A 144,179-nucleotide genomic window follows, 5' to 3' on the forward strand; every position below is an offset into this window, starting at 1 on the left:
CAACAGGAGAGTCCACACCCAGTACAACCCTGTCAGAAACCTTGATGACAAATAGCTTTTGGTTGCCCTGACAAGCCTCTCCCAGAGCTGACATCTACACCTTCTGACTGGAGTCTCCATTTAACCTCATGGCTGTGCCTTCAGTCTCTGCTTATCTACATCATAGGCACACCTGCCCCTGCTGTGCCTGAATCATTGTTTGGATTCCCCTGACTCTGGTTCCAGGGGACAGCACTGTATTCCCAAGGTCACTGCCACAGCTTTGTGGCTGCTCTCCTCAAATCTTCTTTTGGGAAACAGCCTCTTCTTGCTGCTACCTGATCTTTCCCTGATGAAAAGACAATTGCCTTCCTAAAAGATCCCCCACTTGTCCTTACAAATAGGTTGGTAATTTCTGCCTCTGCAAGCCCTCCTTAATAGCGGTCCTTAAATGCTTCTCCAATCTGTCACATCCAGTAACATCTAATAGGTTTGTAAATGGTGGCAGTGAGTAACTCAATTCAGCATAAAAAACTGCAATGGGAAACAAGATACATAATTTCCCTGATCATCTCCAAGAATGCATTGTGAATTAGAGGGAGAACATACCAAAATTTTTGATGCACCCTTAAAACATATCACCTCATTAGTGATGCATTACATACATACCCAAGATTCATTGTGACTGGGTCCTGGGAGAAGGGCAATGAAAAGGACTAAGAATTAGATCTTTGCTGCCATACTCACTGCATGGACTCCTATTAAATTTTTCAACTTTTTTTGTCTCAAGAGACAGATACAACAGGAAGTGTTTGGTACTGTCTTATCAGCATTGAAAAATAATTGTCCTGAGAGTTGAAACAGCAAGTACTCTTGCTCTATGCCTGTCTTTTGTCTCCTGATTCTCTGCTCTGTGATTCAAATGGCTACTTTTGAGCTTAAACATGGATTTGGGGTGATCATCTGGGTTTCCTCTGAACTGGCCAATGCCATATATTTATTTTAAAAACAAAATGTATTTACCTCTCTGGGGGTAGGGGCTGTGTGTTCCAAATTTTACAGATTCTGTCAGTTCTACTGATTTTGGAGCATAATTTTACACCCCAAATTTGCTACATTTTGCATCAGCATTTTCCTTTGAGGTCTAGGAACAATCTAAAATTTTATATAAACAAACACAGTCATAATGTCTTTCAATTTCTGCCATTCCTACATATTACACACTACTTAAAGGCTCTTGAAACCCAAATTCTGCCAATGCCTTTTGTTGTTCTCACCTGATTTTGCCACCTTCTAAAGCATCCAAAGATCTTGCCAGCTCTGGACTAATTTAAACAGGCTATAGTTAACAGGTTAACTATGTTGTTTCCAGTACTGGTAATTTAGTTGGTACATTCCATGAGGCAGACATGTATTAATTGGTTGCCATTTGCCAATAAATGCTGTTTAGGTTTACTGTGATCTTAGAATGATTCTGTATTGAATTCAGGAGGTAAAACATGTTCTCAAATGGTACATTTTCCTCATGTGAGGTTATTACAGACTTTACAGTGAAACAGTGTAGCTAAATTCTTAATTGGTAACTTAACACATGACTATGGCAAGTGCACGAATATTTCAACACATCACAATATATAATTGCCACTTTGAGTGTTTCCCTTAAAGGAACTGGTTTAGTCAGAGAAAGCATCTACTTTTGTTTCTCTCCAGAAATGATCAGCAGAGTCAAAGATGCAGCCTGTATTTGCTAACTGAGTGCAGTGAGCAGTTTGGTGGAGTAGCCATATATGATGGTACTCACAGGGGTCCCAGGATGAGGGAAGAGACAAGAATCTGGACTCCATGTTTCAGAAGGCTTGTTTATTATTTTATGATATATATTATATTAAAACTATACTAAAAGAATAGAAGAAAGGATTTCATCAGAAGGCTAGCTAAGAATAGAAAAAGAATGAATAGCAAAGGCTCAGACTGACCGAGACGGTCTGAGACAGGTGGACTGGGATTGACCATTAATTAGAAACAAAATCATGAGACCAATCATAGATCCCCCTATTGCATTCCACACAGTAGATAATCATTGTTTACATTTTGTCCCTGAGGCCTATCAGCTTCTCAGGAGGAAAAATCCTAAGGAAAGGATTTTTCATAAAACATGTCAGTGACAGCCATACCCTACCAGGAGTTGCCAGCCTGTACAGTGCACAGTAAACCTGAAAGGGGTAGGACCATGGAAGTCCATGTCTGCTCTTTCCAGATGTCTGCTCTGCTACACTACTGTACTAATCCTAAAACCAAAAAATGTGGAGGAAGTTTCCTTTTTAAATGCAGTTTGTGGAGTGACTTTGCCATTTAGTTGCACCACAACAGCTGAGGAGCTGGTAAAATTGAAGTGAATTGCAAGATTTAATCAGGACTGTTATTTCTTGAGCTACAGTCTCTAGTTGAAAGCCTCGTGTTGTCAGGCTGGAACAAGTCAAATGACCTAGTCAATGACTACTCTGCTAAGAAATCTCTTAGGTTTTTTTTTCCAGGAAACTAAACAAAGATGTTCCTACTAGAAGTGGTACTGTATAGTATTCTCAGAAATATAATGAATCCGGTTACATAAACTTAATATATTACAAAGGAGTTTTAGTAGAAGAGTTACCTGAAAAACAGCAATGTATCCAATTATTCTGAGTAAATAGAAGCTACATAAAATGGATAATAGGTCCTCATTGAATAGAGAGCAGTTTAGAAGACCTTTTAGCTGCCAAATATTAATTTATGTCATAAACACCCAAAACCATAGAATTACAATTACAACTCCAAAACACAAAATCAGGTAATTTGGTTTTGGTTTATCTTCATAGTGTAAGCGAGTGTTAGCAATACATACAACAACAATATCAGTAAGAGAAAAATACAGTAGGTGTTGGTTTATAAACTTGATATAACAACATCAAAGACAAGTAATTTTTAGTAAAATATGGTGTAGCTAAAATCAGATAAATTAGTTTCTTTAAAAGAGATCAGGTTTACTAATTGCATCTGTCTACTCGTATTTGTATGTTGAGCAGACAAAATATCGTGCACCCAGGCCCTGATGCTATAATTGGATCTGTGCATACGGATATCTGTTCTTCCTTGAAGTTCTATCTAATTAAATCACACTATATACCTCTTTAAAGTAAACAACACCATCATTCAGTTTATATGTCTGTATAAAAAAGGCAGCTGGAACCAACACAAAAGTTCAACACAATCACACACACCTAATTTATAGACAGCACAACTCCACGGACTTCCCTACAGGTGCAAGAAACATGAATTTGACATAGGTCAGGAAGAATACAGCTGAATTAATGAGAAAAAGAGAAAAATCTACAGACACAACCAATCAGAGAAGCAAGCTGAAATTAATAAATAGAATAAGGGGACCAATTAAAAACAAAAGAACAAAACCACAAATGAACAAAACCTCCAAACCAAAACCAAAAAATCACTAAAAGTGTGACAGGTGAAGTAGGAATGAAATTCCCAAAGCCCACGTTTGCTTCACATTATCCCTCACATTATCTTTATCTCTCTCTCTCCCCTTCACTCCTTGCCTCCCAGGAAGGGAATGATCAAAGTTTTCTTCCTTTCTGTTGTTCCCTGCTTGTGTTAGCAACCAGCTCACAGGCCCTATCACAAAGGATTTATTTTCTTTTTCTATTATAACAATCTATCAAAATTTCTATTGGCTTTGTGAATTGCAGTTGGAAGCTAATTTAAAAGCATTCTTCAATGGCAGCAAAGTCTAGATTACTGGCAAAACATACTTCTTTCTATTTTTATAGTGTACAGAGCAATTACAGGAGAACCCTTATAGTATTTTTAAATTACGTTGTATATTTAACTTGTAACAAGAAACATATGTGCTAAGGGATGAAACTGTGTGTCATTTTTCACAATCTGACCTCTAAAAAAAGTTCTTTCAAAGGACTCAAAAATCCTTAATTTTTAGATTTATATACATATAAAAATTTAATTACTAACATATATAAAACATATTCCAATACATTGGAAATACTGAATATATTAGTATACATATGTGTGTATGTATCTTCTCATATTAGCATATTGAAAACAGATACATTGATATTCTCACTTCTTTTTCTCATAATAACTGATTCAAACATAATTTCTGAGTCTGCTGTTATGTCTAAAATTTATTTTTTACCCTTATGTTAAGACTCAAATTATTTTTTTTCAAACAACTACTCCCCAAAGTACTTCTTTGATCATGGTGACTTTTCCTGTTCCTGTAGTTTGTGGGGGAACAGAAAAGCAAACTTCTAGATACTCCTGTATTCTTGGGAGTGAAGTCTATCAGACTCACAGGATATTCAAGAATTGTCCCGTGACTGTAATCAATTTGATCGAGACTACACTTTTCTTTAACAACATAGCCCAGAAAAAGAGGTCAGGGAAGTCCACCCTACGCAGGACATAACCAGAGGAATACAATTCCTTGCAGTTAAATGAAATGAAGATGTCTCCATCTGGTATCTCCAGGGCACCTCTTGCCCTTAGTCAAGGAGCAGGGGAGCAGGATGTAGATGCAGCTCACTTGGAACTGCACACAGCTACGAGTATGTCACTTGCCCAGCATCACCCAGCTTCCTGCTCTACTCTCCAGTCAGGGGACCAGACATCTGTCCCCTGCACCCAGGGCATGGGGACATCTGAAACTCTCCTCTGAGAAACCTGGGGTGGAGATGTTGTGGAAATCTGGTGTTACAGCGTGGGTAGGGGAGTGTAGCTGTGAAGGGGCCTTGATCCCAGCTCAGGTTGTACAAGATTGACTGCCAGAGTGGCTCCTGGTCAAGTAGGGAAGTCTCCTTAACATATTACTCAGCGAATTCACAAACCCACATGCCCAGCCTTTACGGGGACAGGGCTGACCACCTTTTAACAGCACAACAGCCAGCGCTGAGGCTGTACCACCATGGAGGGATGGCACAACCAGCATGCAGGTCACGGCTGTTGCCTGAATCCCATCTGCCGGTGCTGGGTGAGTGAACAGCTTTTTCCCTCTGTCCTGGCTGCCCCGGGTGCTCTGTGGGACCCAAAGGGCAGGAGGACACTGGGGCCCTCAAGTGATGGTAAAGCCCCTGACCTGTGGCTGCTGCCCTGAACCTTGCAGCACTACAGGCTGGGGGAGGAGTGGATGGGAAGCTGCCTGGCAGGAAAGGACCTGGGGTGCTGGTTGACGGATGATGGAACATGAAGCAGTAGTGAGCCCAGCTGGCCAAAAAGGACAATGTTGTTCTGGCTTGTACCAGCAAAAGTATGGCCAAAAGGACCAGGACAGTGACCATCCCCTGACCATCACTGGGCACTGGTGAGACTGTGCCTCAAGTCCTGCTTTCAGTTCTGAGCAGGAAAGACACTAGGGTTCTGGAGAGAACCCAGGGAAGAAAAACATAACTGAAGAAAGGTTTGGAGCCCAAGTCTTCTGACGAGCAGCTAAGGGACCTGGGGATGTTTAGCCAGGAGAAAAGGAGGCTCAGGGGAGGCCTTACCACTCTGCCTGAAAGAAAGGTGTGGCCAGTTTGGGGTCAGTCTCTTCTTCCAGGAAGCCAGGGACACGACAAGAGGAAATGGCCTCAAAGTGTGCCGGGGGGGGAAATCAGGAGAAACGTTTTCACAAAAGGGATGATGAAAATTTGGAATGGGGCTGCCCAGAGTAGTAGTAGAGTCACTGTCCTTGGAGGTGTTTAACGAAGGACTGGACGTAGTGCCATAGTCTAGTTGACATGGTGTTCGGTCACAGATTGGACTCGATAACCGCGGAGCCTTTTCCAACTTAAATGATGCTGAGCGATCGAAGCCTTGTTCCGGGGCTCCGGGGCTGGCGGGCGAGGCCCCAGCACAACCCGACCGCGCCCCACAGCGGCGGGACCGCCGCACGGCGCAGGCGCAGCGGAGGGAGAGGCCGGGAGGGGGGGCGCGGACCCTCGGTGCGCTTGCGCCGCGCTCCTCTCCGGGGCGGCCCCGCCCGCGGGCGCTCCCCGTCCGCCCCGCCGGGCCGAGCACGGGGGTCCCGCTCCACTACCACGCCGGGGCCGCGCTGAGGGGCGGGCGGCGGCCGCTGGCCGTGGGGAGCGCCCCGAGGGTTCCACCTGGTGCCGCCTGCGGCGGGGCGGTGACCAGCACATCCCGGCTCCTTCCTCGAAGCAGCGGGGGTGGAGAGAGAGGGGCTGGGGGAGGTCCTCTCCGCCCCCGTCGGAGGGAGCGGAGCGGAGCGGAGCGAGGGGAAAGGTGGGTGTCGAGAGGGGCTGGGTTTCGGAGGGGCCGGGCTTAGGGTGGGGATATTCCCGAAGGCTGCTCCGCCAGGTAGTTGTGGAAGGAGGAAGCCGGCGGCCGTCGCCGAGCTGGAGCTGAGGGGCCGGGCGCTGCCGCGGGGAACTTTGTGGTACTCCGGGCGTGCGGGTCTGGCTTCCGTTCCCTTTCTTTTTCTCTCTTTTTCTCTCTTTTTCTCCCAGGGCGGCCGACGTCACGTTTTCCCCTCGGCCGTGGCCAGGGTCGGTTTCCTGCCCCTTGGGGGCCGTGGCCCCGCGCCTGGCTGCGGGCCGGGATGCGCCGGGAAGCGCCGCTCCGCGGGGCTGGACGCGCTCTCGACCCTCCGCGGGGCGGAGGTGGCGGCCGCCGCTCGCGGCCTTCGCTTGCCCGGGTTTTAAACTTTATTACGGAGTTAACCCTACTAAGGTGGTAAAAAAAATCCATTGGCGCGCGGGTTTCTTGGCGGTGGATCGCGATGAGGTTTTGGGTATTCGCGGTTTCACGTGGTAGTGGAAGTTTAGTGCTCCGAGTCTGGGGGGTGCTTGTCTGTAGCAGAGAAAACGTGGAGCTGCTGTTATTCGCCTTGTCGCTGGTGCCTGGTGGAAGTGCATATGTGGAAGCAAACTGACATCTATTCTGTGGGGTTAATCAATAATCAGGATGGTTATTCACGTAATGCATTTTTGTAGACCTTACTGAAAACTTTAACTATGCAGCAGATTGTTACAGGGATGAAGTTTCTACAGCATTGTAGTCCTCAGAAGATAAAAATATTTTAAACAAGTCTGAATTATTGTGCTCCCACTGCTGGGATAGTGGGACGGTAGCTGGCTGTTGTATCTCTTGATAAAGTTTCTCAACTTGAAACTAAGTAATAAACTCAAGTTCATTGTGTGTACTGCTAACTTGCCTGTCTGCTTTTTAAGTGAAAATTTGTTTCCTGATATTTTTCATTTACCTGTTGATATTTCAAAATCCAAAGTCTTGGCCATAGTGGGAAGTTCATCTGTCCCAGGAAACCATGCTTAATGTTTATTTTTTTCATTGTAGCCATATGCAGAGGTGAAAATAGAAATGTTCACGGAAGTCAGCACTTCCAACTTTATGCAAAGATGTAGATATTACATTAACTTAAAGTTGTGTCCTGCATGTCAGTGACATGTAAGACCTTTTCTGTTCTTAAAATCTAAGTATTCTGATAGAGAAGTTAAGGCTTCTTTTTCCCTTGTCATTTAAAAAACTTCCTGGCATCTTTTAACACACTGTGGTAGTAGAAGCCATTATAGGGAGACATGTTAATGAGAAAAGTTTTATAAATACTGATGAATGGAACTCAAATAGTCTTAAGAGGTATCTTTTTGAAAAATGTAATTAAAAATTATACTGAGTAATTCTGCTATGATCAGCTTTTTTTTTTTTTTTTTTTACATTTGCTTTAAAAGTGCATGTTGCAAAGTTTCAAGAGAAAATTAAGAAAGTTCTCACTGGAGTGAGAATATTTTTAAAATTAATTTGTCAAATGTACTTGTAGAGGAACTTGTAATTTTGTTTTTCCTGTGTTCTATTTGACAATACAGGGGTGCTTTTTTGTGGTTTTTTTCTTAAGTTGTGGAATTGCTATATAATGTGGGTTTATGATTCCTATGCTGTCATACAACTAGTATGATGACCTCTTTTCCCAAGTATTTTTTTTTTTAAATTTTCATCAAGGTTTTATTGTTTCAGTTGAGAAAGAGGGGAAGAAGAGTCTTGTTTCAGTTTGTGTACTGCCCCGAAATACTAATAAAGATAACTTAATGTTGACATTTTTTCTAGGTAGATGATGCAGGTAAAATATATGTAGTTCTTAAACTGTACAAATCTAACATTGCAAAGTAGAACCTCCCTCATAAACTTTTGGGAGAGTGAAACAAAGACTATAGACATATTAAAGGTGTAAACATAAACTGAGTGTTTTTAAAGAAATTTTCTGAAGTCGAGCCTTTATGTGTTTCAGTGAAGCTACAGGTGGTTGGTAATAACTGCAAGTTTGAGTATGCTCTGAGATGCTAAGTGCTGCCTGTGACAATTCAGGAAGACCTGGGGTTTTTGAGTGATTTGGGAATGTTTTTTTTTGTTAGAAGATGCTAAATACCTTCTGAGAATTGAATGCCATTGGTTGATCTCCAAACTGTTAGTTGAAAATGCAGGCTACTGAGTTGTTGATTAAAACTGCCCTAGTAAACCTCAAGTAAAACAAAATTTTTCATAAGCTGTCATGCAGCTTTTTATTTTCAAGGGCATTTGATAATAAAAAAAAAAAGTAGGAGAAGAAAAATTATGCGTCCATGCTTCTTTAATATAGAAGTGAAATAGAGGCATCAGTTTCTTTCCGTGAAATGCTGAGGCTAATTTAGATCCAAACCTTATATTTAATAAGGGCGAGAATATGTAAAAATAAACACAGAGAAATAATTTTTATTTGGATCAGAAAATTTCTGTGAAAAGCTGTGAGAATTTCAGTTTTATGGCAAAGAAATTCTGGTTTTGTTTGGTTCTTTATTTAAGCTTATTTTGTTAGCAGGAATATGTGACTCAAGTTAAAAAATTCAAAGAAACCAGAGTGGTGTGAACTGGAATTTTTTGTTGGCTATCAGAAGCAAACCAGATATGTACCTAAACCTATGAGTGTTTATAGTTGAGGTTAGTGGCCTCCTTGTGGGTTAGTAAGAGGGAAACTCAGGAACAACACTGTACATAGCAACAGTATTTAATTTTCAAATTAAATTCAACTCCTTAAATTCAGTCATTCTGGTACCAGATTAAATCATCAGGTAAAAAGACTTCAGAATTCTGGAAGATAATGCTCAAGCTTTTAAAGAGTCACCAACCACTTCCTTCTTATTATCCATAGATTTCTAGCTCAGGAGCCTTTTAAAAAAAATTGTATTTTACATAGAATTACAGTTTTTTTCCCTATAGTTGCTTCATAAATACCTGTTTTTAACCCACTTTGAGTTATGTGCTTGTGAAAAAAAAGTAGCACAGCCTGGTATGAATGAAGTTATCTCTCCTTCTGAGCTTGCTGTTCACTCCCAAATCTTGTTTACTACTACTGTCTGATATAATCAGAAATGGAAATAATCTTTCACAATCAGAAGCATGAAAATAGCAAAATATGAATAAATCTCCTAGTTTTCCTAGCAGTTGTCAAATTGCTGTTCTTTTGATTTGGTCTATAGTCAAGACAATTAATCTGCTTTGTGTACCCTGTCTGGGGAGATAAGGAGTTGATTTGGGTTCTACCGGGGAGTATATGTCAGGTTTTCTGCTGGACTAATCCTGTACTAAGTGATAAGCACAAGTGTGTGTTTCTCAACTTTGTTTTAGAGAATATCCTGATTAAACAAAATCTTGTGTCAAAACATGAGGATGAGAGTTAGTTATATCATAAAATTATGCCTGCAGCTGTTGTTTCAAGTTGGAGTTCTTAATTCTTTTGCACTCATTAACTGTTGCATGTAACTGCACTTTTGCTTTTGGTTTTCCTGCTTTTGACCATTGTATATATTTTGTACTTACAGTTTCATTTGGTGCTGCATATTTTTAATGAAATACTATATTTAAGAGACTTTTTTTCCTTTTTCTTTTCTCATTTCAGCATGTGAAAATTGTTCCTATTTCTTCAGGTCTGTGGACGTGAGTTTTTCATTGGACTTAGAGGCAGCATTTTTGACACTCTTTGCAGAGTGGGTAGGTGCTCTGTTGATACCATTCTTTCCTGCTCTTCATGTTTCCCTCTTGGCTGAAGTTGTTGAAACTAAGGTCTGCTGCCAAAAGAGCAGCACCATCCTCAACAGTACATTTCTGCACCTCCCTCATAGTGTAGCAACTGTCATATGCGAACTGCATGGTAAAATAAATTATGATGGTACCATGCTGCCTTGCAATTGTTAGTCACGGTGGTGAGAGCTGTGGAAACACAAGGGTGAGGAATGACATGACTGCCTTTGCTCACTCTAGCCATGGATAAAACTGACCAGGAAACCACACCCTGAATTTCTTGTGAAAGCCAATGGAATGAATGCTCATATGATTCAATAAACCAGCCATTATCTTTGCAATTAACTTCCTTAATTAATAGTTCCTTAACACTGAACTACTAGTAATTTAACTTGTTGCTATTCTTATTCATTAAAATACATGGTCTATTTCAAGGGCATTTAAAGTCAAGGAGAAAATAAATTATTTTTTCTGCACAGTGAGTAATAGAAGCACAGGAATCAGAATTGTGTTTACACGTGTGCACTCTCTGAGAGTGTGCACACTTCCCACAGCTGCAGAGGTGTGTGGTGGGCTCAGTGCTCTCTGTTAGGATTTTACCATTTAAATGAGATGTTACTATTTTCTTGGAAGGTGGATTGCATTAGTCACGGGAATAAAGATTATACAAAACCAGTTCACATATAGGCAGAAATCAAATCTTACCACATCATCTGCTTTGGGTGGGACCAGACCATATGGCAAAATCAGGGAATGGTAGCCCTTTCCTTGTCTATAGGTTGTATGGTAGCTACAACTGAAGTGGCACATGAGAAGGATGTGACAAAATTTTAGAGTATTCTTCTAGCTCTTGATCCATCTTACTAGGTGATTACTAGACTGCAGTACTTTGGGAAAGACAATAAACATTTTTAAAGCAAGAATTCAAGGCACATTTTTACACGTGTTCAGAGTGATAACATACTTCATACTGCATTTGAATGTGCAAATTGTGCTTCAACACTTTGAGATAGAGACTCCCCTGTCTTAAAGGTCTTTTCCAACCTAAATGTTACTTTGATTCTGTATGTCTTCAGGCTTTTAACCATAGTGTTTCCCAGGCTAAACACAAATACTGTTCGGGAGTCAGCATGAAGTGCATGATGGCACAGTGATCCCAAAGACCACTGAAAATGAAAATAATATAGCATCCAAGTAGTTTTAGACTTGTAATATTAAGAGGTGATGTAGTTTAATTAATAAATTGCATGTAGTCCCTCTTGGTATTTTTAGGCCTTCTTTGTCTTTCTGATTGTGCTCAGCTTAATTAGGAATTTTTTATCTTTTTTTCTTTTTCCATTTCTGAATTTTTTGCTGGTTAACTTCCTTGTTTTATTACACATGATACTGAAATAATTTTCTTTTTTTATTTGTCAGTTCATCTGTTTCTATTTTCTAGTCTCTATTTTGTCTTTCTTGCTCCGTGTATACAGACAAGCTGTTTGTTCTGGTCCTGTGTTACCAGGAGAGATACTCTAGCTTCACGTATGTTCCTTCCCCTTCATATCAGTTATCTGTCCTTTCATAAACACAATCAATGTTGAAGTAATTAATGTGAAGTTATTCAGTGCACAGTATATGAACTTGAATAGGGTGGAAACTGTAGTGCAAAACTTAGTTTCTGCGGAGGAAACTTCTTGAACTCAAAAGTAGGTGATATGCTTGTTTTTAATTTGATTTCTGTCAGTGCTGGAAACTTTTTTTTTTTGTTTAATAAAACCTGGTGGAGAAACTGAGTTGTCTTAATTGTCATTAGTTTGAAATTCTGTCATAGAAGATTCTCGTTCTATATGATTTTCTTCTGCTGAGTACAAACCTGCTTGTACATGTACAATAGTTTTCTAAAATAGAAGACAAATGTATGGAAGTAAAATTGAGTGCTTTAAAAGTGTGAAAGTAACTTGAAAATAACTCTTCATTGCTGAATCTTACCTGCAATGCTCCATAATATATTGTCTGTAGGGAGATCTGTTTGCTCATGGTAATTTTTTGTCTTGCCATCACTGAAGTTTCAACTGCATGTGTGTGTATATTTATATGTATGTACAGTAAAGGGACTTTGATATATATGAAAAGGTCACGCTGTCTGTACTGGTCCTCTGTAGCATCTGCTCTATATAGCTTGTTTTTGGAGTATAATGGTTGCTCTCTGTAGTGCTGAAGATTGGACAATTAATGCAGTCTTTGGTGTAGAATCCTGAGGTAACATTATAATTCATTAGATTTTTTTTTTATTTTTGTGAACTTTATTTTGGACACATAGGATTCAGCTATTTTGTGTACAGAATTGGTATTTTTAGTACATGTGTGTAACAAGTGTGTTGTGAAGGATGTTATGCTCTCTCAGAGGAGCTGTTTATCATGGTACTTGTTGCTGTTTCAGTGTGTACCTTTAAATGTAAGGAGAACAGCTCAGAACACACACACACGCTAAAAGGCAAATAGCAGTGTCTCAGCAGGATCCAGGGTTCTCAGAGCATGCAATCCAAAACTAGATTTGAACTGTCCTAGACTGAAAAGTGTTAGTCATTCAATTTTCAACCAAATGGTCAAATTTAAAACTGTAGACTTTCCAAAGGTGATGATTTGTTTAATAACCAGTATTTTATAGAGCACAGAGTATTAATAGGATGCATGGATTTAATTATTGATAATATTCAGGAGTTGTATTTGCTTCATAGGTTTTCTTCTCAAAATCATGTTTCTTGCATAGCTGGTTGTATGTTTTACTGTTAAACCACTTCACAGTATACTTTAATCAGGGGAAAAAAAAATTTTACCAACTAACTTGTGTGTTCCATCGAGAGGTGGAAAAAATGAAGACTGTTAGAGGATATATCACTGTAGAGTAAAACTGAAGGGAAAAATTCATGTTGTGTGATTGATGCAATATTTAGGTGAAGGAATGAGCAACGAGAACTTGTAATTTTCCATGTATACTGAAAAGATGAAACATTGATTTCAACAAAAGATGCATGATTTCTGAATATGTGGGAGGTGTAAGCAAAAATAGGGGTTTATTGATGCTGTGCTATCTCCTGTGTCTACCAACAGGCTGAGATTATGACTTTCCCCTCATTTGTGCAACTAGTGTATTAATACAGAAGCTTTCTTTTAAAGTATGATCCTTACAGTGGCTAGTTTATTACTCATTTTTACAAAAGATGAAGTGAAGGTGGGCCTGAGAAGCACAGACCACTACACGAGAGAGTTTCTTAGAGTGAGAAACTGATAAGAAACATCGCAAATTAGAGAGGAAATGAAATACACATGAGACAGAAAGGACAAGAGCTGTGGGGCTCATAGCTGTGACCATGTTTTCCTTGCATGCAACACCACTCTTGTAGAAAGCATTAAGGAGTAATTAAAAACTCAGCTTGCGAATAAAAATATTGATCTTGAGACAAATCTTTCATGTGCTAGAACAACTATTCAACTCATAATTTGTGTGATACACATCATCAAACAGACTTATTTCTTTCCAACCTCTTTACTTTAGGTGTGCGATTCTTAGAGCCTTTAGTCCTAGATTTAAATGAGTGTTCATGCATATGAATTTCCTTTAAAAAAAAGTAAAAATTCTTCTCTTTTGGATGAAATCTTTATTTGTGAAGCAGAAAATTCAATAGTCAAAAACCATACAGTCAAGAACATGTGTCTTTTGGGCATCATAGTTAAGTTGAGACTGGAAAGATTTATTTTAAAACTATTTGTTGGGCTCTGAAAATTTGGAAGTTAGATAAAGTAGTTTCATGCTTTTAAGTTAAATGATCGACCAGTTAAGAGTCAAATTTTTTTTGGTATCTTCCTATGAATGTGTGATGGTTTTTGGATACATGGGAAGTGAGTTTCCTCCCCCCCCAATATTATTTTCTTAAACTAAGCTGTGTATATTTATTTCTGCAAAACAATAGGAATCAAAGTAACAAAAGTAGATGTCTTTTATGCTGCAAGGTAGCACTGCTGATAAACACTGTATCCTGGAATCTTTCTGTTTTCAGGAGGAGCTAGAGTTTAAAATGAATGCTAAAAGGGATGCTTCAGATAGAAATCAAAATTTCTGCAAAACTGCTATTGTGATCCAGCTAGTTTTCTTTCTCTTTCTTCATGCTGTGCAAGTTAAACTATTTCCTTTGCAGGAGGAAAGAAAATAATCCATAGTTTGTCACATTTTTACTTTTATCACAGTGGGTTTGTTTTTCTTCCTTTAAGATGTTGACCATCACCTTTGCATAATTTGCTAACATCTTTCAATCTTTTTTCAATTTTTTTTAATACATGTTATTACATAGCATAAGTGTTGGTACAGATCTCTTAGCAGATCTGGTTTAAATGGAAGAATCTCTTTCATAGCCCTTCACACACTAGTTCTTTTGTTAAAACCCCTCCTGGGTTTTGCCTCTACCATATTGTTTGACGTTGGTGTAATGGTTTCTTTCAGCTCTTCTTCTTTCTTGATTTTAACCTGTAATAATAAATTAGAAACCAGATTGTCAAGTTAAGGTACTTTATAAGACTATGTAAATTTTCTTCTGACCAAAGTCAAGAGAGACAGCTTACTGGTAGTTTATTTGGGATCCTGGATGTTTATGGCATAACTTGTGCATAGTGAAGTATAAAATGATCCAAAACCCTACAGTGTGGCATTGTATAAATACATTTGTGACTTTAAATTTAAGGCCTAGTATCTTCATCTGTACATCTGTACACTTCATTCTGTATGGTGTTTATTTATGGATATGTTCCCATATTCACTTGCTTATTAAGGATAAGAATGAAGACTTTTAGTAAGCATTGTGTTAAGTGTTGTGTTGATAATTTAAAGAAAATAAATGTGAAAGGAGTATATTGCTGTAACTTAAGTAAATTTTTTTCACAAAAAACCTGTGGTAACTCTTGAGGAAAGCTTAATCTTCACATATTTAAGGCTTAAGCTACCTAGGAAGCATAGACATCAATCTTTGTTTTCAGTCAAGTTTGTATTTATACTGTCAGAAAACAATATTTGTGGAAATTGTGATTGAGTGATGATATCATAAAGAAAAGCAGTCATCTTTGATGACAGTTTCAAAGAAAGCTCTGCCTATGTGTCATGATTCCTGCTGGATTTCTGGAATATTCAAAATGGTATATGGCTTATTGTCCTTTTGGATGAGCTTAAGGCTTTCACACTAAGTAGAGGTATTTCTGACTTTAAGAATGAAAATGCATATTTTATATTAATTAAAAAACTAAGCTTGTCACTCTTAATTTTACAGCTCTTGATAATCACATGCTCAAGGTTGCTTTTGCATATTTTGCATCTTCAGGAGGAAAATGTTATTTCCTTATGTTCTTGTTCTCCCCCATTTCCATAAGGAAATGTTATTTCCTTATGTTCTTGCCCTTATGTATCTAGCATAAATGCAAAGTACAAAGTGTTTTTCTTTTAACATTTCAATTACTGTTAGATAACTCTTTGAAGGTGTGCAACTCCTTGTTACCAGTACAGGAGCAAGCTTCAGGAGTTGACAACAGAGGCAGTGGAGCAAGCTGTGTTGCTGGCAGAGCCAGTGAACACTCAGACCTATGGAAGAGCAGCCATCAGTGCTAATACAATGCTTCTAGGGTGACTGGCAATCAGCAGCTTGAGCCTGTGTTTGGGAAGGGTCTTTTTAGCGGAGAACAGTCTTTCTTATTTGTGATCATTGCCTATAATTTCTTTCTTCTTCAGCTTACTGAAATGGTAGGCTTTATATATGTAAGGTCAGTTTATTTTTAGTACAAATACATGGTTTTGAAATTTCCCGTAGTTTGGCTCCACTTTCTTTGAAATCTTTATTTTGGCACCAACAGCATTGCACTTAATATTAAATCCCCATTTTGGAAGTAGAAGCTGCATCTCCTTTGCAAACATGAAAGAGGAAGAAAGTAAATGAAAATAGTAATTATGTGGAGACATGCAGAAGTAGAAGATAAAGGAAATTTTCATTCTTCTTGTGACCCTTAGCTTTTGTTTTCACAGTCAGATTCTATAAAAATTAATAACGTATGCAGTAGAACAGTTAGTTTAAATAAAGCTATGGTTATCAGTAGTATAGCTTGAAATTGTCATGTTTTGAAATTTGCCCCTTTGGGACAAATTTCAAGTAATTCATTTGTTCTGCTGTGTAGAATCTTGTAGAAAAATGTATAGTTTTAATTTACATGCGTGGAGAGACATGCTTTTTGAAAAAATTATTTTCTGTTAAAATTGCCTGTGCTCTTTTTTCATAATGAAACCTATGATCATATTCTTCCTTATTGCTGACTTAAAAATAATAGCATAGAAAGATGACTAGCTAAATTCTAAGAAAACTATCAATACAAATGTACGTTTCCGTGGAACTATCCCATTTCTAATTTATTGAACTGTACTGAAGAATTTGTGACTTTTAGAAAATGAGAGAGGAAGAAAATACTGCAGCTGAATGCTGAGGGGTGGGTAATAAGGGAGTTACTTACAGCTATTTTAGAAATTAAAAGATTGTAGGATTCAATGATTCCAGAAGTAATGTTAATAGATACCTAACACAGTTTTAATACGTGGACATGTTCTGAAGAAGGATTTTTAGACTTACCCTTCTATTTCCAACTGTATGTGACTCACAAAGACTCTAGAAACTTAGAGTTGCTCACTTTCAGATGTTTATGTTTTTTGCTATGAATGCAGTGGGTTTTATCCTGGAATTGCAGAATCACTAGCATAAATTATTATCAGAATTTTAAAAATCATAGAATGGCTGAAGTAGTTTCAGGACAGGCAGCTGTTTCAGGACTACCTGTTGCTGTAGTAAGTTGTGTAATGCGCCTTATTTAGTCAGGGAAGTTGATCTGGTAGGAATGGAAGAATAATTTGTTTCATTAAGCTATCATTGAGTGCCACACTTTATGGCGGCCTCTTATTTGACTTTTTACTCAGCGCTATAGATTACCTGTTTTTAAAGAAATGTCCAAAATCAAACTGAGCTTTCTAAGCAACTGGTTTCTAGTTCCTACTGAATAATAACAAGGAAAAAATAAACTTAATCTAGCTGCAGCTGTTCTATTGCTCTTGCCTTACCTGTCGCCAATTAATAGTCCCCCAAAAATGTAAAAATGCTGCCTTGAAGTAGGAGAGGTAGAAAGTCTCATGGTTAAAAAAAGGAGTCTTAAGATCTTAGGAGATGATTAATATCTTTGGAATGATGGAATGAGTGTAGGAATAGAGGAGGATGTTGCAGCCTTGGTTTGATAGCTGTCCTTGTTTTCAGCTATTCCATTTACCTCATTTACCATAGTCTGAAAGAAGGAATATTGGCCATGTAATTGTCACAGTCCTGGAACTCAGAAGGCAGGTGCTGCTTTCTGTGAGGTAAGCTTTGTGCTGGAAGAAGCGTACATCAGGAGAGGGTTAGGCAGCATGGTTACTTGTCCTGCCTGCCAGTTCACTTTCACTGTGTGGCCTCATGGAGAACTGGTGCAAGCAGCTCGCTGAAGCTAAGCAGCTGTCTTACCCCACATTCTGAAAACTGAAATGGATGTGATGGCACAAGGGCAGTATGAACTCGTATCTCTGCTTAAAGAAGTGCTTGTCAAGTGTCTATGAACTATGAACAAGGAAAGATGTCAAGGTAGCTTTATAAGCAGGATTTGGCTGCTTTTTGGACTTAAATACTGCATAACTAAGAAGTAACCAGTGGAAGACATGTACAGAGAGAGATTAGGGGCATGGTAGGACTCTCTAGCATCTGTAGAAAGATTCAATTAGAATACTTTAAGACATTATCTAGGGCACACTACCCTATTGTGTGAGTTTTTCAACACTAAAGGCCTCGCAAACCAAGAGCAGCCTGTAGCAGATCTTTGTCACTACATTAAATGCTTCATGTTACAAAGTATTTTAAAAATATCTCTTTCGCCTCTATATGGAAAAGAAAGAGATGGAACAAATGGTCTTTACAGACTGAAGTTTTGTAACTTCTTTGTGTATTCTATATGAGCAGAATTGTGAAAACACTGAAAAAGTAAATGTCATCTTTTTCATTAATCCAGAATATCTCAAATATACACATTTTGTTCTTCAACTTGCATAATTGTCATGGTGTCAGCTTATCTTTGCAATCTTCTAGAACATTTTTGCATTTGGTTTGGTTTTGCTTTCAGTAAATGAGAAGGGTTATCATTTGTAAGCTGACTAAACAAGGAGATGATGAAAAGCATCTTTTTAGTGTTCTTCTACTTGAGAAATACCTTGATCAGCCACCTGCAAAAACAGTGGCGTTCCTAGAAGTTTTCATATACTACGTCCTTCCAAGGGGCATGCTATAGTTAATAAATGTGCTTTAATTGTTTGGGTGAGTATTGATACTAAAAGTTAAAAATTGGAGTAGTGTTTCAGTGGAGCATTCGGATAATAACAAAAAGTATAACTAAAATCTTCAGGTAAGATTCTAAATTCTCCTGTAAGAAACTTAACTCCTGTAAGTTTTGTAATCAGGGTTCTAGAGTTAGCAAGCTTAGGCCAGACCACTTATTCTACAGTGTTTTGATTTAATGTTTAATTGTTTTGGTTTGTTTTGTTTTTTAATGAAAACATAGTTAAAAGTATGTAAATTTAAAAATATTCCTTGTATCAGTTTGAAGATATGAAAACAGTTAGACATTTGAAATTATGATGGTTCCCTGTACTGTAAGAAGCCCAAAACTTTGTTGATCTTTTATTAAACCAAATAAAACAGTTGCATGGCTGATAAGCTTGGGGTTTAAAGAGTTCCTTTGTCTTTTCACTGCTGTAGTGGGTTAATGATTATGAGTGTAACAGCAAAATCTAGGGAACTATCTTAGGATATAATGACTGAATGATGTGTCAGTTGTAAGTACAGGTACATGTCATGGATGAAGGTTAATTTTGGTATATTTTTTCCCCTGTCAAAGCTGGTTTAGTCCACCATCCCGGAGCAGCATTCATTGTGTGCTGCAGAGAGCTACAGCTTCAGTTTTATAGATACAGGCCAGTTACACAGAGAGTTGTAAAACAGGTCACTGCAGCCATCTGCGTTGTGTTTCTTTGTGTGTGTGCTAAAAATGGAAGAGGTTGGAAAATATTTTCTTCTGAAAATGTTTGAGGTGGGTTTTTTTTAATACCAGTGTATATAAAATTAAATATGAGATTGTAAGAATACATGCTGGACATGGTAATACACCATGTTTTTTCACAGCCTTCTGGAAATATGCAGAGGTTTCTTCTGTTGAATAAATACTAAGTTAAAAACCAAATTAAAGCCTCCACAACAGGAGTTGCGTCAGTAGTGATTTGTCTTCCTGCCCTCCAGTAAATAAAAGGAAGGTTTGGTGTAATAAAGGACATCATTAATACTTTATACTACATCTGCACAGCTTTTGTTAAATTAGTATGATATGCATTTTACAATTGAAATATGCTCTTTAGGTGCAATATGTGAGTGCTGGTATACTCAATGTAGTGCTAATAGTTGGAAATTAATATCAGTATTGCATGTTAATTACATTCTAGTATCTGTTCAAGTACAGTGTGATATGCATGACATCTAGTAACCATTTAAATGACAGTTCTTTAAAAACAAGGTTTATACTTTTTAGTTCTCTTAATGTAAAAATTATTTTGCTATTTGTCACAATTAGATGTTGTATTTAAATACACTGTTAGGGCGCAGTTTCATGGTTAAAAATAAGTCTCTACTGTTGCTGGAGGGGAATGAACACACTCATGTTTTCTTCCATCCACACTAACGCCTGTGCTCCTTCATGAGCAGCTAAATTTGGCTGAAAAGGTTTTTGAGTGCTGTAGCCTAGTCACAGTCTTCTGTTGTGAATGACTTTCCCATTCTAGGGAAGCAGCAGGAACACATGATTAACAAGGCTAAGGAGAACCTAATTGCTCCTTTTAGCATAGAGCCCATATAAGCCAATACTCTGAGCAGTATTTTTGCAGCTGATGTAAGCCAACATGATGGTTTATTCTTACCCCTTTCTTTGCAGTGGATCCTGTCACTTCTCAGTGTCTCTTTCTGCTGAATAACTAATCTAGGTCAGCTCAGAATGATGGTAGGCTGGAGAATTGATTAATCTCATAGGAAAACTCTTGGGCACTGGCCTTGATGCAAGATGAACAGTTCATGTGCATGTGGGAATATTGGTCCAAGGGCAATGGGAAGTTCTCTTTCCACTAAAGTGATGAGAAGCTGTTTGGATCAACTTATTCCATCTTGTAGAATCACTCCCTTGTCTCCCTTTTTCATTAAAATGCTTTTATGGAAAAGAGTGGTGAAAGTTTCTGGAAGTGTACCTGCCTTTCAGAGGTGTTTTGTTTGTTCAGGGTGTACCTTGTTTCTTTTTGGTGTTTGAAATTGATGCTTGGCTGGGATATTACAGCAGTCTCAATGAGTAAACTGGATGCAACTGGAGCTAGATGCTGATTTTTAAATGGAGGACCTGTAGTACTCAAACTCTTTTCTGTCAGTAGTTAGAGCCTCAAATTGTTAATTGTTTGTTCTTAAAGCAAATACTTTGATCTTTGTCCTAAGAATTTGATGGTAAGTCATATGTATTTAAAAAAAAATTTACTGAAACCAGATTTTGTTTTTTTTTTTTTGTTTTTTTTTTTTTAATGTGCAGTGGGTGTGTTTAAATATGTCTCAGATTAGTTTTGCTCAAGGTCCCCTGTGTCCTGTTGCAAATGCAGACTTTACCTGTGTGGCTGTGCATTTATGGAAGTAATGTTGTATTGCAGACACAAAGCCTACAGCCAGCTCCTTTCTTTTCTTAAGCATTTGTTATAATTGGTATTTTTAAAAGTGTAGTGGGACAGATTTAAATCAGTATAATATATTGATTTAAATCAGTAGTGTAATATAGCTGAAGTTGCTGATTTATTGAGACATGGGAAAGTTATGTTGTTGTCATTTTTTTTCCTGAAAAACAAGTTCCTGGCAGTTGTAGATATTGTGTATAGGAAGGGGGTGTTCTTGGGAAGAATAAGTAAAGGGAGTTGTTGCACTTTGATATTGAGCTTTCTCTGTAACAGCTTTTACTAGTAATCTTATCTTTTAGTTCTTTAGTGTGGTCCTGACAAGCTGCTTCTGGTGTCAGTAACAGACCTTCTACCATGAGCAATTCTACTCCAGCTACAGGTATACATTAAAAAAAAACCCTCAAAGTTCTTCAGCTGTTCTTTCTCTGTGTTGTTTTTTTTTCTTTTGTTGTCATGTGTGTGTGTGTGTGTGTGTGTGTGTGTGTTGAGGAAAATGTAGTAAGTGTATATGTTTGTTTACCAGTAGTTTAGATCAGACAGGAAGCTGAAAGTGAGAGAAAGCTGGTACTGCTTTTGTTACTATTACTTCCAGCATTAGGTGTACATGGAGTGTTAATGACCAATGGTTGCATGAAGTAACTTTATGTCAAATAAATTAACTAAATCATGATGTAGACGATTGCCTGTCAGCAGTGGTTCCCAAATAGTTTATTTTATATCAGGGCAAAGGACAGAGCAGATTACCTTTTGGTAAGTGTCTAAGACTTGCTGTATTTTCAGTGGGGAAGGAAGGAGGAGTCTGAGGAGCTAACTTGAAGGTTTTTCTTTTTGATTTCTTTGACTTGCACGTGTCAGGTTGTTTATACTTCTGCTCATCAATTCAATGTGATGTCCAAATGTTTCTGCTTGGCTTGAAATAGTATAAGCTTATAGCTCAGCAACGTAATTGCTGAAATATTAATTAACAGTGCAAGGACTTCAGTGGTATCCAAAATATCTAAATGATATAAGGGTTTTTGGGATATATTAGTTGGTGTTCTCATTAATAATCATATAAATCTAAAATAAAATATGATCGCTATTGAAATGCTCCTGCTGCAGGACTTGTTTTTTGTTGTTATGTTTGGGGTTTTGGGGCTTTTTTGGTCTGGTGAGTCACATATCTAAAATGTGTACCTTTCTGCTTCAGGCTACTCAGGGAATACATTTGTACTGGTCATGAATTGTGATTGTAATGAACTTCCCTTTGTACATCAGGATCCAATTTTCACTTTATTCATAAGGCTTCTTTTGGTCTGTCTGAAAGCATTTTTACTTTCACTCAATTGAGAGTACAATTCAGGAAGGTAATCACGTTTGGCATGCTTTAAAGAAATGTTGAATCAATTTTGAAATTTAGATGTTGGAAGATACAGATGGCTATCACTCTGCATCAAAATTAGTATCGAACCACAGCTGGAGAAAGAAGCATGGTTTAAAAAACTATGAGGTTTTATATTTGAGATGTGCTAGCTTTTATTGCCAATTTAGTAACTTAGCTAAAGTTTCACAGTAAGCACTTCAGCAGTTTGCCACTTACCTCCATTTTGTCACCTCTGACAATGTTTCAGAGCCCAGAAGATACTGCTTCTGCAAGAGTCTCTTATATAAAACTAAAGGTGAAATTAATGCTAGGCTTCATCTCCTGCTTTCTTTGGTCAAGCATTCCTTGACTTAGTATTAGGTCAGGGACATCTTGTCCATTTTGAACCTGAAAAGTAATAAAACAGGTTGTTAGAGTTTACTGGTAATATGCCCTGTCGTGGCTTGGTACCAATATGTGTTTAATATGGTCATGTTTGTCTTAAAGTTCACATTTTTTCAGAATGCATACAGAGCACATGAAGCCATTTAAAATTTCTTGATGGAAAAATCAATGCATAACAGACTTTTCAGTTTTTCAGGTGGGAGAATTGTTAAGTGAGTATAGCTGGGGCTTTGATCATCCAACTTGAAATTTTACAGTAATAAAAAGACTCTCTGTAAACATCCTTATGCAGAATGACTTGTGTGGAACAGTTCTCAGCCTTAGACTGCATGCAAAACCTACAACAAAATCTGACATTTCTTATAAAGCTCATACAGAAATTTCTTCTCAATCTTTTGTGTTTCTCCTTGGAAGGCTAAATGCAACAGATTAGATATTGAGGCTATCTCTCTTGCCTCCATTGCAACTGCTTCTAGAACAATCTGCTTGTTCCAGATATGGTGTTCTGCTTTAAAGTGTTCTCAAGGATACTGAGTAATGTTCCTGAAATGTAGTCATTGGTCACTTACCAATCCAGATTCGTCCCTTACATGACCCAAACAGGCATATGTTAAAAAAATCCCCCACTTCTGGCAGTATGTCAAAGTGGAAGATGTATGAGTTTGTATGGATTTCATGCTGTCTTTTTCAAAGACTTTTATAAACTTAAAATAATTTGGAACAGCAGGCTTTCTTTAATAAGTAAAAACAAACTCAAAACCTCTAGTTAGCAATTTAGTCACAGAAGGAAAAGTTGGGGATAAAAGGAAAATTAATGTATTACCTCCCAGTTGGGACTTTCTCTTCTTTTGTGCAACTAATATTTTGTAGTTATCTTAAGTAGGCATTTGGGGAGAAGTTACTGATCTCCCATTAAAAAAAACTCAAAAAACAACACCAAACCAAAACCAAATCTTCGGAAAATAAACAAGTCCAAAGCAAAGCCAGACATACTCCACCCTCCCCTTGCTATTAAGATTTGGAATAGCTGATATCTTCTTATGCTGTCCCTTTGTTAGATATGAAATATCCTTCCTTAGGGTTCAAAGAACTACGTACCTAAGTCAATGTCAGTGCTGAGGCAGTAGTTTATTGCCTTTAGGTTTTGATATGTACACTGTACAATGGGTTTGTCTTGTTTACTTGTCTGTCTCCCTCCCTAAAATATTTTAGATAATGAGAAGAAAAAAAGTAAAGGAAAAAGATCTCCATGTTCCCCTTCACGTGTCCTTCATATTCGTCAAATTCCAAATGGTGTTACTGGAGCAGAAGTTGTTTCATTAGGTCTCCCTTTTGGCAAAGTAACTAATCTCTTGATGCTAAGAGGAAAAGGTCAGGTATGTAATTTTCAGAGTTTCAATAACAAGAGCAAGACTGAAGATGTGGTTCATGTTATGATAATTATGATCTTGACCTTGAGTGGAATGATTGCAACAATGTCTAAATGTTTCATTGATAGCAGAAGATTTTAATATTTTTAAATGTGAAAGGATGTTTTGAAATTTATTTTAAGTTTTAAATATGCTTTTGGATTACATAATGAACTAGAAATTTGTTAAAAATATTGCTAAACATTATATCCACTTTATGTGAGAACATATAGGTGATAAAGAACTGTCACCATTGATGACAGGTCTTCAAAGAGCCTGCCTGCTTAAATTACTAACATGCATATAATTTTTGACATCTATTTCATTCTGTTAGATGTGGCAGAGTAGTTTGTGTCATGAAGAAGCACAGAAATCCTAAAAATAATAAGCATTCATTCAAAAATTGTCTAGGGCACTGAGCTGGATTAATACAATGCATAAGCTAATGGATGTTTAACGTTCTGTTCCAGCTTTATCAATCAGTATGCATATCAGCTACCTAAGTAATAGTACTTGATTTCATGAATTTAACAAATTGATTAGCAGTGTGGTACTTTTAGCAACATTGCTTCCCTTATGTCATACTCATTCCACCTCTTCCTAAATGACATAGTGTACTTACAATGTAAAACTTTCTAAGAAAACCCACGAATTGAATAAAACAGCCCCATAAACATGCACACACTCTAATGCTGAGTAAATCAGTATTATACTTTCACATAATCTTTCTCAAGTGAGAGTGGAATTGGGGAAAAATTATGCTTTTTCTCTCTCTTGTAAAAAACCAGCACTGAAATTAGCTATGTATTGGTTGCAGGCTTTTTTGGAAATGGCTTCTGTAGATGCTGCTGTTTCTATGGTGAACTACTACACTCCTGCTACACCTCATCTTCACAATCAGCCAGTTTACATTCAATATTCCAATTACAAGGAACTTAGGACTGACAATCAGCATAATCAGGCTGTAAGTACAATATTTCCATTTTACAGGATACAATTGCACGAGTTGTGAATGCATGTGTTAATACAGAAAATATTAAAGTGTTTTCTGCTTCTCACATTGCCTTGCCACTGATAGTGTACAAGAAGATGGAAAGGGTCTCAACTAAGACAGTTGATCCAAACTGACCCATGGGATGTCCCACACTGTATGATGTTGCGCTCAGTGTCATACTGAAGGATGGGGGAAGGATGAGGAAGACAGGATCTTCAGAGTTGTGGCCTTTTTCTTTCCAAATAATTCTTACACTCAATGAAGTTCCTACTTTCTTGGAAATGTTTAAACACCTCTCTGCAAATGGGGGAGGTGTTTAAACACCATGTTTTGCCTTACTTGTGTATGCAGCTATTGCTTGCCTGCTCAATTGTCTGTAAATGAACCCATGAATTTTCTCACTTCTACACTTCCAATTCCCTCTCCCATTGTGCTAAGGGAAAGTGACTGAGCAGCTTTGTGTCACTTTGCTGCATACCATGGTTAAACCACAACACTAGTAGATAAACCGGCTGCTCTTCACTATATCAGTAGGCAAATTCTGTTAGATATAATTTCAGTAACTTCTTACATACAGGGTCTTCTCAAAATCTGTAAAATTATTGTGAAGGAGCTGCAGTTCAAAAGTAGTTAATCATAATGACCATGAAATCAAGTGAAGATGGCAGAAGGACTGCTTGTATGAACAAGGAGCTAGCTCCTGGTTGGGCTTAAAGATAAAAAAAGGCATAGGAAAGTTGGAATCATGAACTGGTGCCTCAGGAAGATTATAGAGCATTTTCTATACAAGTAGGGATGTGGTTAGGGAACACGGAGTTGTCTGATGAGGGATGTGAAAAGCAGCAAGTTTGGTTCCTTGAGGTGTATCAGCGGTAGAAATAAGATTTCTTTTTTCTAAAAAACTACGTAGGGCTGCTGCTGAATGGGGCAGGGACAGAGGAGATGGAAAAGGCTACTGAATTACCAACAGCCTTCTCGGCAGCCTGTGGTGGTTGACTTGCACTTGAGAAGAGTGGAAAAGTCTTGCTGAAGGAAGTAGAGAAGAATCATATTAGAGAACATTTAATTTAATTTGATAAACAAAAAGTCGGTGGCCCTAGTGAGATACGCTTTTAAATGCTGAGGGAACAGATTGGTGTCATTGGATGCTGTCATGGTTTGATGCTGGCGCAATGCCAGTGCCCCAATGAAAATATATTTTCCCTAGGGTCTGCTGTGAGATGTGACCAGGAATAGAGCAAAGCAGGCTCCAACTTAGGAATAAAGGGGAAAAAATTTTTTATTAACCTTCAACTATATTTAAAAGGAAACACACACAGAACTCAGAATGAAAACCTTCCAAAAACATTCCTCCTCCTCGCACCAAATTCCCAATACATCACAGCAGGACACAACCTTGGATTCTCAATTCAGTTACCACCCTTCCAATCACTAACTCTCAGTCTGTCACCATCCTTCAGATAATCAATGCACAGTTCATCAAGAAGAGAGGAGTCCATCTTGCACCATGGGCTTCCCCTGGAAACACAGTTGAAGCTTTGTGTTTCCATGTCACATGTGGCACAACCTGGAGAACATTTGCCATCATGACATCTTCCTTCCATGCCCAGTGCTCTCACCACTGTGCATGGACCAGAGCTGCTTCTAGGGTTTTCCTTTTAAGGGTGCTTTGCCCAGTTCCAAAAAGAGCACAGTCTCTCACTTTTGGGGCACCTGTCCCCCCCATATTTCACCCCCTGGGGCCAAGGGGTCGCAAGAACAGAGATCTTCTTCACTGAAGATTGTGGGCACCACCACCCTCCTCACCCGTCGTCTCTGTTCATGCCACTCCTTCACATCACATAACTGCACTCTCTTGGCTCTAAGCCATTGCCTCCCCCTAAATGCAGTCTCTGTGTCCCAGGAAAAATGGTTCTGTCCATGGTTATACAAGAAAAGTCCAGCCAAAGGCCACTCCATCATCTCCTCCCACCTAAGATTATTCTCAACTTCTCTCAGACATCCTTCACTTGCACAAACTTGCATCACACTTCCCCATTTCTTGCTATTCCACCTCTATCTCTCTCCTCATTCAGCTCCAGGAGGATCAGCATTTGTAAGATTTCCATCATCCAAGAAAAGGGTTAAATTCTCAGGCTCTGCCTGTCCAGAGCTCCCATGCTGGCAGGTACCTTCTTGGTGCACCCCCCTTTTCTCCTTCTCAGCTGGCCATGCTATCAAATTTCAAGGTGGCACCAGCACAGGCACAGGCTCCCTCTCTCTCTCACTCGGGGGATGGGGGACTGCCCGATGTCTCTCAGGGTTCTTCCACCCTTCCATCCTGCAGGGGCCTTCACCTCCCTTCTCTGTCCCAGGCCCGGCCTGCCTCACTCAGGCCTGGTGGCTTCCCCTCCCTGTCCCCCACCCAGCTCAGAGCCAGGCAGGACAGGTCTGATTTCTTTCACAGACTGAACCCAAGAGAGCTTCCCCCTGGGAGTTCTCTGCTTTTAACCCCGCTGTGTTCTCAGAGGCGTATCCATGTCTTCAGTGGCCACACCAGGTGCTAATAATCAAATCTGAGCACTTATTGGTTTGACCACAGCATCCCAAAAAATTCACTTCCTCTCAAACCAGGACACATGCCAGTGTACAATCTTGAAAATGTCATGGCAGTTGGAAAAACTTATGGAGTTACTGAGGACTAGAAAAAAGAAAACCCTTCCATCTCCTATCTTAAGAAAGGACAGCAAGGAAGATTTATCTGGTGAACCACTGCTTGATCAGTCTCACTTTGTTCCTTGGTAAGGAATGGAGTAACTCATTCCAGAAACTATCTCTAATCATTCTAAGGAGAAGAAAGTGGTTAATCATAGTCAAGCATATGTTTTTTAAAAGGACATTATGCTAACCAATGTGATGGCCTTTTATGGTGAGGTGACTGGATTGGTGGACAAGACAAGGGGATATTGTTTATCTTGACTTTGGCAAGACTTTCAGTTTTGTTTCCAATAACATCCAAATAGAGGAACTGATTAATGGAGTCTAGTTAAGTGAACTGTGAAGTGTTTTCAAAGGCTGAAATGGTTGTGACCAATGGCATAAAGGTGGGGCCCAATAACTGGCAGAGTACCTTAGGGGTTAATACTGGATTTTGGATTCCTAGATGAATTTCAACTGACCTCCCATTTAGATACATAAGTTATATACTGTGATGTGTATATCTGTAAGAAAGTTGCCTGTAGTGATTTGGGCATAAGTCATTCGTTTGTGCTGGCACAAAGTCACACAAGTATTGCAAGCTTGTCAGTCTGGTAGGTATTATTTGTCTCTTTTCTCATCTAAGATTGCTGTATCAGTTTGCTATCTGCAAAACCAAACAAATTACCAGACTTTTGTTTTAAGGATGTGGTTTACATAACAGCCTCAGGAAAACTATATGTATATTTGCAAAAAAGACTCCTTGGTCTGAGTATTTTCAATTCGGTATGTGGCACTTGCTTTCTTCTATAACAGCATTGTCTACTTTTGAAAATAAGCTTAAGTGTTTGGCACTTAAATTTGAGTTTTAGATAAAATTTAAATTAGAGACCCTAGTAGAGCAGCTGAATACTGTTACTGTCCTAGTCCCTGGGTTGAGCCCTGAAGTACAGATTATTTTGCAGGATTATATTTTTCTGGAACTAGGTAACATGTACCACATGCCCTGTTTAATCTGTCTTCCAAAGAAATAGTGTAGCTGAGACATGACTTAAAGTCACAATACTGCATCTGGAAAGGAACATCTCTCCATGGTCCTGCTACTCACAGGAGGTATGAAAACCTCTTTGGGGAAAACCCATGAAAAATAAGTGAAGAGACTTACGTAATTACAGAAGTCTATTTTGAGGAGTGAGATTTGAACCTATTTTTTGTGGATGGCTTTGCTCTGGAAGAACAGTAAGATGTAGAGGTTTAAGCTTATTCCAACCAAATCTTAGTTCCTGAAGAGAATTAAATCCTAGTAAAGCAGAGGAGATAGTTTTTGGTATGCTGACTGGTTGTTTGTCTATCACAATATTACAATATTGTCACCTATAATATTGCTGGAGAAATGTCTAAAATGACAATAGCTTACTGAACCAAAGAAAAATAGCTACAAAGTAGTAGCAGTTTAACAAAAAAAATAGTTGTAACTCTGTGAATTACACTGACTAATTGTAAGAGAGGAGCATGGAAAGTAAGAGTTTTGATTTATTTATTAATGTGGGATTCGAATCAATAATATGAAGGAAATACGGTTTTATGAAATTATTTTTTATGTCCTTTTCATTTAGGAGAACTTTGTTTCAGTATAAGTAATTTGTATATAAAATAACTGTGCTCTTTGCTATGACTTAATTTCAGAGACCCCAACCTGTACCGCAATGTGCGAATGCTGTGCAGCATGGAAACCTGGGTATTACAAGTGCTCTTGCTGCTGAAGGTGGGGTCCTTCCAAGTCATGGTTCTGTTCTTCGAATCATTGTTGAAAATGTTTTTTGCCCTGTCACTTTAGACATACTGTATCAGGTAATAAGGACTGCTTAAAAAAAGTCACAATCTGTTCCAGTGTTGCTACTGTAAATCCATTAATTTTATTTTTTTTTTTAATGTGGTTCCTGAATCTTCTGAGTGAGGACTGTCTCTTTAAAATAATTTCCTGAATTCGGGGATCTAGGTTTGAAATAGTTGTCTGTAAATAAAATTCAAGTAAACAGGGCTTCAGTATTCAGATTTTCATGTTGTCATACTTAGTTCCTTGCTGTAGAAGCAGCAACAAACTTGAACTGTTAATTCTGGTTTCTTGATGAGCTAGTGAAATACTGAATGTTACGAACTTGTGAATCCATATTTTCACACTCCTTCTGCTGAGTAACCTTCTGCTGAGTGGTGTGCTTTATATTTAGGGTTTTATGTTTACTTTTATACCTCAGTGCAAGTGATGTAATATGCAAATTGCTTGTTAAAATCAAATGTTTTTGATTGTTCATCTTTAGAATGGCATTTGACTACCTCTGTAAGCTTAGAATAATGGTAGGTTGTAGTTATGAAAGACATTACTACAGCTTCTGCTAGGTGTTTGGGCTATGCTGTTGAAAGGTCTAAGTTTAAAAATAGTAAGTTTAAGACCACTTCTTTGTGTCCAAAATATTTGTTGATACTTTACAAATATTGCAAAGTTTTTCATACTTGAAACTTTTGTAATTAATAGGAATTTATGCAGTAAAAACCATGCCTCGCATATGAGTTTCTTAATTAATACAGTTTAGAATAACTGGGATGACTTTGTAGGATCCTGCAGTCCTGGAAGATTCTTTTCCTGCTCTGCTAAGATCTCAAACAACAGTTGTTTTTAGCAACACTCTGTTTTTCCTCTTCCCTTGTAAAATTTTCTGTTTCTCTGTATCACCTCACCATGATACTGATTAACTAGTGTACATATTAGTTGCCACTTGGATCTAAACCTTTGTATGTATCTTTGACTGCTGCTCACTCATTACCGAACCTGTGCAAATACTATGTCAGCTGTTTAGGATTATTGCTGCATTCAGAATAACCTCAGAACAAGCTCTTGTGGTTATGGAAGGTGTACTAGTTCTAAGAATGCAAAAGCAAAGAGGAAATTCATATTAATGTACTTTCCTTTGATTTTAGTCTACTTCAATGCAGCACACTATATTTTCAGTATTTGAATTGCTCTCAACTACTTTTCCAATATGTCTTGAAAATTTAGCAATATTTGAAAAGGGATTTTATTTGGAGTTCTTAATAGGGGACAATCTCCTCTAATTAAAGCAGCACTTTGTGCCCAATTTAACTTTTACTTTATGTGGTAAGGTTAATGAAAATGAGTATTTTCACTGGCAAGTATAGTATCTTATGGAACACTAGTAGGCAAGCTGTCATCCCATACTTGGATTGTATTTTGTAAGTTGTCTTGCCTGTCAAAAATTAACTTTTAACTTTTTTTAATCACAATTTGCCTTAAAATATTTATCATAAGAATCTGAAAATTCAGCTTTATCTTTGCAGAAACAAAGTTGATACATACCGTGTGTTTAGGTTTCAAATCAAACAGGAAGGAGTACATTAAATTTCATTACCTTACAAAGGTCTATTAAGGTTTCTGGATAAACATGGAAAAACATGATGAAAAGCTGTATTTAGGCATTTCTGAAGAGGAAGTGCTTTATGAACAGAAACTCAAAGACTACTTTTAAATTGCTGTGAAAAGGTTTTTGTTCTTTTTTTTTCCTACTAAATGATGACTTCAGCCTTAAAATCTTGTTTCTGAGAGATGAGAAACTGGGTCTAAATGGTTGGGACATTAGTCTTGTATCACTGATTCTTGGCCCTAAGAGGTTGGCAAGAGATACTTATGCTTATCTAAGGTCTTTCTTTCCATTGCAGGTTTAATATTTCTCAGGGATTTCTGCTTTCCTGACTTTGCATTGATTCTAACAGTTTGTTGGAAAACTAATAGTATTTCTCAAACTCACCTTTCCTCTTTGACTGGACTTTTTTTTCCTGCATTTGCATAATACGTCCTAGCATTACTTTTGTCCTCGCTCTTGGTGGCATTGCTTTTGTTTAAACATCTTCATGTAATGCACACTCTCATTTTAAATGTATATATATTTAAATTCAGCCTTTAAAAGTATTTCTGCAATGCTTATGTTTGCAATAAATCAAATACCATTTGATTATAAAGCATAGGGGTAGGTTCAAATCAAAGTCTTTTTCTTGCTTCTTTTCTTGTTGTTTTCTAGTTTAGGCAGTGGGTCTTAATAAGCACATCAATTATTTAAGTTGTATTTTATTAAACAGATTTGCAGCATTTGTCTAATGTACAGAACATAAAGGTGGATACCTTGAAATGCAGATTGCAGTTCCCATCTCAACTGACTTCCAGTAACAAGGAATAATATTGATAGAAATAGATCCATCAGGTCAACAGGTGGCTCTCTTGTGTACTTGAATAAATTTTGGTAGTTTTGACCATGGGATAATCTATTCAAACACCTGTTCCACTGATACCTGATGTGATGTACCTTTCTCAAAGGGGAAAAAGGGTTGTCGTGTAGGAGGTAGTGGGGCTTGTTGACAGCTTTAAACTAGCTTGGAAACAGGAAAGGGTAATGTGTATAAGCTAGAGAACATGAGGCTGGAGAGCAGCACTGTGGAAAGAGACCTGCACATCCTGGTCAATGGCAAGTTGAATATGAATCAGCAGTGTACAACGTCTGGAGGGGAAGCCTTATGGGGAGTGGCTGAGTGCATGAGGTCTGTTCAGCCTGGAGGAGACTGTGGGGAGACCTCCTTGCAGTTACAGCTTCCTCAGAGGGGAAGTGGAAGGAGCAGATACCGATCTCTTCAGTGTTGTGACCAGTGACAGGACTTGAGGAAATGGCATGAAGCCGAGTTGGGGAATGTTTAAGTTGGATTGGAAAAGGTTTTTCACCCAAAGGGTGTTGGGCTCTGGAACAGGCTCTTCAGGGAAGGGATCACAGTGCCAAGCCTGACAAGAGTTCCAGAAGCCTTTGGACAATGCTCTTAGGCACATGGTGTGACTCTTGGGGTGAGAGCTGGGAACTAGACTCAGTTGATGATCCTTGTGGATCCCTTCCAACTCAATGTGTTCTGTGACTCTATGGCTTGTGAAGTCCATTTCTCAAATCTCAATTCTGATTCATTATTCACAATTTATCTGCAGATACTTGACAAATGCCTGTTTGGACTGTCCTTCCCTGTTTAGTTGATTAGACATTGCTAATTCTTTAAGGAAATTTTATCCTTCTTTCTTGTCTTTTGTAGCCTTTCTTTAATTACTTTTTTTTACCTGAAACAAAATTCTCAGTTGACACAGTTTTTATCCAGCTCTCGCAACAGAAATATTTTTCAGAAATTTATTTGGAATATTAAATGCTAGTTTTTAGTGTGCATGAATTACTCACTGCTTCTTAAAGCCATGTTTTTTCCCTAACAGATTTTCTCTAAATTTGGCTTTGTCTTGAAGATTGTCATGTTCCATAAGAACAATCAATTTCAAGCTCTGCTCCAATATGCTGATGCAATGAATGCATATTATGCCAAAATGGTAAGTATAATGTATTCAGCTTGATTTTGTTTGTTTGTTGGGGGGTTTTCCTTGCTAAGGGACAGGGGAAGCATTAGGAATATTTTGACTGTTAATTTTGTGATTTCTCACCATTCTAATACTCTTGTTGCACATGAATAACTTTGTCATCTCTCTTTATTTAAGAGGACACCACTCTATCATCAACTGCAAACAAATCTATAGCATATATACTCCAGGACCTGCATGAATCTATCAAAAAGAAAGTAATTTATAATATTCTCTCTCAGTCTTCTCGAGGCTGAACAGTAGCTCCCTCTACTTTTACTTGTGAAAGAGATGCTCCAATTGCTTAATCATCTTTGTAAGGCTACACTGAACCCATTCCAAGAGCTCCATGTCTCTTTTGGGAGCCCACAGCTGAACACAGCAGTCCAAATATGGCCTCACCAGTGCTGAGCAGAGGGGCAGGATGACCTCCTTTGACCTGCTGACAGTGCTCTTTATAATGCCTCCCAAGCTGCCGTTGGCCTTCTTGGCCACAAGGACAGATTGCTGCCTCACAGGCATCTTGTGGTCCACAAGGATACATATTCTTTGTAGAGCTGCTTTCCAGCAGATCAGGCCCTGGTCTGTGCTTTGCACTTGCCTTTGCTGAATTTCAGGAAGTTCCTCAGTGCCCATCTCTCCAGGCTGCTGAGGTCCTTCTGAAGGGCTGCACAGCCCTCTGGGTTATCGGCCGCTCCTCCCAGTTTTGTGTGGTCAGTGAAAGTGCTGAGGAGGCCTCTGCCCCTTCATCCAAGTCATCTTTAGTTCTCATACAAAGGGAGCAGGAGGTAATAAGTAGTCAGATGTGTAGAAAAGCTTTAGCAGTCCTTTTGTGATACCTGTGATTCAAGTCCCAGAGAGAACTTTTTAGACCAATGGCCAGGTCAGTAGATAAGTGCCTCTATGGTGGCAGGGCATCACCTACAACAATTATGCACCACTTCTGGGTGTTCTTGGGCACAGGATCTGTCCACTCTGTCATGCCTAGGTCTGGGGCTTATATTGGAAAAGACCCTTAAGGTCATTGAATCCTAATGCTGCCAAGTTCACTTCTAAACTGTGTCCTGTAGCACAACATCTGCACTTCTTTTAAATACCTCCAGGGATGGTGACTGCCCCACTTGTCTATTCCAATGCCTGATAACCCTTTTGATGAAGAAGTTTTTCATAATATCCATTCTAAACTCCCCTTGCAGAACTTGAGCCCATTTCCTCTTGTCACTTGTTTCATAGGAGAAGAGACTGACTCCTACCTTGCTACAGCTTCCTTTCAGGCAGTTGTAGAGAGCAATACAGTCTCTCCTGAGCCTCCTTTTTCTCAGGGCAGACAACCTCAGCTCCCTCCAGCACTCCTCATGGGACTTGTGCTTCAGATCCTACATGAGAGTCCTTCATGTAAGGGTCAGTTCTTGCAGTTAAAATTTCCAAATTAGTGTTCCTCTTACCATCTGATATTGTGTGTTGAGTGGGAGAGAAGTAAGATTAGAGACATAAGAAGTCAAGTCATGCTTAAAGGTGTGTTTTGTCCAGTTGACACAAAGTGATATAATACTAACTAGTAGACTACACTAGAGGTTTAGGTAAGGATAGTCACAGCATAATTGTCTACTTGGTGTTTAAAAAGAGGCCTTAATACCAGAAGGTGAATTACTGTTTAGATTCAATTGTGAGGCAAATACTTTATAATAGTGGGGTGGTTTGGATTGGAAGCAACTTTTAAAGGTCATCCAGTCCAATCCCCTGGAGTGAGCAGGGTCACCTTCAACTAGATCAGGTTGCTCAGAACCCTGTCCAATGAGCATCAGCCTCTTCTCAGGGCAACCTGTGCCACTGTTTCATTACACTCATTGTAAAAATCTTCTTCTATATAGCTAATCCAAATCAACCCTCCCAGTTTAAAACTATTACCCCTTGTCCTATACCAACCTGCCCTACTATAAGTTCTGTCCTGATCTTTCTTATAGACCACCTTCAAGTCCTGAAAGGCTGCAATAATAATATAAACTTGTAGTGATGGCTGCCATGATGTGTTTTATCTCTGAAAATGTAATTATTTTTCTTCAGTCTCTGGATGGCCATTGTATCTACACTGGCTGCTGTACTCTGCGTATTGATTTCTCCAAGTTAACTAACCTAACAGTGAAGTACAACAATGACAAAAGTAGAGATTTCACTCGTATTGACCTTCCTTTTGGTGATGGCCAACGAACTGTGGAGACATCCTTATCTACTCCCTTTGGTAAGAAACCTTCACTTCTAGTGCTAAATACATGCTGAGATCATAATTTTTATGTCGCATTTATGCTTTGGCTTCATATCAGGTTCATAGAGGGGTATATTTGTGTTTGCTATATCCAGTAAAATTCGTATGGAAAGTCGAAAAATTCAAGTCGAAGTCATGGTAAATTAATATCTGAAACAGTAACCTGAGGAGTACTAGTGGGCAAATTTTAAAGTGTTGTAAAAAAGCTACAAAATACTACTAAAAAGCTGTGAAATTGTGTCATTGGTACAGGTAACATAGTAAATATTGCATATTAGAATGGAAGTCATCACAAATTGGCTGCCTAAAGCTGCTTGAAAATAAGTGTTTTAAGGATATTCGCTCTTATTTGTTGGTATTTTAGGATAATTGAGTGCTTCAAGAAACAAAACTAAGAAAATCCAAAATTCTATACTTATTTATATATGTCTGTACTCATCTTTTAAAATATAAATTTAAGAATTTTTCTTAAATTTTAGAAGTCATTTTAGTGTAGAGGAGACACAATTTGCTTGAAGTGACCCTGGAGAAATGCTCACAACACAATTTGAGTGATTTTAGCTATTTTTCTCTCTCTAATGACAACTATTAGCAATAATACACAGCTAAGAACTGTCTTACCTGTTGAATAAGTATCTAAGAACTGTCCAATTAATTATCACAGTAAAAAGTGTGGGAGAATAATTCCCTATTTTCCTTTACTTTTCTGTGGCAGCTAGGACAAATACTGGTTTGGTTTGATTTTTTGGATTGTTGAGTTAGTTAGCTTAGATAAGAATAAGAAAGTGAGTTGCACTCACTACTTTCTTGATTTTTGTCTTTAATGCTGCCCTTAAATGCAGGCCTTGTGATCTTTAGGTAATGGACAAATGTCATTACAGTGTGGGGCAGAGGAGGATGGTGGAATTTGCCATACAACATTATAGAAATGTGCTGTTACAAGTCTAATATATTCTAATTAATTAGACTTGCACTATTTGAAATGCCAGTGGAAGGAAAAAGTACAATTAGAGTAGTTGATTTCTGCACTTGCTTGTAGGGCAGAAATAACTATGTTTTTGGAGAATAACACATGAAAACTTCTCCCCACTTCTCCCTATTTTCCCTCTCACTCTCCCAAGCTTTTCATTGCTAGGAGCCTTGTTTTCTTTTACTGTAATAGTCTGATGTCTGTACCAAAATTTGTCTGTGGTACATTCATAGTGAAGCAGCTGCACATTTATTTAAAAAAATCAATAAAAAATAGCTGTAGACGGGGAGAAGTGGGCTTCCTAGCCTTTCTGTCAGTGATGACAACGTGCACATATTGTCATTGGCATGTTCTGAGAAGCTTAGTTACAGAACATGAGGGAAAGATGTTCTAAGTCATGTAACTACTTCACTACTTCTTATTACTAGTGGACGTAGTTTTGATGTAGAATTATAAGACGAAGCTGGTAACTTTCAGAATAATGTATCTGGTTTTTTACTGTAGACTTGAAGTTATCTTAAGAGCAAAACTAAACTGTTCTTGAATAGGTATCTAAGAACTATAATTTTTCTTCTTTTTTCTTTAATTTTCTTCTGCTTTCTGTGGAAAAGATACTGCACTATAAACAAACAGATTTTGTGCATATTTTGCATTTAAAGAGTTCTTGCATCCAGTGAGCAGAAATACCTGAATTGGCTTGCTTAGAAAGCTAGGCTGATAGCCATGAAGCAAATGAATTAAAAAAAAAAAAAAAAAAAAAAAAAAAAAAAAAAAAAGAAAAAAAAGAATTCTACATCTTTCTGCATTTGCTCAATTTGACAATTTTTACATTCCTGATTTTGGTATCAGGGTGCAACATGCTGGTCTTATTTGGCAGAATAAAAGTTCTTGATCTATTTATTCATTAATGTTTCCATTACCATTCTTGGAATGTGTATAAGTGATTAATAACTATAATACCAGAACTTGTCAGTATAATTTCAAAAATGTATTTGCTTGCTTTGGTGTCATAAATGTGTTCAGTTTTTTGTATGAAAGATACTTTTTTGCCACAGATAAGAGGTGGTGTAATGTGGTGCAGTATTCATGGATATTTGATCTGTGGTGTCTGTTACATTTCTTTTTCTAATTCATAATAGATACTTTTTCCGGTATTGTATTATTCTTTTGATAACCATTTGTTAGTAGCTCTATTTTAGTCAGTAGTGTGGAGGTTTGAGTAGTAAAACAGACATATTACCGAGCTTGTAGAATTATACATGCCCCATTTGAAAAAATTAAAATCTGGTGTGTCCTTACATATGAATGAATCCACAGCTCAAGCTTCTATCTAACTGCTTAGAACATAACTTTGTGAGCTACCCTGGGTAGCACTTGATTCCACATACTAATGTGGAAATCACTGAGCTATCTTCCAAATCTGGTTAATGCTTGTGATTTCCAGGAGAGCTGTAAAAAACACTGGTTATGTACAAAGTTACACAAATTGGGAAAGTGCATCTCCTTAAAAAGCAGAATATATATGCTTTATGCATTTCAGCAGCTAGTAAAATTCAGAACCTCAGATTAGTTGTAGAAGTTTGTGTTGTTTAAATTATACTGATCTTAGTATTCAGGAGTTGTATCTAATCATTGCAAAACATCTTTGACTGTATTTACTTACAGAAAATTTCTAGAATACTTGTCCATTGTGTGAATAGAAACCATTGAATATGGGCTTTAATGGATACTAGTCTCTGCTGTGCTTTCCTACTCAAACTTCTCTAATTTACATTTTGCCCGGACTTCATTTTAGAGATGAATGCTGAGGCTGACCAGAATATTTGCTTTCAAAAGTGGCTGAAAATTGTCTTTGTACAACATAGAATCTTGGATTTCAATAAGAGTTTTAACCCAAACATTTTTATAAACATCTGGAAGCACATATAAAGTCAAAATAGCAATATTGGTAGCTGATTCTGATTGCTGAAATCTCTTCTGTTTTCTAAAGCTTTTAAAATCTGCTTTATAAAAATCTATCTGTTCTCTCTAGCTTCCCAAAATACCATATTTCCATCATATACAGGGCCTCCTGGGTTTGCCCCAGCCTTGGGCTTTCCTCAGGGAGCAGGTAAGTTTGTTTTCTAAAAATGTGGTGTTTGTAGTTATGGCTAGTGATTTATCTGAATACATCCGTTCAGAGACATTTCTTTTAAAATATAGCAATCAGAACACAGTATTAATTTGAGTAATTGTAAGTCTTTCTCATATATATACTCAATAAGTTTCTGTAATAAAAACCATACCCTGATGTAGTTTATAATTCAATAAGCAAAGAATCTAAATTCCATTACAAAGATTACCTGCAAGAGAAGAAATTGAGTATTTATTTTTTTCTCAGAAACTGCTATGACATTCAAAGCAAATTGCAGGAAGTCTCCACTTTTCTGGCTATCAAGAGACAAATACATAGTTTTTTTAGACTGTGAGATTTCTCTTTCTAGCATGGGATAAACTTGTGTGCTGATTTTTTTTTTTTCTTTCTTGGGCTGCAATTTATGTCCCCTTTTGTTTGGATCTATTTGCTTAGCTGAATATTTCTTTTTTTCTCTTAAAGGGAGGTGCTTCCTGCTTTATTGGTCAGATACTAGTAATAACTAAATTCCTTAAAATAATTTTTAAATTAGATATTGATGTTTTTGTCAAATATAACCTGCTCATGTATTCTTCCTTAACCACTTTGAGATGTCAAGTGATGCTATCTATACTTTTCCAGGTCCTTCTGTTCTGCCTGTTCCTGGGGCACTTGGTCCTCTCACAGTCACCACATCAGCAGTGCCTGGACACATGACTATTCCTGGTATTCCAGGAAACTCTGTTTTACTAGTTAGCAACCTCAACCCTGAAGTAAGTTTGATTGGTGAAACTGATGTGTCACCTTGTGCCAGCTGCTAGAATCCTTGAACAATGACATTAGCTGAAGGAATAAGAAAAATTCTCTATGCCGATAATATAAAACCCAGGACACATCTATACTTGTTTTAGGTAGTTAGCAGTATTGGTGAGGTTTAAAAACTCCCATCATCAGTGAAAAGCTTCCTAACACAGTTTCCTTTAAGAACCCCGTTTTAGCAGTGTAACTAGTAGTTAGAGAGAAGTCTGTGGTCAACTGTAAGAAATGTTTGAAGATGTAAACAACATACATATGATAATTTACTGATATCTCTGTTAGTATGACTTCTCTGTGTGCTTTTTTATCTGTAAAGAAAGCAAAGGATTTTTCCTTACATTGGTTAAAAAACAAGGAATTAAATGGAAATGAGGAAACAGAAAAGGAAAGAAAACCATGCCAAATCAAGTACCTTTCTAAACATGTGTAGGATCTTTCTAGTTTTGCACTGTTTTGAGATTGAAGAAAAAGAACACGGGTACATTATGTTATTGACATCACTCTACATTTATTTTTAAAAGTTAATAAGTACCCATTTTCACTTTTCATAGTACCACACTGATGCTTTTTCATATGGTGGCAGTAAAATTACCAAGGACAACTTGAAAGTTATTTTTGTAGTGGAAATGACATAGGCTGGTCTATAATCTTCCTCATGTTATTCAAACACTGATCAGTTCTTAATTAAAAGCAATATACATAATCTTAAAAAAATAAACAAGCTTTACCAGGGCCCTGACTTAAAACACAATTCTTTTTGACTATTGATAAGCAGTCGTATTGCAGCAATGTAAAATTCTTGTTGCACATATTTCCTTAACTGTAAAACTGTTAGGAGTTGTTGGCAAAATTGAAGTTCCCTTCATTTTCTGAGGTTTAAAAGTCTGATCACCAGTTTCTTTAAGTAACTGTTCGGTTTCTGTTTTCATACTAACAGCCAAATTCACAGTAATCATCAAAAACCCAGCTGTATGCAGGGCTGTAAAACAAGTCACTTTTTCTTTAATTTTACAATATATCTGTGTGTTTCTGATGATGGCTGCAGATGTGCTTTTTGCAGTTGACTGTTTATTTTCTGAATCTAAAAGGAGCTTGCCTCTTAAAAATAAGCCCATGTGAAGCTCTTTTTAGGACATTGATGCTTTACATAGTAAAAATCATAGCTAAGAATTCATGTAGAACTTAGTGCTGTAGTGCATGATACGATGTCAATGTATAGAGTAATGCCCAACTTCTTACAAGGAAAAAATAAGAATGTACTACAGCACTAATTGTTGGAAATATATTTCTTGGCAGTTCTGTAGTACTTGTTTTTCAGTATTGATTGTCTGACGCCTGTTACTCCTTTTTCTCTCTATAGAAAATCTGGTTGACCTTATTTCAGGTCATATTTCTCTCCTGTTGCAGGGTTTCAGTGTGCGTTTTAACATTTCTTCATGACTTTTAAATTATCTGGTTTTGTTTTCCATTCTACTCCCCCCCCCTTTTTTTTTAAGTAGAAGTATTTCAGTCTCATTTGAATAAGAAATTTCTATTTAAAAACAGAGGTCTCCATCCTGAATTTAAATATTTGGGCCAGAAGAATAAATTCTAGATGAATTTAAATATTTGGGCCAGAAGAATAAACTCTTAATGAATTTAGATTTTATATTGATAGTAATTGTTCTCTGCCACTAAATGCTGATGATAAATGGCTATGGCCTTACACTTAGGCTGCAATATCTTCTTTTTTGACTAATTTAGGTATGTTTGGTACACGTTTGAGAAATTGAGTTGAGAAGGAATAGGGCTAGAGAGTGTGAGTAGTGCTTCTGATATGCAGGTATTTTTAGTACTCATTACTGGCCAAACCTTTGCCTCAGCTGAAAAAATTTTGGCTGCATTAGATTGTAAATTGTCTTCTTTGGTAGTTGACATACAAGGTTTGCATTGAGAATCACTGAAGAGAAATTTCTTTCTTTATTTATCTTTCTATTCACAGCTTCTAACTGAATACAATATAAATACCACTTTCTATATGCTTAATACTTAAACAGTTAAATTCTCTGTGTCTCCCTTTAGAATGTCATGGCCATGTAGCAGGATGGGGAAAAAATTGAAGACAAAGCAAACATAGTTTGAAGCAACTGGGTTTAGTTTTGTTGGTATTGTCTGTTGTTTACAAAATACAAAGGAATTCTTTAATGCTTTATTTCTAATTTAACCAATGTCTTTCACTGTTTTCATGGAATGAGCAGGTAGCTTAGAGAGGATAAGGTCAAATAATGAAGCTACTTAAAAAATTAATAGCTTCTGCAGCATGACAGAATGAGTCTTGAGTGATGAAAATGCATGAGCTGAAGTGTTGCCTTGTTTACATAATTTACATGTACATAGCAAATGTGTATTAACAAGAGTGCCATACACTGATTATTGCAGGGATTATTGCTTTTGGAGATACAGGTTTACATATTAGTATGCAGCATCTCTTCCATTCTTTTTGTTTACCATGCACTTATAGAATAGATGTCTTCATTTGCATGGCTTTAGAAATAATGTACTCATTTTATCATTTAAACAGGCCATCACACCTTATGGACTTTTCATCCTGTTTGGTAAGATATGTCAATTATACCTTGACAAACCACAGGGCTAGTGGTTCTTTTTTTTTAATCTGACCCATGCTGGTATATTCAAACTCCATTGTTCTGTGAACGTCCAAGAAATGCACTGGTTTTAAAATGGCAGTAAGTTGAGTCATTACTTAAAAGCCACAGATACCAAAATGGCAAAACAGTGTCAGAAGAATTTTGGTGTGTGGTCCAATTTGTTTACTAGAAAAAATGGGAAAGAAAAGTTAGATGAAAAAACAGAGGTTGCATCAGAGGAAATGCTGTACAGAATTGGGCCATACATTAATTGCAGGGGACAGTGTTGGGTAGAATAATGTTTTAATATGCCTCAGTTAAGAGGACTCTGACAACTATTCCACTATTTAAAAACTGAACATAAACATGCAGTAGTATGACTGGGATCTGGGGAATTTTCCTCCACTTATGAGCCCCAGAATATAATAAACAAACTTTAAAACTCTCCTTATACTAATATTTTAACCAACCTGTTTAATGAGGTACTATTCTTTGTAACACTAATGTTAGTCAAAATAAACAGACTTGGCCTTGTGCTTTACTTAGTAGTGCTCTGAAAAAATTTCCTTTCTTGATTTCCACAGGTGTGTATGGTGATGTGCATCGTGTGAAAATCATGTTTAAGAAAAGAGGAATTGCTTTGGTTCAGATGGCAGATGCAACCCAAGCCCAATTAGGTATTGATTTTTAAGGCACAGTTATGCTTCAAACTAACATGAGCTTAATATAAAGGAGGAATTTTTCATCTGTCAGTGACAAGCATAAACAAATTCATCATTGTGCTGCATTACTACATGATAATACTCTTTGTGGTTTTAAAAAATAGTCTATGACTCTCAATCTAGTAATAGAACTAAATATATAATAGAACTAAAACGTACAACTTTCCGTCATTTATTTTAATAATACATTATATTATTTTCCTGTAATTTTTCTTATATCTATCTATGTAGGAATGATCAACTCAATTGTATTGATATGCTGTTTTGCATTTTTTTGGCATTTGAACTGGAGATTATATTATATCCTTATACCTTTTTAAAATGTAATGTTATGACATAGCCCACCTGGTAGACATGGAAGTTGCAGTTTAGATTTAGAATGTGAAATCTGACACTAGCAACAGTATTAGTATTCAAAGAATTGTCTTTTCTTCCCCTCCAATAATTCCTGTTCAAATTACATTTCCACTGGTTAGCTATCAACTACTTGAATGGACAGAGGCTTTATGGAAGGGTCATGCATGCTACTCTTTCAAAATATCAGACAATTCAACTTCCTCGTGAGGGACAAGAGGACAAAGGTCTAACAAAGGACTATAGCAATAGCCCTTTACATCGCTTTAAGAATCCCTGCTCTAAGAACTTCCAAAATATATTTCCTCCATCTGCAACCTTGCATCTGTCCAACATCCCGTGAGTATCTGCATGTGTCATCTTCTTGGAAAGATATTTTTTAGGTGGTGTTGTCAAGTTAAAAAGTCTAACATAAGTTTTGGTTTTCTTTCCTTGGCCTTTTACAATTCGTTCTGCTGTGGGTCATTCTGGTGTGTTATTAACAATAAGTGAATCCTTTAACTGTCCCGTTTTTATCATCAGCAAAGAGGATAATTGAAGGAATTATCTTCTTTGAGTTTTGATCAATTTATATTTTCTTTTCAAATATTTTATATGCTTTTGGTTTTTGACATATTAAATCATGTGTCACAGATTTTCACAAAGGTAAAGATGTATTTTTTGAGGTAATGTACATGCCAACATATTCATCATGGACATTGTTATTTAATATAGATACAGTGTTTAATAATTCTAACACTTTTAAAAGAACAGTTTCTACAGAATTTAGATCTCTTACAGGGAGGGCAAGTTGTGAGAAAGTAAAAAGTATTTAGTGTGCTCTCTAAGACTGAAATAATCTTTTTTATGTCTAGAATATTATCAGTAGTGTGTGTAGTAACAGCCAAACATAGGTTTTACAGGCTTCTCTTGTTTGGCAGCTGTGCAGGGAGAAAAAAGGAAACTATTGAATTTTGCTACAGTGAGAAAGTAAATTACAAGACACTTTGAAAACAGCTTTTTGAGTAAAATAAAAAGTCTTTCAAAATTGAACATATGTGATGTGCAGTTGCACAAATTGCAGAATGAAATGTATTCCATAAGGTTTTTAATAGATTTTTATGCAATCTGAGTTTTACTGACAAATAGGTTTGGATGAAAAAGAATAGTGTGTAAAATATTTTTGTACCACAATGTGATACTAAAATGTAGAGTAAATTCAAGTATTTTGAGCTGAAGTGTTTGAGTTGATGGAGATAAATTTAAACAGCAAAATCTAGTTTAGAAGCCAAAATTGAGATCTTGATATTATTACAATTTAATTACTCTGTGCTCTTCTACAAGTTGAGGGGAGTTTGGTTTTGTTTTGTTTGTTTTTTGTTGTTTTTAAATAGGCCTTCTGTTGCTGTTGATGATTTGAAGAACCTTTTTACAAGTAAAGGATCTACTGTGAAAGGCTTCAAATTTTTCCAGTAAGTTCTCTTGTAAAATTTCTAAGCAAGCTTTCATGCTAGAGAATAGTTAATTGCTTTTTGGGACTTTATATGTGTATACAACTACAGGCAAAATTCTACATATATATAGCTATAGGCAAAAGTGGTACACCTATCACAATTTTTAAGATACTTTGTCCTAAAATTTTAAATTGAATAGTGGGTTAGCACTACTAAACTGAAAATATGCAGCCTTTTGACAAAGTCCATGTGGGTTCAAAGTAAAACAAGTTCAAGGAAAGTAAATGCTCACTTGAAAAAATACAAGCTTTGTGTATGTAAAACACCACATAAAAATGACAGTGATGACAATGTATCTACATTAAGGTTAGTTGGCAATATTATTTTAGCACAATCATGCTTGCTAGAATAATCCCATCTATATGGACAATGCAAATATTTTTTAGAGGTCTTCAAGCCTTACTTTGACCTAGCTTGTTGAAGTCCAGTGTATTGAAAGAATGACATAACTTTAAGCCATAGATTCACAAAATTTATGTCATTATTTTATCTGTGCATTTTAGCAGATGCATAAATAGCTATGATTCTTTTGCTGTACAAGTGTTTCTGATATACCTGAGGAAAAAAAAACCCACTTGTGCCACTTTTCTGTGTTGCCTAGTGAGAATTTGGTTAGGATTAATAATCAGTTTTATTGTTCTTTAGGAAAGATTGCAAAATGGCTCTTATCCAGCTGGGTTCTGTGGAAGAAGCAGTTCATGCTCTCATTGAGCTTCACAATCATGACTTTGGAGAAAACCAACATCTCAGAGTTTCCTTCTCAAAATCTTCAATCTGAATTTTCTGTGAATTTTCCCTTTAAGGCTGCATAATAGTTTTAGTAAAATCTTCAAAGAGAGACTGAGACAGCTCTGACCAACTCTGTATCTTAAAAGAAAAACCTCATTCATACACAAAGAATTAAGTGATGGTTTTTTTTGATTCTAGCTGCTATTATGTCATCCATAGAAAGATTCTTCTGTGAAATCATTTTAGCAACAATATTTATCATCAAATTTCCTATTTAAAATTATGTTTTGAAACCATCCTTTCAGCTTTTGTTTGAAGTCAGCCTTACAAAACAATTTCTGAGTGCTTTTACAATTTACCAAATGAGTATGTTTAATTAAAAGGTAAACCTATTTTGTGGAGATTAAACACTATTTTGAATGTGAAATAGTGCTTGGGTTTCCTGAAGAAAAGCAAACAGTAACTGTGAGTATCCTCTAAATAGTATTTATGTTACCAAGGTGTGTGTTCATACTTTGGCAAATCTTTACAAATAGCTTGTTTATAAAAGTAAAAAGTCTGTGCTGTTGTTATAAATTATTAGAGAAAAGGCAGTGCCTTCTCTCTATGGAATAAAAGTGTTTGACAATTTTCTTCAAGGTGTATTATTGGAGAATTAGTTTGACTTGAGTGTGGGTTAATAGGATGTTTAATGTCCTATTTCTACTATGAAGGGATGTGTAACAATACCTTTGAGAAAATAAAACAAGAAAATGATCTTGATTTTAAAATAATTTTTTCACATTTCTCTAAATAATTAAATGTTTGCAATCTTATGGGAAATATTCAGGTCTGTGATGGTTTCTCAAGTTTTTAAGAAGTTATTTTTGCTAAGGTCATTTTTCAGGGCAGAAAAATTAAACCTCGAGGTTTTTTACCACTCTACAGTCTAATACTTAAATTACTGTGTATTTACCTAATTTCTTATTTTGTGCCTTACTATATGTGTATGAATATATTAGAGTGTTACCTGAAGTATCTTGCAAAAATGTTGTGGGCTTTGTGAAAATTCTCCTCTTGGTCTTTTTGTAAATGTTTTCCATGATAATTCAATATATATTTTTTCATTAATTAATATTTTGAATTCTATTCTCTTGTGCTTTCTTATGGAGATTGGATGTAGATGGGAATAAGGTTTCATTTGTTGTGAAATCACATAGGGATTCTTTAAATTTACCTAGTTGCACTTCTCTGATGGTAGTTCTTCACTGGTAAAAAATTCACACCCAGAAAAAATATACTAAAAAATCATTCAAACCTATATAGGAGGGCCAAGCAGCAAATCCAGTTAGTTTCCTGGACTTCATCTGACTTTTTGAGAGACACTGGCTGTATGAGAATATTCTTTCAGTTTTCTGCATTTCTTTTATTTTTAATAGTTTACAGTATTAAACTTAAAGTAATAGAATACTATCATTCTTTCCTTTGTAAGTATGAAAAAATGTTTGATACTGAATCTTGATTCCTCTTTGGGGAATGAGCTGAGATGCAGTGAGGTTTTGCCATGAGTGTACAGATGAATACTAATGACTAATCATATTTTTAAAAGCTAAATTTCATTTTGAGAGCTTTTTTTCCATAGCATTTTCTTTCACATTAATTGAAAATTAATTTAATTTTGCTTACCACATTTTAAAGACCTATTTCTTTCAAATATGGCGTTTACTTCTAACTATTGCAGAATTTGTTTCTGCTGTAATGTTTTGACACTCATAATTGGTTTTGTCCATTGGAATTGTATGACTTTATCTTTCTAGAAGAAAGAGTATGTTTCTACCATGATCTGAGTATTCTGTAGTGAGCTTTCTCAGATTTTCTCTCTGAATTATTTTTGCAAAATCAGCCTTACAGAAGCTTGCCAGATACTACCTTAATCTATATAAATTGATTACAGGTGTAGTATTAAGGAAATTTCCCTGCCTGACCATCCGGGAGCCATTCTGGCAGTCACTCTTGCACCACCTGAGCAGGAGCTGAAGCTCTTCCCAGTTACAGCCCCCACATCCCCACAGTCAGAACAGGTTTCCTTACTGGGCTGACCCCAGATTTCCCATAGCAGTCTCAGGTGTCCCAGCCATTAAAACGATTTCATCACAGTGCAATAACAAACAAAGAGCTCGGACTGGTGTCTCTGAGGGGGGACCCAGAACAAAGGAACCCCTGGGCTTTTATCCCCTCACCAGTCTAAGCGTGGGAAGGTCTGGGATCGTCGGCTCCTGCCGTGTCCTGGTGTCCGGTCCCCTGGCTGGGCCACAGGTCCCCGGCCCTTGTGTGCCCTGGGTTGGCTCTTCACGGCCTCTTTGCCTGGGCTCCTCCCGCCTGAGCTCAACCTGCAGCTCCCCCTGCAGCTGCACCCTGAGCTACCTCAGTGAAAGTGTTCCTCAAAAGTAGCAGCCAATCTGACTGCACAGATGTAGCTATAGTAAGTGCTGTTCAACACTATATAAATATGCAGAATGTACTACGTACTGAAAAGTTCAACTGGCTTAGGAAAAATATTCCCCTAAGGGTAGTTATCTTTTGAATTTCACAGAATCACAGAATGGTGTGGGTTGATCTCCAGGAGGTTCTCACAGTCTTACTGCTCAGTGTGTCCAGATCCTTCTGGATGGTATCCTTTCTTTCTAGGTGTGTTGGCTGCACCACACAGCTTGATGTTGTCAGCAAACTTGCAGAGGGTGCAGTTGATTCCACTGTCCATGTCACCAATAAGGCTGTTTAACAGCTCTGGTACCAGTTATTATCCTTACAGAACACTGCTCATTATTGGTCTCCACTTCAACATCAAGCCGTTGACCACAACTCTTTGATTGTGGCCATCCAGGCATTTCATTTTCCAGCTAGAGGTCCCCTCATCAAATCCGTGCCTCCAGTTTAGAGACAGGGAAGTTACGTGAGACAGTGTCATGCTTTGCACAAGTCCTGGTAGATGACATCAGTTGCTCTTTTCTTATCCAATATTGCTGTAACTCTGTTGTAGAAGGACATTAAATTTGTCAGGCATGATTTGGCTTTAGTGAAGCCATCTATTTCATAATCTTACTGGGAACCAAGGTGGAACGTCCAGACTTATAGTTCCCGGGGTCTTTCTTATTTCCCTTTCTCAGAAAAGCATTAGCTTTTAAAGTTTCATAGACCTGGGTTGCTAAGAAAACCTCTTTTCCTCCCAGGCTACGTGTTACTTCCACCCTCTGTAGCCCTTCTTTTAGTACTTTGAGTTCATCCAGTAGTTCCTTGTTCATCTGACACCATTCTGACAGTTTTGCCTGACTTCCTCTTTGTTGGCATAATCACTCCTGAGCTTGGAGAAGGTGATCCTTGAAATAAAGGTGATCCTTTAACACCACCCAGCTTTCTTGGGTCCCTCTTCCCTCCCGGGCTTTTTCCCCATGATACTATGTGAGGCAGATCCCTGAGGAGGCCAAAAGCTGCTCTTCTGAAGTCCAGGGTCATGAGCTTTCTGTGCACCTTCCTTGCTTCCTGAGGATCTCAAACTCCATTTTGTGGTCCTTACAATCAAGGCTGCCCTTGAGCTTCACATTTTCCATCAGCCTCTCCCTGTTGGGAAAAAAAGGTCCAGCATAGCACCTCCTCTCCTTGGCTCCTCCATCAATTGAAGAAGGAAGGTACCATCAATGCATTCTAGGAAGCTTCTGGATTGTTTATGTGCTGCTATGTTGACAGATATTAGGGTGGTTGAAATTCTCCATGAGGAACAAGGTTTGCGTATGTGAGGCTGCTCTTCTCTGTAAGGGGCCTCATCTTCTCTGTCTTCCTGGTCAGACAGTATGTAGCAGACCCTTACTATAAAGCCACCTTCCCTTGCCTGCCTTTAATCCCAACCCATTAACTCTCAAGTCAGCTCCTCATCCATCCACAGGTGAGGCTCCATGATCTCCAGCTAGTCATTGACATAGAGAGCAACACCACCTCCTTGCCTACCCTTCCAGTCTTTCCTGAATAGCCTATATCCTTCCATTCCAGCAGTCTACTCTTTGGAGCCATCCCACTTTGTGTCCATGACATACCAGTGAGGTCATAGGTATGCCCACATGTCTAACTCTGCTTGTATAAACAAGAATAATAAGAATAAACAAGAAGGGGAATAATCCCCTTCTTAGGTTCTCTTGCATAGATGCTTTGGAGTTGAAACCCTAATGAAGCTGACTTACTGGCTGGAGTAGCTGGAATTCCTTTGTGTTGCTCTTCTGGTGCTTTTTCTGCTGACCTGTGATCCCTCTTCAGGCTCTGGGCATCTATTGCTGGCACTGGCAGCAAATTGATAGGAGTGGGATGTGTCAGGACCCATCCCCATATGGGCCACCAGTTGTTGGTGTCAGTGCTTGGCACCAATGACAGTGGATGGAAACTGTCACCATCAGTTTATCATCTTACTCTAAAACTTTCATACCTTCTCTCTGTGACTTCCTTTGGTCAGCTTCTCACAGCACTGACTCCTTTTCTCTTCCTTCTGCATGGCTGGCTGACTCCTCCCTGTCCCTTTCATGACCACCTAACCCTTACAGCTCCTCACAGCACAGCCAACACACTCCAGCTCTCCTCTCAACTTGCTAACCCACTCTTTTATAACCCCCATCCTTACTGGATATATCTGTGCCCTGTTAAGGGCAGGGCTGTTCCTACTCTGGTAATTAGTACAGCTGCAACTCCTCAGGGGTGAGATTGCCTTTAGCACTATCTCTATTCTCCTATAATCCATCCTCCCAAAGGGATGGACTAAAATTCCCTTCCCCCTGGCATCTTTAGTTTAAAGCCCTTCTCACCAGCTTGGCAAGCCTGTGGCAGGAGATGCTCTTCCCCTCTTCTGACAGAGGGACCCCGTCAGCCCTTGGTAGACCCAGTTTTTGAAAGCAAGTCCCATGGTCAAAGCAGACAAACCCCTGGCTGGGACACAGCCCCAAAAGCATTTGTTGATTCACCAGATTTGACTGGCCCTTTCAAACACCTTTCCTTTGACTGTCAGCATTGATGAAGACTGCCTGTAGAATCCTAAAAATTTTTAACTTAGAAAAAATCTGAATGTTGGAATTTATTGTATTTGCTTTTTGGTTTTGTGATACAAGTATTGTGTATCTTTTTTGATTCACCTTTATTGTTCTGTCTTTGCAATCTAATTATTCTTGCCAACATGTTTTTCGATTTGTGTGTATCTGAAAGACGATGCCTCTTAGGGAGATCTGCTTTTACAAGGTATGCAGATAACCTTTGAAACTTGACAGTACACTTTAACATTTGCTTAGCAGTGTGAAGGCAGTAGTTAAGGCTACTTTTTCCCTTTTAGTGTTCCACCTTGAATAACTGAAAGCATAAACATAACACCTTAGTTATTACAATGCATTGTTTGTGAAGAATCATGGCAGAAGGAATACTTTTTATACTTTGTGCTTAACTCAGTAGTGCCTTGTACAGAAGCACAGTTGCATCTCAGTTCTTGATTCTCTAAAGCTCTTGATATCTATGAAAAGAGCAAGATTTAAGAATGATATTCTACAGAGTCTCACAGTGATGTGGATGGAATGGGACCTCCAAATGCCTCAGTCCTACCTCTCAGTCAGATTATATACAACTTTAAGCAGTTACTCAAAGAATTGTCCATGTAAATTGAAAAACAAAATCAAATGGAACAAATTCTCTGTTCTTCGCTGTTCTGTTTGGCAGTCCTCACTGTGAATATGCTTCCTTAATATGTAACTAGGCTTTAAACATACTGCATTCTATGTTTTTTGCCTTTTTCCCAGTTACCCATGTACCTCTGAAGAGGATTCTGGCTTCATCTTCTCTATATTGTAGCCTTAAGCTGTTAAAGATACGTTTATAATTTTTTTTTACATATGTTATTACTTTCTGTTTGTGAAGTATCTGGTAATGTGCACAGTTCAAGTTGGAATTTGGGCATGTGGTGGAGCTGTCTTGTGCAGGGCCTGGAGTTGGATTCGATGATCCTTGTGGGTCTCTTCCATTTCCACATATTCTATGTTTTTGTGACTTTATAGTTATGTCTCTGTATATGTCATGTCCTTGAATCAACTCTGAGTTACCTCCTAGTCCATTTTTTTTGATGGATGCACACTTGGTTCAAAGTGTAATAAGGCCTTTTTAACAACCCAGGAGCAGCTAAGTGCCTTTTCAATTGATCCTTGATTTGTTATATAATGGTAAAACTTCTACTTCTTTTAATTTCTGCAGAACTCTTAAAACATCAGAACCAATTTCTGAAACTTTGACCTGTAATTTGACTCAGTTGCCTTGTCTGCTGGTCCTGTAAGTTGCACTGGATTTGTGTACTGATAAATTGAGGTCCTTTTTATTCAGAAGATATTCCACATACCTGTGGAAACTTGCCTATCTGTGACATTTTTCTGATTACAGGCTGCAAACCAGTGTTTGTTTGCCAAGAAAACTATTAGTCTTTGTGGATAGTAGTGCCAGTGAGGTCTGTCTAGTCAATTATCTTCCCCTCCTCTGATTGATATCAGTAGGAAAGTAAGTTGGGGTTTTTTTATAAGAGATGTAGACCTACTACTTGCCATTTTATGCTGTTAGCTTATATTTCTGTTTTTTAAATGAGAGGTCATCTTCCTATGAAGAGCATTGTTTTGCCTTAACCTTTCGCCCTGATGTTGTTAGCTAGAGCACAACTACCAGACTTAGTCTTGTCATCGTTGTGCTGAAATGATACTAGTCAGATTGCACAGAATTTTTTCTTTACATTAACTTTATCTTCTGTCTTCTGAAGTTTGGTTTGCTACATACAAGATTGTTTTCCTGCTCTTTTCAAAGCAAATCCTAACAGTTAGAATGTAAAATTTCTGAAGTATTTAACTTCAGGGTTTTATTGATGGGGGATGTGATATAGGAACAAAATGGGACCAAAGTTTTTGTGCCTTCAGTAGTTTTATATGTACGGTTTTTCATATCTGTAGGTGTCTTTAAGTATAATAAATACATTTTTCTCCTCTGGAAAATGTATATTTATATTGTGAAAAATTAATATTGTCTATTGACTATACAATAAGTGAACTACAGCTGTTTCAATGCACATTTAATTATTCTACTGTCTTTCCCATTACCGGTTTGTTTTTTTTTAAACTGCAATATGTAGGAATCCAAGCATAACTCACGTTATTTCCTACTTCAGATAATAATGACATGTTGTGCTTGGAGGAGTCCCAAAGAAATTAAATGCTTACATAATTGAAGGTCCTTGATAATGAAGAAAGCTTTTACTTCAGCAGATTAATGTCATCACTGTAAGCAGTTTTTCAGTTCTTGGAAACTGTGCTTTATTTATGAGTGGGAAGCTACCACACATAAACTTGATTTGAAGCACTTTCCAATTATTTTTGAATATATTACCCACTTTTTGCCGAAGTTCACCATAGAACTGCTGCAGCACAAGATAAAAGTTGCTAACCAAGCAGATTCTTGCATCAGAGTGTCACTTCATTTTCTGACCAAAGACTGTTCTGGTTTTACTGAAATATATGAAAACCTGTTTTCTCTCACACTTCTTTCTGATGGGAAGACCCCAAAGCAAACTGGGCTCTATTTGAGACTGTTAACTGGTGGTAGAAATGGTGGAAAATGGATATAGTAATGTGAACCAAATAGTGTGAGAGAAGACAAAAAGTTAATATATTGCTTTTAGTACTGTACTCAAGACACAGTAAACATCTCTAAGAATTGCTGACATTCCCTCATTTCACATGATCTGTTCATAAAAATTCCATTTCAGTTTATAAAAATGTTCATCTAACTCAAGAAAATACTGTAAATATTTGTAACATCATGTTTTGGTTTGTTTTTATTTTGGTGTTTTTTTTTTTTAATCTGGAAAAAGAGTGTTTGGGGAAACAAATGGAAATGTAAATGTTTTTACATAAAAATATTGTCTGTATATTTTAATAAGCAAAAGCTTTCATTTGTAAAGCATCTTGTGGCATTGCATGAAAAGTATTTTATATCTGTGGAGATGACATAAAACAGAAAAGATATAAGATGTATTAAAGAAACCTATTTTGTGACTGTGTAGTGCATGGTGAATATGATTTTGTTTGTGCTGTAATATATTCTGGTTTTTTAGGGTAGTGTGTTTTCTGATTACATGATATCTATACCTAACTAATTTCCTAACTGTAGTTGTTGTAGCATGTCTTTTAATAAATGTAATTATGGCTATACTCTCTTAAATTTTCCTGTGTTCTTTTATATTACTTTGGGGTTTTTTTGATCTTACAATTGTGCAGCTAATAACATCTAATTTTCTGGGGTTTTTTTGTTTTTTTTTTTTTTTTTTCCTTCAGCATACATGGGCCTCTAAACAAAAGCTTTTCATATGAAAAGTATTTTAAGAGGATTAATGCACATCTTCAGCAAGAAGTGAAGGTCAGCAGCACCTGAAGTTTTTCTTGAGCAGTGCAGAAGTTCTTATTTTCAGTAGGATGGAAATTTATTCTACAACTCTAAACCAGTAGAGTAGTTGATGACTATTTTATTATTTGAGACAGGAATGCGAGGCTTCTGTGAAGAGAGACTTGGGGCTTTATTGTTGAGAACTCCTTTATCTTTTACCATGCTGTACTCTTTTCTAGTCCTAGGACTGAAGTTCATATCCTTTGCACAAAGATTTAAAAAAATGTAAATAGCAGCTTAAAATGATGGTCTGCTTTCAGCTTCCTGTTTCTCAACTGTCTTGTTGATTGCTTTTCTTTCATACTCCTTTGGTTGCCCTTCTCCATGTTGCACCACACTAATTCAGACCGTCTTATTGTTGCGTGCAAAATTCAGGATTGATGGTGAACAGATCGTAGTTTATGGCCATAGATACAAATACGAGGGGAGTGCAGCACCTCTTTCTGAACTAAAATTTTCAGCCAGTCTGGCAAGGATTTAATTGTCTGCCACCCAGTAAATTACGCAATTGCCAGTCTCTAAGTGTAGATGCTTTTGTAGGGAGAAAAATCTGACTCAATCTAGACTGAATTGCAGGTTTTAGCAAATTATTCTCCAAAGGATAGATGTGAAGTCCCCATGTGTAACTCTTGATTTTGTTCTTGGTACTTAAATATTTGATGAGCATTCTGGGGAAAATGCTAGCTTTTGGTGGCCATAATCTGGCTTCTTATTTTTTGACCAAGTCTGCCTGAGAATGTGTGAGGAACTGAAACTCCCGACTGTTGTCTTCTCCCATTACTCCTTAACCAAAAAGTAAATCCCATCTTGAATTCTTGTCTCCTGTTGTTAACCCTGAAATACAATCACAGTAATTTTTTTTTTTCTTAAGCAGTTTATATAAGTGTCCATCTTGGAAAATGAAAATACAACTTTTAAATAGTACAGATATAAAATTTTTGATACCAGAATTTGTTCTGTTACTTGCAAGCTGAAAGAGAAAAGGCAGTAACTGGTGAATTTGCCAGCATCTAATTTTTCATATGGTTTGAATCAGTCCCAAAAGATTTCTTTATAGCCCCAGGGCTCACCCATTTACAGAGGTGGGAAGAAGATTATTGTATGCTTTGAAAATACAATAAAAATTCCCACTTGAGTTCTAAACTGTGCTGAGACATTTGTACTTGAGTTCTTTGACATGTAGCAGGGGAGTACAAGGATGTCTAAACAAAATATAATGAAAGCAGAAGTTGTGATAGAATATGTAGGTGAGAGAAGGTTTTGCGGGTACTGGCAGAGGGAAAAACAGACCTCAGAAAAGTGAGTCATCCCAGAGACCATTTCCAGACCAATGCCTTTGCTGTTGAACATCAACTCATCTCAGATGCTGCAAAAAAACCAGAGAGAACAGTCTGGTGACAATGAGAATAAATGTCTTTAAGACAGTGCTAAGGTAGCAGTATGAGTTGTCTGGCTCCAAAAAGTTCTTACAATGAGTAATACTTTAATCTCAAATTAGTGGTCATTCTTATTCCATAGTATTTGCTGCTTAGTCTAAGACTGTTCATCAGGATAACACTTTTAGGTCCTGTATTTTATTTCAAATCTGCTTCAAGTACAGCTACTCTGCCCTTTTGTGAGAATCAGAGCTTTTAATGGAAGCAAAGTATACCTTCTGTATATTAAATCTACTATGAAAGGGCTTTTCTAGCTGTGCAGCTTAGGGAGATACAAGAAGGCTGGGGAGGGATTTTTCACAAGAGCAGTAAGACACGAGCAAATGGCCTCAAGATTAATGAGAGTTTGGATTAGAGACTAGGAAGGATTTCTTTTTCTTTTACTGTGGGGTGAGACAGTAGAACAGGCTGGCTAGAGAAGTTGTGGACTTCCCATCCTTGGAAGTGTTCAAGGCCAGGTTGGATGGGGCTTTGAGCAGCTTGCTCTGGTGGAAGGTGTTATTGCCCATGGCAGGCAGGTAAAACTATGATCTTTAAGGTCACTTCCAAGCGAGACTGTATGATTATATGAACTGTTTCTCTTCTGTGTGTGCATATTGTTTGTACAATGCAGGGTCTGTAAGGATTGTTATTGAGGGATTTCTCTGTTTCCTTTTTCCCTCCAGAGCCCATCTTGGTCTGCAAAGCCACATTGCTCAATGTTTGGAAATTTTTTTAAAGGAGGGTGGACTGAAGGATATTGCATCATGCTGCAGGCTTGCAGCTCTGTGGTTGGATACAGATTCCATTTCTACCCTGCCAAGGTGCTGCCTGGCACATACGTGAAGAATATATTCAGTAAGGATCGCTGCCTGTAAAAATAAAATTGAATCTCCTTTTAAAACAAATACGATCTCAACACAAAAAAATTACAAAGGCTAAAGAAATTAAGATAACTCTGCTATTCAGTACTACAAATTCTGTTGATGATCTAGGAAGAACTGTCTGTGGGTCCATGGTCTGTTGTAGTCAGTGCAATGTGGGTGGGTGCTGGAAAGAAGGGTTGTGTGTTCTTTTCTAATGAAAAACTTCTGACAAAAACCTAATGTTGTCAGGTTTAATTCTTACCAAAAAATGTGGCACTGTTACTGGCTGACTTTTCAGCATTACAGACCTTCTCTCTTTCTTTCCTTTTCTTCCCTCTTCCAATTCTCTCCTATGGCCAAATTATCCAAAATCAGTGTGAGATTTAATAGCAGCAATACAGTACCTTCAGCAAAATGGCATTTCTGAATATGCAGAATTCAAGTCATCTGGTCATCATATTTGAAGTATCTTGTGAATTGTGTAACTAAGATTCCCCATTGTTAAAAGCTTTGAAAGTAGTTTTTCTATTTAAGGTCACAATAAATTTCTAAAAACAGATTGTTACCCAAGTAGTCTCTTCTATCACATCTATTAACTGAAAGTGGTTTCTTACTTTTCTTGATATGTGGTCTTTGGTTGGGTGACATGCTCTTTTCCTTTTTGTGTGTATGTTCTCATTATGACAGCTTAAAAGTCCGTCTTGCTGAGGCTTTAATTATCTTTTCAAAAGCATACAGGGTTTACACTGTTGCTCTTTGTGTTTCAATAAGTTTATCTTCTTTCTCAGAGCCTTCAGTGGTCTATCAGATACTGAATGAATAGCAGACCTCTCCCAATCAACTCCATCATTGTTGAGTGTGTTTGTCTCAATAATAAATAACTGTGCATTATGTTTTTTGAGCATTGGATCTTTCAATATTGATTCAGCCACAGAGACACGAAAGATAATAAACAACCCTACACTTTTTGATGCTGACTTGTTATGTATGCTATAAATGCCTTTTTCTCTTTTTCTGCTCTGGTTTGGCACGACTGGTTACAGCTTGCCTGACAGAAGATGGCCCGAGTTAATTTCTCCTTCAAGACATGCTAAATGTGCTTGTAAGATTCCCAAAGAACTTATTGGAACACTTTGTGGAGCTCTTTACTCACCAGTCAGTGCAGAACTATGTTACTTGTGTGCACATTTTTTCTTTATGGAAATTGTTCAATTTCTGTGTACCTCTAGCTTTTACACAAACTGTTATTCTGCAGGGCTTAGATTCTCCCAATTTTATATTATGGGAAGACTGCATTTTTCATTTAGGTTTTTTTTAATGCATGTGATTTTAATCAAGGCCCTTCAAAAATATTTTTAGGTCATTGTTGCCGCTCATCAACAGGAAAATAGACAAGGAGGAGGTTACTTTTGAAGGGCCTGACCATAAGATGTTAGCAGCAGCATCCTATCTTGCCTGGGATATCTGACTCACTTACTGTCTCATGAAATCTAACAGGAAAATTGCTGATAACTTTGCTGACCAATTGCCTAGAAACACTTGGGCTTGATTAAGATGCTGAATGTAACTTTGGGAATCCTGCTGACTAATCTTGATTCTGTCCCTTTCAAAGACCGCAATCCAGTCTCAACAACCACACTCTAAACTGACATACATATAACTTCTTACTCTCCAAATGATGGGGCTGTACCTTCAGACAAAGTTTAAAGCACCCTTTGGTGTACATCTGATGGTGTATCAAATGGGTATTAAAAAAAAAAAAATCTGTATTTGTAATTAGACAGTGGATTAATGTAGCACATAGCATGAAAAAAATTCTCAGCCTTGTGCAGGCCTAAATGGTCAGTCCTTATTTAGTTCTCACAGACTTACATTATGTCAAGTTTTTCTGCTAAATGGAAAGTTCATGAGCCAATGGTGCCCTTATGGCCAAACAGGCCCATGGTATCCTGGGTTACATGGGAAGCAGCATTGCCAGCAGGTCCACAGAGGTGATCCTGCCCCTCTGCTCACCCCTGGCGAGGCCTCACCTGGAATGCTGTGTCCAGTTCTGGGCTCCTCAGTACAAGAGAGACATGGAGCTCTTAGGGTGGGTCCAGTGAAGAGCAACAAAGATGATTAAAGGACTGGAGCATCTCTCTTGCAAGGAAGCACTGAGAGAGTTGGGCATCTTCAGCCTTGAGAAGAGACAACTTCTTGAGAGGGGACCCCATCACTGTCTATGAGTGTCTGAAGGGAGGGTGTTGAGAGGATGGAGCAAGGCTCTGCTCAGTGATGCCAAGCAATAGAACAGAAGGCAGAAACTGATATACAGAAGTTCCACCTGAACATAAAAATTTCTTTACAGTGTGAGTCACAGTGCACTGGAACAGGTTGCCCTGTTTATGGGAGTTTATGGAGTTTCCCTCAGCTGAGATATTCAAGAACCGTCTGGATGGAATCGTGTGCCATGTGCTCTCAGATAACCCTGCATGAGCAGGGAGGTTGGCCCAGGGTCCTCCAGTGCTCTCTTCTAATTTTTCCCATTCTGTGGTTCTGTGATTGTAAGACAAACTTGATTTCTTGCAGGTATTATTTGAAGATAAATAGGGCTTTCAGCTTTGCAATTTGAATGAAAAAGAAAATAAAAAGACAAGGTGGCCACAGAAATGCTAATCTTAAATTTTTATTACAATTTATAACAATGCCATCACCCAGGGTTTATTTCTCCTCTTATTGCCAGTAAATGTAGAAATAACAGAGTTACACCTAATTTAATATTCCAAGATCAAAGAGCAGGGCTTGTGCTGGTTTTGTATCAAAACAAAAGCACTCTGTTTTTTTATGCCAATGAATGCATACTTTTATGAATCTAAAATCCAACTCATTCTGATAGCTTTGTATTCCCAGGATCTAAACATACAGTAATTTAAGGTACTTCCTAATTGAGATAAAACCAGCAACTTTAAACTTGATGAACAGCATGTAAAAGTTTAACTTCTTACACAACAACTCCGAGAGTAAAGACTGAGGTATTTACTATGAAAGGTTTGGTTACAAGTTTCCTTTTTCTTTCCCACTACACAGTGTTGATGCAAATCTGAGATTTCCTGGTGACAAAATATATTTGGTCCATGGAGAAAGAAGCCATGGCAAAAGAATCCCCAACTGCCTGAGCAGCTTCAGAATGGTTTGATTTATTTTCTCTGGTCACAGAACCACAGAATGGTTGGGGTTGGAGGGACCTCTCGAGATCATCTGGTTCAACTTCCCTGCTAAAGCAGGTTCACAGGAACATGTTCAGGATGGCCAGGAACTCGCACAACACAAATGTGGACTTTATCTTCATAGATAATATAATTTGACAAGTTGCCCTATTTCCCATCTAATGTTTCTAGACTCACTTTAAGACTCATCTTGCCCATAAACACAGCAAAGCTGATGGTGAGAGAAGGATAATACAAGGATTATTACAGGTGTAGTCAGTGGGATTTGGGTTTTCTTCCTGTACCTATCAAAAATATTGTCATTAATTTTTGCCTTATTGACAAGCTGTTTTTAAGTTCTATGCAGCTTCCATAGAAAGGCCAACACCCCTGTGGGTGAGCCTGGGGAGACTGGTAGAGAATAAAGCATGAATCTTGTTGCCAAGTTATTTCTCTTCAGATTTTAGCAGATATTTTAGGATCTGAAAGGAAATGATATCTGTTCATCTACTTGGAGCTGAAAAAATCAGAACATTACTTTTTATTCAGTTAGTTATTATTTTTAAAATGTATGAAGGAAGTGCTGTTACTGTTCCTTTCTGAACTTTTCCTTTGTGCCTCTCTGCCTCTTTCCTCCTAACTATGGCCTTCAGTCAGCAGAACCCTCAAAATGACAGCATAAAACAATCAGAAACAATGGCTATCAGCAGTATTCTTGGATGACATTCCAAGATCTGACAACATCAGGACACCCCCCCATAAACCAATATACACTACGTCCTTGTGGCTTAAAACCTTTTAAAAACTGGGGCAGGGTGCTGTGGAGCTTCTACCAGAGGTTATATTGCACCATACATGCTTATGCAGGAATACTATCCCAGTTACACATCTAAGTGGGAGGGAGAAGTGGAGAGAGGGGTTATCTTATCAAAGCTCCCAGTGGGTTTGTGGCAAAGCCTAGTTTTGTCTCCTATGCTAAAACCCACAGATAGCAGCCCTTTTGCTCTGGAGAGCTGCTTTTCTGATTAGCAGTAACTGTTAGCAAGCTTTATCACCTACTGTGCCCTTCTTATGAGAAGTACAGGGCATGCTCTGATATATGTCACATCCAAGGCCTATCCTCTAGGCAAATTGTTCATTCAGTTGTAACCTTCAATATTTAAGGTTCAAATTCAGGTATCCAATGCTTTTGCAGAAATCTCATTTATGTTTTCGTCTTGACTTCATCTGCTAGGAGTTGAGACAGTGGCATAGGCACCCTGAGAGTACAGACAGAAATACTGCAAACAACTTGAGTGATAATATTTCCTTTAAAAAAAATCAAACAAGATACTGCTTTACTTCTACACAGTATTTACTGAAGCATTTTCAAAAGAAACTGAAGAGGGTCAGCCCATCTTTTCAGTTATTTCTGAATATTTTGAGGTAATTTCAAAAATTGCTCTTTCTTATTCTGGAAGCTAAGTGGGTTATCAGAAACCCCACTTATTAATTTGATTAATTTTAAATAAGCAAGAGAGACAGAATTCAGATAGAAGGAATCTTCCATCAAGCTGTAGTTACTCTTTTCATTGCCATTTGGAAAGAAGCATTTGATAGAAAGCTGTTCAAGAATGCAACTGCATAATGAATAGCTGAGTGATCTGTTAACAAGGATGAAAAACATTTATTCACTCTGGCTGAAGATGTTTTCTGTGTTTTTAAAATGTGTTTGCTGAAAGAGCTATTAATATAAAATATTTTGTCTTCATTTGTCAAAATAAGTAGTGTAGTCTATGCCAAAAATCCTTAGGAGAAAAAATAAAGAGATTTAGATGACATGGCGATATTCATTGTCTGCAAAGGAGACAGAAAAAATACAGATGCCTGAGGAGATGTTTAATCCAGCTTGCCCATCTGATTTTCAATTATCTGCATTTAGACTCTTGCAAGCTAAAAATGCACAGGAAACTTCCAAGCATCTCTGGATGAACTGAGTTGATTTGACCATCACAACTCTTTTCACAAAGAAGAACAACTGAAGCAAATACTGGTACATACATCTTCTGGCTAATTTCACGTTGGGGATGAAGGAAACACTGTAATTACAAACTAGGCTTCCTTTAGGTTTGACAAAGAAAAGATTAAAATTTTTATCCTATCCAAAACAGACAATATAGGTAGATATTAGTCTGTGTTTTCATTAAAGAGATTTTTATGTGAAATAAGCAAGATTTGCTGAAGATGCTAAGACTGAGCATGTTGGGACACTAGTCTGTCTTACCCTCCTGAATCTTTAATTATCTTTCTGTACCAATTAGCTAGAGTTTGGGCAGGTGACCTCAGGGCAGAAGAGATCTGTGATGAATCTCACTGGTAGATTCAAACCTGAAGTAGTGGAAGAGATTGTTTGGTAATGCTGTGAATTCTACATCACTGTCAGCATAAAGAGCAAGTTAAACAAGTCAGGAACCATAGAACTGACCTTGTTGTAGAGCAGAAAACAGAACAAATGACCTCTAAACATCTTTTGACACTTATTTCTTATAACCATGCATTGAATGTAAAGTAGCCTTTGTATGTAGTTTAAGTATTTGGTTCTGAAGTATGCCTTAAACAGCAATTAATTGTGTGTTTGAGACACAACAGACAGGAACATAACAAGGAGGTCAGTTCCAGTCTAGGTACTGTATTTTTTCAGCTGATACACAACTTTGTTACTTTCTTTAAATAATATTTCTATTAAAATTTTTAATTTGTTCTCTTTATAAATATGATGTATTTATTCAGGCTTTGTGCCAAAAATATTTTCCTGTTTGCTGCATGAGGTGCTTATAATTATAAAAAGTTGCTTTCACTACTTTTTATGAAAGGAATAGTAGAAATTGCAGTGATTAGTAGGTCTGCTACACAGTGGGCTGCCAAGGAAGTAGAAAATTGTGATTTCCAAACCATTTTAATATGTTGTGCAGAACAATTGCTCTCTGAACCATTCCTTATAATGATAAGCTACTTACCACCACTTCCAATTTCAGTAAGTTTAAGGTTGAAATATGCAGTAATGACATCTGTAGTGTGTTCTTCCAAAAGCAGGATTACTTGTATGTGCCTGGCTGGTGCTGAAGAATCTGGTCAAGATGTATAAGCATAGCAGAAGCTGATTTAAAATGTATACAGGCTTAAATCGACAGAACACTAATTAAAAAAACAAAACAACAAACAAACAAGAAACCCAAAGCATACAAAAACCCCAAAACAAACCAAAAAACCCCAAAACCCCAAAAACTGGAAGAGAGCAGCTTACATAAATAAATCAATACAGTTGATAATTCAATGAAACTGGGTTTTGCATCCCTTGAAATCAGACAGAGATAGTTTGGTGTTTGTTCAAATACAGCAGGAAAAGATCAGGTTATGTCACTTGAAAGCAGTGGTGATGGAGGACTGGGCTGAATTATCATTCAAAGGTAGTAATGAAGAGCCACCATAGCGCATGAGCTCAAAACTCCTTCAAGAATCTCATTAGAGCTCTCAAATACGACAAATTCTACTTTTGTGTTAGGCTTCCCCTATTCCTCACCTTGGCACTCCTCTATTGCGGCAACTTGGCAACTGCATTTGTAGATGAAGTTTATGCAGCTTCTAAAATGCAAGCTCACGGACACGAATGACGACTCTGATGGCTGGGGCAATCACTACTCTTCTGCAGCAGAAAACTCTTCAGGCAGCACTACTGGTCCAGCCTAAACACGAGGTTCGGGGATTAACCCGAGTAGCGTCTAACGCCGGCAGTGAGAAAGCTTTACTTTATTTCAAGCAGTAAGGGCTGGCCGTGCACGGCTGCACCAGCTTCGTACTTGGCAGGACTGATGCGCCAACTCCGTGCGGCGCCGTGCGGGGCGCCAGCTGCCACGGTCACCACTGGGAGACACCCCGAGCGCTCCCGGCCCCGGCGCTCCGCCCGAGGTGCTGCTCGGCCCCGTTTGCCGGCGGCTGGCGGGAAGCGGCACAGCTCCCACCTACAAAGAGGTGTGTTAATCCAGCCGCCCTTCCCGGGAATCATAACTAACCCTACCATCCGTTTCTCCACCCCGCACCCGGGCTATGGATAGCAGCAGCCCTTATCAGCCTTGCCACCTGCCTGGCCGGGGCAGAGGCGGTGTCTCGGGGAAGGAAAGGGGTTGTGCCAGGGAAGAGAGGAAAATGAAAAAAAAAAAAAAAAAGGAAAATAAGAGAAAAAGGGAAGAAAAGATAGGGTTTTGCGGGCAGGGCGGCGGGGGAGGAAAGGGGCCTCGCTGAGGGTGAAAGCACCGGGGGGGCCGAGGGCACGGCGGCGCCGATAAGGCCGTCCCGCCCGCCGTGAGGCAGCGTCAGCCGCTCTGCGCCCGGGGCCTGCCCTCGGGCCCTGCCCTGCCCTCGGTCCCTTCCCGCCCTCCGCCCCGAGGAACGATGCAGAGACCCCGGCGCCGTGCAGCACTGAGGGGCGCGGCGGCGGCGGGGACATGAGCTCGGGGGGCGGCCGGGCGCTGGGGCCGCTCCTGCTGCTGCTGCTGCTGGCGCTGCCGCGGTGCGGGGCGCGGGGTAAGTGCGGCCGGGCAGCGGGACTGTGAGCGGGACCGGGCCGCCAGCCCTGCCGCGACGCCAGGCGCCCGGCTTGACGGGTGCCCTTGGTGTTGGTGGCAGAGGCAGCCCGTGGAGGTGGCGGAGCATTCCTTGCTGGCCGTGTTTGGCACAGCCCCTGCTGGTATGCGTGTGCGGGTATCCCGTGGTGATGGTGGCGGAGCAGCACGTGGTGAGAGTGCTGGAGGCAGCTCTCGGTGGTGGCGGAGCATTCCTTGGTGGTGGTGGTGATGGTGATGGTAGCCGTGGCATTGAAGCGGTGGTGGGTGCTGTCCTGTGCGCTGGCTGAGGCGTCTCCTCGACACCTGCTGACCGCGGTGGTGGCAGCGACCTGGTGTCCCGCCGGGCTGAGAGGGCCTGCCACGGCGGGAGCCGCGCCGGAGGGAGCTCACGGGCAGGGCCAGAACAGTGAGGGGACTGTAGTGCTGGCGTGATAAACTGTAATAAATAAGTAATAAAATTTCAGCTGTAGTAGTAAGGTGAGGCGCGGGGCAGAAACACGTTTTTACGTCTCCTGAAGCAGCAATCTGAGTAGGATACTCCCATGCCTTATCAGAAGATTGAGGTATCCTGAGAAAGTTCTTTCTGTGGCTGTTTGTAAATTTAATTTTCTGATCTATGTTGGCTGCCATTGCATGCTGACAGTTTTTGTTTTCTGTTCTTATCAGAAACACACACACATACTCAAGTATATAAAAGCATGGATAATTAGGAATAGGAATCTGTGATGCTTCCCACAACAACCTTGAGGCACTCATAAAAACCCTGGAAAAAACCTGAAACCCTGTGCATGTGAAGTTTTATCACAGTGATAAATTCGCTGCATAAAAAAATACTAGAGTGTTCAGCTGCCTTCACCTTCCAGTTCTGGTTATGTATTTAGACATTGTAGAATAGCCAAAATTTGTCAGAGACGCTAAATATAGAGCAGTGTGAGTATTCTTATCAATTTCAGCTACCTTAGAAAAGTAAAACATTCCATACTTCCCTGTCAAGCAACATCAGACATCAGCTTGTGCAGTATTAGTTCTCTATTTAAAAATTTAAAGAGGCATCAGCATACACATGATTTGTCTACATTAAATCCATCCTTTCTGACATTTATCATTTAGAAAGTGAGCTTATTGAAAAATGGAGAAAAATGAACATAATGCCCTGAAAGTATGAATGCAAAGAAAAAAAAAATATTCTAATTTCTTGTATATTTACAGCCCTGTCAAATTACAGAAAATTAGGTTGTATGCTTCTCAACCACTTTTAATATAAATTAATTTCTAAAATTACTTTAGTGTAAGTAATTTTACTCCTGGAAACATTAGCAACATTTTTATGAATAACATTTTTACCATATTGGCACATGATACAAACAGATGGTGAACTATCCCAAATGTCTATGTTTAAATAATAGAAAAAAGCACAACAGAACAGAGGAAACAGAACTAAAGACAAAAGAGAAAGAAATGCATATGGAGGAAAGATTAATAATATTGGATAGAGCTACTTACTCTGTACCTTCTAAACCTTTCTGAAACCTGAAAAACTCTTTTCTTTGTTGTCAGAGAAGAGAAGGATGGACAAAAATGCTCAGTGTACTTATTTGTTTAATAATTTCTGTTTATTTTAGTCTTTAGTCTTTTATTAGAATAGCTGTGGTTTTCCTACAAGTTTCAAATGAGGTGGGAGGTGGTAGTAGTCTATTCTATGTGTTTTAATCTGGATTTTATCTCCACGCTGGTTATCCTACCATGTCTCTTGTAGGGTATTTTAAAAAAGGTAATTGTGTTGTTTTTGTCGTTAAAGGAATTGTGAACAGATCCATTCCTGATGTCTGTGCCACTTGCCACATTCATGCAACATGTCAGCAGAGTGGAGGAAAAAGTGTTTGTATCTGCAATTATGGATTTGTAGGCAATGGAAGAACCCATTGTCAAGGTAAGCTGCCTCCTTCTAAAATGGAAAGAAACTCTGTAAATTCCTAAAATGCTTCTTCTCAAGTAATTTTAATGAATTCTTCAAAGTGTGCTAAAAGCTTTGTCATTTCCTGGAAGAATCTCCCATAGAATGTATTTGGCTTGTTTTTCCTAACCAAAAGGCTTGTACATATTCAAGCTGTTTAACATTTTGTTACTGTAATTTAGTATAAATAATTTTACTCCTGGCAACATTAGCAATATTTTTATGAATAACATACCAGGCTGATAATGTCCTTTTAAGACTATCTCATATCAATATGTGAATCAAAGGTCAATGTCAAACTCTGTGTCTTAGTGTCTCCAATAGCTTACCAGTGCTTAAAGGGGGTTTTTCACCAATGATCTCCTCCTCCCTGTCTTACCCTGCTTTCACAAAGCACTGACAGCTGCTGGATCCTGCACAGAGTTCAGGTATCTCGTTGTAGGAAAACCATAGAATGCTTCAAGTTGGAAGAGATCTTAAAAATTACACAGTTCCAATCCCTTTGCCATGGCCAGGGGCAGCTTCCACAAGACCAAGTTGCTCGGAGCTCTGTTCAAGCTGGCCTTGAACACTTTAGGAGTGGGGCATTGGGGCATCCACAACTTCTCTGGCAACCTGTTCCATTGCCTCACTATTCTTGCAATGACGAATTTCTTCATAGTGCCAAATCTAAATACGTCCTCTTTCAGTTTAAAGCAGTTCCCCCTTGTCCCAGAACTACAGGATGTTGCCCAAAGTGCCTCTTCAGCTTTCTTGAAAGTACTCTTTAGGTGCTGGAAGGCCATAATAAGGGTTTCTCAAGCCTTCTCTGTTCTAGACTGAGCAATCCCCCAACCCCTTCAGCCTCTTTGTGTGTGAGAGGTGCTCCAGCCCATGATTATCTTCATGACCTCCATTGGACTTGCCCCAGCTGGGCAATGTCTGTCTTATGTTGGGCACCTCAGAGCTGGGTGCAGGGTTCCAGGTGGGCTCTCACCAGAGCAGAGCAGAGCAGAGCAGAGGGGCAGAATCCCCTCCCTCCCCTGCTGCCCACACTGCTTTGGATGCAGCCCAGGACATGTTTGGCTTTCTGGGCTGTGAGTGCTCATGGCCAGGTCATGTCCAGCCTCTCATCTACCAACACCCCCAAATCCTTCTCAGCAGGGCTGCACCTGATCCATTCTCTATCCAGACTGTAGATGGGCTTGGGATTGTCCCCACCCAGGTGTTCCATGATTTTCTAAAATCAGGCCAGTGTATAATCAGGCCATAAGGAAGAGCAGAAGGAAGAGCAGGGCCCTCTGGTTTCAGCTGCTCTTAGACTCTTAGGTAACTTAAGCTGTGTCACAAAACTCTGTTCACATTTTCATCCAGGGACAAAAGTTTCTGTTGTTCTCCAGCTTACCAGCAGTGTTGACATCCCAAATAATTTGTGAAGGAAATCAGTAAGGAGAAGTCTGGTTACTTGAGCATGAATGAGGAGGGGAGGACATCCCATTTTTCTTACTCTCTCTCTGATGTTTTTTAAATGTATTGACAGATAAAGATGAATGCCAGATTGGAGCCAGCAAGATCTGTGGAAATCATACCCTGTGTCATAATACACATGGAAGTTTTTACTGTGTTTGCCTTGATGGATACCGAGCCTCCAACAATAACAAGACATTTATTCCCAATGATGGCACAAACTGTACAGGTAGACATCACAAAGAATCCTGAGCATGACAAATCTAGAACTGCAGAAATTTTTTTTTTTCCTATCACTGTAGAACTTATTTTCCGATACTATGTCAGAGAACTGCCATTGTTGATGTGCTTGTTTGACATCCAGGTTCCTAACAGCTATGAATCAGTTCCTTTTTGAATTCTGCTATGCTACAAGTCATTGTTTCACAACCTTATTCAAACAATGATCTTTTCAGAAGAAGCAGCAGCAGCTAGATTAATGAAATTGGATGATACTAAAAATTCCCCAGATTGTAATTTTTCTGTTTAGTGTATAATATTAGCCAGTTTCTTGTTAGTGATGAACTGTTGTAACCATTTAAGGGGTGTCCAGATACAGGATTTTTCCGGAATTGTTTGAACATGGAAACTACTTGTAAAATACACCAGCAGTAATTCTAAAGACAGGTAGTGCCAAAATTGCAACAGTCCTCTTTCCATATGCGTGAAGATATGCTCCTCTGTTTTCCTAGAAGAGCTGTGAGAAGCTATGTAGAACTTTTCAAGGAGGAGTTAAGCTTGGGGCCTTTATTATTAATTAAAACAAAATTCCCGGTTATGAAGTGCATCTGCTTTTCTCTGAATTTTTAGATATTGATGAATGTGAGGAGTCTGAGCTGTGTGGTCACAATGCAAGGTGTGTGAATACTGAAGGAAGCTACATGTGTTACTGCAATGATGGTTATAAATTAGAAACTGGAGAGCATTCTTTTCATCAAGATGGAAACATAGTTTCATGCAAAGGTGAGAGTCTTTGAATGCTGTTTTTGCTAGCAGCTAAAATCACATGTTGCACCATAGTGTAGTGCCTGTTCTCGCCTCTACTTCTCCAGGGCAGAAACCCTTTCTCTGGATTTAGCTCACTGTATGTTTTTTTTTTTTTTTCTCTTCTTATATTCAGTTTGTCCCAGTAATGTCAGGATCCCAAAGTCAACACCAGATATTCCTACAGGTTCTCAGCAGTGCTTCAGATGTGCAGAGTCAGAGAAGCTTGATAATGTTATGAAAGTAGAAGGATTCTGGATTCTGTTGTAATCCAGTTGTTTATATAATCCCACCACATAAAGGGGAAGAAAAGAGAGACTAAATAGCTGATAAGAGAAGTTAGATGAGTGAAAAAAGCCTAGGGGACAGGAATAATAAAATAACAGTTTAGCTATTTATTACATACTGTGCCTCCTGCATAAATAGTTCAGTTTATGTTGCCATAACAAAAAAACAGAACCAAGCTTCCAATTTGAAAGTCTGTCTTTAGTGTCAGTTTTCACAGATGCAAACTGCTAGTAGTGTAAGCTGTGGATATCAGAGTATATAATGAACACAGGCTTCCCAGGTGGAAGGAGCTGCCTAGATTATATTCAGCTTTTATTTCTGAATTATTGCCAGAACCATCAGTACAGCTTACAGCCTGTAATTGCTCACTTTCTCTGACTGGAGTGCTCTGCTTTGTTTGCCAGAATTGCTGATAGCCCTGCTTCTTATCTCACTGACTGGCCTCTCCATATTCTGTGGTGAAGTAGAGTGTCTGAACCGATTGTGTTTCTTGCACAAGGGAGCCCTGTCCAAGCAGATGTGCTTTAGGAGCAGAGCTTTTGTATGCAGGCTGTTTCAATGAGATGAAGGATTTGAGGGGCAGAACATTTCATTTCAATTTATCTGCTGCAGAGTGCTTCACTTTTCCCGCACACAGGGAAATAAAGCTGTTTGTTGGGGCCTGAAATTTTCCTGTGGTGTTGAAGTATCATTCAGCCATGGCTGTAACGAGGCTGGCCCACGCAAAGCACCATCACATTGCAGTGTCTCTTCTTTGGTGTTGTGAGTGGCTCCAGCTGTATGTTAGTATAAGTATAGCTCAGTAACTGCTTCCCTGTGTTCCTCCAACTGTGGCCAGGACAGTTCTTCAAATCTATTATTCTGCCTCTTTGGTAAGCCCTCAGATTAATCAGATCAGGTGTATTTTGGGGTGTGACCATCTAGTTTAGCTGATTTTAAAGCAGTCAGTGTTGTGATTTATGTACTGTGAGATCTTTCAACCCAGTCTCTTTGCAGAAATTGGATGTGGTTCCCCTCCTGAAATGCAGCATGGCTACATTGTGGGGAACTACAGCTTGCTACCAGGAAGTGCAGTTCATTATGAGTGTCAAGAAGGGTTTTACAGCAATGAAGGAAAGTCCTCATACTGCACTGCAAACGAAACTTGGGAACCTGCCACTTTAAGCTGTAAAGGTGAAAGGAGTCTTATATATTTCTTAAATTCTTCATTAAGGGGGCTCACGCATGGGGGGAGTGTGTTTGTGAAGATAGTAGACTATTTCCACAATCTGAAGGAAATGTTTTTTCAAGATCTGGTTATTTGCAGAAAAAGAAGAAAATTAAAGGACATGTTATTGTTTACCTTTTCATTTAGTGTAGTGACATTTTTTATGCTGGTCCCTGCATTTTTACAGACACTGCAGTGTGTCCTCCTGCCTGTGAGCTGAGACCTAGAAAACAACTTGATTTCTTTAGTATTTCATGGGAAAGGTTACTTAGTTGACCTCTCATAAATTTTCCTGACACCTTGTGAACTTTTGTCAGAAGGTTTGCTGTAGATGCAAAAGAGGGCATAGCACTCCTCATCTCTGGGTAGTCTTCATAATTTTAAGAACCTTTGTGCATGAACAGACACTTCCACATCTCTGAAGAGTTAAGTTTTCTATGACTGTCTTTAAAACATGTACTTGCTTTGGTGTTCTAATCATCCATTCTCTGGCAAAATTACTGCTGATGAGTGCAGGATTCTTTTTGTGTTCCCATGAGTAGTTAGAAAACCCCTGATATTAGTTACATGATAGTTGAAGTGCTAGCTAACAGAAGACACAATGTGTATAGCAATTCTATAGGGGAGAATTGTCTTCTTGGAAATTGTCACTTAGTGAGGAGAGTTCATTTTTTCTCTGAAACAGTTCTCCCTTTCTCTCTTTTTTTTTTTCCCTCCAAGAACAGATAGAAATGTAACATTTATGGAAAGTGAATAAATTAAAATAAGGGTGCTAAAACAGTGTGGCTGGGAAAAGCAAAATATTGACTGTAACTAGAAATTCATAAGAAAGAAAAGATAAAACTATTTTAAAACAATGCAAGTAACACTTTCCCCCCCCCCAAAAAAAAAAGGACAATGAATTTGAAAACAAAAAGGGAGTGCCCAGAGTCTCAAGTGGTCCCTTGAGAAAGATTATGGAATGTAATTCTTATGACTTGTTGATATATTTTTTTTTGTAACATTTTTCAGAAGTTGCTTTTTCATGTGATTTTTTAAAATTTCTACAATCAAACAATAGGTCAGGTCAGACTTTCTCAGCACCTCTCTTATGGCTAATTGAAATAACGTACATGATACACCAAGAAACAGTCAAAAGTCTGAAATGTCAAACTTATTTCCTCCTTGTATTGCAAGTCCTTTTCAATTAGGACTTCTCTTTCTAAAATCAGCAAGTTTGAATTTTTTTTTTAATACTAGTAAAGGTACCTTTAACAGATTATTTTTGTGTGTGTGTGTGTGTGTGTCTGTGTGTGTCTGTGTGTGTGTGTCTCTGTGTGTGTGTGTGTGTGTGTGTATGTGTGTGTGTGCTACTTGACTTCTTTCTTTAAGCATTATCTAGACTCTCGCCTTAACAGGAAACTTTTATATAGTATGTTGTAACCTGTTGTATTGCACGAAATAGTTTTATTTAGTTGTTGCACTGGCGGCGGGTTCCCCCTCCCTCATCAGATGGTTTCCCCCTCACACATCCCCCCTGCACACCTGGTCTGTCCCACAGGTGCTTCGCCCCTCCCCAGTGGTATCCCATTGGCTCCGGTTCTCTCTCCCCCGCCCCTCACCCCCTAGGGTATAAAACCTCCTGTGTGAAAGCTCCGAGCCTCTTTTGTACTTGGGTGACCCATCACCTGTGTCCTGCCCCAAGCCAATAAACAGGATACTTGCACCCACGTGGAGAAGAGCGCCTCTCGTCTTTTACCTTTGTCTATGCGGATCCGTGTGGGCTAGAGTCTTATGCTAGCCGGATTTGGACTCATATAAGGCCCAGGAAAAACACGGATTACCGCAGTAACCTTTTCTATGGTTTTGCATTTTTACAGTTATTGTATACTTTTAAAACTAAAGGTAGTTTCTGCTCATCAGCCTTCCTTTGAATGTTGCTCATGGTATAGAACCACCTTATCCAATGTAATCAGGTTTGTAAAAGCAGGAGAGTCTAAAGATTCAGAAGAAAGCCAGGACTTTTCTCTATACTATCAGCTTGACTGAGGAGGGAGTAACAGATTTAACATGCTATTCTGAGAGAAAGACAGAAAAGCGTACTTTTGTTTGGAAGTAGGTGTTTGGAGTAGCTACAACACTGTCAGTCATAGTGGGAATATTGCACAGGACCTGAGGAAATGCCACATTACTACAGGAGAAGAGGGTTAGCTGGTAAAGATGAAGAAATAATTCTGTGAGTGCAGCTGTCATTGCTCCTGCTGGTTGACTAGCAGGTCTGTTTTCCTCTTCCTTCATCTCCTCAGGTGTGGACTGTGGGACCCCACCTTTTGTTTTGAATGCACATCCAACATCTGTGAGTGGGACCACATACAGAAGTGAAGTTACTTACGACTGTGTTCATGGGTACCTGATGGCAGGTGGCAGTGGCACTGCAGTCTGCAATGCCAAGGGACAGTGGGATGGCCCTGATTTGGTGTGCAAAGGTAAATAAAGCCTGCCTTCTGATTTGTTTAGCATAGATACTGTTTAATTCACTGTAATAAATATCAGTCATCCTTCTGGGCATTCAGTTTATACAGTCTTCTGGCATAGAAAGCTGTCACAAAACAAAAGCCATATATTGAACAGGGTGGTTTTTTTTTAATCTGTATTGCTAATGTAGTTGCAATAAAAAGTTAACATTCCAAGAACATAATCCCAATGCATGTCAGGCATTGGAATTACCATGAGATGAAAATATAGCCTAAATTGCTGATGATTTTTCCAGTTCAATATCCACTCTACTTTTCTGATAGCAGTTGAAGCCACTATCAGAAATCAAACTCCTATTAGTTATTAACATACCTTCGAAATTCCTGTATTTGGACAGTTTCCAGTTGCAAATTATGATTGCTCATACATGCTGTTGCTATTTGAGATGAGTCAAGTCTCTTACTTGATTTGGAGGAATGTAGCCTTAAGAGTTCCTCAATAAGATGGAACACAGAAGTACATTAAAAAAAACCCTCTTCTGTTGTCTTTTGTTGTTTTTTTTTTTTTTTTTAATCTGGGCTCATATTCTTACTTAGGAAACCTTAGAATAATTACATTCTTTAGTCAGTTTTCACAGCTTCAATTTTCCACTTGTTGGATAAGCAATATCTTTTCAGCTTGATCCAGGATCAAGCTTTGCAAGTTTATTGCAATCAAATGTAGTAATTTTTTTGAATGCTCCATGTGTATGTTATAACCACTCTCCACTTTTAGAATGACCTTTAATATTCTTATCCTGTGTCATGACTCTAAGTAGAATCTTTGCAATGTTACACAAGAATGTGCTTCTGCACTTTAGTCTTCTTACAGAATGGCCATGGGCAGATAGCTGGAGCAGGAGGAAATTTTGTGTCTCATCATATACTGTCCTTCTATGAGTTAAGCACATGCTTCCATGTGCATTAGTTATTCTAAGGCCTGTTCTCATGATTTATTGTAGATACATTCATACTCATTGGTGTATGAAAAGGAAGATAGTCATGATGATGGATGTATTATCCATTTAAATACATATGTTTAAATTTTCCTTTAAAGGTTGTACAGATCATGTTTCTATAAGCTTTGGTTTTTATTTCTTTGCTTTCCTTTTTTTTTAATAGAATTTCAGATACACTTAAAATTATTGAATGGTTTTAAAAGAACTTTTTTGCTCCATATAAGCTTTAATAAGGGTAAGATTTTAATTCTTAGGGTATTTGCTTCTTATAACTGAAGTGGTGTAGAGTCTTTTATTGAGGTATAATGTTCATTGTGAATTGAAAAGCAGATTTTACCGTAAATAATACTGTTCCATTTATTTGATCTTCACTTTTTATTCCTTTTATTCCCTGTTTTTATTATTCAACCCTCAAACTTGAGCAAATGAATTAAATTATTAGTTCATTATCCCAGCTTTCCAATTATCTGTAAAGTCGTTAGCATAATCTATCAAATTTTCCCCCAGAATTGCTCATTCATCTTGTCTGTAGCAGCATCTTTTTTCAAAACTTGAGTTAAATCCACTGACAAAGGAACATAACCTTCTTGATGCTGTTCTTTCATGACATTCCTTGGACCATGTGACTATTTTAATATCTACTGTTACTAAGGGTAGGTAAAATAAAGGAATAAATAGCATGTGGAGGATAAGAGAGTCTTGTGGGAAGATAGACTTATTCACAAAAATTTGCTTGAAGATCCTTGCTGCCCATTTCTAATCAGGACACTTTCTTTTATTTTATGGGTCATCTTGTAGGATAAATATGTCACCCTGCTAGCAGGTCTCCAGCCACAAAATTCTGGGATCTGATGAACTCCCTGACTTCTGGGAATCTCTAAGAAGAGGAAAAAACAAAGTGTAAATTGCTGGGACAGTTCATCCCTCCATCTTTAACACTTCAATATGTTTTGCCTATTTTCATTTCAAGGTTTTCTTTTCCTGTTTTTCTCTGTTCTAGAAATAGACTGTGGCAAACCTTTGCCGATTCCACACACAACAATGACCTGGGACAACTCTACTACTCTGAGGAGCAGAGTGTACTACCACTGTAAAGAGGGATATTACTTCTATGGAGACAGGAATTTTTCAGAATGCACAATAGATCAGTCTTGGGAGAATATTACATTCGTGTGCAAAGGTAAGTATTACCATCAAAGTTACTATTTAAATTACAAGTTGATGAGTTTGTCACTCCTGTTCTAAATTTAGGAGCAGGAGGAAGAATAAAGGCAAGAAATCCCCTTCTAATTTATGATGTAGGGAATGTGGTGGTACTTCTGGATGGAGACGTCACAGAAGAGAGTGTTAACAATACAGCAGCTTCTACTGGATGCCACAGATCTTTCTATAGCTGTCCTGCTTTTTTTTCTCAAACAGAAAGAGACTAATGCTACTGGAGTTCTATTGCTTCACTGAGGGCCTTCAGCTTTAGAACACCATGGAGGGTCACCAGAGGGGCAGAAGGCATTTAATAATATTTTCTTCTTACTCTAATACTGTAAAGTGCATTTCAGTGAAAATAGTGGCAATTTAATTTGAAGCCCTTTATCTCTCTCTCTCTCTCATTGTTTCTTTTGTTTTTTGTTTTCTGGTAGTGACCAAAGCAAAATTTGTTCATGGTTGCCTACATCTTTTCAGCCTACATCTAGTTGTCCAAATTTCATTCCAGGATAATTTTCATATTAAAGAATGAGTTCTGACAAGGGAGATGTGTAATAAAAGTGTTGTCATACTGTGTGCTTGGAAACAGGATGCATTAACATTTTATTAACAGCAGCAACAAGCACATGTTTTGGACTATTACTGTTGTGCTCATTAATGTTCTCCTGTGTCCTAAAAAGGAGTGGTCTATCACTTTCTATCTCTAGTTCTTAAGTAGCAGTGCTATCTTTTGCAGAAGATAGTGTTCATTTAGCTTTGAAACATCTTCATGGTTTTCAAAATTGCTAGCAATATGTCCTTGACTGCTGCCACTTAACTTCATCTAGAGTTACTGCATGAGGCCTCTCTTCCCTCACTTGATCTCTTGAGCGTCTGTGGTGAATGTAAAACATGTGACATAAAGTAAAATGAGTATGCAGAAAACCAGTTCTCTCAGCTGTTAAAGTCTCCAAGTGAAAATGGAACTGCTGTTGTTACAAGTCGTGATTCATATTTCATTCAGGAAACTCACGTGACTGTATTTTGTGAATTGATTTTGAAGCCAGCATTGTGTAAAGTGACTAAGTTAGTCAGGTCTGTCAGTCTTTGAAATGCCAAGAGTTGTCTTGAGTGCTGTGAAGTTTTGAAGGGCCTGAACCTGCAGACTGCACTCACAGGATTACCGTGGATTTCAGCAAGTGTTTTGTCAGATTCCAGTCCTTGCTGCTGGATCAGAGAGCCAAAAAAGTCAGTTGCTGTCAAATAGAATGGTAAAGAAGAGTTACAAAAATAGCCTAACTAGTCCAGACTTCTTTAAAAAAAATTAATCATCAACAGGAAATTGTTAGAAAATCTTGCATCTTCTTGACTTCTACATTTTTCCTATTCACTAGAGTTAAAAAATTGCTTTAAAATTAAATTAAATTTCTGCTTGTGCAGGGATGCCTTTGACATTTACATGCTTTTAATGGCATGTAACAATAACACCCATTAAAATGAGAGAAAATTATGAACCATTCCAAACTAATTCATGATAGGTGTTGGAAAACCAATTGTCTTTTTATCCTGCCTGAAAAATTCCATTAGAAATGAGGCAGTTAAGAGAACATCTGCAGGAAATTCTCTTTGACAATTAATTTCTTCATTTCTTAAAAAGTGATTGCTATGGATGTCTTTTATTTGCATTGTCAGTTTTGATATATGGTAAATATATATGTGTGTGTGTCTATACAAGTACTTTTCTAAGTAGCTAGTTTAAATACTAAAAAATGTTAATTTTACATTTAGTTAATTCAACTTTTTAATTACAAAGTTTATTTTACTTGTGATGCCGATTGGATTAAGCCATCAGTAAGGTAAGGTAGTAGTGAGCTGGATTACAGTTTTTACCAACCTCTGGTTTATACACACAAAATGAGGTAATTGAAGTGCAGAGAACAGACTAGCAATTAAAATACTTGTTGTCTAGTGTGCTCAGTGTGTGAGCCTGGACATCTTGTATAGCTGGTCCTCACAGAACTTCTTTCCCTGTGGAGTAGAAGTGCTTGGTTTCCCAGAATCTCAGAACCGTTAGTGTTGGAAGGACCTCTGGATATCATCCAGTCCCAACCCCTTGCCAAGGCAGGGTCTTCTAGAGCAGGTGACACAGGAATGTGTCCAGGTGGGTTTGGCATGTTTCATGCTTCCCTGAGCAGCCTGTTCCAGTGCTCTGCCACCCTCAGTGTAAAGAAGTTTTCCTCAAGTTGAGGTTGAACTTCTTGTGGTTTAGTTTATGCCATTGCTCCTCATTCTGTCTCTGGGCATCACTGAAAAGAGTTTGGCACCATCCTCTTGGCACCTGTCTTTGAGATATTTCTCCCCCTCCAACACTCACTGGTGCTGTTGAAACACTTTGCTTTTTTTTGCATTCTACCATTTGTGTTGTGTTTACCAGCACCTGTCTTGGCTGCCAACAGCCTGGTGCTATTTGCATCTCTCTGTCCTCTCCAAATCTGCCTTTCTCTCTTTGACTCCTCCAGGGTTTCTTTTTACCTTTCACCTCTGGTTCTCCATGTATTTATTTGCATGTTGTTCCTTGGACACTTTCTGTTGGGATGGGAAAAAGATCGTGAAGGTAACCTGAAGATCAGTGGGGTAGCAGTGAACTTCACTTGCCTTGGTTAATCACAAGTTAAAATTTATAGTGCTGAGATACAGGCAAATGCAGGGTCTTTGCTTCTCCCGTCTTATTTGTGAGTTTAAGTATAAGCTGTTGATCAAAATCAGATACATTTGAGACCTAGATGCTACTGTGTGTTTCACAAACTGAGTTCCCAAGCTCTGTAAGGCACTGGCACTGTTAGATTTCACAGTAGAATGAATGTTTCAAGAAACCTGTCTCCCTCTAGTTGCAGAATGTGTTTTTCAGAGAAATCTTTGTGCTGTTATTAGATACTGTGTTTATGCTGCTGGGATTAATGTTAAACCAAGCCCTTTCTGTATATTTGGTTGTCCAAACAAAGATTGTGTGATCAGTAAGAGTAAAGGAGAAAAATCAGTCTCCTGAGAAGGCTGAAGACTTTGTTGTGGTAATTGCTCTGCAGAGGTTTTCATGCTCTTTCACTCACATCCGTTTAAAGTGGAAACTTTTGAGGAAAGATCTGCCAGCTATTCTGTGAATTTATGGTCATTGCCCGGTGGCCTTGTCCTCAAAGTTTAGAAAGCATAACAAAAAGTTTATGTATTTACAGAAAAAAAAAAAAAGCCAGTAGTTCTGCCTTCTTCCTTCCAAGGAAGCTACTGTAAGGATTTCTTTCCTTGCCTAAATATCCAGTGCAATCTCTTTTGTTGTTTGCTGCTTTGTTTTCCTTTTTTTTTTAGCTGTATTATATAATTATATATATATATATTATATATTATATATTATATATATATATATTATATATTATATAATATATATTATATATATTAATATATTATAATATATATATTATCTATATTATCTCTTATATATTTATATATATATTATATTTCTATTTATACTTATATAAACTCCTAAGTCAAATTGCAGATTTTCTGGCTAAGAAGTCTTGCAGATTACTCCCTCTCTTGTCCCCTCCCACCTCCTTGTTATGCATTTTAATTCAGATCTCATGGATATGGAAACATTTTCCCTCTGGTGTCCTTCTTGTTATCCACTCTTTAAAAAAAACTGTGTCTGATTTAAAGACTGCAACAACTGAACATAATCTTTTGCTTTGTGTTGCTACAGAAGCCTTAGACTGCAGAGTTTGGGGCAGTACTGCAAAACAGATAACAATAACAATAAGCAGCCCATAAATACAGTTAATCACACAGCTATTTGTAAGAAATTTGTTTTAGAGGACACAGAGATTAATCTCTTTCTTCTGTCCTGGAAACATGAAAGCATTTCCATATACAATGAATGTGGAATGGGGGAGTTAAAATTAGTTGGGAGATGAACTGATCTAGTGAGTGAGGCATGTATTTGTTGAATATATGGAAAGGGAGGTAATGTTTAGAAACAGTTTTATGGCAGTTCTAATAATAATACAAAAAAAAAAGGGGGCTGCAAAATACATTAACAGTTACATTGTAGTTCTAAACAGCTACCTAAGTATGAAATGCTAGAAACTCTTAATGTGCTGATTTATTTTAGTGCCATCTTGATACCCACATGATACAAGAGGGTTCCTGTGAGATGGTTATGATTTTTATATACAGGGGAAGAGTGCCCTGACCTGTGCTTGCTTTAGCATCAGAACAATACACTAACTATTTTGTGAATATTCCCTGAAGTATCTATCAGTGCTGTCCTATAAATACCTTTCAATTTTTCAGCAGCTAGTAAGTGTTTTTCAGCTTAGATTCTATATCAGGTTGGGTTTGTATGACCTTGGTCATATAGTGAATGTCGTAAGAAAATATGGTAGTAGGACAAAGGAATGACAATTTGAAGGCTGGTGAAGGAAAGGAGTAGGTGTGCTTGCTGTCGATCTGAGTTGTGACCAGAGGGAGCTTAGTTCTTAGCTATGTGGGAATGTTATCTTGTCATGTGAGAGCAACTGCACAGTGTCTAATGACAGCAGGGAGAGAGCTGCTGAAAAAAAGCATGGTTGTGCTGACCTTCCTAGCTGTGCTTTGTCTCTGAGAAACCCTGCTCTTCTAAGTGTATAAATTAACAGATGTGTGTTGAGGGATGTATCTCTGGTTGCTAGAGCTGTACTTCCTACATGCTTGATTCTGTGGGCTCCATTGTTTTAATTTAATGTTTGTTTTGAAAAGTGTTCTGCTGTGTTACTTAATTTTATTTATTCTACAAGAAAAAAATGCCAACACATTTTAAAAAGCACTCGATTCAATAATAAACCAAAACTTTGATTCAGCTACAAATAAATCCTCTTCCAGTCTAACACAGAAGCTTTCTTAAAAGTTCCTTGGGTCAGTTTATGTAATGCTGTCTGTATGTTTAAAGAGTTCACAGTCTTTAGCTCAGGACATGCTTCTTCAGTTAGCCTGTTATTTTAAGTTTAGGAGCCAACACATTTAAGAGAAAGCCTTCTACCTAAAATGTGCTCACCTTCTTTGTTTTTTTCCTGTTTGGACAAAAAAGGAATGCAAAAAAACACCAAACCACAGAAAAAGTAAGAAATAAGCACTTGCTCCAAACATAAGATATGCATGAGAAGTAATTATTTTCTTTCTGTGTTCATGCTTTTGGTCACAGAGGAGGAATTATTTAGTAATTTATCCATTTTCAATGAAACTTGTGTGAGCTGGCAAAGGAAAAGTGGAAGGCTGGGAGTGCAGGAAACATACACAGTAAGTAATAATGGAAATATTTGAGATTGGGAGTAACTTTGTTCTGGTTATATCTGCTGATTCAGCAGTGGATATTTGTATTGTGGGTTTGTTGGTATGGCAGTTTGTCTTGATCTTCCCAGTGGAACACCTGGAGGTGACTGGCTGTGGTAGCAAAGAAGAAAATTCCTGTCTTAAAGGTAGGTGAAAAAATTCAGGGTTCAGCGTCTCATTCCAGTAAATCACCTAAATGCCTGCTTAAATCTGTAAGAGGTTACAGCATAAGTTTAGGTTTTAGTGAAGTTCCATTGAAGAGCTCAAGCTCACATTGCCACAGAAAACACTGCAGAACTTGGGCTCTGTCCCCATCTTTGACAAGCATCTCAACTGAACTGTGTCTCACTTGCATATACTGGATATAACATGTTTTAAAAATGCAAGGTATATCAAAATAGTGTGCCTTGCTCAAAGTTTCAACTAATGTATATCTGGGCATTTTAGAACCATTTTTCTTGGAAATTGAAACAACCTTTGTAAGGACTTCTTTTTTTTCTCTTATTTTATTTTATTTTATTTTATTTTATTTTATTTTATTTTATTTTATTTTATTTTATTTTATTTTATTTTATTTTATTTTATTTTATTTTATTTTATTTTATTTTATTTTATTTTATTTTATTTTATTTTATTTATCTTTTAATTTACATGAGCATAAGAATAAAACTTAAGGCATAAATTCTCAGAAACAAAAGTTTGGTCAGTGTTCTTGAAGGCCAAAACAACATGATAAGAATTTCCATGTTTTCTCAATAACATCCCAAGAAAGGGGGTTTTCTGTATGTGTGTGAGTTATTTGGTTTTGGTTTATTTTGCCTTTTTTTTAGTATGAACAAGTAAGGAAAAAATAAAAGGGAATATTAAGGGTGTCTGGGGTAAGTGCATTAATATGGAAAGCATTTCAAGGTTGGGTAATAAGGAAAACAACCGGTCTTTCTCCTCCTTTCTCCTCCTTCGTTGTAAAGGAAGTATTTTTAGTTTGTGTACTTTTATTGAGCACTGCTGAGATGGAAAACACAGCTTCCCAGTTCCCTTAACAGGCCAAAACTGGTTTTTATGTAGCCAGTGGTAACTGGCAAGCTGTGGATCTCTGGTATAATGTGCTCTCTTCACATGCTTTTCCTGAATTCTGTCATCTGAAAGACACTTCAGAATGGCCAGAGAAGGTGAGCTTTGTCTGTCCCTTCATGCCATACAAGCAACAGATTTCTTTTTCACTACATTGGGACAATCTTAGACAAGCTCATTTACTGTTGTTTGGTGTTCTGTCTTACTGCTGTTTCTGTGGGGCAAGGGGGAAAGACAAGCAAAAGTGAAAGAAAGTAACAAGTTGATGTACTTTCTATCTGTGTGCTATAGACAAGAAACAATATTTGCTGACACCTTACTATTTGAGTTGGATATCTTTGTAGGGTCCAGTGAATTAGGTTCCTGATAGATTGGATTAGATTCCATAATAGATTCCTTCTATCTGTTGTAGAAATATATGAAATAATATGAATAATTTTAACAGCCAGAAGAACTAAAGATCTAGTTTATTGAGACATCCCATAGCTAGTCAAAAACTTACATATTTTCCTTGAACTGATACTCTTAACCAGATGTAATCCTGTGTTCCCTTTAAGAACCAATAGGATTAAATTAGTTAGTGTTCTGAATTCTGGTGAGCCACAACAAATTGCACTGTTGTCTTTGTTTCAATAGTTTCATATACTGGGCCAAAGATTGGATGAGAAGATATTCTCAGAAGATGTGGTATTTAACATCAGTACAAGTGAAGATAATCCAAAGGTGTGTTTAGACCTGGACTCTGGAAGTAACTATGTGGTGAATGTAACTACCATTTCTTCTACAAACATCACTGTCTCAGTTACAGTAGCAATTCAGACAAAAGGTAGGTTGTGTTTTGTATTCTATGTGCTTATAAAAGAACTTACTGTGCTGCAGAGTTCACAGACAGGAAAAGGTTCTGTTTCCTAGACTTCGTAATTCTTTAAGCTGGCTACGTGCATGTAGCCACTGTCAGCATCCTCTTTTTCTGAAAGATGTTTTTCTTTCTGCTAACTTGGCCATTGACTCTTATGAGCAAGGAGAGCAGGGACAGAAAGTGCCCTTCAGAAAGATTTGACAAATTTGCTTTTTCAGGAACTTGCCTTCTGGCTGAGGCAGGATTGGTACAGAATTTTAGTCCGTGGTACAGTGCCTACTGGTTTCTATTTTTTCCCTTGAAGTATGATTCTCTGCCTATAGGAGAATTCCCTGTTGCTTGGCTATGTGATACTAATCGAAGTGGTATGAGCATTACAGACAATGCTCCTGTGTCTACCAGTGATTAGCAGGGTTCTGGCAGTTATCAGTAACTGTATAGAAATAATCTTCTAACAGTGGATTTATGTAGTATTTTAGTCATGGAGACTTTAGGCTTGTCTTCTGACTACTAATTCTGTTGAGACAGACCTTGAGAAATAATTGCTTTTGGAATCCACTAAATGCTTTTGCTCACATGCTCTTTCCTAAAGGGTATCAACTATGACAAATAGTTCTGTGATAATTTTATTTAAATCAGGAGGCCTGAACACTTGATCTTTCTGTCATTTTAACATTCTAGGCCTGGACAAGTAAATTATGTGTTAGATTTCCTGAATAGCATGCTTGGGTTTTTCCAAAAGCCAATTTCTCTGGAAAATGATCATGCTTTACTTATCCTATTTGTTCATTCAAAAAGAAATTATAGCCTACCTCTCTGTCTCAGAAAAGAATGAAGTTTAAAACTTTAAAAAAAATTTTATTCTCAGCTACTAATATTCAATTAAGTTGAAGGAGGTAGAATTTTTAAAGTAAGTTGATCTCTTTTTTAATTGTCTCTACAGTTAAGGAAGCTTTCAATAATGTATTAATTTTTAATGATACCTGCTTGAAATGGAGGAGAAATGTCAGGGGAACTCATGTGGAAGACAAATACTCAGTAAGTGACAATCTGTACTTTCAATCTAGAAAGAAATTTTTATCAATCAAAAACCTGATTTTTCAAACACTTACTGCTAGCAGTGTTCCTTATTATAATAATGTCTCATAAAACCCCGAAGAATAATCTTGTATAGCAGCCAAAGAAAGACCACACTCTCTTGTAGTCTACTGTTTCTTGCTTATTTTTCCCATACTTAACTCTTAATTTGCTCTCCTTTCAAGTTTGCCATGTTCAGGCAAACCACTCACACAACTCTATTCCAGTTCCTCTGAGTCAGTTCTCTTTGCCTTGTGGTATGCCTTCAGTCTGCCCTTATCCCAGTGGGGAATTTGTACATGAACTACTTCTGCCGTGACTCTTGACCACCTGCTGTTGTCTCAGGTTTCTCTGTGCCAGGAGACAGTAAAAGATTATCTGAAGGCATAGGATCTATTTAAAGGGAAATTAACACACAATTCATATCCAGCAAGCATTTTTGTTTTCATTACAGAGAAATCATTTGATGAGGAGAGGCCTTAAGTTACTGACTTCATGATCATTTCAGTCATCAACAATAAAAGAGGAAATCCTACTGAAAAAAAAACAAAAGAGCCTATGAGCCTGTAAATTTCCCTGAGAATATAGGTGTCTGTAGACAGATCCCAGAGTGTAGTAGTCATTTTGATATAGGTCAAAATAACTTGATTTTGCCTTGATCCTCAGGGTGAAACTGAAGAGGTGTTCATGTGAGCTTATTTTTGTAATTCACCAGGAGAGTATACTTCAATAAGAGTGAACTGTTACTGGAAGCCTGTATGTTAGCAGGAAATATGGTCTAGGGGAAATTAATATAAAAGAGGATAGGCTAGAGGGGGAAGTGAAAAAAACAGGAAAATATCAGATCTGATCAAGATGGAAGGATTAGAATTTGAGTAACTGTCAATGCCTACAGTTTTGACACATCATAAGCAGTGCTCTCTTCTGCTGTTTCTTCTAATGGAGCATGACATGGCTGAATGCAAGTATTGTATTTTAACATTTCAGTTTTCATGCTGTGATTTTTTGGTTACAGTTTCATGTGCAAGGCCAGCGTTGGTATCAGAAGAACTTCTTTCATGAAATGACCTTCGAAATTTCCACACACAAGCAAGCTCCTGAAGTTTGTTTAGATTTGCAACCAGGCACCAATTACTCTATTAATATTTCCATGGTAGCTATGAATTTTTCACTGCTTGTTTCTATGACAACACAAATTACAGGTGGGTCATGCCATTTATTTTATATATTTACAAAAGCACCTAGTGGGTGTAAGACACTCAAGTGAATCTGCATTGTTGATCTCAGTCTTGTGTGGTGGCTTGCCAAAGTATTCTTTCCATGCTCAAAACTGTCCATTGTTTTTTTTATGGGTTTTGTAGAGTTCAGAGCCAGAAGGGGGGAAAAAATTGAGGCACAGAGTGTTAATGTGTCATTTTAGGACATCAGGGAAAAGATAGTTTGGTGGGTTGGACACAAAACTAGTATCTAGGACAGCTGAGTTAAACTCCTCAACCTGTTAGAGTCTAAGGCTTTTTTTAAAGAAAAACTTCTCCCCATAGTGGAGTTAATAGCTCAACTGCACTTTATATTGGTATTTGTGACAACAGAGACAGATACCAATAAAGTCTGCAAGAATCCAAAGTAGAGTACAGGAATCTGCAAGTACCTCATACAGATACTTTTGCCTCTAATTGGCAGAGTACAAAACATAAAAGACTTCTGAGCAAATTAGCTGCGAAGGAAGAGCCTTGGGTTTACAATTTAGCAAGATGTATCTCACTAAAATGCCTCGATGAGAAACACCTTATGGGTCTTGATTTATTTAGCACAGTTTTTACCATCTCTGTACTGTCAGAATTTCTGTATCAGGTGAAGTGCAGTGCGGTGTTTGATGATGGTACCTCTCTTCCTGTCAGGGGTAAAAATTATATTAGGTAAGGAACGTGAAAGCTCTCTGAGTGTCTGTAACTCTGTTCAACCACTAGATGGAATCAATTCTCTTCTGACTGCTTAGGAAGAGCTGGAGATTTGTGTTTTGAAATGGATAGGTTTGCTGTATTTTCAATAGTAAATCTGATGGTTTAAAGCTTCATGAAAGGTAAAACATCTCTTGTTTCTTAAAGCTGCTGTTTAAGATATACAATGGCCTGTTTTTTTTTTTTTTAATGAAATTAAGTAATGATTTGCTAATTCCTTTTCACTAGTTTCCTAATTGTCACTCAAAAGTAGTGCCCATGAGTTCATGAGTACGTGTCTTTGTTTAAAAAGCTAGTAAGATATCTCAGAATTTTGTTTGATAGTGATAATTTTTGAATATATACTCAGAGAAAAGGAAAAGCTTTTTACTCTGTCATCCTGTGGTATTTCCTCAATTCTGCAGGATTGCATCAGGTCACTTACTCAGGAGAGCTCTAGAGAACACTTTGCAGCAGGTGCTGTGTGAAATGGTATTTGTGTCTTGGCAGATGGCATATTTAGCTGGCATATTTTCCTCTCTGCTGAGTTAGGGCTTAACAAATGCATATGCATAGCCCCTGGAAAGGTCTTTGTGTAAACATTTGGTTATTTCCGTTTTGAAAGGAGATTTTACTACACAAGCCTGTTTATACCTGTTAGTTAACTTACTCTATAAGCAATAAAAGATGGGTGTTGCTCTGTCATATTAGGAGTCTTTATCAAAAACTTGGTGTGAAAACATTTCTTATTTTCTGACTTCTACTGAAAAAACATAAAAGTATGTATTTTTAATAGTTTTTGCAGAAATTGCAGAAAATTAAAAAGCCAATAATGATCTTGTGGCAAAACTAGCCAAATAATGGAATTTAAATAAGATTAGTTGTGTTGTTATCTCATCTAAGATTAAAAGGATCCAGCTGAAATAATTCCTCTGGCAGTGCTGCTTTGACTTCAGTGTCTTATGTCTTGGAATTGTATTACCTATACAAGCAGCTTAATTTATATAAAAACTATAATTTAAACTATTTATACTATTATTTTCATCTTAATCAGTTATTTTGTAATCATATATGCATTTTCCATGGTGGATGGAATGATCTCAATTTATCTGTCAAATTAATTCTGAAAAGTGACTTTTTTAGCTCTGGTGCTTTTCCAGCTAAATGGTATTGTAAAAATGCAAAATATGCCTTAAGCACAGAAGCTCTAGGGAAACCGAGACTTACAAAAGTGTTTTACTGATTATGTTCTCACGGGTTGTTTGAGGTTTCATATGCTGTCCTTGAAGAGGTACATGACCACTTGGTCTGTAGCCACAGCTGAGACCAAATCCAGATGTTGTGTCTCCTTGACCTTTATAAACCGTCTACATTTTGAGAGTTTGGAAAATCTTAACTATGGAGTTTTGAAAATGTGAAGAGACATGTTCCAGACAGTTGGAGGATCACTGCCTTACAGACCTGATTTCCTGACAAGGATAGTGATTGTGTAATTTTTAGACTGTTTCAGAATACAATAAGTATGTAAATGCTAGCAATAAGTTTGGGTATTTTTTCAAAAAACCAAGATTTGTGAATGCCTGTAATGAAAGTTACTTCTGTATCCTGAATATCTATATCTATGTCGATATTCACCCTGAATAAGTATACATTTATATCCTAAATTATTTCTAAAGAAAAAAAAAAAAGGCCAAGAACTTGGACCTAAAAGCTTGTTTTTCTCCCTGATAAGTAGCATCCTCTAAAAAAATAGTTCGGTGCTGAGCACAAAGTTAGTTTTGCCTTTTGGCTTGTGGATGGTAAATACACAAGTCTAGCAAATGCTTCATGGACCATTGCAACAGGCATCTTGCACAGTCTTTTATGTTGTCTTATTTTGAAGAAACTCGGACCACTTGTCTACTGGAAATTGGAAATTGAGTTGATTATCAAAAATTATTAGGCAGTAATTATATTGTAGCTGTGAAAGGATGGTAGCAAGATTGTCTTTTAAACAAGGAATCTCGTGTCCCTTTCCAGAGAAGGAAAGGAGTGTCTTGTTGGCATACTTGTGATTATACTGCTTACACATGGCTCTGTTCATTTTCCTTTGGAATATCCTTTATTAAAGCTCAGGGGAGGCATTGCTCTTAATTTCACTCCCTGTTTTTACATATGAAATGAAGATGATTGAACCATTTTGTAACCATTTTTTCAAGTGCTTGAAAAACAGAATAATAAATAAGGAGCTAGGTCGATTTTACTTTCATTGCTAATATTCTGAGTAAGAGTAATTTATTCAGTTCAGCCGCATTAAAATTCTGTTGATATTTGAATCTGGTTTTGAGCTTTGCTTTGGATAGATTCTTTATGAAAACTCTAGTGTTTTGGTGGTTTGTGAATACCTATATATTTACAGAGTCTGGTTAGGTTTCTTTTGTTTTAGAACAGACCACTATTACACAAGACATAGTAAGACCAAAAGTGTTTCTGGACACTAGAAAGAGATCTTTTGTGCCTGAGTAATTGATTACATTTCCTTCTTGTAAATAATTCTTATTAGGTTAAACTATGATTTCTCATTGCTTTTCCTCATCTTGATTTTCTGGTTAGAATCAAGCTGTATTTTGAGTTTGCTCAAGGCATACTATTCACATGCTGCAGTTCCTTACATATTTGTACATGTACTTTCCAGGGGGTTTGAGTAGGCTTGACCTTGAGTCTGTGTACCTCAGATAATTGTAGTTCTTCCTGTATTTCTCAGCTGCTATTCTTTTTGGTTCAGCCCAAGATTTACCAGCAGCCCATGTACTTGTGTGTGTCTAATTTCTGTCTACATATGAACACATGAGTGAGAAAGAAGACTCACAAGCAAAGAGTCTAGAAAGTTATTTGAATAAGGGGAATGTATTCCATCATGTATTAAGTATAATCTTCTAGAGCCTCTTGTCTTGGTGTGTGGAAAATGTTTGACATTACAGATCAGATTGTGATGTCTAATTTGTTCATATGCCTGTGGATGTACACATGCACATTACAGATAGACTGTTGTTCTGATCTGATGTAGGATGGAAAACATTTATACTCGTTCTTTCATAAAGGGAGTTCTTTAAGGAGGGAGAACCCAAAATCTATTTTCCAGTGAGGAAGTGAAAGACTGGAAGTTGAAGGTGTGGTGATCTTACAGCTCGTATTCTGAGAGCAGAAGAGCACCAGCATCATGTACCTCCAGAGAAACTATCCAGTAAAGTGTGAAGCATTGGAGCACAAGAATTGCCAAGAAGGAAGTTTCTGATTTATGTAATGAGGGAAGAGAAGTGATGAAAACATAAGTGTTACTTTTTTTTTAATGTAGGGGGGAAATTAGCTGCCAGCCATGTAAATAATTTCATACATGTGCATACACTTTGTATTTTTGTGCAGATTATTTAAATGCATGATAATTAAGTTCATATGAACATCACTTCACCATCATTTTTCCAAACTCCTCCATAGGAAGAATTTTTCTTGAGTCTCTGTGAAATCATGAACATTCAGATAATTTCTCTTTTTCTGTTTACAAAGCAATTGCTATCAGTGACACTGTCTCTGCTTTATAGCCAGTACTTTGCAAGAGGAATAGAACTCTGATTTGCATCGTGTTTGCTTTGGATGGGTTGCTCACAGAAGAGAAACAATGAAAAGTAAACATCGTGTCTTCTGTCAGGCTTTCTAGTTGAAAGCACCAAAAGCACCTTGCTGAGTTTTCCCTGACCAAATTTTCCTCCTCTCCCACGGCCAGGTACTGTGAAAGTGCCTTCATCTTGGTGCATATGAACCTATGCATATTGGCTAGTCTTCTGTGCCACATATGTCATTAAAGCAGTTCCAAGTCATGCACAGGACCACAACACTTGGCCAAGGTCCAGGAGGGATGGAGAGGTGCAGAGTGCTGAGCAAAGGCAGGGCATATAGGAAATGGCTGGCACTGTAAGCCTGTGTGCTCACGCTGAGATTCCAGCACAGTGCTGCTAGGACAGCAACACTGTGCTGGAATCTCAGTGTGAGCACACAGTGCTGCTAGGACAGCAGCACTGTAAGCCTGTGTGCTCACGCTGAGATTCCAGCACAGGACCCCTCTGCTTACCCAGGCAAGGTCCTGTCATCAGCTTAGGTAGTGGGTGAGAGCAGTGATGGCAATTTGCAGGGTCCCAGACCAGACCTCTTTCCCTGGGGTTAGGAGGCTGTCATACCAGGTCCCCTCTTGTGGAAGGACCAGGCAGGCCCCTAACCCAAACACCCTGAGCCAACAGCACCAGGCTCCAACTCTGCTGCCAGACCCTGAACACCTCCCCCTGTATCTGCAGAACAGCAGATGTGAGCACTCAACACGCCTCATTTTGTTCCTGGAGATCACAGCGGAAAGGTGCCACAGGAAGAACTGGAGCAGAAGACATAGAAATGGCTGCCCATCTCCTGGCTAATACAGAATTGAACAAGAAAATGTTCAGACAAGGATGAGCCAGGAGATGGGGATCAGCCTGATGGGGCTCACACATGGCAGCAGAGTCAGCGGCCGTAAGGCACCCTACACACTGTCCGTACAAGATGCAGCGAGATGTGGGCGGGTTTAGTTTCTAAGGTGGAGTTCTGGGCCCAGAGGTGCTCTGCAGCTGGAATCGGGGCCCCTTCAGTCCCTGCTCCGACACACAAAACACCCGATGGGACACCGGCTGGCTCCCCGGTGTTGTGTGGCTGAGTTCTCACTCAGGTGAGGACAGCTGGCAGGTCACTTGCTGCCACGGAGGACACTGAGAGGTGCTGGCCGAGGTCCCCTGGAGCACGTCTCCCTGCTTTCGCCCATTTTTCCTTGCCCAGGACTGTTTTACTTTGAGGACGCGCTGGCCCTGGGCGCCGCCGTCCCCAGAGAAAGAAAGGCCCCTTTGTGCAGCAGAGCTCTGGGCCCGGCCGGGCAGCTCCGGGTCCGTCTGCACGGCTGTCTCGCTGCACTCACACCTTTCTCATCACCAACAGCCTGCTGTGACACTCAGCCACAGAGCAGGAGATCAAAGCCACAGTCAGCAAAGGCAGTCACATGAGTGCCATTTCCAGAAATGACCAGTCTTTAAAGAAGATCTAAATGATTTTTTCTGTAGATATGGTCTTGATTTATTTATTCTCCCTCCTTCCTTCTTTTTACATAATGTTCCTTTAGATGTGAAAAATCTCTTCTCACTCTGTAGTAGAACAATTATATTTAAATATGTACGGTAAAGTTAATTACTCTTTGAACAGTAATACAAGCAGTAAACAAAGTTTTCTATTGTATTAATATCTATACCTTATTTTACTTTTACAGCAGTATTTTTTATTTTAATTCTAATTAATTAGAATTCCTTGTTTTAAAATTCAGCAAAAACCTTTTGGACATAAAGCCCTTAAATAACCATGTGATGCCTGAAAGATAGGCTGTAAATAAATCCCCATAGACTTGTGTCTGTAGAGCAGGTATTTGTTTATTGCAGCGCTGGTGGTGAGGAGCCATCTCCACCTAACTCACCCACCCTTGTCAAGTGCTGTGGTATATTTACATAGTAAGTATTGCTTCATGTCACTATGTCACTACAACATCATCACATACGTGCCAGAACTAATTTACATGGTATGATCTCGTGGTTATAAAAAGCTCTTCTGCACAGTGCTTGTCCCTCCCCAGTTTGGGGGTCATCAGGGGTCTTTGATGAAGGCTTCCAAGGTCTTCTTCACATCTGAACTTCTCAGTTTTGTCTTCAGAGTATGCACAGTTATGGTGTTCCTTGGTCTGTCTGGTCCTAGCTAGCCTAAATTCTTTGTTTTGTGGCTAATTGGCATCACATTTGCCAATTTCTCATGTCTCTGAAGCTATCCACCTGGTGTGTTTTTTCTTCTTTTTTGTCTGTTCAGCATTAAGCAGCTAGTTAACCATATACTAGCCATTACATTGTATAGAAAGTTTTTTTTTATCAGGTTATATAGGTATAAAAAGTTAGGATTCAGGTTATATCGGTATAAAAGGCTATGATTCAGGTTACTTACATATAGAAAGTGATGATTCAGGTTATACTGGTATCAGGTTATATAGATATATCAGGTTATATTAATGTCTTATAACTCAAGCTATAGAAGCACCCTCTAACTTTGATCTATAAGTTATGTAGGCATCACATGAAAGAAATCCCTTGTGTGCAGGGAATTAAGGTCATGCAAATGGTCTTGCTTCACTAATGGGATGTTTTATTTAAAACCCAGCCTTAAGAAGAGTCTTTGATTTGGATTCTTTGCAATGTTAAGTTTGGTGAAGAGTTGCCACGTGATTTTGAACTTGGTTGTTCAATTCCATCATTATTTTTAAAGCTTTGTTATTGTCCTTACAGTGCAACACCAAGCAGGCTTTGGCTCCAGCACTGAGGCCTGGGGTGATTCTCAGTGTTGCTGCAGCAGGAAACACTTCCTGGCATGTACTTTCTTCTCTGTAGCTTGCCTTCAGGTTCAGAGAAAATCAGCAGATGGATTCTTATTGTAGAAAATTAGCCTTTATATTAAATGTTCAAGTGTTACTAACCATAAGACTGCTGTGACAAGGAAGTGCTTAGAGTGGGATCATGTATGCATAAATCTGTGCATACATTTTGATTTCTTGCTATGCTCTTCTCTGTTTTCCTCGTGTTGCTACTGATATGTTAGTCTGTTCTGCTCATGAAGACTTAAAAAAATTAATTCTTTTAGAAAGGCAAGGTGCTAACAGAGCCTGAACAGACTGAAGGATCTTGATTTCTTCACCTAGTGCAAGTCCTTACTTCTCTGTAGTATTCCCCTTTTCCCTACAGCTCTTCTCTGTTGTGTTAAATCGTTGTTTTTAACATGTGAATTTTTAAATCTAGTAATAATGTTGACCTCCCAGCAGACTTTTTTTTTCTGGCAAAGTTTTTATTTTATTTAAAAAGTCAGAGTGGTCAAATACTGCGTATGGAACAACTCCTTCAGAGTTTATTTTCTGATCACTGAAGCAAAAATTAAGCTACTCCTTCCAATTATATTATTATTAGTATTCTTATTACTCCTTCACATTGCTACAAACTGTTCACTCTTTTTATTAAAACAGGTAGATTGTCTTTGTGTGATTGATGTTTTTAATAACTAGCGTTTTTTACCAGAAACTAAACATAGCAATGCTTAGTTTTCTTTAACAGCACTATGTGTTTCTTCAGATTCTTCTCTCTTTTACTCACTTTCTAGGGCTGTCAGTTCTGGATGAGTGCTTATTTTCATTATTTGTATTTTCCTGTCAAATTATAAAAAATAGAAAAATCAATTGTTATGACATTAGTCAGCATCTTCTTGTCATCTGAGTCCACATCTGTTTCCTCTTGTGCTGTTTATCTATAAAAACAATGCAAAACCATTGCATGCAATGCACATTCTGGCTGGCATTAGAGAAGGAATTCCCAAGTTCTTCTTGGAAATTGAAAAATTCTTTATAGAAATTAATAATAGTGTCTTGTGATGATACTAAATGTCAAAGGAAAGGAAGATAGAAGGAGTATACCAGATAAAACCACTCTGAGAGATATATTTTCCTGTCACTCTGTTGACAGTGCCTGTGCTAAGGAACCAGTGAAATTAAGAGATAATTTCTGTCTCTTAATTAGTGTTTGTTTAAGCTTGCAAAGTGCAAAGGGCCTAAAGGTTGGCTGTCAAATATTAGTTGTTCATTTATTTTGTTCAGATAGAAATTCTGCCTGTACCTTTTACAGTATCTGCAGCTGAAATTGTATTGAAAAGAGCAGGAGCAAAGACTGTTTGATGTTCTTGCAGGCAGCCATGCAGGACATTTTATTAACTCGGAAGACTCTCAGAAAGGGTTTTTTGCCCTCACTCTACTAGAGGGAAGCAAGTCATTGTAAAGCAATTGCTTTCAGATAATTATAGAAGATGCTGGGAAAAGACCGACGTGAATCATGAAAGTCCAACTCCTGGCCCTGCACAGGACACCCCAAGAGTGACACCATGTGCCTGAGAGTATTGTCCAAATGCTTATTGAGCTGTGTCAGGCTGGTGCTGTGACCACTTCCCTGGGAAGCCTGTTACAGTGCCCAACCACCCTCTGAGAGAAGAGCCTTCTGATAGCCAAACTAAACCTCCCCTGACACAAATCCAGACTGTTCCCTCAGGTCCTGACATTGGTTATCAGAGAGGAGAGATCAGTGCCTGCCCCTCTACTTTCCCTGGTGAGGAAGCTGTAGACCACTATGTAAATCTTACTCTCAATTCAATCCTAAATATTCATAGCTGGTTTCTTTACTGGTAGTTCGCCTGCAGCCTGGTTTTGAAGATAACGTAGTAAAGGGAACTACCAAAGCAATTTATTTGGTAGGTAAGCTTTCAGGAGGTTCTTCTGAGAATGATTTTTGTCAAGGGGTAGAGGTTTTTCTTACTAGGGATGCTTGTATGGCCTGTTAGCTTTATTTTGGGCACACTGTGCTAAAGTTGTATCCCCTCATAAGTTTCATCTGTGTTTAAAACAAAGGTCATATAAGCTTTTAGATTTCCTCTTCATATGTTACAAACCCGAAATTTTGTTTGCCTTGTATAAGATGATTTCTTTATCCATCTCTTCCTTGTATCCTTTAAACTGGTTTCACATAGCTCTGTCACACTGATGATTGGAACTTCAGGCACCATGACATGGTCACACATGGGCCTTGTGTATCCTGACCGCTACTATTCTAGTGTTATGTTAGCATGATTCTTAGGCCTTTTAGAGCAGCCTTCTGGATTTTTGCTTTTTGTTGTCATTTTTGTGCCTAGCACTCATTCTGAGATATACTAATATGACATTTCTACTACTCAAAGGCAATTAGAATATTTAACATAAATTCTTCTTAGAAGCCCAGGTGTATCACCTTGTATTTTGTACTGGTGAATTTAATCCCAGTTTTGAACAACAACAACAGCTGTTAGGGTGGTTCAGTTCTCCTTTTGTAAAATCTCTGTGTTTCTAACATTGAACAGCAAAACCCATCTATACATACTGAGATTTTGCACCATGATTTTTAACAAAATGCTAGTAGTACTAACCTCTAATAACCTTCCTCCACCCCAGTACTTCTGCTTTCAACATGATTTTCTAGCCTCCTTTTTAGCAGTTACTTATCCTCTTGACAGTTTTTCTAACAAGCCTTATTTTCTCCTGCAAAACTAATGATTTTCTATACTTCAAAAGATATGTGCAGCTATTTGTATTCCAGCTCTTTGAAAAATCCATGCATCTCAGCAATATTTTGCCTGATGTCACCTAACTCTGGGAGATCTGCATTGATTTTCTTTTGTTTCTCTTCATCATATTGACTATTCTTTCTAGCTCTGAAGCCTTGGTGTTCTGTACATAAGCACTGCATTTGTTACTCTTCAGTCAGATATCACATCAGCAGAAACCTGATACACTGGTTTTCAAAAACCCTAGCTGTACCTGTATTTACCTGTGCAATTTCTTTCAGACTTCTGGGCTAGATGGTGTCTATGCTTCACACTCTGCCCCCTTGGTTGTACACACCAATTCTATTTTCATTTTTCCTTCCAGGCTGGTAGTGGTAATTTCCATATCAGTGTGCAGCTGTCATCATTGAAATTTTTTGAAATTAGAGGAAGAGCTATTTGAAATTGAAATTAGAGGAAGAACTATTTGTTCAGCCTTGCCTTGATGCAAACTCCCAGTAAAACAGATTAGAGTTCTGTATCCATATTGAAATCCAATTTAAGGGCCTGGAGATTGCTACCTAACTACGAGCAGTATCTAAGGAGGTAGCCTTCTTGAAAGTACTTTTGGCACTACTAAATTCTCCTTTATTCATACTGTTGTATTTCTTGCAATGGGCTCTGTGCACAGTTTCATATTTTTCTTCTCCCTGACCATTTCAATTAGTTCAGTACATAATACTGCTTCCTCCAACAAAGCTTTGATGGCTCATTTCTCTGTAGTCAACCACCATTTTTGGGCATCTCTCTTTTTCCCAGCTAGCTGAAGTACTGGGGCTGCCAGACCATCATGATCATATTTGCTCTGTGTTTTTGTTGGCCAGTTTATGTTGCCTGCAGGCTTTAGCTGTTCGAGGTTCAAGGCTCAGTTGAGGATGTTTTGGCGGAAAAACTAGCTAGCAATTGAAAAAGGAACTGCAAAGTTGCTAGGAACTGATGCCTGAAATATTTCTAAAACCTATTTGAACCATAGGTGTTTGTTCACTTTTCAGATCCCCCTTTCCCAGAAGTAGAATTTGTTGCGGTTAAAGGTTCTGCACCTTTGCTCAGACTCCGGAAAGCAGAAGACCAAAATGGACCGATCAGGTTTGTCTTTGTGCTTTTCACCCTTTCAAAGGACATTCTGCAGATTCATGTTACATACAGATTAGAACTCTTTTGGGTGACAAAATTATTTTTTTAGCGATGGGAAAAAACTTGAACTGTACCTCCCAGTTTCTCTCCCCTTAGCAGAGTAATATTTAGCTTCAGGATTTTTTGCTGTTTTCTGGAACAAAATCCTAGTTGGAATCATTGTGAGTTTTCACCACTGGTTGTGTGGTTTGATTTTGTTTTTCTTTTCCCTTTATCCACAGCAAGGTTACAGTAGATCCTTATTGACAGATACAAACACACCTCTACTGATGTGATTTTTCTTTTCCAATGACATGCAGACAGTATTTTTTTCCTCCCAGAGCCAGAAGAAGTAGTGAATAACGTCCTTGTTTTTGCATATTCTGAAGTACTGTTTTCATAGTAGTGTATTACTATCATAATGTATTTCTACAGTAAAAGGATTTCCCCATTACTGAGTGCTGTTGTAATGGCTGGTGTAACAACCTTAATGAATAGTCTTCCTATGGTTGAATATGATAAACTAAACATTGTTTTGAGAGGTATGAAGACAGATTTGATTAAATTTCTTTAAATGGTACCTGTCCTCTCCTTCTTTCAACTGAAGAAGTCTTGTTTCTTTGAACTTACAAGTAATCTTTGGAGAAAATTGTACATTATTTCACAGGTGAGCTTCAATGTGAGGAGGAGAAGGAGGAGATAGTCTGATGTCAGTTTTATTTCTGAACATCAGTAAGCATGTAGCAATAACAGGAATGGGATAAGAAGACCCAGCTCTAATCCGTGCATGCAGCGCATTTGGTTAAAATTGACGGAATTACAGAGAGAAATATTTTAGTCTAAGTGTTTGTATTGGACATTGTTAATAAAAACCAGTTAAGAGGCTACAAATAGAGAAAACCAGTATGGATTAATTAATATCTGATGCTTATTTCATTGAAATGAGGGCTAATATTTACTTTTCTTTTTTGTTTCACTCTAGTCTGTATCAAGTGATTGTGCTTCCTCTGGATTTGCAAAGCACTTTTATTTGTGACTCCTTTGATGCTACATCTTTCTTTAGTAACACCACTGACATGAAAGGATATGTCGCAGCTGAATTTCGGGCAAAGGATGTTGCTGATAATATGTCAATTGCTCTTGGAGACAGACATTATTATGGAAAGTTTTATAATGCTCCTTTAAAGCTGGGAGAAGAGTATTGTGTTTTTTTGAAAATAATAAGTGAGTGGAATAAGGTAAGGGATTTTTTAAAACCTCTTCTTTACAACTCTTGAATGAAATATTGCTGGGGGAAAAGACAAAAATGTTAGCTGGGTATTAAATTTTTTATGACACTTCAAGGATCTCCTAGTTGACAGAATTAGATTAAATCTGAAGCTCTATAAATATCTCTTAAAATTCCTTAATGTTACTTACGTCATTGTAATGGTGAAGCAACTCTGAATGCCAAAAATCAGACAATGGAAAATAATTATAAATGAATGGCCATCCCTGCTCTCAGTTATTGAAGATGTCTGTATTAGGGCCAGAATTTACTAAAAGAGCATGGTATGAGAATTTGAAAATCACTCCTTAGCAATGATGAATTCACCCATTTTAATTTTTAACTAAATATTTTATAACAAAATATCCCAATTCTCCAAGTGACGTGGAAAAATATATTTTATTACGTGTTTTTACATTCCAAAAGGCAGTGAATGTAAGCTCCAGCTCCATTGAGAAAGCCTTGTTAAAAAAAGTATATTTTCATAATTAATTTTTATCATTTTAAAGTAAATATATATTTTTAATTAGAGACAAAAAGTTTCTAAAATGTGTATATCATGTGGTTTTCCATTTGTATCTATCTCAGGATGCTGTCTTAGATAGCATGAGTTCTAACATCATTATAGTGCAAGGATTTCATATTGCCAGAGCTGCATACCTCCTCAATGTTTCTCACAGGCAGCTCCTCTAAGCACTGGCTGTTCCTGATCCTTGTAGCAGTCATCTGACTCCGCATCCCACCAATCCACTCTTTTATACCACTTCTTCTTATTGGCTGCAGGTGTGGCCTGTTAAGATCAGGCCTGCTTCTAATCTTTAGTAATTGGTCCAGCTGCAACTCATTGGGGGATAAGATTACCTTCTATACCACCTTCATTTACCCATACTGTATCCCCCTACATCAGGGGTCAACAGCTTTAATTTTTTTTATAATATAAATCTCAGCAGTAGAAAGTTTTTTTTGTCTGGGACAGGAGATAACTTCTTGTGTGCCATACAGTTCCTGAAGGTCAAATACAAAAACTGAACTAAGCAACCTCTTAAAGAGAAAGAAAGAAAGAACTAAAAGAATAAAGAAAGAAACAACTAAACAGTACCTTACCAAGGAGGCATGCCAAAACTGATCCATGAGTCACTTATAAATAATTCTCTGCAATTCTGGAAGCCTACACTGAAATCTCAGTAAGTTAAAACAGCTTCTGTTAAGAAATAGTGAGTAACATACTCATTTATGCATATTCTAAAGTACTGTTTTCATAGTAGTGTATTACTATCAAATGTGTTTCTAGAGTAAAAGGATTTACCTTTTACCTGTAACTGCCTCAGTTCAAAGTCAATGAAATAAAACAAGGGTGTGTAATAAGAGAATTCTGGTATCTGCTAATCTGTGCAGTACTATTTAACAACAGTCTGAGAAATTTTTATAGCAGAAATGAAGAGATTTCCGATCCTGATACAAGTCGATTGTTTGCCATAATTTTTTAACTAATTGTGTGAGGGGAAAGGTAGGAAAATGACAGTAGAAGGCATTTCATTTCATAAATAATGTTAAGTTATTAAGATTGACATCCTAAATGTCTTGGAATTTGGACAATAAACTATATTTCATAGAAGAATGTGCTCAGTGGAGCAAGATTGTTAATCAGTCAAATGTATACAAGTTTGGCCTCTTCAAGCACTACTAAATATATCTTTGAGTTTAGTTTCTTTATCCTGGGGATTAGTGCATTGGCTTCCCTAGCTCTTTACCCTCAGTGTTTTTTCATACTGGGGTATTTTAACTTCTTTTACTTTTGTGGAGTTTTTTGCTGCACAGAACAAAGTAGATTCTTATACATCTTTAGCAGCCATTTATGAAGCTGCTTCTAACTTACATTGTTCTTTCTCTTTCTTATGGATTATTTCCTGATCTTTCACTGCTGACATTTGCAGATGTATTTTCTAGGCCACTGATTTGACAGATTAATATCACAGTTATTTGTAGAGGTCACTCTTGCTTCCTACCATTAAAAATGCATAATCTTCCTCACGTACACTTTCCTGTGTGGCTTTTGTTGGTTGATGAAATACACAAAGTTACTTGCAACAGTTATGAATCATTATTGGGATTGCAAATACCAAACTGCTTTGGTTTGCAGCTCTGTTTCTTTAAAATGGAACTTGGACTGCTGGTTCAAAAGTATTGGTTAATCTTCAGTTGTCATGCCCTTTTATTTTGTGCAATTGCTGGTATTAAATGGCTGAAAAAAAAATCGAAATTATGAATTGCAGGTTGTTGGGTTTTGAAATTTTCTAATAATGTGATTACTTAAGCGACTGTATTTGTATTCAAGAGCTCAGTCTTCTTTTTAAAAAAAATGCTTGGCCCTCAATTCTTAATACCTGTGAAATCAGCATTTCTGAAGTGTCTTTTACTTGTTAGCACATTTCCATTTGAATACAGACAAATTAGAAATAGATGTAATAGGCTGCTAACTAATGTTCTCATTATTCCCTTTCATAATCTGGCATCCTTAAGGGTCCTTTCTGTCTCCTTTCATACTAAGAATGGTACAATTTGTATCATGCTGCAAAATCATTGCATGGTTTTGATTTTTATTAGCATTATTACTGAAAATCCCTAATATATTATTGTGTTCATTTTTCCATTGTTCAGATTTGGAGGTCTTGAAAAGGGTGTCTGCTGTGAGGTTTTTACTTTCCATTTATTTTTTGTTTCTCTGGGATTCATGAGACCTCTGTAATTTCCCTGATAGACAGGAGATGTCTGATTTTCTGCACACTAGAGTGTGTCATGAAGGTAGCTATTTCAAAATTATGGCACTCATACCTCTGCCCCAAAATCTGGCATTTGATTGGGTTTCAATCAAACCCTTTATCTTCCCAATTTTGAGAAGATTTTTTTTGTCAGCCTTTTGTCTTTTTAATTAACCAGAAAATTCTTGATAAATAATGGGTTTAAGAATCATTGAGATTCCACAACTCAGCATGCAGGCACACAGAAATAAGATTAATCACACAGATGTGCCTTCATCCTTTAATCCAAATGCTTCAAACCATAGCCTTCTTTCTCAAACATACTGTTGTTCAGAACAACATAATACACACTTTGCTACAATATGAAAAATGCATGTATTGTGTATGTATTATGTGAAAGTCTGTGAAAGTCATTTAGCAGGAAGAACTACAAAAATACACTTCACAGTAATTACACAATAGGTAACAGAACAATAGAATAAAATACACAAGAGAAAATACACAGTAAATACACAATAGAACTTTTTGTGTATTTATGACTGTGAAGAGCTGGGGGAAAATGCTCTACAGAGACCAAAACTTACTGTAAAAAAATCAAACTTGCTTAACAAGTCTGCAAAAGCAGACCGATGATAAATATTTCTTTATTGTAAGTATTCTCTACAGTTATTAAAAATTACCAAGCATGTTATCATAACTGAAGAAAATGCTACATCTAGTATTTGTAAAACATGCCATCAGATACTTGATTTTAACATATATGTTATGCATGGGAGAGAGTTAACACAGAATATTCATCCTTATCTTCACATTTCATAAATTCTGAACCCTGATCAAAGCATCCTTATCTTCACATTTCATAAATTCTGAACCCTGATCAAAGCAATGTCAAAGATCTTTCCATGGATGGAAGGTTGTAAAAAGAAAGGAAGAACAATGAGCTAAAAGCTAGAGCCAGCCTATCATCAAAGTTCTATGTCTAATCTTATTTTTATAATTTATAATCTTTTAAGACTATCTAGAGGCTGCTACCAAGGGAATAACAAACTCCATTCCCAATAGTAATTTTTTTTCTATGACTGATCTTTCAGAAGGTCTTAGTAACAATAAATTTTTCTCATGAGAAACAGTGATTTTTATGTTTTCTCTTTTAGGTAAGAACACAGTCCTGTGCTGTTTGGGCACAAATTAAAAGTAAGTCAATTTTTCGTTCAGTAAAAAAGTGCAAGTTGTCATGGCTTTGCTTGGCAGCATAAACTAATAATTGATGTGACTGTTTCTTCTTTTGCCATTCATGATCTGTTGACTTTAAGGATTGAAAATATTAGAGACAGAAAATTTTCCTTAGTCTTCACTATTCCATTCCAATGGATTCAGCAGTCCCTGCTAAAATGGACTCTCCTGTTTTTTCCTGGTTTTCACTGTTGTTATTTCTTTCATCATATCCAGATCTTTACAGCAATTTTTGTGCACAAAGATTTGAAACACAGAAAGTGTGAAATTTTGGAAGTATATTTTAAGGTAGCTTTATATTGGCTTAAAGATTTTAAAAACCAGTCTAAGAACAACAACTATAACTAAAACTATATTAAAAAAAAAAAAAAGCAAAAACCCAAAGAAACAAACAAAAAAAAAAACCAAACAAAAAAACCCCCACCAATACCAACAACAAAATACAATAAAACCCAACAACAACAAAAACTAGAAATACATCACCACAAATGTGTTTTAGCTTTTAAAGGCCATATTTTTTACTTTATAATGTTCAGATGGTCCATCAAGAATTTCACAGTCTTAAAAAAACCAGAAGATACTATGCAAAAATGTAAAATATGGCTAATTTGAATACCAGTAAGTACAGTTTCTTAAGTATAGAAGTGACATAACTTTAAAATGCTGTAATTTTCTCAGTGTGGTTTTATTATTATTTACTTTTTGACTTTAAAATATTTCCAATTAATTAGTTTTTCTCAGAGCAGCTTGGGATCCACTTGTTTCCTTCCTTTCCACCATAGCTGAAACTCCTCTTCACACCTCATGTCTCAGCAAAAAGCAAACATTTGCCTCCCGTGACATAGAAAGCAGCTCCACTGGAGGAGTCTCTTATGAGCCATAAAATCTGCTTTTGAGTCGAAAGTCTTGCAAATTTGAGTTAGGAAAGGCAGTAATGCTGGAAAGTGAGGCAGTACTTTGGAATGATGTCAAATCATGTGGTGCATGGAGTGCTTGATCAAATTACCACTATACCTGATCTTCTGGTGACAACTCTGTTTATTTTTTTGTTTAGTTACTTTTTCTTTAATTACTCTTATGACCAAGCTCATTTACCACCACACTTAGAATATAATGTGGAGACTCTGCTAAGATCCATAACTCCTTAGGTTTGATGGTTCCATTGCTAGGATTGTTTAGGCAATAGCTGTAGAATAACTCTGGAAAGACAGAAAACTGTTCTGTTCTGAATTTGTCATTTATCAGCATGCAGTGCATCATCAAAGGCTGTCTTACAAATAGGTGGATTTTGGTTTTGGGGCTAAGAGAATGAGCATAGGAAGAAGAGAGAAGGACAGGTCAGGCCTTTGGTGTAAATTCATTCGCCTTTATATTGAATGGACTTACAGTCAAAGTGTCCTTTACCCTAATGTACTTCTGCAGCTGGAGAGGCTTAGAGTATTTTTGGCTCGCTGAATCCTTTGAGAAATACTTTTTAATTCAACTTGTGGAAGGCAAATCTGTAAATTAAATCTAAATCAAATGGCCCTGCTTCAGATGCCATCTAGCTAGATATTGTGTGATAGATCATTGACATAAAAAAAAGGTAGAAAACTCTATTAAAAGCACACTTTCTTCTGCCACAAAGAAGTTAAATTAAGTTTTAGGGTTTTTCATTATTTTTCATGGTTTTTCAGTCTACAATATGGAGGGAAGACAATTCTGTAACTTTTATGCAGGGCTGGCATCTTCTCTAGAGATGTGTAATTTGCTGATGGAAACTGGTGTTAAAGTGCTATAAGGGAGGGTATATCTTTTACCAAAAATGAGCATTATAATAATTTTTTAATACCCTAAATAATCTTTATTCCTCAACTGGATGATAACTACTAGGTACTCAGCCCCATTACTCTCACTTAGTGAGCTGTACATCCAGCATCTGGGTTTTGTTGCAATACTTCAGCTTTGAGCAGACTGGTGCTGCACTATTTGATTGATTTGTTTGAATTGTTTGATGCTTTCTTTCAGATTTATCACCCACTCTGCAGTACATGACTGCTGTTGGATTAGGGACAGTGGCTGCTGTCTGCCTTATATTGTTCCTGTCATTCTCCATGGCACGGTATGTGATGTTGCTGCCTCCAGTTTTGCAGTCCTCCTTCACGTGTTGGTTTTTTTGACAGATTTTCTTGCCAACATGCTTGGTTTAGGCATCATGGGTGGTTAGAAACTGTAATCAAGGGTGCTTTCAATGGCCACTAATGGTGTCCATTGCTTGAGCTGATGTCCTCTGTATCTTTGCAATTACTGGCAAAGCATCTGAAATGTGTAGGGCTTGTCTTAATAAAGGAAGGATTTAAGACAATGAGTAGAACCAGGACTTTAGTAGAGAAGTGATCTGATTTAATGGGAATTAAGTACATGAAGTTTATATGCTGTCAAAATGTTGATGCACTTTGCTTACGTACAGAGCTAATTTTTTGTCTTCCCAAATTTATTCAAAAGGCCTGAAAAGATCATTTTACCTATAGGCCATGATAAAAACATGTTTAAAATTTTCAGGAGATTTATTAATTTATGTTTCATGATCCTTCAAGCAGGGTCAGTAACTTCATAACTGTTTTCCTTTCAAAGTTAAAACAAATATGCAAGTTATGTAATTGTAAATGCCTACATACATGTAAAACCTCTTCACTAAAATCTGTGTCTCTGTTGTTGTTTCAATATGCATATCTACAAGAATAGTCTTCTGATATATTTCCCTTGAAACATCAGGAGCCCCCAGCTCGGGACTATGAAATATAGCATTGATTGGTTAAGCTGCTTGTTTGGTGCTCTGAAACAGAAGGAATTAGTCATATATAGGGCTGAAGAAAGTAGGTTTATTTGGATTGTTTGTGGTTGTCTGAATTTCAAATCAGTTCTTGCAATCAAATTTCTGAATTAAAGGTTCCATGGTCTCATTTTTTTCTTTAATTAACAAAATAAACAGATCTCAGGCTTCCCTTAGCAGTATAATGCAGTGGTAAACTTGAGCTTGCAGTCTTGGTTGTTTTGGGGGATTTTGAAAACATTTTCAGAGTCAGTTTTCATATCAGTTTGATATTTGAGAAGCAAGGGCCTTTTACTGTCTTGATTTCTAAAGTAGCTGACTCCTGACAGAGGACCTATTGCAGGAGGAGGGGGTTCCCTGGGCTGTCATGGTGTGAAAGGCTTCTCAGTTATTTCAGTTTCCCTGGCAAAAATGTGGCAGAGGGATATTAGTGCTTTTCAAAACTATGTCAGATCAATTAGGTTCATAGTGATAGGAGAGTGATTTGAGGTATGAGACAGTACTGGAAGAATCATGTATGAGTATGAGCCACTTGTGAGAGACCCTGAGCTGCCACTTCAGTCTTCTTTTGAAGCTGCCACTTCAAAAGAAGTGAGAGAAAATTAAATCCTTAGGGAGTTAATTACATTGAGTAAATTTGACAGTGGTGTATTGTAGGGGACAAGGACTTAATAAGTCATCAAGTATCTTTTAGGCCCTTGATCCCATGTACAGAGAAATTTTTGAATCCATTCTCCTGTTCTAAAGAATATCAGACAGAACCATTGACAGAAATTACAACTGCCCCATCCCAGCAGTAGGCAGAGAAGGGAAACCCCAGGTGTCAGTTGTGATAAGACCCTTCACAATGCTCACAAAGAAGTATCTGTAATATTTTAAATAACAAGTGTGCTTTTAGTTATAATTAACCATCAGTTTAAAGCATTTCCAAGTAAGAATGTGATTTGAAAAAAACCCACATGAAGTCAGCCTTCTGCCCTATCCAGTTGTAAAACCATGGTCCTGTTTTAGACACTGTACTCCAAGACAGATGTGGCCTAGAAGGAGAGAAAGAGAGTGGAATTTGATAAGAGAGACCTGGGATCTATTTAATCTAACTACAAACAGGGCATTCTAGTGGTGAGTTGTTTAGCCTTGCAGAGAAGATTCTGCCAAGAAGCATAATATGCAAATATACAAAATGCCACTGTATCAAGATCAGCTTTGTCCTGCTGGTAGTGCCAGTGGTACATGTACAGCATGTCCATGTGCTTCTGAACTGTAAGAGAGCGAGGTATGGGAACAAATTGCTGTGAATGCAGCTTCTGGGTGGTCTGCCAGAGGAGGTTAAACAAACTTGTCAGTAATGACATAGCTATGGCTGATCTTGCCATGGTGTCAGGTGAATGGTCTTGGATTATTTCTTGAGGTCCTTGTAAAATTCTGTCACAAAGAGCCTCTGTATTCAAGTGCTCACCAACTTGCCACATGTCTGCTGTTTCAGGAATTATGTTTCCACAATGGGTCAGGGTGTGAATTCCTGCTAGCATGGTTGCTGAAAGCAGTTCCAACTGTTCCTCAATAAGTAAAAGTCTGGAAGTGGATTCACAAAACGAAGTCTGACTGCTGATGTCCTTAGATATTACATTTTTCATTTTAAAAAATGTATTAGCCCATAGTTGTTATTAAAGTGGTTTGTCATTCATACACCTTGCTCCATTGCTCTTAGCTCTTTGCTTTCTTTTGTATGTGATGCCCATTCATATGCATAAGGACAGTGCCAGAACTCCAGATTTCTGAAGATCTCGGCATCAGTGTTGTTGGTGCCAAAGTTAACAGTGATCAGGTAATCATCTGGTAACCTATGGGAATGCTTCCTACCCATCTCACACTGGCTGTAGTGATCAGGATTTGTAGCAGCACCACGCGTCTTCGAAAACCTTCAGGAGCATTGTCATGTATCTAATCAATATGAATTATGCAAGTTCCCTCTCAGGTCTATGCTTGAGTCTTGAATAATTTGTAAGATTTTTTTTTTAACTGGAATTTTTTCTCTCTCCAGTTCTTGTCTCCACAGCTCAGTGCATCCCCCACCTGCTGCTGTAGCCTGTGAGGCTGTACATTTATCTACTACAGTAGACGTGGCACAAGCAGGGGTTGCGTCATCATTCCTAGAGACTGAAAGTGTCTCTCTTCTCTGATGGTTTATTCCCTGAAGTCAGCATAGAAAAAAACTTGCTCTTCTTTCAAAGCCAGCATGTGTCTGGTATCTGCATGTCACATATGTACTATACACGGTCAGTTTAAATGTGTTTGTCACTGAAGTGGGATGTTTATTGTCTTGCCTTATTCCAGATGGTGTGGTGTGTAAAGGAGAATCTTCCCTCAAAGCAGGTTATCATGCATCCCATGTGTTGGTCACAGTCTTTCAGCTATTCCAGCTGCATGAGTGCCTGATAATGAGTGCTTGTATTGTACTTGATTACATGAGTAATCCCCTGATCCAGCGGAGACTGTTTGAGGATTAACTGCTACTTTAGATACCTTTGCACACATAAACTGGCCTATTATGAACAAAAGTACAGACCTACCCTTATGCGAGATAAAGTGCCTATTGTACTTCCAGTTATAAAGGTAGAACACTTCTTACAAGTAATGATACATCAGTGACATGTACACTTGTTAGCCATGAAGTTGCCACATTCAAGTAGTGTCAGCAACTGATGGGTTCCAGAGATATTGCAATCATTGCTCATAGCAATTAGCAGTAATTGCGAACTATGTACCAATCTATAAAACTGCAGTTTGCTCAAAAGCTGCTTGCTTTAATGGCATGTGAAACTAATTTAAGGAAGGACCTTCCTGTGTTAAGTGTAGTTTTGTTAATCCCTGTTCTATAATTACAGATGAGTAAAGCCATTAAATCATTGTCTAGTTAATTGGCTGGTGTGTAACATCTAGTTAGAGTCACTTAATAAAGTACAATTAACCAATTTTCTATTGCATACTCCCAGATAATACATTTTTTTTCTTCCGTAAGAAAGAATTAAGTGGCTTTGATTATTTCCATTCCTCTTCACAAGTTGCTTTGTTATATGTTAGCAAAAAAGATGTTTACTGGTAAAATAAAAAAAAGCAGGAGTTTTGGTTTTGTGATTTTTTTTTTCCTAAGTTATGTTTTATGTTTTACCATTTTAAATATATGCTGCACATTTTTTGAATTGTTAAGTTTCTGAATTGCTAAGATTCTGATGCCTACTGCTCTTATAATTTTAGATGTTCTGTCTCGCTATAACATGTAATTAGGGTCTTTTTTGGCTTAAAGAACAACGGCAGATTTCATAGCTAGAAGCAAAGAAGAGTTACAGCCAAAAAGAGTTTTCAATGGCTGCATCCAGCTGAGAGTGCTTTTTCCAGGTCTGGGCAGATACTGTTTCTGTTATCCAGCATTTTCAGAGCTGTCCTTCAAGTTAATAATTAATAGCTAAGTAACACCTTTGTCTGCATTAGGGATTAAAATTGATAGCATTTTCTGTTGCTAGTTAAGAAAGAATAGCTAAACTGTTCATACTGGGAAACCATGCCTTAATATTTCAGTTTCTCATGTGGAATTCATTCTCACACATTCCATGCCTAATTCCCTTTCTCAATGGAATAGATTGCAAGGTTTGGTATTGAGTACAAACTGCACCACTTCATTCTGATACAGTGTCCTGCTGCTCTGGTCCTTAGAGAGAGTTCATGAGCAGCTGTTCCTGTGTAAGGGAGAGCTGGAGAGGCTGGAAATTATTTAGAGAGACAGATGTGCCATCCTCTGTGAAAAAACTGAACTTCTTTTTACACTTTACTGACACCATCAATGTTCCAGTATGCTGCAGTTGATTAGGACTATAAAGTCCATCTTGTCAGTGGATATAATTGGAAAACTTGAGGTCTTTGTGTAATCTTCAGCAGGTTATTTTTCTGTGTGCCTCTTATTTGCTTAAGTTGCTTTTTCATAAATTTTTCAGAGCAAGGTTTTTTCCTTACAAAATATCCATACCAGCTTCTGCTGGTAGTTAGATAACATACTTAATGACTGATTTGGACATCTCCACACAGTGTAGCTTCTTGATACCCAGCAATGGACTGATAAGGGAGAAGAGATGAGGCAAGACTCTCTGTCATCTTTAATTTTCCAAAACAGCTACAGTTCTGCAAGTTTCCCTCATTCTTTCTGCCTCCCTTGTCACTCTTGGCAGACCTACCACTGGCCATGAGCATATCTTCATCTGTGTTTATCTTATTACTTATTATTTTCATGTTTACTTATCTTTCTTCCACCTATATCTGTTTCAGTTAAATATAGAAAGAAAAGAGAACTAATTTAACCTTGCCATCCTCAGATAGACGTGTAAATGTTAAGGGTTTTTTGTTAGACCCTTGCTCTACTGCTCCCAAGCTTTTCTGCTGAACTGATTGCAATGTCATAACCACACTCTCATGTTTCCAGAAATTCTAGAGACATTTCTAGTGATTCTAGAGACATTTCTAGTACCTTCAGAAATTTTAACACTGAAATTTGTCCTTTTTTCTGATTTTTTTCTCTGCTTCCTTGGATAGGTTTTCCACACCCAGTCCAAGTAAGGTTAGTTGAGCTGAACCTAGTCTGCTTTTGCTGCTGATCTGTACCACTTCATGGTGCTATTTTGAAATGTGCTCTATTGAGAAACTTGTTGATTTAGATCCATACCAATGTCTGCACTATATGGAGAGTATTTTAATCCTCTTTATATGAAATGGGAAGTTGTTAGTCCTGGAGAAACAAGTCTTGTAAGCTTAAGTGAAACTATTTCTTCTATTTTATTTTATAATTGTGAAATAACGCATGATACTGTAAAAGCCCAGGACTTATGCAAGTAATTGTGATGGTATATCAAATGAAAAAGGTTTTATTGTAAAATACAGTTTCTACTACATGTCACTAATGGTCCTTTGAACCTTTTGGTGAAGTTTCTTTGTTTTAGGCATGATAAACACAGAAGTCAGCCAGGCTTGTTTGTTTCAGTATTTATATTGTCAATCTGTTGTTCAAACACGGCCAGATAAGTGAGCCGGTGTCATGGTTTTAGGCCCACAAGTCCATGGAAATGAAACACCTTAGAGCTACTCCCTCTTTCCCTCCCTCCCTCCCTCTTTTCTCCCTGCAATCCAGTGAAAGAAGGAAGAAAATCAAAGTAAAACTTGCATGTTGAACTAAGAACAATTTAATAATTGAAAATAAAGCAAAATACAATAATAGACGTGAAGAAGAAGAACAGTGAAAAGAGAAAAAACCAAATAATGCACAATGCAATTGCTCACTGCCCACTGACAGATGCCAGACGCCCCTCCTGGACCCAGACAGGACGAGTTTCTGGGTGACTCCCCCCAGTTTATGTACTGGGCAGGACATTCTGTGGTGTGGAATATCCCTTTGGCCAGTCCAGGTCACCTGTCCAGCTATGCTCCCTCCCAGCTTGTTGGGTTTCTTGCTTACTTGCTCACTGGCAGAGCACAAGACAAGGGAAAAAGAGAGCCCTTGATGATGGATAAACACTATTTAGCAAAACCCAAACCATCAGTGTGTTATCAACACCCTTCTTATTCTAAATCCAAAACACAGCCCTGTAACAACTACTGAGAATAAATAAATTCTACCCCAGCTGTAACCAGGACAGCTCCTTGTGTTTGTGTATGTTCTCAGATTTAAATATTCTCAATTACCACTCTTGTTTCCAAGGTCTTGCACTATTTTGTGAGGCCATTTCATACTCAGAATGGTTCAGCTAGAATCCAGCGTGGGCTCACAGGTCTCTAGCTCAGAGGAGAGGATTTCTGCTCCTAGTGATAGAACTGCTGGGAAGTTACGAAAGTCTGTGAAAAATCTAACTGTTGCAATCCTTTCAAGGAGGGAGCTGGTGTCCTTGAATCGTATACTGAGTAGATTCTGTGAAATTATTTGGTGATCTCAGTGCTGAGCTCTAATGTAAGGGTCTAAGTGCCAGTGTTGCAGAAGTACAGCAGTTCCTGGCAGCAGAGGAATGACTCTTTGGACAACACTGCCACTGTCCTTCCATTTCCGACCGTGATGAGGTCTGAGGAGTCAGAGTACAATGATTTAATTTATGGTATTGCTGTTATGGAGCTATTTTCATTTTGAAGTTAACAAAATGGCACCATTACAGTCACAGAAGAAAAAGGGGAGACTTGCTCTGGAGTTCTCTTTTTCCTCCTCCCCCTCTTACCTCAAATTTTATGTGTATTTTTCCAGAAATAGTGCTTTTGTTTGTGCAGTCTCACAGTGGAATAAGGAACATCAGCATTTTATTAGTGTTTTCCCAACCTTGAGGCAGCAAAATTTATGCAGTTCTGTTGCAGTTCATGTTTTATGTTCCCTGGAGTCCTTGTTCGATTACCATGTTCTACATTATACATGTATGATATGTATATACATGTGTGTATGTATATTTATACATAGTTTTTTTCTGTTTGTTCCATTGCACTTAACTAACTGGAGATACAGTCAAAATTTCCCACCAAGAGTGGAGAACCTTGGTTTTCACCCCAAGACTAGCAAAAATACTAGTAGAATGAGAAGCAACAGAGAAAGAATTAGAGAATTAAAGAAAATTCTTAACAGAAAGTAATTTCTGAAGGCCCGGATTTTCTTGAGCAGCTTTTAGCATAGAATGTTTTAGCCTGATTTGGTAACAGTTCATATAAAAGTCATTCCTGCAGTTATCCTGGGAGAAGTGAAAAGGCAGCAGACTGGTGAAGATGTTCCAAGCTAATGACCACAAATCAGCTGTGCCAATACATTGAATAAAGACTAACAAAAACAAAGGGTAGGGTTGATGAAAGCCAGCTCTCAGCTATTCGTTTCAACTGTGTAAAATGGCTGCCTGAGTTTTTCTCTTAGCTGATGAAAATGTTAGGAAGTTTTATTTTGTATTCCTGTGTATTCTAACCCATTCTGGCTATATTATTTTCATGCGTTCACTTGTCCAGTTCTTTCTTCTAACCTGGAGTATTCCTTTGTCGCCCTGATTTTGTAAAACTTTGTAAGCCTTCTGATGTTTATATTCTCTCAACAAACTTTCTCACACACAATTCTGTAAATAACCTATGTTTTGCATTCTTTCATGGAGGTGGAGAGAATTGATGGGCCCTTGGTCTGTCCAGTGGCATTGGAGAGGTGGCACTGTCACCCTCCAATCCACTGTCACCTTTGGAAAACTATAAATATTGGAGTCAGAAAATAAAGGTGCTCTTTTTTGTTCCCCTCGAGAGCAGCAGTGTCTGTGTCATCATTTCGTGCCATATCGTGATATCTGGTGAATCCCTTCGTGTGAATTTGAGACCTTGAGTGTCGAGAGGCCTTGCTGGGTGAGGTTGTATCCTTCCCCCCCCACTTTGTTTGCTTGGCGTTGCCTGCTGCTCTTGTGAGAGATGGCAGCCTCTGTGAGTTCCTCGGATGTTTCTGTTCTTTTAGACCTCTGGAAAGTTATCCTCGACCGGAGGGGAGTTTCCCTTTCCTGGAGTGAGTTTGAGAGTCTGTTTCTGTGGGCCAGAGAGCAAGGGTTTTTTTCGGACTCTTTGGAGGCGCTCTCTAGGGAGGCGTGGTCTCGCATGGGGGATGGTCTCATGGTTGTTCTCCTTGACGATTCGGTGGATGTGAGATCGCTGATGGTGCACTGGCAGAAGTTGAGTGACGTTTGGCGGGGGTCTCCTCGTTATAGCTCTCGGGGTTCCCTAGGGGCCCCTTCTGTCTCGGATGTGGAGGAGGGGGAGTCTGATTTTCTGTATGACGCAGGACCCTCTCCCCCACCCCGAGAGGGAGAGCTGGGGGGCAGCTCCGCCTCGGAGGGCGATGTCTGTTCCCCCGGGGTGGATTGGGCTCCTGGCCAGCAGGTCCCGAGCCCGGCGGGGGGTGCCCCGCGGGCATCTGGTGGCTCCGTGGAGCCGGGGGGCCGCCCTTGCCCCGCCCCGCCCCGCACGGCTGGCGGGACGGGGGGGGGACCCTCCCTCCCTGTGTGCCTTCCCGGCGCTTGGGGACGGCGGGCAGTCACGGGCCCCGCTCCCGCCTCTGTTTGACTCTGATTCCGTGACGATTCTGTGTCCGCACAGTGGCGTCTCCGCCAAGTACCCCCTGGCTGCGGTAGGGATGGCTTCGCCTCCCCCTGGGTCCGGCTTCTCGGAGCGGGGGGCGGTTTCTCCCGTCCCTGGGCAAGCGCAGTCCGTGGCCGCAGCCCGGGGCGGGCCGTCCGTCGCTCCTCCGGCGGGCCCGGCCCCCGCGGCCGAGCAGCCCGCCCCGCCCCGCCCGGCGGAGGTGGTACCGGCTGCCGCCTCTCGCGGCACGGGTCCGGCGCTCATCGTGGCTTTGCCCGCCCCCCTTGTGTCGGCCCGCTCTGACGTGACTCCATGGGCCGTGCCCCTCTCAGCACCCGGCCCCGCCCCCGTGTCGGGGGAGGGGGACCCCGCGCCGGTTTCCCGATCCGTGCCGGCGCCCGCGCCTGCCCCCCCCGCGGAGCCCTCTGCCGGGGCTGCGGCGCGGCAGGGCGCTGAGGTGTTTCGATTTAGCGCGTCTACCAACGCTGCCGGCGGGAGGCCAGTGACTCCTCGGGGCCGTGGTCAATCCTCGTTGGTTTTCTGGACGCTGCCTTCATGTCAGGCGACGGCTCATGTTAATGGCCAGGCTTTGCCGGGTTCGGGAAACCGGAAGTGGAGCGCCCCGGAAAGATGCGCTCCGACCCAAGTCTTTCTCCAGACCCCGGAGCCGATGGAGGTCTGCTCTGCCGGCTTACGGCCAGCACCCGCGGGTCAGCAGGTGTGGATGTCTGCACCGCAGCGACTGTTGTCTTAGAATCTTGTCGGATACACAAGATTCCCCTGGATGCTTTTGGTCCCTTGGGTGGAGGCATGCGTGCTCTCCTGATGGGGAGGTCTAGCGCCACCATTCAGGGCATCATTGTGCACCTGGGGCTCATTGATGCAGACTTCACAGGGCAGATTTGTGCCATGGTTTCCACACCCACCCCCCCTGTCACAGTCCCAAAAGGGACGCGCATTGCTCAACTTGTGCCTTTTAAGTCCTCTGTTCGCAGGACGGCTGACCGGTCATGTGGTGTGGGCAGCCTTGGATCCACTGGGTCGCCTAAAGTTCCCTGGACCACCGTCCTGTCCAAGGACCGTCCCGAGCTGCTGTGCACCCTGTCCAACCCTGGTGCGACGCCGTCGGACATCCACCTCCGCGGACTTCTTGACAGTGGGGCTGATGTCACGATTCTCTCCCTTGCTGCCTGGCCCCCGGAGTGGCCCCTGGATCCGGTGGAGACGCCTGTCACAGGACTGGGAGGGACGGCGCAATGTTTCGTGAGCCAGCGGCCCGTGCTGGTCGCAAACCTGGAGGGACAGACGGCCTGGGTTAGGCCTCATGTTACATCTACCCCTGCTAACCTCTGGGGGAGGAATGTTCTGTCCACCTGGGAGGTGCGCATCGGGACGGGTTTTTGATGGGGGCCACTGCGACGAAGGGCACAGACTGTTCTACGCCTCCTATACAGTGGCTGGTAGACAAGCCTGTTTGGGAGAACCAGTGGCCCCTCCCTCACGAAAAATTGGTTGCCCTTCGAAATCTGGTGCAGGAGCAGTTGGACCAGGGTCATCTGGAGCCTTCTACCAGTCCCTGGAACACTCCTGTCTTCTGCATCAAAAAGAAATCTGGGAAATGGAGGTTGTTGCAAGACCTCCGAAAGGTCAATGCCGTGATGGAAGGCATGGGAACATTGCAGGTGGGCATGCCATCGCCTACCATGCTTCCCGCGGACTGGCCGATCCTCATTGTGGATCTGAAGGATTGTTTCTTTACAATTCCTTTGCATCCAAATGACAGGCCGAAATTTGCCTTCACGGTGCCAGCAATTAACGACGCTGAGCCGGCACAGAGATATCAATGGAGGACGCTGCCCAGGGCATGCGCAATTCCCCAGCCATATGCCAATGGTATGTGGCCCAGGCCTTGTCTGGAGTTCGCAAGCAGTTTCCTGATGCACGTCTGTATCATTATATGGACGACATTTTGGTGGCTGCGTCCACCCAGGATGAGCTGCTGAGGATTCAGCCTCGGTTGCTGGATGCTTTGCATGCTCATGGGCTGCAAGTGGCTCCAGAAAAGGTTCAACAACAACCACCTTGGAAGTATTTGGGGGTCAAAATTCTGGAACAGACAATTTGTCACCAAGAGGTGCAATTTGTGCATTCTGTGAAGACACTGAATGATGCTCAGAAATTGGTAGGTGTCATCACTTGGTTGCGTCCATATTTGGGACTGACCAATGCACAGTTGTCTCCGCTGTATGATTTGTTGAAAGGAGACAATGATCTAAAGTCACCTCGCACGTTGACCCCTGAGGCGCAAAAGGCGCTGGAGGTGGTTCAGCAAGCTGTTTCGGCTTGCCAAGTTCATCGCATTGATCCCTCCGTTGATGTCACTGTGTTCATCACCACTCCAGATTCGCATCCCACAGGTATCATTGGCCAGTGGAGTGACAAATGGTCCGATTCCTTGCACATCTTGGAATGGGTTTTCCTGCCCCATCAGCCGCAGAAGACGGCAACTGCATTGTTTGAGCTAATCGCTCGCTTGATAATCAAATGCCGGCAACGGTGTTTGCAATTGATGGGTGCGGATCCCGCAAAGATTGTACTCCCGGTGCAACGGGAGGATTTTGACTGGAGCTTTGCAAACAGTGTGTCCCTGCAGAGTGCTCTGGAAAACTTTTCAGGGCAGATCACTTATCATCTGCCCAGCCATAAGCTGTTGCATGTGGCGAGATTCACACAAATGTCTTTGCGGCCCAAAAATAGTCAGGAACCCGTGCAAGGACCCACCGTCTTCACTGACGGTTCCGGGAGGACCGGAAAGGCCATTGTTACCTGGAAGGATGGATCTGAGTGGCAGGTTTTGGAAGGTCATGAGGATGGATCAGCCCAATTGGTTGAACTGAGGGCTGCTGTCATGGCATTTGAGAAATTTTCCCAGGAGCCTTTCAACTTGGTCACGGATTCCGCCTATGTGGCCGACATCGCGCAGCGATTGGGTCATTCGGTTTTGAAGGAGGTCAGTAATCCTGCCTTGTTTCATTTGCTGAAGACCTTGTGGCGTGCCATTCAGGCTCGGGTTCATCCCTTCTATGTTCTGCATGTGAGGAGTCACACCTCTTTGCCAGGCTTTATAGTGGAAGGTAACGCGAGGGCTGACAAGTTGGCTAACCCAGCGTGGGTGGCACCTCAGCCTGATACACTCGCGCAGGCCAAGGCATCACATGGGTTTTTCCACCAAAACGCACATACCCTGCAGAAGCAGTTTCAGCTGACGCCAACTGAGGCTCGTGACATTGTTGAGTCGTGTGACGACTGCCACGCGCTTGCTCCGCCTTTGCCAGCAGGGGTAAACCCCAGAGGCCTTAGGGCCTTGGAGCTTTGGCAGACCGATGTCACCCAGATTGCCGAGTTTGGCCAGCTCAAGTATGTGCATGTCACAGTGGACACGTTCTCTGCGATGTGGGCTTCTGCTCACACTGGAGAAAAGGCCCATGATGTCATTGCCCACTGGAGGCAGGCCTTTGCCGTTCTGGGCGTACCTTCTGCTGTGAAGACCGACAATGGTCCTGCTTACGCATCACAGAAGGTGTGGCAGTTCCTGCAGTTGTGGGGTGTCTCACACGAGTTTGGTATCCCTCATTCTCCAACCGGTCAAGCTATTGTAGAACGCGCTCATGGTACTCTGAAGCGGGTTCTTCAAAAACAAAAACGGGGAATGCAGGGTGAAACCCCGCACAGTCGGTTGGCGAAAGCTTTGTACACAATCAATCATCTCACTGTGCCGCAGAACTCAAATAATCCTCTCATTTTGAACCATCATCTCTCATTGCAGGCTGCGGATGAGGCACTTCAGCCTCGAGCGAAGGTTCGGGTGCGGAATTTAGTCACCAAACAGTGGGAAGGTCCCTATGACCTTATCGCTTTGGGGCGCGGGTATGCTTGTGTATCCACAGATACTGGGGTACACTGGGTACCTTCGAAGTGTGTTCGCCCTGACCTGCGACCGCAGAGACAGAATCCGGCCGACGGGCAACATGGAGACCGTGACCAACCTGAAAGGCATCAAGCGGGTGACTCATCGAGTGATGACTCGCGAGTGATCGCTCTGATGACTCCTCCGCAAATGGACACTGAACATTGTTCATGTTTGTTTTTCACATTGTTCATTTTCTTTTTTCGTTTTTTCTTTTTTAGACAGAAAAGGGTGAGATGTCACCCTGATTTTGTAAAACTTTGTAAGCCTTCTGATGTTTATATTCTCTCAACAAACTTTCTCACACACAATTCTGTAAATAACCTATGTTTTGCATTCTTTCATGGAGGTGGAGAGAATTGATGGACCCTTGGTCTGTCCAGTGGCATTAGAGAGGTGGCACTGTCACCCTCCAATCCACTGTCACCTTTGGAAAACTATAAATGTTGGAGTCAGAAAATAAAGGTGCTCTTTTTTGTTCCCCTCGAGAGTAGCAGTGTCTGTGTCATCATTTCGTGCCATATCGTGACATTCCTTCATGCACAGAAAAACAGAATCAGATCACTGTGAATGCCAGATAGTAGCAATTGTAAATATCTGCTGAGAAGGCACAGGGACAAGGCAGGATTGTTTAAGACATTGTTTGCCTGTGTCTTCAACATGGATAGTGAACCAAGGGGGTCTCAGTACCCTGTGCTGGAGAGTCTCCCCCGACTGTGAAAATGATCAACTCCCAGTTGACCCTGAAGTTGTGCAGGATCTGCTGCTCCAATGGAACATCTACAAATATGTGTGGCCTGAAGGGCTTTCTCAGAGAACTAGATGATGGTCATGGCAAAACTTATTTTGATTTTTGAGCAATCTTGGGAATCCAGAGACACCCCAAGTGATTGGACCTCATGAACATTGTTCCAGATTTGAGAAAAGAAATCAGGACCATGGAAACTACAGGCCTGCCTGTTTCACTTCAGTGTTCAGTATAATTATAGAAAGATTATTTTGGGAGGTATTGAAAAACATCTGAAGAGCAGCACAGTCACTGGTCTCAGCCGGCATGGCTTTATGAGGTGAAAGTCCTGCTTATCAAATCTGATTTCCTTTCATGACAAGATAACCCACCTAGCTGATCAAGGGAAGCCAGTTGGTGCAATCTTCTTGGATTTCAGTAAAGCTTTCAATATTGACCCTCCAGTATTGAAAAGCCCTTCGGGAAAAAACTGTCCAACTCACAGCTGAATAATCACATAATGTAGTGGGTGAGCAGCTGGCTCAGGGGTCAGGCACAAAGGGCCGCAGTGAATGGGGTGACACCAGACTGGTCACTGTCCCTGGGGAGTTCCACAAGGCTCCATGCTCAGCCCTGTGCTCTTCAGCAGCTTCATGAAGGACTTGGACAGACACTGATGTCTTCTCCATGGTAAATGAAGGAATGGCTTCATGCTGTGTCAGAGGGTTTGAGTTGGGTATTAGAAAAAGGTTCTTCACTCAGAGGGGAGGTTGGGCACTGAACAGGCTTCCCAGGGGAATGGTCACAGCAGAGTTCAAGAGAAATTTGGAAAATAATCTTGGGCTTTGGGTGTGATTCTTGGGAACGGTGTTGTGTGGGCCTGGGAATTGGACTCAATGATCCTTGAGGGTCCCTTCCACTACATCTGTGATTTTGTGAAAGAGTGCTTCAACAGCAGTTCTGCATTCTTACAGTATGCCAATCTCCAAATGGCAAATGAATATTATTATGTGATTATACAGCATGTTTCAGTGTGAGAATTTGAGTGGTTTATAGCTTAATGATACCTGGCTCCTTCTGGTTCAGCTAAATACTACGTTAATCACATTACTCTTCATGGCTTCAATCTGCCAGATGTTCATTTTTATTACAATAAAACAGATTCAAAAATGGGCCTAGATCAAGGTATACAGAGGAATTTATTTTTCTCCCCCAGATTTTCATTAAGTTCCTTTGAATTTGTGGAATCACGCATATTCTCACCCTGTGCCATATAACATTTTTATTTCTAAATTTAGCTCAATGAGGCATGTATTTACATTAGTTTAGAATCTACTGTTATGCTTTAACTCAAGGCAGAAAGAGGAGACCAGAGAGGTGAATGTATTGTGTATTTTTTCAAGAAGATTGAAACAATAGATGTAAGAATGTTTCCTGGTATAGCCACAGCAGTATCCACAGAATCTTCAGCAGTACTATTATTTATCCATTGTTGTCTACACAGGAGGTCAGTGTGAAGCAAGATGGATAGGAATTTCCCACTGCACATTGCCTTTGTGCAATTCCCTTTATTGTTTGAAGATACAATTCCATACTTTTATGTGTGTGTTCCTTCTTGAAAGCTTTCTTTTTTTAATCTGTTCAACAACAGCATATGAGATGAAATAAGAATGTTGGAGTTAGTTTAGGATCCTGTTGTTCTGCTCTGCTTTCTGCTGGAGCTCCTGAGGTTTTTTTTTTTTCATTGCACTACCTGATAATTACCATAAGGCTGTTTAATATTTTTCAAATAAACCAAAATTTTTAAACACATTTTTAATGTATTGTCTTTGGGCATTTAGCAATGAAAAGCCATGCCATCTTTGACAAGGTGCAACAAGTATTCCTTTGTCAATTATATGACTTACTGCAAGCAGCAGCTCTAGCTTTGCTCAGCTTCATCCTCCAAAGCAAAAAGCAGCGTTCTTGCATTGAAAAGGGGCTGTATTTAAGATGACAGAGTAAGACTTAATATACAATGATTTTGTACTCACAGGAGTGATGAACCCAAAACACTTGGTAGAATACCAGCAAGCATGAATAGTAAGCTAATATGAGAAGGAATCCAGTGTAATGTCATTTAGATGTCACTTGGTTTTGTGCAAATATATCACAGCAGACAAGAGTAAAGCAGTATGACAGTAAAATACTTTTGCCTCTAGGCATTTTATCTTTACTTTCCCTTCCCAGATATTTTCCTTCCAAGTCTGCTTTAGTTATTGACTAATTGCTTCCTGTGTTTAGTCATATCCTTTCCTTTTAGTTATAAGCTTTCTCTGTATGGGTAAAACTGCAGCAGTCAGGATATGGTCATTATAAGAATAAAGGCATGGTGAAAATGGTTTCAAATATTTTGAAACAGTGTCTGGAGACTACAATATTTAAAAGAGATAGTATTTCTCAACATGCTAAATATCAGGTCCTGATTTTAATTTTTTAAGACTTCCACTCCCTCTTAAAAATCTTATCTCAGCAGTCATCAAGAACCTGAAACTCTTATAATGAACTTTACTTCTTTATCCCTTTCCATTTTTAAGGTATATTTTCCTGTGAGTGGAATATAAGTCAAGACTTAGAATCATAGAATATTTCAAGTTGGACCATTAAGTCCAACTCCTTGCTTTTCACAGGACTACCTAAAACTAAACCATATGACAATGTTTGAGCTTCTTGAACTTGGTGTGGTGCTGTGACCACTTCTCCAGGGGCCTATTCCAGTGCCCACTCTCTCACTGAGGAACCTTTTGCCTAATGTTCAACTGAAACTTCCCCCGATGCATCTTCATTCCATTTCTTTATCCATTTCCACTGCTGGTCACCAGAGAGAGAGACCAGCATATCCCCTTCTGCTGACCCCCACTGCTCTCATTCATAAGCTTGGGATTGGTGTGTCCAAATGTTGCTTCTGCACTACTTATTGTAAGTAGCTGTCTCACAGTTTTAGGTTTTCTAAAGAAACAACTGTGCTACAAACTCTGTCTTCCCACAATAATATCTTTGCCTCCTGCCTGTGTTAAGGCACATTTGAGAGCAACAGAAATATTAAAATTGTTGTGGTTTGAGTTTGACGAAAGCAGGCGGTTGAGAAGGGCAAGAATCCAGCCTCTCTACTTGTCAGACCCCAGAGAATCTATTGCACTAGCAACTGATGTTCTGCCCAAGCCTTATGAAGTGTGGAATACAGTAGAATCCATTGCACAGTCAGTTCTCTGTCTCCTGCATGCAAACAGCAATGAAAAACTTTTACTGCTTAGCATGTGATCAGTCTCCTGTGCCTTCTAAGAGCTGAGTTCATTTAATAACACTGCTCAAATTATGTTAAGAATTCAGGTCAGTAACAAGATACAAATCCAAAGAAGGATTGACTGAACTCAGTGTTCATAGATCTGCTTGTTATCTAAACTCTTTTAGCATCCCTGCAGACTGTTCTCTGCAGACCGATTTAAAGTATTACAGAGCAATGGTTTTTTCCACTATTCATTTTCAGTCTATTTATTCTTAAACCCTGCTATGAGGATCAGAAAATCAGTGGAGCTGGAGGTGGCTGCCATAGAGAATCACAGGAGTGTTTCTTACTAGATAAGAACAATGAAATTCTCTGAACTCATCTATCCCTATTTAAGAGAAAAAAATATAATGTAAGTGCAATCTTTCCATAAATAGGTCATCTCTCATAGTTGCTGGTCCAGAATGATGACACATAATCAAAAGGACTCAGTCTTCCCTGAGGAATGTGGTTTTCCCCAACTCTGGTCTTCTGGGAAACATGGACACAGCATAAACAAGATCTAGAGAATATGTAATGCCAGGAGAAACTAAACCCTGGTGTTCATATGAATAGAGGAAACAGGCTTATGCAGGTATGCATAACTGAACAGAAGATTTTAAGAGTGAATCAAGATAACATTTAGATTCAGATTAAAAAAGCCTTTGGGTCTCAGATATTTACAGTGGGCAGTCCACTAAAACCATACTCTTCACACCCCATTCATGCTCTTACCCATTCTTGTTCTTTCAAGAAACTGTTGAGAATGAATGTCTGAACTATGTCTGTAACGCTCTGTATGAGAGGCTGCAGGTTAAAGGCCCTTGTGTGTGTTAGCAGGAATTTATTACTGTTTTTGCAGCTTGTAGTTTATATGCTAAATTTGCTGTTGCCTGACTTTAGCAAAAATGTGCTGATTTTTAATTACCTAGGGGAAGTCTTCACTTTAACCTTAGGCTTCTCACAGCTATAGAAATCTGGTGACCAGCTGCTGGAAAATCACAGACAACAAATACAGGTCTTGAAACTGCAAAAGCAGCAGTTTCCTGCCATCGCCAAATGCAAATCACTATAATCAGTCCTTGTTTTTCAAAGTATAAAAGGAGCTCTCAAAACCAATAGAAATGGTTCTCATTCCTACCTTTGACATCCCTGAGCAAGCCTACCATTTTTTGACTTTTGCTTTGTTACCTTTTCTATCTTGCATTAATTTTCTCCTCCATTGTAAGTTGCATTAATTTCCTTTTGTTTTTTTCCCAATTGAGTCAACATCCTGTGGGAATACAGGGTTGCCTTTTTTTCCTCTTTGGAGTAAGGAGGGAAAGGAATTGCTCCTTCTTTTGTGGGGAAAAAAATAAAATCAGTTAGACACCTAGGAAATATATTCTAATTAAAAGGTCTTCCAGCCTCATGATTTCAAATGTACTAGCTGCGACATTTGCTCTTTTGCACTGTTCCACTTACATTTCAAATCAAGACAGAAAAAGTGCATGGATATACTTTAAATTTGAAACTTTTTTCATCAGGAGGAAAATCAGAGAGAGATAAAGAAGTGCCTCTTAATGCAGCTTTAACCCCTGTCTTGCAATCTGACAAGAACAAAGCTTTGCTAATTCTTCACAATAAATTATTGATCTAAAAAAAAATTCTAGTGAGAGTTCATATTGTAAAAAATGCAGTGAGGAGTCACATTGTCCCAAACTGCTTCAGAACATCATCCCAAATGTGACTGGCTCTTTTGCTATCAGAATTTTGAGAGGGAACCGCTTCTTCTGCTGCCAGTCATTGAATCTGCCTTTTGTCATGGTTCCCTACAGGCTCTTAAAACACTTGACATCACGTTTGAGAACATATATTTTGGAATCACAGCATTAATTCCTTGTCTGGCCTTTGCATTTCTCCACGGCACTTGTAATAGACTGCCCATGACTCGAGGCCAGCACTCATGGCAGTCAGCCTTTCTAGTGGGTCTGAGAGGAAGCATTATCCAGTACTTGCTTGTGAGATGATCTTTGCCAGTAGATTTTCAATCAAGGGATCAGCAAATGAAAGCTAGTGACAGAACCTCTGCAACTTCAGGCTGTCAAAGTCTGTAACTTTTATGTGTCAGTAGAGAAGCATTACCATAGTTCCAATTAAAGGCCCAAATGGATAATGAGGAAGTGACCTGAGACCGATTAGAGGCATCCTATTGTGTAATTGCTGAGCTTTTTTAAAAAATACTGATGATATCAAGACTGACCATTTCCATGCAAATAGGTCTCCTTCTGAGGGAAGGCTGAAGGTCTGATGTTGTTTTGAAGTTGCAGTTTCTAAAAATGATGCACCAGGTTCAGGGAGAGATGGTGTACTTAAATTCTTTAGATTTCCTTTTGGAAGTGTACACTTCCCTTGGGAAAAAAATTCACCAAACAAAAACCATAAAATCTGCTTAAGAAGGAAAAGCATAATGTAAATAGATCCAAAGATGTTGCGGAAGTACATAAGGATTTGCACCAAGGCAATGCTGGTGAATTTTTCCTGGAAGGTTGATCTGGGGTATGTGCCTTTAGGGAAAGAAAAGAGTGTTCGGGATATGAGGCTTGTATACATGTTGGTGGTCAGGGTATGCATGTTTGCCTCTGTGCAACAGAGACACTGGTACCCCTTTGAATCATTTATAGATTCATTTTTCCTTTCCTTTTTGTAAAATACTGATAAACAACATCAGAGGTTTTAAAAAAATATATAAAGCTTTGTTTAAAAAAACCTTATTAAAACTGATTTTGCTTTTCAGGAAAAAAAATGTAGATTTTATGGACAAGTTGCATTTTTAGCCATTCCTGTATTCACTTCTTTATTTGTTTTGAACTGCTGCTTCTCCTTTGTACTTTGGAAAAACCGTGTCAGTGTCCAATGCTCTTTCTTCCCTTTGTACAACAAAATTCTTATAATGTTTCCTGTGCTGCTTATCTGGAGTTATTTATCTTCAGATGCCCCTCACTGGGATGAAAAACCTTGTGTCTGGTTCTGAGTACAGATGATCGTCTTACACCCATGCCTGTCAGTCCTTTTGTGTTCTTTATACCATATATAGATATACTTATCTTCTCTCCCAGAGAACCCAAAACACTTTTGCCACAAGAAAGCATGAGGAACAGAGATTAGGTGTTATCCTGACTGCCACAGAATTGGTAAAAAACCATGAAACTAGAGCTGTTATCATTTGACTGTCAATTTTTTATCATGGACACTGATTTAGAGACAAAGATTAAGTAGGATTAGATGAAGTAGTTTATGTGTTAAATTTTTTATTTTATAGGGAAAATCTTCTTTTTTTTTTTAAATATAGCCTGCCAAAAGGCGTCCTTTTGACCTATAGTGATTGTACTTAAGTTGTTATTCCAAGTAAAATAACAGGAGGTCCCTACAGTTTAGAGTGATTAACCCTACTAACCCCCAACATAACAATAATACATCAAAAAATAAAAATAAATACATGATCACCCCAACGGAAATTTACTTTTCAGTGTCATGATGATGTAACCTTTTAAAGACCTAGTTCTATTATTTCTACATCTGTTTTAACACTCAGAGTAGCTGCAGCTCACATTTTAACCACATTAAATAAATTTAGTTGTTAACTAACCAAACAAAGCAATAACACATCCGTAATTTTAAATAGGTTACTACTAGATATAGACATCATTAGATGTACCACTTTACAAAATAAAACAACTATTAATTTTTTGTTATTAACGTATAGTTATTAGAGCATCACTAGATGGCTTAGGTTTTTGTTGAAGACTAGATTGCTAATTTTGTCAGTGATTGTAATTATTGGTTTGTGTCTCCTCTACCTACTGAGGTTTTACAAAGGGCCCTACAAAAATCCTTAACAATTGTGTCTGTAGATCAAATACAATATGGGGGAAGTATGGGTAGGCTTACCAGCTGGTCTCAGGCCACACGACTGAGTTAACAGAAGAAGAAATTGACAAAAAACAAGTTTATCCATAGCAAGGAAAAAACAAGGCCATTAGCATAAAAACAGATAATAAAAGATATTTACAGTTAGAGGATACATGCCTCAGTGAGCAGTGTATGTGCCTTTATAATTATTTGGTATAAACTCTTACCAATTAATTATTGACATTAATTGCTTTATACCAATAAAATACAATAAGATATTGCTTTATCCAATGAATATAATAAACTGTTTTGATGTAACTAAGACTTAAGATCACACTTTGTTAAGAGTATAAAACTTGAGAACAACTTGTAATAAAGAAAAAACCATTGTTGTGTCTACACAAGAATGTGTGTATGTCAACTGTCCATCTCAACAGCAACATTGCTATTCCTTTCTTTTCTGATAACTATTTTTTATGTTTTAAAAGCTGCTTCTACTACATATACCTGACTGTGATCAAGGCCTTGTTTTCATACTACAGCCTGAATGAGAAGGTTACATAAAGTGCTTGTTAATATAGGGTCATTTCCCATGCATTTTTATCTGCCACTGTGCTTGTGATTAGAGAGTAGATAGAAAATTCCATTGTAGACATCTATAGATCTCTACAATGAAATCAAATAGAATAGCTTTTGAGAGTGGGCAGAAAATAGAAATATTCCATTGTAGGAATTAATGCATTTTTATGTTTTAACTGGTGAAAATTATCAGTGTGAATATTATTCTGAAGGGTATTTTATCTATGTATACTCTGTAGCTGCATGCCTGACACTGGTTTTCAGCACAAAGAGGAGGTCATAAGTCTCTACTAGATCTCTTAGCTACTCATCTGAAAAAACTGTGAGTAGAGCACCCTGTCTACATCCTGTACACGTGGTGTCTCTGCAGCAGGCAGTGTTACCTGCACAGCTCCCCTCAGTCTTGGTGTGAGCTTTGCAGTTTCTATTGCTTTAAACTGGCCACCAGCACTGGCCTGTTTTCCACAACTCCAAAACAGTATTGGGAGGCAGAGCAGGGAAGCACTTCCTGTGGGGTCTCAGTAGAGTTATCTGCTTCCTCTGATAGCCTCTATCTGCTAGTGTGTGATACAAGGAAACTAATGAGGGGACTAGAAATATCAGAAACTCTAGCATACAGTTGTGATCTGAATACTGTGGCTATGGAACTGCAAACATCTGAAGTTCCTTTGGGCCTGAGGAGCAGTAAGGAAAATAAAAAGGAACCATGTTTAGTGAAATTATATTTTTTTATTTCTCCTGCCTTGTGAGAAACACCTCATTGACAACTGGAAAACAGTGCTAAACTGTGGCTTACAATCATATTTTTGGTCCACAGTCAAGTGACTTGTGGAAAATACAGACATTCTTGAGAGGAAAGGACCATTATCACTTCAGGAAGAAGCCACTGATAAGAAACTCTGTCACAAGAACATGATTAAAAAGTGGAATGAGTTGCTCAAGAGATAAAGCAAAAGCAAGCAGACAGAATTTGGAAAGAGATGAATGCACCACTTCTGCTTTTTGTGCTGTTTTTTTTCCATGTCCTCTTTGTTGCAGTTCCTCACAGCCAGCTGTGTTTAGCTGTCAGTTTGAGAGTCCAGCCAGACAGGTCATTTGCAGGTCAGCAACACAGGTGTAGTGATTGCAACGTCATGGTCGCTCTGGATGGGCTCATGTGGGGAGCAGGAGAAATTTATTTCTCCAGAAAAATATTTACCTACACGGAAAAAATGGTGTAGTGGGAGGACCTGGGACAGCTGAAGCAGCCTGAAGTTGAAGCTGAGATCAGAATTTTCCCTGTAAATATGACTGTTTTTTTTTCCCTTCCAGAAATACAAAAAAATTCCCCTGACTTAAATTCGGCAAAGCTCAGCGGGAAGAAGGCATTTGTGCACAGCTTTCTAACCTGGTAGCTCAGCATCTATCAAAAGGCAGATTTTCTCTTTGCGACTGAGAGCAGGAGCTCCAATTTGAATGTCTCCTCATGCAGAACGCCCTGAATACTGTAATCTTAGATACTTTCATAGTAACTATAGAAAGCACATCCCCATCCACCCAATCATATTCCAATGCTAATAATGCTAAGCTCCCTGTGATCACCTTAAGGAAAGAAAAGCTTGCTCCTGTTTTATGCTCCTCTTCTTTTTTTTTTTTTTTTTTCAAACAAGCAGGGTGTTTGCACTTTTTTTACACTCAAGCACAAAGGCAGTATGTGTGCTCCAGCCGTGTGCAGGTGTAGCCAGAGCCATGAGGTGAGCTTGAGCAGGAGCTGCACACCAGCTGCTGGGCTGAGTCTGGGCTGCACAGCACAGGAAGACCAGCTGCAGCCTCTGATGCTCATGGGACTGCTGCTGTGCTGTCTTGCCATGTAGAATTCCACCACACCTCGCCCATTTTTTTGTCTGGCACTGTAGCCTGCCCTCTGACAACTAGCATTTCTTTTAGCAAAAAAAGGGCTTTAAAAATTGGTAACATGAAACAAAGTGCCTCCTCTTTTCTTATTTTGTTTTGTTTTGGAGATATATGGGAACGAAAAAAACAGCTCCTGCTTTGGCACTGCTGACCTGTTAGCAGCCTTGTTCCCCACATGCAGGGTCTCTGTGAGACTGTGACTTTGAGAAGTGTGAAATTTAGATTGTTAAAATCTGGTTCAGCTGGGTTTCACAGCCTCATAGTATTTTCCACAGATGATAAATAGCTGTTAGTATTTATATATCAAAGGACTTGTACTGACTTTGGAATTTTTTTACAAGAACAGTGGTAATTTTGTAACAAAGCCTCTCCTTTTGCTATTGAGGAACAAAATTTTACAAAAGGGTTGCTGAAACATATATAAATAGGCATTTTTTTTCAGGTACAAAATACAAAAGTCCAGTGATTTAAAGCCACCTTTTTTTTCTTCACAGTTTTCCCGTGTAAGGGAAGAGTTGGAGAAAGAGGAAGACATTCCTTTATAATCTCATAGTACTGCCTCTGAGCATTAACTTCACATCCAAAGGCATGCCCTCTGCCTGGTCTGTTCCACTGGGATTTTGATAGATGTTCTCTAAGGCATTTAGGTGCTAGCTGTTCTTCTGGGGTTGGGCGAACACCCATAAACATCTAGGTACCTGTGCATTTACAAACTGGGTTTCCTGAGGTGTCAGGAGATGTTTTGGATGTACAGGAGAGTCAAGTCTTGTTTCCTGTGAGAAACTTTTACAGAGCTGAAAACAAAGTAACAGGTACAGCTGCTGCACCCCACATAAAACTGAAGGCCTAGAGCTCTGGCACTGCAAGTGAAGAATGACTTTTTACTTATTCTCCAGCAGGAAAGATTAACTAGAAAGATTTAAATTTCAAAGAGCAGTCCAAAGTGTGTAAGCCAAATCAGATCCATAAAAAAACCAACGCCCTTTATCTCCAATAGGATGGATAATGCCTAAGCCATAGACATGTTTGCTTAGTAGTGATTTTAAAAATTTATTTTCTTGGTTATTAGCCCTCCAGCATCCCTTTGATACATGTGGAGGGGTTGAATGGTGGATACAATCACAGATCTGTGTCCTGCTGTAGCTCTGGTGGATACAATCACAGATCTGTGTCCTGCTCTCGCTCTGCATGATGCAATATTTTTGCAGCTTCCATTGCCATGTGTTTGATTACACAGTATTACATTGCATCCCTATATGAAGTGGAAGTTCACATAAATAAAGTTCTTTTGCTAGAGAGAGACTTACGAGTCACCTTTAAAAGATGTGAACTGCACAGCTACTGTTAAAGCACATGGCAGAAGGAGGAATTTGTGAGTCCAGTGCCAGCAGAACAGTCACTATAGAGCTGTTCCACACGTCTCCAGCTTTCACCTCACTGGGGTGCGTGTTATGCTCTCTCTGTCTCTATTTCTCCTCTGGGCAATATGGGTGGTAATGACTGTTCTTCCGCTGAGACCTTGGCTAGAGTAAGGCATTCCCTTCTAGGCAGTTTTTTCACAGTGTAGATACCAGCCTGGGGATGCTAGCATCATTTTTGGTTTTTTGGTGCTGGAGGTCGGGCAACAATAAGTAGCTGGTGAGCCCACTGGCTGCAGTGGACAAACTCTAAAAGGGGAAGCAGGGCTTGAGGTGGGTATGTGATACAAAACTGTCAAAAACAGCACTGCAGACCTTCTCGTTTAGGATATGCAGGCTCATTATATAGATACATGTTGTGTCATTTAGAAACACAGAGAGATCACTGAATTTTCTGCATCCAGAAAAGAAAAAATTTTTAGGAAAAGCCCATTTGTAGCCACAAGCTGTCTTGTGCAGACACTAATACTTCTGAAACAATTCTTCTAGGACCGACCCTTGGCCAGGCCCCTTGGCCAAAGATAGTATATTTTCTCCCTTTAGAGGCACTATCCCAGTGAAAGCTCAGGTCCAAAAAATGCATGCCTGCAGTCTCATAGGAAAGCCTTATATTTTCTTCACATGGTAAGAATGCCTGGAAAAACTAGTGTAGGCCAGTAGAGCCAAATCACCCCCACCAGCAAAGTAGCTCTACTGAAGAGGGTGAGTTCTTCTCACACCTCATGCATGCTCTTCCTTCCCCCTGCCTCTGCTCCCCATGACCAGGCAAAATTTTGTGGCTTGGTCTAGCAGCAGCAGTTCTCCAACAAACATGTACTTATCAGTTTTGAAGCCATATTGAGTGGAATAGTGGAATTCCAATTCTTCCTTGGGGTCTGATTACTTTTATCCCACCACCATGAAATAGTTCATAAACTTTAAATCCTTGTATTTGAGATGCCTATTATTTGAGTCTATTCTGCCTTCGGTTTTTGTTTGTTTGTTTGGTTGGTTGGTTTTGTTTGTTTTTTTTGTTTTGGTTTGGTTTTTTGGTGTTTTTTGTTTTAATTGTGATGTATCTGTTTTAATTTAGTTCAGCAAATATCACTGGGTGAGTAAATCAAGACAATCCAAAGAATGACATACTACTTAATCCTGTTTCACCTAAAGCCCTCAGGAGAGGAGTAGGCTTTGTCTTCTTCAGACTGCCACTAATCTTTCTACAGCCTCAGGATTGAGAGCACATTCTATCTCCATCAGTTCATCACATAGAAACTATTAACTCTTTTTAAGTAATCTGAAAACAAAATGCAGTGTGGGTTTGGGCTTTTTGGGCCTTCTTGTTTAATTTCCTTAGAACTCAACCTACATACGGTAGCGTCTGGCAACAGAACTGGTCATTTATGGAAAAGGCACTCATGTGACTGCCTTTGCTGACTGTGGCTTTGATCTCCTGCTCTGTGGCTGAGTGTCACAGCAGGCTGTTGGTGATGAGAAAGGTGTGAGTGCAGCGAGGCAGCCGTGCAGACGGACCCGGAGCTGCCCGGCCGGGCCCAGAGCTCTGCTGCACAAAGGGGCCTTTCTTTCTCTGGGGACGGCGGCGCCCAGGGCCAGCGCGTCCTCAAAGTAAAACAGTCCTGGGCAAGGAAAAATGGGCGAAAGCAGGGAGACGTGCTCCAGGGGACCTCGGCCAGCACCTCTCAGTGTCCTCCGTGGCAGCAAGTGACCTGCCAGCTGCCCTCACCTGAGTGAGAACTCAGCCACACAACACCGGGGAGCCAGCCGGTGTCCCATCGGGTGTTTGTGTGTCGGAGCAGGGACTGAAGGGGCCCCGATTCCAGCTGCAGAGCACCTCTGGGCCCAGAACTCCACCTTAGAAACTAAACCCGCCCACATCTCGCTGCATCTTGTACGGACAGTGTGTAGGGTGCCTTACGGCCGCTGACTCTGCTGCCATGTGTGAGCCCCATCAGGCTGATCCCCATCTCCTGGCTCATCCTTGTCTGAACATTTTCTTGTTCAATTCTGTATTAGCCAGGAGATGGGCAGCCATTTCTATGTCTTCTGCTCCAGTTCTTCCTGTGGCACCTTTCCGCTGTGATCTCCAGGAACAAAATGAGGCGTGTTGAGTGCTCACATCTGCTGTTCTGCAGATACAGGGGGAGGTGTTCAGGGTCTGGCAGCAGAGTGGGAGCCTGGTGCTGTTGGCTCAGGGTTTTTCAGTTAGGGAAACCAAGGTAATACCTGCAGAAAAAAATTTACAGTCCAAAGCTTTGTCAACATTAATTGTTTCCTAAATTAGATGAAGGACTAAAAAGATGCAGAGTCATGGACATTTAAATTGTATTTGTATTGGTTTGGAAAAAGATGCTGAAAAGAAAAACAAAAAACTGTAAACTTTTAAAACAAGGTGGATTTTAAAATGTCTAAACACTTCTGAGTAGCAATTCATTGAGTGCTTTAGAAAGGTTAATACTATAATCTGGAAATGCCTTGTAGGGATTAAGCAAATTCCATCCTATAACACCGTGTTTTGCTTAGTTGATGACCATGATCTGTCCTCATCTGTAGGAGAGCATATAGACAGAGAAACAGGAATACCCTGCTGCAGTGGAAGACATCCTTTGTCCTGAAGGTATTCAGGTGAATAGAATGAACAGAGCAGGCTCCAGCTGCATCGGGGCTCTTGACTCTGATAGAAATGGAAATATTAAATGAAAGAGAACAACAAACTAATTATGTTTTTTACAAGGACAGAAATTGGTTAGATTCCTTAAATCCTGTTATTTCAAATCAACAGAGAAAAGTATCCTTCTTTTGTCTCTGGTAGATGAGTTTGGATCAGATCCCTGTGAGGCTGTTCCTGATTAATTACTCTCCAGTTCAGATCTGCACAGGTCTTAAACAGTGCAGAGAGGGGTATATGCAAATAGTTCTGACCCTGTATTGCCCTGGATTCTGGGTGTCGTGGAGGGTGGGAAGGATCATGGCTTGGAGACCACCATGCAGGAGGTACCAGCCAGCCCATTTCTGCAAGAATTTATGTTCTTCCTGATGCTGCAGAGGCAGCTGGCTGGACCACTGGAGATCCAACATGACAGAAGTTCATTAGATATGCAGGTCATGTTTTCAACTCAAAAGAAGAAAAACTATTTAAAAAACCAAACCAAAACAAAACATTTTTGCTTTTTTCAGTTCCAGTTAAATCAGGCAAAATAAATTCCTGGATGAATTCTCCCATCATCTCAATTCCTTAAAGCATTTTTTTCTATAGAGAGGAAGTAAGCAATGTTTTACAGTTAATTCTTGTGGTAGACATCATGTGCCTTATAGCCACAGAAAGGAAATTTGAAAACCCTTAGGGAGAAGGTGGCACTTAAAAAGAATTTCAGATAAAAAGAAGCAAGAGGGTCATAGAAGAACCTCTAGTAAGCAATAAGCTGCAGAAATGCACTAAGAGTGGGAATTCCATATGTTACTGCTACTGAAAATTTTGTAATAATTACCTATTACAAAATTAAGTATAAAATAATGTCAGAAGCAATTTCCAGTTTCCTGCTAAGTCCAGATCAAATCTCTGGGATCACTTCCACAACCACCTGAGGGAACCAGTAGTTCTTATCATAGTTGTAGTACTAGTAGCTTCTACAACAGTTTTGAAAAATGGATGAAACCTTTAGTCTTAAAAATACTTCTTCAGAAGTCATTGCTAGAGTTATCCAAAAGCAAAGTTGCCCTTTTACCTTAAAATTATTTCTAATGAAAGATCATAATTTGCCAGAGAGGTCTGTGAAGCTCACACACAACTGCTGAACACTAAAATAAAGCTATTCTTCACTGACTTCAAAGATCTAGTACAATAAAAATAACAAATTTTATCCTTAAAAAAGATTTTAGAAAACTGTAGTGAGAATTGGGATGTCCTTTTAGCAGACCGAGTCCTGGGGTAAATGGCATTTTAAGGCCTTACTGAACCTCAGCTGCTACTTCTGGATTGTGCTTTTTATTTAGTACTGGAGTATTTTGACTAGCAGTGAAATCAAAAGGGTCAATATCTTTCTATGGTAATTATCCATCTCTTAAAAGTCTGGTAGTGGAAAACCAAAAGAGAGGCATTCACAAAGCAAAATCATTGTTTGAGAAGTATTGAAAGAGACAGGATTTTAAAAATGTTTACCTGATAAAGCCACTTCACAGTCCAGGTTTTCTTCCTCTATAGTACTGTGGATAAACTGTGTAATTCTGTCAATAAAATTTATATGTCTACTTGAAGAAAGAGAAGTAAGGTTTATTGCACAAATTGTTCCCAGTGATACCCCAAAAAATGCTTCTGTTTAACAGGGTGATGTAGCAGCTGTCTGTACTGGCAAGATGAACATCTGAAAGAGCTTTGATCCTCTTTGATCCTCCTTTGATCTTTTACATTTTCTTATACAACATGAGACATTTGTAGTGTCCAAACCTGTGCTAAATGAAGTGTTCCACATTCCTGTGAAGACTTCAAAAATTTTGAACATAAAAATCCCTTGAGAAAGTTTGTCATGAGCAGGAATAAATATTCCAGCTGCATTTCAACCTCGAGATGAACTAATCCAAGCAGAAAGGTGGAGAGTCTACAGGTGGAATATCAGTTATCAGCTGGTCTAGTTCTATGGTTACAACTCTTTCCAGATAAATTTATAAGCAATATTTACCAAAGATTTTAAACCAGAAACAATCCTAGTTGTTCTTCAGGCATATGGTGCCACTGAATTACTGTTTCTTTCAGGATCAACATTGTAATTTACCTACATTTTTTGTTAAACCTATTCTTGCTTAGAGTAGAAAGGTTTAACCTTAAGGAAATAATGCAGCCCAAACACAAAATTTATTAGTTCCTGGAGTGGTAATAGAAACATTATTTTGTATTGTTTTTTATCAAAACTATATATTAATTATTAAAATGTTATATTACAAAGCAGCAAAAATTGTATGTATTCTGTTAATAGAAATATACAAAATTCATATGAAATAAGTCTTCATTAAAGTAATTTCACTTCTTAGAACAATTCTGTCAGAATAAAAAATTCCCTCTTATACACTTGATAGTGTTCATTATAATTCTATTATTTTTGATTATTAGTTACAGTGATATATGAAACTTGCACCAAATCCTATTTCCATTTCTTAAAGCTTCAAATTAGATAAAAGAATTACCAAATGAAGACATATGACAACTAACCCTGGAAATAAGCATTTCCAACAAACAAACCATATTTTATTTTTCTAGAGTTTAACAGCTGAAGTTAAATTTTTTTCTGTGATTCTAAATTAATATTCACCAGATCATGGATTTTTTTTCCTTATTGTAAGAATATCAAAGTGGATTTGTTTCTTTCAGTCCCTACGTTGTTCATATGTTTCCCTTCAAAAGAAAATGCAGAAAAGTCATGCAAGTGAAGAGGATGCAGTGAAAAACCCTGTGCAGGGCTGAAATGCTTGCTGGTGGTGCAAAAATAGCAACAAGGAGATATGAACAAAATAGAAAATCTCGTAACTTCAAACACACAGATAATACCTCTGTATTTAATATCAAGCTATTTGCTAAAGAGCTTAATAATAACCAGAACAAAAAAAAAAAAAAAAAAAAAAAGCTTGACTTGCAGTCTCTGCTGTGGGTAATTCTAGAAAATACTGGGGAAAATTTGCTCTCTGTCAGTCTAGGCAGCAGCCCCAGTCAAAACCAAGCAGATTCCCAGTCAGCTCTGGCTCATGTACCATAGCTTGAACTCAGGTTAAAGCTGGGCACAACAGTGCTTATAAATTTACAATCTGCTGGTCACATAGGAGGCAGTGGCCCCTGCTCCACAACTAGCCTGCCTTTTCTTGTAGGTTTCCAAACAGCATCCAGCACAGACTGGCCTGTGGGTCAGCAGTTTGCTCCCTCGAGGGGCATCCTTGCAATTCATCACACTGTATTTTGGACAGCTTTTCCTGTCTCCAAACAGTCAAGTGATTTAACCACATGTCTTGTGAGGATAAGGAGAGAAATATGCCCAGGAAAAACAAAAGCCTCTTATGTTCCAGTCAGCCTGCAGTGTGTGGCTGCTAACCAGAAGGTAACTCCTTATGTGCTGTTAAGAATCCTATTAAAAAAATCTTCTTAAACCAGAGTCCTAGTGACCAAGCTCATGCTGTCTCATGTTGAGAATCAAAACTCCCAATAAAAATCAAAGAGCCTATTCCAATTCTCAGAGCTGCTCTTCCTATGTTAGATTTAGAAACTAAAATCTACATCCTCTCTTACAAGTACCAAGATTCATATGGAGATCAGGAAAACCTTTAGGTACCCACTGAGCAATCACAGTAAAACAAAATACTTCTCCTTTGCAGAAATAATGGAAGTTTAAAGCAAAAATATTCGCTGATTCAGCTATAACACTCTATATGATGGCTTTTTAGTGTTGTTTGTATAAAAAGGCTAACAAATTACCACCTGATAGCTGTCAGCAGACCAAGCATTAGCATGAAGGTGTGAAGTATTTAATTTACCCTGTGGAGCATCTCTGAAGGCTGTAGCTCTGTAAATAGCTGAAAAATGTCCATGGTTTCCTGTCACGATAAGGCACAAAATGATGACACAGACACTGCTGCTCTCGAGGGGAACAAAAAGAGCACCTTTATTTTCTGACTCCAGCATTTATAGTTTTCCAAAGGTGACAGTGGATTGGAGGGTGACAGTGCCACCTCTCTAATGCCACTGGACAGACCAAGGGTCCATCAATTCTCTCCACCTCCATGAAAGAATGCAAAACATAGGTTATTTACAGAATTGTGTGTGAGAAAGTTTGTTGAGAGAATATAAACATCAGAAGGCTTACAAAGTTTTACAAAATCAGGGCGACAGTTTCCAATTTCATTGAACTGGCTGATGGGGGACACTCAGCAGATGTGCTGTTTAATCTTCCTTTTTTTAGTATTACATTGTGTAATATTGGCTAACTCAGCTGGTTCTCAGCAGATTTTTCCAAGTTTCTTGACTGGGTAAGGACACCAAAATTTGGAGTTTTCTCGTTCTGTTTTGTTCTGATTTTGTTTTCTTTTATCTCCTCAATTTACTGTTCTTTGTGTGCATCTGGCAAGACATTGGAAGGACAAGGTCTTTGAAAAGAATTAATGTCTACTCCAGTCTAAATATAAAGCTTTTATAGCCTTTGTATCTATGTAATTATTCTCTCCAGAGACTTGCAAGGAAACAAAACAAAATAAAATAGAAGTAGCAAGGAGAGGAAGAGACCTTGAGAGGTCTGTAAGACCAACTTCCTGCTCCAAGCAGGGTCAGAAATGAGATCAGATGCTGTTGCTCAAGGCTCTATCCAGCTAAGGTTTGGAAATCTCCAAGGACAGAGGTGATTTCCCCTCCCTGTGCTGCATGTGTTGGGTAAAAAAGCTTGTGCCTACCTCCAGCCTCACTGGCCTGGCTCAGTTTGCTCCATGCCAGGGCACAGAACTGCCCCTGGCTCCAGTGCTTTGGACTGCCCAGAACTGCTGGGCAGGGCGGGCCCATGCAAGCTGGCCCCTTTCTCACCCTGTCCCAGCCTTCTCCTCCTGTCCCAGCCATGCCCCTGAGCACACTGTTCCCATTTGGGTCAGCTGCAGGTGACCAGTATTTGCAGTGAGTGATTCTTATTTTTTTTAAGTATTTATTGTGACACAATCAAGACTAAAGGATTTCTTCAGAAATGTGAAATGAAAGAGAAAAAAAAAAGAAATTTTTTAAAAAGACATAGAAAGAAGATAAAGCAAATCCCTCCCTTAGATATGTAATTCAGAACCAACTGCCTGTTGACAACTGTGGCAGTAGACATCTGAAACTTCGTGTGTTCTAGACAGAATCTAGGCAAATAATCTTGAAAAAAAAAAAACACCTGAACCAGGAGACCACACCTCTGACTTATTTACATGCCTCTGCATGCAAAAACCTGAAGGCAGCTGGATCATGTTGAATTTGTACATGCTGCAGAAATGGCCACAAGAACTTTGTGAAATTCTGGACATTTTCTTCTTTGTCCTACACATGAAATTCTGCTGCAAGATGGTGTTTCTAGTTTAAATCCATCATTCTTAACAAGCCTTTCTCCCAATCTGAGAGATGTCTTGAGAGGATGTATAAAAGCTACTTAGAACTTCAGGAGGGCAAAAAAGCAGAAACACAGACAGGTATGGGCAGAAAGGGATCTCTAGAAACCTCACATCCAGCTTCCTGTACAAGGCTGGGTTACCTTCAGCACCAGGTCAGGTTGATGAGAGCTTCATTCTGCCTGGTTTTGAAAGCTCCCAAGGAGGAAAATTCCACTTTCTTTCTTGGCACTGTGCTCCACTACTACTTCACCACCTCAAGCAAATTACTTTGCCTTTGTGTCTAGCCAGAATCTTCTTTACTGAAACTTTTTACAGTTACCTCTGCTGAACACTTCTGAAAAGACTATGGTTCTGTCTTCTTGATAATCCTCCTTTAGGACTAGCAGAGAAAATTATAATCACTACCCTTGACCCTCTGGCTCTGTGCAGCTCTCATGCAACCTGAGAGTCAGAATGTATTCAAGGGAAAACTCAGCCCAAAGTCTGGATAGCAATGTGCAGCCTTGGCTCCAAATACCTATCTACACTCCTGCTTAGTACTAACCCTTCACAGGGATAGAGAAAATGCCTACATGTCAAAGAAGTGCTGTTCCTTGCTGTGAGCACCTTGGTCTCCTGTGTCAGCACCTGACTGTGCATGAGAGGCAGCAAGGCAGCACCCCTGCAAGCAGGGAGAGCTCAGTGCTGGGGCAGAGCAGGGTATATTTCTTTTGACTTCAGAGGGGGTTTCCTCCTGGGACAGGATTGCAGCATGTGGCATTTGTTAGTGCTGTATTTCTGTTGTCAGCCAAAGGAGGCTCAGCGACTCTGATTTTTGAGTAGCAAGAAAGACAGAAATTCATACATTCACATGCATTTTACATTGATTTTGAGATTTCCTCAAAGTCTCAAGCAGAAGCAATATCAAGACACCTTTGTTTTCATGATCCCTCATACTTATGGGAGGCTTAGGAGTCAGTAGTTATCTGCTGTTGTTTATCAGCAGCTGAATGCCCAAGACCTCGGATGTCTTGCTTCTGCAATGTGCTATCCCTCCTATGCCACGACCCCCTGGGAAGATCTCCCATCTGTCACTGTTGGCCCCAGGCGTGGCATCACATAGCTTTTTAATGTCTTTAACCTTCCAGGTGTGGACATGCACTCAGCCTCTCTGATGTCTGCCTAAGGCCATCTCCTACTTAGAAATGACCACTCAAACATGTACAGGTGGTGATCGATCCATTGTAGATAGTCCTTCTCCATAACTAACTGCTGGGCCCTGTGTCACAGAGGGCCTGATTTCTGGATCACTGACTAATGGGGGTGGGAGGAGGCAGTTCTCATGGAAAAACTTGGCAGTGTGGGCATTGAATTTCTATATTGTCACCAATGAAATTGCAGAGATTTCCAAATCGCAGATAACTTTAAACACAAGCTCGATGTCCATCTTTCTGCTCCCTCAACAGGCAGGAAGGGGGGGCAGCTGAATGGAAGATTTTTACAAGCATAGTCAGCAAACTGCTAACAAGCCCAGCTCCTGCCTATGTGTGTACTGCCAGCCTGGTATTTTAACTTTTTCCCAGGTAAAAATATCACCTTTCAAATCCCGCAGACTCCTGCAGCTCTTTTGCTACAGGAGCTTGGTTAATGAATTCTCTATGGACATGTAAACATTTCTGTACCTCATTACTTGCTGCCTCTGGATAGAAGTCTTCTTGGAGCTTCATTAACAAAGATTATCATTGTGAACCATGACTAATTTGTCCCCAAGCACTTCCAGATTTCATGGTCATGTTTAGGTTTAAAAATAAATGCCAGCTGTCCCTTTTTGCTGGTGTTTGTGTAAAGTACAATGGCAGCCTGATAAGATTATTGCTGAACTGATCACATGGTTTGTGTCAGAGGTTCCAAAAGGGACTTTACAGATTAGAGAAGAATTTCTTGAAAGCTTTACAGGAAATAGAAAATAACAAATTTGCCCTTATGCTGCCATGCCATCATGCTGGCTGAAATTAACATTATAAATTTGTAAAAAAGGAGAGTCCGATAAGTAAACAATTATTGATTCACCTGAAATAAGACAGAAAAACCTGTGATTTGTTGGCGCTTGCCATAGTCATTCTTAACTTTCAGTTTGCAGTCACCACTATCCAAACCAATTTAGAAAAGGAAAACGAAGCTGTTTTCCCTCCCTACCTGCAATGTTGCACCCTTGAGCTTTCTTTTGCCGTTGCTATTTAAAAGTGCAACCTACATAGCTGCATACAGAAGGTTAGGCCAAGCAGATTGCTCAGTGCTGGTTTAAGCACTCTTCTTTACTGCCTGTAATTCAAGGTCCAATAAGTTTTGGTAGAAGGGTGATGCCTTAAGTTTTTGCTTTTATAGATTTCAGATCCTGCATTAGTGTATAACTCTTTACTGCATTAGTGTGTAACTCCAAACTCCATAGCGAGTGTTAGTGAGCTCTCTTCACTGTTTGCTCAGACCAAACAATCCTTCCCGGTCTGAGAACCAAGGTCACCGTCACTGCCTCAGGCCCTGAAAAGTGCAAACAAGAGTGAATTGGGAGGGAGCAAACTGGGGGTATGAGACTTCGTTACCTGAAGATGCAACTGGACACTTGACCTCTGACATGCAAATAGACCAAACCTAAATCTGTCTGAAAAACTCATGAACACCGTCCATGTCCTGGGTGTAGCCCCTTCGAGGATTTTGCACTGCCCAAGGTGTACCTACTGAAGGCCTTTAATAAATGCCTACTTTGTTCTTTTAGTTCTGTCTGGCCCCTGTTCTAGGTAGCCATTCCAAGGCACCAAGGGTGCCCCACACTGTCTGCAATAGCCCAGCTAATTGAGCTGTTCCTTCTTAAAGTCACTGTGACCAGGCAGACTGATACCAACAGGAGATACAATCTCTGTTTTAAGATGCCCATGAGCACATACTCCTAGTAAGTCTTGAGAAAAGCCCCTATTGCTTGAAAAGGTCTTCAACTCCAGAGAGAAGCATGAGGGTTGAGTGCATTCCTTACTGGCACCCATGGGAAGGGACAGTTCCACTCCTGAAGTGGGTGATAGTGCAGCAGTATGAAATCAAGCGTGGTGTTACTTGTAGCAACTTGGTAGGAACAACTGTGGGAAAGAAGAGCCTTGAACTCTAAAATGGGAAGCAATGAAAATGGAAAATGTGTGGGTTTGTTTTCAGGGTGCAGACAATCTCTGAATGTGTTTGGTTATGCTGAATGAACATGAAGCCACTGGGCATGGTTGTAATTCATTGTCCTCCTACATTTGTGATTAAAAAAAAAGAATATATTATAACTCTCATGCTGACCCAAGGCTGACTAATTATTTGCATTTTCCCACTGCAGCCGGGATAAAAGTGGAGATCAGGAAACAATGCCCCTAAAGATATATTTCTTATGCAATAGACTATTTTGTTGTTTTTCAAATATTTTAGTGATTTCAGAGCCCAAACCAAAACCTCTGTATTTACTGGGCATTGCTGTTGTGGGTTTTTTTTGTTGTTGTTTTGGTGGGGCTTTCTTTTAGGCAATGTTGATATTTTGCACTTTCAGATACTTTGTAACATCAGAGATCTGATTTCCTGACTTGACCACAGAAGAATGGTAATAGGAGTTGACATGATTAAAACAAATTCAGAAAGGTTTATGTAGAGAATGGTAATACTGGAAAAATTTTTGCTATTTGGAGAACTGGTTCATGGTTTCTTTCTCTCTTATCTCTCCTTATCTGCCATCTCCTGTTTCTCACCGATGTTGAGATGACCGTATGAATTCACTGACAGCCTTGGTGTGCACAGGGCTCACTGTAAGAAACTTGAACTTGAACACTGCTGTCAGTAATCGTTGATGCCTAATCTCAACTTTCTGATGTTTGCTGAGGTAGTTTTCCCAATTGCAAACATGACTGAAACAAGAAAACTTGTTTTATCCAACTATTTCAATAAAAACTGTAAAAAAACTCTAAATCATTCTCTTAAAGTCTTCCTCTGGGATGGTCACTGGAAGACTTTCACCCTTCCAATGTAACCTTTACACATTTTCAAGTCACAAAACTCATGGTGGGTATCAAGGCCTCCTGGTGCTGGATGGATACAGCAGAGCAACATATTCCTCTTGTTCCTTTCTTACAAACTCCAGCTACCACTTGCCACCCCTCAGCTCCTATATCTGCCCAAGCAAACCTTTCGAGCCATCAACGGGTTCTGTTATCAGATAACAAATAAGTAGCTCTGTAACAAAAACAGAGCCTCTCAAGTTTCGAGGGGGTCTCAGACTGCTTTTGTTCTCTCTTAAATTCCTCTTCATCAAGCTTTCCTACCCTTTTTTCCCCACTCTCATTTGATTTTTTCATTTGTTCACTTTCTCTGGGGTGAGCCTTTCTGCTGCAGTGCTGAAGTCTGCTGCTGCAAGTGAAGAAGATGCTCAAGCATGTGTGAATAATGAGCTGGCTTAGACTTCTGCACCTGATACAATGGCAAACTTTCTCCACTCCACGATATTACTCCCTTTTCACATAAAACATAATTAAAGGAAAAATATTTTCAGACCGCTTCTTTCTATCTCCCTTTCTCTCTGTCAGATCTCTTTTCTGCATTTCTTCTTCCTCTGAGATATTTTCTTTTCGTGAGAGCATCTGTAAGGAGTTGTCTTCCTTTAGACCTTAGCATTTAGATCTTGGTGTTCTCAGAGACGGGCAGGGGAGGCTGTCACAAGAGAAAGACCAGTTCCTCCAGTCTAAGTGTGCTCAAAGGCTTTGCTTCTCCAGCAGGCATCTGAGGCTTGGGGGTCCACCTTGGTGGAGTGGGGCAGATTGCCTTCATGTACATATGCCACTTTGGAGGCTTCTGAGGGACTTGAGCATCTCTTGAGACAGCAGTCTGCAGACAGGACAAGTGGAGACTGTTAGCTTGCACTGTGAAAACATGGGCAGTGCAGGCAGAGAGGCTCTGTGCACATGCCCTAGGAACCACATTATATATACAAGTGCATATAAAACAATAATAAAAGATGTGATAGCACGCAGACAGAACGAGCCATGAAAACCAGCTGTTCCTGAAGCCAAGACAGGCTCTGCCTTTGTTATAGGTGTAAGCAGGATCTGCAAACCTTAAAAGGAGACAGATGAGCCCAAAATCCCTTCTGCCATTCATTCTGCTTTCAATTGCATGGTAGGATCAAAACTCTGTTTTGGTCTCTGTGGCAAAAAAAAAATTGTGGTTACATTCTGAATATTTGCTGGCTTTACTACCTAATACTACTACAGTTTTACCCAGCCAAGCCTTTCTTGTTAATTAAGGTTTTTACTAGCTTACACATTGTTCTTGTTAAGTAGGTCAAAATCATAAAATTTTCTCTTTCTTTCTTTTCTTTCTTTTCTTTCTTTCTTTCTTTCTTTCTTTCTTTCTTTCTTTCTTTCTTTCTTTCTTTCTTTCTTTCTTCTTTCTTTCTTTCTTTCTTTCTTTCTTTCTTTCTTTCTTTCTTTCTTTCTTTCTTTCTTTCTTTCTTTCTTTCTTTCTTTCTCTCTTTCTCTCTTTCTTCTTGCTGTATTAATGCAATTTTACTAACCAAATGGTGATCACTAGCCCATTCTCCCATCCTTCTTCACAGTCATCAGTTCTGTTTTATCTCCTCCTTTGTACAATTATTCTGTAAGAGCAAAGAACTATAAGAGTCACTCTGTTTCCCCAGCTTAATCAGTCTCTGTTTTTCCTCACTCAGAGTACCAGATCATACTGTACACTGACTTATGGAAGTGACACTGATACTGAGGTTCAGCTGTGCAGCTATCACCTTATGTGAACTGGAAAAGAATCTCGGAGCCAAAGGATGCCATGGACAGGGAAAGTTCAAAGTCACATGGACATTTCTGAAATGAAATGGTGTTTCCTTCATGACATTGCCACTTGTTCCTGCTTTATGTCCCTAGCTGCAGTCCCAAATCACCACGCAAAAAATTATGAATTGGAAAGCATTTAATTTTGACCCATTTTGTCCCACAGAGATTTGTTCTTGTAAATTGCATTAAAACCCTTATGAAGAAGAGCTGTGCTTTCTTCTTTTTGAGGGTCTGCGTGTGTTTGCTTTTTTAACCTAATGAAGTTCAGGAGGGAACTCCTGGGGAATTGCTAACTGTTCACAGGGTTCCTTTCTCACCTGCTCCGTGCTTCTTTCTGCCCATCCCCACCAGAGCAATTGCAGGCTGCTTGGATCCTCAAGCTCCTGTGGCACACATGGACACTTCTGACTCTGGTAATCGCAGCTAAGCTGAAAGATCTGCACTGGGGGCAGCCACAAAAACTCAGATTTTGAAAGTCATTGTGCCTTTCTCGTGCAAGCTGATCCCTGAACCTGCTGGAAGGCTGTTTGCTCCTTTTCACCCAGGGAGTTAGCCACTTCCTAGGGATGAACAGCAGGAGACCTCGGACACTTTATGTCTGTACCCGGACACCAGGTCAGGCACATTGCGACACACAAAGATTAAAAGCTCAGCCATCCCTAGTGCCTGGATTCATCTGTGTGACAGCTCTCAACTGATCCCAAGCTGCAGCTGAATGCAGGGGCTTTAGGGAGACACCTCCCCTCCACACTTCCTGCCCATAGGTCCTGCTAGCTCCCCAGCTACCTCTGGTGGCCAGAACACGTGTTGCTACAATACAGAAAACTACTCACCTCCTCCAGGGATACCTAGCAAGAAGAAATCAAACAGCTGCTCTGACAAGACCAGCTCTTGGGGAGGGATGTCAGTTTAGAAACATTCAGGAGCTTGCTTTTTCTTGAGTGGAGGAAAACCCCCAAACTTTTATTTGTTTAGACAATCACCTCCTCACTTTTATTCTGGTAGTCTTTACTATTCCCCTGCTTTTCAAACAAAGCATTTTGATTCACAGGGAATACACCCTCTTTCAGTCTGTTTTGAGCCAACCTGACACATGACATGCATTAAAGATCCAGTGATTGCAGGGAATGTGGGATAGTCAGGGACTTCTCCCATTTTGAGCATTTTGAAACTCAAGAGCCACAGAATGAGATATAGTTTCAGAACAATTTTTTTATAGGTCAGTCTCAAGAATGATGCATGCACAGTGAGTCATCTGCATGGGCTTCTCTCTGGGACAAGCAAGGGCAAGGAAATGCAGATTGAAGAAAAGCCCTGGAAACGAGCTTGCTGTGAGGTAGCAAACTAGAGTGCCAACATGTACTTCCAGTGCTCCCTGGCATCATCTTTCACCTATCGTCCTTTACTAGGAGTCTTAGCTTGTGCCAGGTACTGAGCAATAACCACTGACTTCTGCTGTAACTGTCCTTAAACCCATAATCCTGCCACTGAAATAGCAGGCATGGTGTTTGAATAGCCCTGCTATCAATTAACAGCCTGGTACAATTCTCACTTATGTTGTAATTTTGCCCTCCTTCCAGTTCTTGATGTCATGTAACAGAACCCAGGTGGCAGCAGGACATAAGTCTCCCTGGCTTCATAATAATTAACAAGTTGAATCAGTGAATCCTGTTTTGCCTTGCTAATCTGCCTAGTGATTGGGCTACTGTGATGATTAATACAGGCAAACACATTTTCCAGTGGAGAATGCTTGAGGAAGAAGGACACTATTAAAGTGTATGTTTCAATGGAAAAGGAAAGAACTGATGTTACTTGGGATCATAGCCCCTTGGTCAAATGCAGTCAACACTTGTCAAAATATGCTCAAAATAACAGAGTCATCAATGGATCTTTAACATTTTGTTGGACTGTAAAATGAAAACTCTTCTTTTTCTTTCCCTTTCTCCTCATGAAACACCTCATGAATGGAATTATTTTCTTTATTTGCAGGTTTACTCAGTGGTGTGAACCTCCTTCTGTGCCTAGAGCCATTAGCAACACACATACCCCATCCCACTCGCCATGAAAATCTGGTTGGTTTTTTTAGTAACTGGCTGTAATAAAACAACATACATAATTATGACATTTCCCTCTGGGCTGGACTTTTCCCTAGTGCATTTAAGGAAACTGTGAGGAGTTGCTGTGAGGAGCCTGAGAACCCAGACTTCAGATCTTCATCAGAAAAAGATACACAGTGTTGCCTTGAGGTAGAGATCTTTAAGGTGTTTTAGCTTCCCGAGAGGAAAGGACAGAATCAGTGCATGAATCAGTACTGACTTCACTTACCGTTGATGCAGCCTAAGAAGATCCAAATCAATCTATCTTCATTACGATTCTCAATCACTTCCTTCAACCTCCACAGCGCTACTTGGAAGTTTCTTTTTGCTGAAAAAATTGTTCCAGCTGTAAAGATCTTTTTAACATACATCAAGAATGGAAAGAACTATGTCAGACACTGAAAGTGGCTAATTCCCTAAATAGTCAAAACATTTCTTTAATGCAATTGGGAAAATGGTCTCCTTTTAAAAAAACCTGATCCAAGACACAGCCAAAAGGTGCTGAATTCCAAATGTTCCCAAGAGCAAAAAGATAGTCAGAAAAATTTATGTACAAGTACATAAATACTGATCTTTGTCATTAGACAGTGTGCATACATTAAATCAGTGGTTTGAGCAAAGAAATTTTCAAAGTCACATAGACATTCAGGTTCCACCATGGCATTTCTTTTGCTTTTGTTCTGTAGTGGAGCAGCTAGGGAACTAGTTGGGGTTTGCTGTCTGTGCACAACGCTTTTGCAAGAGACTGATAACTGCAGCTGCTTCTGAGGGAAGATTAGCTGACAAAACCTGGAAGTAAGTGTATTCAGAGAGAGGTATTCCCTATCTTTGTTTTGTCATTTGCTTCCTTTTTCTCAATCCAAATAAAATATCTTTCGGATGGAGGGTCTTATCCATTGGCTTGCTATGATTTCTGGGCACTGGAGGAATCATAGGTGTTTTGTGGGTTTGGGCTCCTTCCACATGCTTCAGTGGTTTTGAATGCTGTGCTCTGATTTTGGCTCACACACACCTCAGATGGTGTGACCTTAGCAGAGCAGCAGTCCTCGGCTGGGTAATGGGGGCTCTGCAGTCAGCCTGGCCCCTCCTCTGGCCAGATGGGACCAAACCTGCTGCCTGTGAATGGAAACATGAAAATGCTCAACACTGCAGTGACTGCAGCACGGCTGCTGTCACAATTCTTCCTTCCAACA

General features: G+C 39.1%; 2 protein-coding genes and 1 long non-coding RNA gene across 18 annotated transcripts; 2 read left to right on the plus strand and 1 right to left on the minus strand.

Annotated features, from left to right (window-relative positions):
* Nucleotides 1-6,133: 6,133 nt before the first annotated feature.
* PTBP3 (polypyrimidine tract binding protein 3) lies at nt 6,134-56,521 on the plus strand. 9 transcript variants are annotated; one of them, XM_050987154.1, is made up of 15 exons: nt 6,134-6,270; nt 9,932-10,023; nt 21,181-21,260; nt 23,841-24,004; nt 24,855-25,001; nt 29,394-29,558; nt 33,016-33,126; nt 35,218-35,392; nt 38,419-38,496; nt 39,142-39,272; nt 41,876-41,909; nt 42,527-42,619; nt 43,141-43,357; nt 44,392-44,469; nt 55,814-56,520. In XM_050987154.1, exons 3-15 carry the CDS (start codon nt 21,236-21,238, stop codon nt 55,971-55,973), a joined length of 1,578 nt encoding a protein of 525 aa, XP_050843111.1. In that variant the 5' UTR covers nt 6,134-6,270; nt 9,932-10,023; nt 21,181-21,235; the 3' UTR covers nt 55,974-56,520. The 9 variants fall into 9 exon arrangements, with proteins under 9 accessions (XP_050843111.1, XP_050843117.1, XP_050843118.1 ...); XM_050987160.1 differs by lacking the exon at nt 55,814-56,520 and adding an exon at nt 45,157-53,490; XM_050987157.1 differs by lacking the exon at nt 6,134-6,270 and adding an exon at nt 6,302-6,345.
* On the minus strand, nt 53,746-63,241 carry LOC127061062 (uncharacterized). Of its 2 annotated transcripts, XR_007780487.1 has the most exons (4): nt 62,738-62,880; nt 62,175-62,285; nt 55,003-55,078; nt 53,746-54,546 (listed from the first exon to the last, which is right to left on the minus strand). It is a non-coding gene; the product is annotated as an uncharacterized LOC127061062 (long non-coding RNA). The 2 variants fall into 2 exon arrangements; XR_007780486.1 differs by lacking the exon at nt 53,746-54,546 and having other exon boundaries at nt 54,729-55,078; nt 62,738-63,241.
* Nucleotides 63,242-63,424: 183 nt separating this feature from the next.
* Nucleotides 63,425-115,629, plus strand: SUSD1 (sushi domain containing 1). 7 transcript variants are annotated; one of them, XR_007780484.1, is made up of 17 exons: nt 63,427-63,738; nt 65,578-65,709; nt 67,253-67,408; nt 68,029-68,181; nt 69,487-69,663; nt 71,983-72,162; nt 74,149-74,328; nt 79,558-79,652; nt 81,393-81,582; nt 82,559-82,653; nt 83,708-83,894; nt 94,874-94,967; nt 95,977-96,232; nt 100,175-100,214; nt 102,261-102,354; nt 105,107-110,260; nt 115,538-115,629. XR_007780484.1 is itself a non-coding variant. In XM_030237453.2 (16 exons), exons 1-16 carry the CDS (start codon nt 63,660-63,662, stop codon nt 105,243-105,245), a joined length of 2,247 nt encoding a protein of 748 aa, XP_030093313.2. In that variant the 5' UTR covers nt 63,427-63,659; the 3' UTR covers nt 105,246-110,352. The 7 variants fall into 7 exon arrangements, 5 of the variants coding, with proteins under 5 accessions (XP_050843108.1, XP_050843110.1, XP_050843107.1 ...); XR_007780485.1 differs by lacking the exons at nt 105,107-110,260; nt 115,538-115,629 and adding an exon at nt 97,264-97,445; XM_030237453.2 differs by lacking the exon at nt 115,538-115,629 and having other exon boundaries at nt 105,107-110,352.
* Nucleotides 115,630-144,179: the final 28,550 nt, after the last annotated feature.

This window comes from Serinus canaria, chromosome Z, assembly GCF_022539315.1.
Source record: "Serinus canaria isolate serCan28SL12 chromosome Z, serCan2020, whole genome shotgun sequence".
Classification (NCBI taxonomy): Eukaryota; Metazoa; Chordata; class Aves; order Passeriformes; family Fringillidae; genus Serinus; species Serinus canaria.

Coding starts and splice junctions, on each gene's coding strand:
- PTBP3 (XM_050987154.1), top strand. CDS start 21,236: ATGAGCAATTCTACTCCAGCTACAG. Junction 33,127..35,217: donor ATGCATATTATGCCAAAATG/GTAAGTATAATG, acceptor ATTTTTCTTCAG/TCTCTGGATGGCCATTGTAT. Junction 35,393..38,418: donor ATCCTTATCTACTCCCTTTG/GTAAGAAACCTT, acceptor TGTTCTCTCTAG/CTTCCCAAAATACCATATTT.
- SUSD1 (XM_030237453.2), top strand. CDS start 63,660: ATGAGCTCGGGGGGCGGCCGGGCGCTGGGGCCGCTCCTGCTGCTGCTG. Junction 65,710..67,252: donor TGGAAGAACCCATTGTCAAG/GTAAGCTGCCTC, acceptor ATGTATTGACAG/ATAAAGATGAATGCCAGATT. Junction 79,653..81,392: donor GAGTGCAGGAAACATACACA/GTAAGTAATAAT, acceptor TTGTTTCAATAG/TTTCATATACTGGGCCAAAG.